Below are 119,321 nucleotides of genomic sequence, written 5' to 3' on the forward strand. Positions count from 1 at the left end.
GGCGGGGCGGGACGGGACGGGACGGGGCGCACGGCGGTTCCCTCGCCCGCAGGATGCGCCGCAGCCCGAAGCCCGTCCGCCGCGGGGCTGTGCCGGGCACGGCGGGGCAGCGCCCTGCCCGCGGGGCGGAGGTGCCGGCCGGCTCCCGGGAGCGCCGCTCGCCGCCGCCGGGCTCCGCGGCGCCCTGAGCTCCGCGGCCGCGGCCCCGCGCACGCCTGGCGGGCGGCGCCGTGATGCCCGGCGGCGGCGGCGGCGGCGGCGGCGGCGGCGGCTGGAGGGCCCCGACGTAGCGTGGCGGCGCGGCAGCCCGGTGCCGCGGGGCGGAGGATGGCGTGCCGCGGCGGCTGCTGCTCCAGCGCGGGTCGCCTGAACGCGGACAACGCGCGGTTCCTGCTGCTGGCGGTGCTGATCGTGCTGTACATGCTGTGCGGCGCCGCCGTCTTCTCGGCCATCGAGCTGCCCACGGAGCGGGAGGCCAAGGAGCGCTGGGAGGAGCGGCTGGAGAACTTCACCCGGCGCCACAACCTCAGCCGCGCCGAGCTCCGGCACTTCCTCCGGGAGTACGAGGCGGCCAGCGTGGCCGGCATCCGCGTCGATGACATCCGGCCCCGGTGGGACTTCACCGGCGCGTTCTACTTCGTGGGCACCGTCGTTTCCACTATCGGTGAGCGGCGGGACCCGCCGGCGGCAGCGGAGGGACGGGCGGGGGCCGGGGCGGTGGCGGGGCGAGGGCGGCCGGGGATGCGCAGCCCCCTCTCTCCCCCCCAGCCCCCCGGGCTTACAGCGGGCTTCGGGCCGGTGCCGGGCACGGTCCTGTCGCCTCGCCGCTCCTTCTTCTCCCCGCTCCTGCCCAAGAGGCACTGCCGCGGGGAGCACCACGCCTGCGGAACGCGCGCTCCTGCCGGGCGCCCCGGCAGCCGGCAGCCGCTCCTCTCCGGGGCGGGCAGCGCAGCGGCTGCCAGGCTTCTCCCCGGGAGTTTCGCTTGCCCGCGCGGAGGAACCCGGCCTCGGCATGTGGTGGCAGACTTGGTGGGAGAACTGTCGCACCCAAAGCCGAAAGCTTTAAACAAACGCTGTATGTCTTTAAATTCTGGGAAATCTTACTAGAGCAAATCTTAGATCAGGAGGTAGGTGGCTTCATAGGCTGTAAGCCGAGAAGGGACCTTTCTAAGGATCTAGTCTGGTCGTAACAAGAACCATAAAAGCGATCTTGTAGTGTCCAGCTGCGAAGTGTACAGCTTCGAAAGGTTGGCTTTCAAACGGCTCGGGTTTTTGCTTGTTCCGGCTTTCTGAGGCAAAATCAACAAGCCGGTGGGCACTGCTTATTTCGTTTGTGATTAAACCCAAGTTTATTCAGGTTGAAGGAGCCTTCGGGGGGAAGGCGATATTGAATAGAAATTCCGAGGGGGCCGATGAGAGTACATTACGATGAAAAGGGACAGCACCAGAACTGACATAAGCACCCCAGGGAGCCCATGGGTGTCAACAGAAAGGCTTCATTCAGGCGCCTGCGGACAGCTAAAAGCCCCGGAGAAACGGAGCTTGCTTTAGTTAAAGACAGGCAGTCTGGTGTGCATTTACCACTGTGACAAATGGGGTCACTAAATCTTGGTAATGGTATCTCCAATTCACATCAGTCTCCTTCCACGTGTGAAATGCACGCTGAGGAACGATTATTTAATTACCAACAGCAATTCTTCAGGAAATCTCCATTAACACTTGTTCCCTGAAGAGGAGTTTTGAGATGCCTTGCCGTATGTGGGACGTGGGAGAGTTTGTGCTGTCCTGCCGTTTGTAGAATACCTGACCCTTTCCAGTAGTTCTGTTCAACCTCTCCCTAATACTGAGTTTCTTAGGTCTGGAGTTAATTTTTTTGTGTGGAAGATGTCATGGGAATGCTTTTTTATTTCCTCGGGGCATCAAGATTTGGGTGGTTTTTGTCCTTAGACCTTGTCTGTAAGACCCAAGAACTGTGTTTACATGTTCTGCTGAGCTGGTAATTTAAAGTAACTTACGGCATTGTTAAACCAATTTTTGGGAACTGCTGTAGTTTGTTTGCCACTGTAACATCTCCCTTAAGGTGCACTTCTTGTATGATCAAAATACAGTGTTGATGCTAACCTTTGCTACAGCCATAAAATCATAGTAAAGAGAGCTGGGACTAGATCTCCGAAGTCCACCTGGTCCACCTCTGTTCCTGGAGGAGGTCAATTAAATGCTGCTTTTTTTTTTTTTTTTCCTGGTAGATATTTGTCCAAGCTGTTGGAGATCCCACAACTTCCACAAGGAATCCAGCCTTGTGCATTATTATCCTCAGCAGAAAAAAAAAAAAAATATTTTCCTGATGTCTACATTACTGCAGTTCAGTGACTTGCATTATTTTTGTCTTACCATCCTTCGTACCCAGAGAATGACCTCTTAGGTACTCAAAGACAGTTGTTATGTGTCCCTTCAGTGTTCTCTCAATTCAGAAAGCCACAATATTGTAACCCCCCTTTGAAGTGGTACAGTTACTTCTCATGTGTATTAACTGATGCCAGTAGTTCTTAACATTAATATTTATCTTACGTAAATGAGAATGTTAAGGAGAGAACAGTATCTGTGGTCTTATTAACTGTAGCTGCTTGCAAACATAAGCATCCACTTATCCACTCACACTTTCCGGTAATTCCTCTGGCTTGCCGATTTCCGTTGCCCACAATTTAGAGCTCCATCAGTGTTTCTGCAGAAAATGTCCTTGAGAACCCTTTTTCCTCCAGATTGTGTATGGTCCCTTCTTTTGACCTGGCATTGCTCTTTCTCAGTCTTAACAATGGTGTCACTTTCTCAGGGAGTTTTATCAATTGCATCATTCTTTCTTAATCCCGTCAGTGGCACTGCACTCTTTCAATCATATCAGAGGCATCCCTCTTTCTTAATCTTCTCAGCAGCATTGCTGCTTTCTGAGGCTGATGGTGTGCTTCAGCTCTTTATCTTAGCTTCTGCTGTGGGCTGGACTCTCCAGACAGGGACAAGACTGTTGTGCTTCGGCCAGATCCCCTCAGCTGTGCCACGCAGGAGCACTTTCCTGCAGGCTCTGCAACCACACACTCATTTTTATCAACCGTATTGGGGTCCTAACAGTAGATTTTGTTTTGCACATCTCAAATCAATATTTTTGCACTATTCTCAGCCCTTTTCAAATGATCCACATCTTTCGTGCCCCAGTACAGTGCCACAAAATTAATGTATTACTCCAGCTGTGACCTTGCTAGTTCTGGGGAAAGTGGAAGGATTATTTCATGTGGTTTTCAGTCAATACTTATGATGGCTATATACATTTCTACAGCCAAATAAAATTTGGTGCCTTCAGTTACAAGCATTTTTTCAGGAATAGGTGCTTTTATGGCATATTCCTAATATCAGCTAACCTTCTACACTCAGTACTCTATGTGCTGGTACAGAAGCTTTTAATTTAGGAGGTAAATTGTTGTAAAAGCAGTCATCTTTTACTTATTTTGTAAACTTTTTTTTTCCCCTCTCTTTTGCATAGTGGAAATTACTTTGCTACTCCACCACAATAAATGTATTTCTTCTGCAGCAAATAAGGTGACCCTAGCCACTTTGATATACTGCTAAAGCATCGCTCAAACCTTACCTGTAGCATCAACTGCTTCCTGTACTTTAGCTAGAAAGAAATACCGTCATATATTTTTGGCTTTTAGAGGAAAGGAGAGAGTTTTGCAATATCTAAGGAAATCGTATTGTCTTTTTAATTAAGATTCACATAAAATGTTTGTCACGTAGATATTGGAGCATGATATCAGTGCATTGAGTCAAGAGGTCAAAACTAATTATAACCAGCCTATTTTCATTGTCAGGAAAATACAAAGCTAAACAGCTGAACTAATAAGAATTAAATAATTTGTCTTTTCTCAGTTTAGTAATTTAGAGTTTGTTCCATAAAAGGATTTATTCCTATCAGTGCTCAGCCTGTAACTTCTAATTTTGATGTGTCTTTTGTTTAGTGTGATCCAGCACGAAGATTACCTATACAGTAAGTGGAAACATTAGAAATGTAAGAAGGTAACCACAAATACCTGCCCAACTGGGAGATTACCTAGACTAGCCAGGAAGTGATCCCAAGGAAGAAGATGGGGTCAAAGCTTCTCCATCCCATGCAGGCGGGTGCCTAACTCTAACCCGCAGGGAGGGGCCCACACGTGCGTAGCGGGCTCCTCCATAAGCCCACTTTGGTTTCCAGTCAGCCCTTTGTTGCGTAATGTAGTGTCCCTTTTGCCTAGAAATCGTGTGGCAGTAGTACTGGCTCAGAATGTGAGACATCAAAGCATTCTTTCTCAGCAAGGTCTTGAAGCAACATCCCTGTGTCTCAGCAGAGTGCCCTGGCCACCGGTCTGGGGAATAATTTTAAGCCAGGACTCTCAGAGTTTTCTGTTGAAACTCTTCCACTTTGCATAGACTAATAATATATTCTGCAGATCAGAAAATAAAACAAGATCTAAGTCCCAATTTTCACTTCAGTGAATGTTTATGTGGTTTATACAGGGGGATATAGCATTTGGTAGGCTCTGGGTGTTCAGCAGCATTAGACTGTAAGGTCGCAATCATCAGCAGACACTCCGATATCTAAGGACCTCTGTGGTACTTTGGGACAGTAGTGCCTCCAAAAGAGGTAGGGAGCTGCTGCTCAGGTGTTTGAAGATCTACACATTGGATCACTGCTTATCTTTCGTGACAGACACCTGGGCACCCTCAGTTCCACTGGGAATAAGTGGACACTATTACCCTTGAGCAATACAGAGGGTTAGCATACTGGGATATTTGCAGCATCTAGATCCTCCTCTGCTCTTTGAAACCATTGGAAAAAACTGTTATTGACTTCAGTTGCATCAAATGAAGAATTTACCAATGCATCAAGACACCCTTATCTCATGTACAGCCATTTTTCTTTGAATAACCTAAGAAAATTGAAAGGACTTTGTTTCCTTTTTCTTTTTTTTTTTTAAAAAAACAACCTATGCCCACCCTGACCTGTATTATGATCTTGATTAAAACCTGTTTATTTTAACTGTAAATGGAATAAAATGTATCTCGTCATGAAGGCATAGCCTGAAGCACTCCTCCATGCTAGGATATGGCTGGCCTTTTCACAGGCTGATGGAGGTTGGAGGGGATCTCTGGAGATTGTCTGGTCCAACCCCTGCCCTCCAAGCAGGGTCAGCTACAGCCGGCTGCTCAGGGCCGTGTCCTGTCGGGGTTTGGATATCTCTGTGGACAGAGACTCCATAAGCTCTCAGGGCAACCTGTGCCAGTGTTTGACCACCCTCACAGTAAAAGACTTCTTTTTCTCCAGTTCAAATGGGATTTCCTGTATTTCAATTCATGCCCGTTGCCTCTTGTCTTTTCTGTATGAACTGTTTATAACCAGTGAGGCAAAGGAGGAAGTTGTATCGTCTTCACAAAATGAGGTACATTTTCTGGAGAAATTGTCAAAATTTGCATCCTTCCTCTCTGCAAGAAGCTGCAGCATGTTGGGCTGGAGGTGTAAAGTCTTCGTGCGAGGTGAGATTTGTCCACTGATGTATTACCTGAGGCCCAAGAAGTAAAATTTCCTGGAGCGCAGGGTGATTTTATCGTAGAAAGTGGTGAGCAACCACACAGCGTATTGTACAGTAGGGGTAGAAGGAGTCACGGCATCTTTAAGCAGCTAGCGAGGGTTGCTGATGGGAGCATCGTTTACTAACGGGGAAATCTACATGGGGTGAGACAGCTGCACTGTCTGCGTTACAGCAGTCTGTTATGGAGTGAAGGAGGGAGTGCTGATCAATGTCAGAGAAAGTGCCTGTTTCCTCATTTTCACCTGTGTAAGTGCAGTACCTGCTACTGACTGGAGTTAACAGCTGTGCAAGAAACCAGGTGTGTGTGTGTGCAGGACAATGCCCAGCAAACCACCGAGGTCATTAAAACCAGAGAGCTGGGCTACTGCTTGCAGCCTTGAGATCACCCTGTCTTTACCATATGTAGACTGAACAAAGGGGCCAAGGGCCAGGCTTATTCCTGGTGTCACAGAGACCAAAGGATCCACCATTACCTAACTGTACCATGCCTAAACTATTTGAACTTGTATAGCACAAGGTGCATTGTTCCCCTAGCTAAAATTTTTCTTCTTTAAATATTGTTTATGCTGGGAGCAGCCCTAATAATTCAAAATGACCTGCTTTAGCCATAACCAGGGCTCCGTAATTCCAGGTGGGACAATGAGATAAGCTCACAGGAGTTAGCGTTTTCTTTTTCATAGTTTCATTCAGTTTCTGGATTTTTATAATCATAGGTTTTGGTCTTCTCTTTCTTCTTGGTGAACTTACACTTCAAGGAAGTTGTGCATATGCGGCAAGTGTGTCCTACCATTTAGAGTGAAGCAATACAAGTTGTGCTTTTAGTTATGCTTCTAGCTGTGCCACTCATTCATTAGTAAAGTGTAAGTGTCATCTCTCTGCTTCACTTTATCCAGCCCAACAGTGAGAATAGACCTATTCTTTGACTCAGAGAGGCTAAGCTCATTTTCATGCCTATGAAGTGTGTTGTCATTCTTGTCCCTGAATGTCAGCTGCCTCATCATGAACTTCAGAAGACACCTGAATTCTGTTCCAAATGCAACCTGCTATACATTTTATTTTAAAGATATCTCTCTTTTCCTTAAAAACAGTGGCATGCAGCTGTTGAATAAAAGCATAGTGATTAAAGTTCTGCCACAGGAAGGGGAGTTTAAGTTTCAGTTCCCTGCTCTGATCATAGCTTTCAGATTCTGGCTATTCTTGATGAAGGCTACATTTAGTGGAGAGTGAAGTGTTTTTAAAATTTTCAGTTTTATGGATCCTTTACTGATTCCAAGATGCTTTTCACCAAGACTGCTCTCAGCGATGGAGACGTTCATATGACGAACTCCTTGTTCAGCACAGGGGCTGTTTCAGATACCCTTATGAGCTGCCTACCTTTTCCCTGGTGCAATGTACAGAACCAGAGCATTCAAGGATTAGATTACATTCTTGGAGCCTCTAAGCCTGAGTCCTTTCCTGGATATAAAGTACTTTTTGTCATCTTGCCATACTCATCAGAAGTGCAAAGATTGCACCAGGCTGTTCAGATTCTCTTTCAGATAAACAATTAGGAATAAAACATTTATTTCCAACAAGCTCTATTGAAGGTAACATACTGGTGATTTGCCTGCTTTCTTCTATTGTAGAGTGACCAGAAGGATAGATAAGAATACCCCAGATAGGGGTATTCAGTTAGGGTGACAACCATTCTCTCTTTCGCTTTGAATCTACCACATCCTGCTGTCTCTGACTTGACAAGCATATTCCACTTGTACCCTGCAAAGGTGAAAGACAGGTTACTGAATGTCATGTCTGCTGTCCTTTCCCTTTTGGCATATTTTAAAAATGATAATTAGTTTCCACGATGGCAAAATATTCAAATATCTCATAGCTTCAGTGCAGAAAACTAGCAATTCTGGTGAGCAGAAGTAGTATATGGGAAACAGCTTCATAAAAATGTCATTGCAGTAACTAATCTATCAACAACTGTATGGTGATAATTTAAAAGTGAAAAGCGTGTCTGGCTGAGTAACATTGAACCAGGAGATGAAATTTAGAAGGGAAGATTTTGCTTTGAAATATTTCACAGATGTAACAAAGTGAAAAAAAATGTTACACTGATCTTTGGAGGCTATTTTTTCAGAAGGTATTGAAAAAATCCTGCCAGCCATCGATGTGTAAATAGAACAGAACAAGGTTTATTTTTTTTCCAAATAATGTAGCATTTGCATTAAGAGGACTGCAAAGAGGATTTTTAATTAAAGACAAAAAACATCTCACTCAGTAGATGTCTTTAAAGTGGAGCTACAAAAGAAAGAGGAACAACAAGGCTTGCCCCGTGTCAACAAGAGGAAACAGCAGCCAAAACCAATGAAATTAGAGGCAGTGAAGAACAAGAAGGTTTATTTGATATGCAGGGAGCTGGCAGAGTGGAAAAAAAGAAAAGGGAAGAATGTTTCCTCTCTCATTTTGATACTTTGAGAAGAAAGTTTTGTCTACTGTATATAAAAAAAATCCTTCATTAGTTATAGGTCATCTTTAAAAATGCATTGTAATACTCCTGCACTGACAGTCCTGAGAGCCTAGAAGATGTGTGCTCTGAGAGTGAGGATGGGACTGAATACCTTCCCTTGGGCTTGGGAGGGTGCTTCAGGAGAGGCATCTCTAGAGCAAAAGGCTCTTCAGTTTTCACTCCCATCCTTCATCACCCTCTCCCCAGTACTTCCTCCCTCCCCCCCTCTCTTTGTTCTGTATTTGCCAATAAGGGGTACTTAGGCTGATGCTTTAGGGAAGTTGCAGGTAAACTGAGGCTGTTTACTTGCTTTACAGAGACTACCAAGTAGTTGTCAATTTATGTAACTTGTAATTGCTACCAGTCTAGGACTGCATCTGTTTATAAACTAGAATATTCCCCACCTTTGAAAGCCTTACATGCTCAAGTGAATGGTTCACTATAACTTTTACTGAAAGCTTTCTGTAATACATGACAGATCTGTATAAAGCAAAGATGCAGGAAAAAATGTGAAAAGGAGAACAGCGGTTATAATGACAGGATGGCCACCAGTCTCTGCTATACGCAGAACAAAGTACAAATCTTCAAACAAAGCAAACCATGTAATAGAAAGGAAGTATAAAATTAAATCAACCTGGAAATCCTTTTACAAGCAAGATCTAAAAAAGGTAGAGGCATGATAACTTAGCATGTTCTCTCTTGGACACAGGTTAAAACACACAAGATTAAACTACATGGTTGTAACACACAAGGTTAGGGGAAAGGCCAGGTCAGTTCTCTTGTGTAAATTTTCTTGCTTCTGTTAGTGCCAGAGTCTTTAAGTCATCCAATTTTACAGAAGATATCTAAAACAGATCAGATTAGTTAACATGTCCTAATGTGTCTGTTCCTCTTCCCTGACTGGAAAAAAACAACTGAAGTGCCAAGTGCAAACGCAGATATTTATACTATCAGTGTTGAAATTCAGGTGAAACAAATCCCACCCTAGCAATCTAAAGATGGGCACCCAGGCAGTAGCAGAACCAAATCAGGGCACCACTGTTGGCAACACTGACTGTAACTTCTCTGCCACAGGTTCCCTCTCTCTTAAATGAGATCAGTAAGTAGTTAAAAGCACTCTGAAATCTGTAGAGGAAAAAATTTTATCAGTTACACCCTCTCAAGAAGGTTTGGATTAATTTTTTTGTGAGAAGCTGTCAAGATTCTCCAGGACATGACTTGATCATAATAGAGGATTTATCTGTTTACAGTGCTGGGAGGTGAGCACAAGTTCTCTAGCAAGTTTTTGAAAGTTATGTTTTTGAAACATAAGCAACCTAAGAGGAAACCTTTCTGGATTTGACTCTAGCCTAGATTCAGTGGAAGTGTAGAAGGCAACTTCTGTGACCACCAAGTGACGGAGTTCATTATTCTTTAGAGGAGAAGGAGGAAGAACAGAAAATCAGGGGATTTCAAGAGCAAAACTTTTAATAAACTCAAGAGATCTGCAGTGTGCAATCTCAGAGGAACCAAAACTAAAGAAAAAATGAGTTAAGGCAGGCTAGCAGTTTCTCGGACAAAAGATTGAATGATGCTGGCTTAAGTGATCTAAATGTAGAAGGAGGTCAGGAACTGTAATAAAAGACCCAACATGTCTAAATTTTAAGTTAGTTATTGATTTCAGTCACAAGAAGGAAGCATATAGAAAATTGATAGAAAATTAGATCACTGAAGACAAGTAAAAGGAATAATATGGAAATACAGGAACAGAATAAAAAGTCCAGCCTCTCAAAACATGATGATATTAGCAAGGGATATCAAAGCTCATGTAAACTCATTCATCAGCACAATACTGATGAGAAAGACTTCTTAGTCTTAGTCAATATATTGGTCTGCTATATAGAAAAGAGGAAGAGCTCTCAACAAATGATTCCAAGAAGGCTGAAATGTTTAACGAGTTTTTCTGCATCTGTCTCCTGAAAAGGTCAACTCTGAACTGATGTGTGGTACAGTTAACGCTTGTGATGTAAAAGAACAAGTTAGAATCCCTAAATCTGTCAGATCTTTTTAAATCATTTAAACCAACTCAACTGCATTCTAGAATATTCAAAGAAATTACTAAAGTGATAAGGACCCCTTTGGCAACTCACAGAACGGACTGAAATTCCAGGCAACTTATAATGGCAACTATATTGCTATTCTTTAAAAAAGAGATGATGACAGGGGGGAATTAAAAAAGAAAATTATAGCCCAAACAACTTAACCTTAATTCACTGAAAATTGTCAGCATGAAATGACCAAAGTGGATCTTGACAAATTTAGTTTATTTTGTTGTAACTAGCCCTTTAGATGAGAAATAAGCAACTGATATCAGATATCATAGAATCATAGAGTGGTTTGGGTTGGAGGGACCTTAAAGATCATCCAGTTCCAACCCCCCTGCCATGGGCAGGGACACCTTCCACTAGACCAGGCTGCTCAAAGCCCCGTCCAACCTGGCCTGGAACACTGCCAGGGAGGGGGCAGCCACAACTTCTCTGGGCAACCTGTTCCACTGTCTCACCACCCTCACAGTAAGGAATTTCTTCCTTATATCTAATCTAAGTTTAATACCATTACCCCTCCTCCTATCACTACATGGCCTTGTAAAAATTCCCTCCCCATCTTTCCTGTAGGCCCCCTTTAGGTACTGCTATAAGATCTCCCCAGAGCCTTCTCTTCTCCAGACTGAACAACTCCAACTCTCTCAGCCTGTCCTTATAAGGGAGGTGCTCCAGCCCTGTGGTGATCTTCATGGCCCTCTTCTGGACCCACTCAAGCAGGTCCATGTCTTTCTTATGCTGGGGGCCCCAGAGCTGGACGCAGTACAGGTGAGGTCTTACAAGAGTGGAGCAGAGGGGGAGAATCATCTCCCTTGACCTGCTGGCCACACTTCTTTTGATGCAGCCCAGGATACGGTTGGCTTTCTAGGCTGTGAGCACACATTGCTGGCTCATAGTCAGTTTTCCATCCACTAATACCCCCAAGTCCTTCTCCACAGGGCTGCTCTCAATCCATTTTCTGCCCAGCCTGTATTTGTGCTTGGGATTGCCTGACCCATGTGCAGGACCTTGCACTTTGGCCCTGTTGAACTTCATGAGGTTTGCACAGGCCCACCTCTCCAGTCTGTCCAGGTCCCTCTGGATGGCACATCCCTTCCCTCCAGCCTGTCGACTGCACCACACAGCTGGGTGTCATTGGCAAACTTGCTGAGGGTGCACTCAATCCCACTGTCCATGTTGCTGACAAAGATGTCAAACATTGCCAATCCCAATAGCAACCCCTGAGGAACGCCACTCATCACTGGTCCTCAGTAGGGCATCGAGATGTTGACCACAACTCTTTGACTGTGACCATCGAGCCAATTCCTTACTTACTGAGTGGTCCATCCATCAAATTCATATGTCTCCAATTTAGAGACAAGGATGTTGTGCAGGACGGTGTCAAATGCTTTGCACATGTCCAGGTAAATGATGTCAGTTGCTCTTCCCTTATCTACCATATCTTGACTTTAGCATGACTTTTGACATTGCCTCACATTTGATAAGCTACCTGAGGAAATGTGGTCACTATGAATTATCAGTGGAACAACTGGAAATTGTATTCGTTGACTAGTTTTCACTGCATCACTGTCAGAATAGAAGGATGTCTTAAATGGGTTTCTGCAGGGGCCTGCCACCTGACTCCAGTGCAGAACTGTTGCTATGCCTTTGTAAAAAAAAAATTTTTTTAAATGACATTGAAATTTATGAGGAAGATTGCCGCATTCTATTTCCACTATATGCTGTACTGGGAAGCATTGTCTGGAATACAGTTTTCAGATTTGGGCTGCTTCACTTATAGAAACAGAGTCTAGAAGGAAATGATTGGTGTGATCAGACATCTAGAAAACAGAACTTACACAAAAATTGGTAGAAATCAAGGAACTTGCACAGCTGAAAGAAGGGAATTAGTGAGGGAGAACATAATACATGAAAATACAATGCAGGAAGGACTGAATGCTCTATTCTCTAAGTGCATGGCATCTAGGACATACGTTAATGGGCTTAAATTGCAACAAAAAACATTCAGGTTATACATTAGAAAAAGTTCCCTAACGCTAAGTAAAGTAAAGCGGTTGTGCAGTCTCTGTAGGAATGCTGTAGAGACTTTATCATCAGACTCCCTTACACCCAGGTTAACCAGACACCCCACAAGAACAGTGCTGGAATCTTTAATTCCATCACTGGGCAATGAATGGACAAGATGACTTTTTTATGCCTCTGACAGAGCTTTTTTCCTCAGGTTCCGATAGTAGGTATTCATTATCTCTATTACTCTCTCAAAAAAAAAAAAAAAAAAAGGCAAGGTGTTCTGCACACTGCATATAGAATCTTGTTCTTTGACAATTTTTCACTTGTATTTTTAGAATACAGATAAAAAGAATTTTGTGACAAATTTACAAGGAACTCATAGATTTATTTTTTAAAAAAACTTTCAGGAAATCAAAGCAACATTTTAATATTAGGATGAAACAAGCTTTGACATGTGCAATTATGTTACCCTGCTTAGTATACATCTCAAATTAAATAAACTTTGAAACAGCTTGAGATAGAACTGATCATGCACTGAGAAGCAATTAAAGTGGTGAAGTCAGATATAACAGTATCTTTACTGCTGCTGGAATGAAAAAAAAAAAAAACCAAAACAAAACAACTCTGTGGAAGAAGATTCATCAAAAATGTAGCTAAAAATAAACAGATCTTTACTTTGAAGAACTTGGGCCCGTAAGGAGCTAAGTACTTTGCTGGAAGTGTCTAGTTTGGCAGCTCTGATTAATTGTACCTCCTTCTGCTATTGTTACATATACTAGTATGACTTAGAGACAAAGAGCAGGAGGAAGGTACTGTTATCCATCCTCAACAGATGAAGAATTAAGGCTATGAAATTCCATTTAAACCAAGCAGTGGATATCCTCCACTGTGTCCTCTACTGCTCCCTTCATCTGCTACTTGTTCAAAAGAGAGACCTTGCAAAATAAGCCATTGCTCACTTTGGGACTCTACACTTGCATTGTTTTCCTGCAGAAACCAGGGGATGGGAGGAAATCAAGGGAGGAAGGGTGGCTGGGCATGCCCAGACCTTGCCTTCATATAAGGGTGGGACATGTCTGAGGCCAATTCTGTGAGATCCCACCTTTCAGACACAAACACATAATAAATCTCAAAAATTGACATTGTTGGAAGGCCTAAATGATTTGAATGGGCGAATCCTATATTCAGGACAGATTTAACACACTTAAACTTTCTAAAAGTCCATACACCCCCATGCCAAGGCATTTTTTGCACAAAAACTGCTGAAAGCAGCAGGGACCTTTGTAGGAGGTCTGTGTGTCCAAAGGAAATGTTGTGAGTTCACTAGGTGAACATTGGAAGGAGCATCAGAGGCAGCACTGGACTGCCCAGCCTCCATCTCCAGGCTATTCACACTGCAGCCCTTTGCAGGAAGGTGAGTAGATCAGGAAACACACTGTGCTCATGGCTGCTTTTGCAGCTCCCTGGCAAAGACTGAGCATACAAATACCAGGCCAAGGAAAGCTCTGGTAGATGTTGGCTTTCTCCAGATGGGCCAACTGGAGAACGGGTCCATTCTCCAGACGGGCCACTCTCCAGCCTACTCACCTTGTGAAAAGATCTCCCTGCTATAATTCTACTCCTTCTGCCTAATACTTACTTCTAAGACATCTATAATTTCCAAGCCAGAAGTTTCCTGAGGAGTATGCTGCAGGATAAACTGGAGATTAATTCTAGTATTGGAGCACATAGCAAATGAGGGTTTTCTGACAAGTGGTGACACATGCAGTACTAAGTTTTCCTATTTCCTGGAGGGAAAATTACTTTTTTAATTGAAAGCAAAAGCCTAATCAGGACTGAGAACATTAGACATGCCATGAAGTGGGATAAGTTGGATGGAGAAAAGAAAAACACTAATTTAAAGTAATTACTGGCTGGTTATGGGAGCAGTTTTAATTTGTTCAGTGGATGAATTCTAGGAATAAAAGAGGATCTAGGTATACCGAATAGTGAGATTGTGCAAAAAAAAAAAAAAAAAGACTATATTGACTTGAGTGATTAAAAACTAGTCAGTTCAAATAATGATTTATATTATAGTTATTAATATAAAATAATTATCCTGACTTGGATTATCCCACGTATAAAAATAATGGGAAAGTTGTGCTAATTAAATCATAAATGCTGGGGGGAAGGATTGCAAACTTAAATCCCCATATTAGGTGACTGTCTTAACTGAATTTTAGAATAGTTTAGTCAAGATATAAAATACTGAAAATAAAGGCTTTGAGTACCATTTATGTTTACTTGTATGGATAGTACTGTTTATTCAGTGGAATTATTTCAGCTGCTAAAGTGAGGCATTTGTTCAGGTGATTGATGCATCACCAGAATATAGTAAAGCTTTTTCAGCGCAGTAAAAAATACTTCAAAACAGAATTGTTTCAATATTAAAAATTTAAAAAATACTTTTATATATGAATAGTATTCTTTGAAATTTTATTATATAATTTAGATTGCCATGAAAAATATTTAGGATTATAACACTGGGATTTTTATAGCATTCATGTGGCTGAAGTGTTCCACTGATTTCACACTGCCATCCTTGAAAGAAGAATATAGCTTGTGGAAGTGTTTAAGGTCTTTTTGACTTGTGAAAATGCAATATATAAGAAGGTGCTGTTGATTGCAAATATAGCCCAGGCTTTTTGCAATCTCAAACCAATTTTGACTTTGAGGTGGTTTTGTTCTCACAGTAAGAATGTTAATAAGACCCTAAGTGTGGTTTTATTCACACAGAAGAAATTATGACTATTTTACTTGTGACACTTTTTAATAGAAAGCAATTCTGCTGAAAATCTGATAGCCTTCAGTTATTAGAAAACTGAAGAAGTGGAAAGTATATGTTGCTTCAGTCTAAAACTGTAACATTGTAAAAAAGCAAAACAAGTAGCACAACATTGAATTTAAATGTACTAAAGATGCAGACTAAAAAAAGTTTTCTATTTTAAGCATGTATTTGCATCCATTTTGTACTTTTCTGCAACACTCTTTTGCTGTAATTAGTCAGAACTTCACAGCAACAACTGTCCAGCCTTCTTGCTAAAATAGACCGTTCCTAGTGTACATCTGTACTTGTGATTCTCTTACTCTTGCCAGCAATGTAGATGTAGCCTGTACAGACAGCTGAGCTTTGCTGATTCTGTCTGGTAGAGGATAATGCTTATGGGCACGATACTGAATTCCATGTTCTTATGCACACACATAAAGTTACTTATATAGTCAAGCTCAAAAATCTTAAATCTAGGTAGAAAAAACCCAGCATATTACATGAACTGCTTTGAAAAGAAAGAAATGTTATAGTCCAGTTAGAAGCAGAAACTGATTTTTTTCTGGTTATTTCTATAAAAATATAAATAGAATAGTGCTGCTAGGGTAGAACCTTCTCTTTAAATGCAACTTTTCTTTCATATTGCAGATTAATTCCTATTTTTTTATTCCTTCTTTTTGTGTTCTCCTTACATCACATTTCTATTCCCTGTATGCTGTGCACTGGCACTGTGGTGCTGTTTGTTGTAAGAAAAATTGTATTTTGTAACGGTCAGTTTCTCTCTTTTTCTAAGTAGGAGTTAATTTTGTTATACAGGCTGCCCTTCTTCCTTTCATCTTTTATGTATAATGCTTTAAATGGGAATTTTCATCTGCCCAAAGAACTAGAGTCTGCATCGTCCATCTCAGGCTGCAATATTCCTAGTTCATCAATTAAGCAGGTGCAAGCGTGGTTTGCAGCTTAATGACAAAGTTCTGAAGACTGTCCTACATGCTCCAGGGAGCGGTACTGACTATTCCTTCCTCTGAAGTGTTACTTCACCACAAATTCAAACATCCTTGGGCTGAAAGAGACACTGCCTTCCAGATGAGCTGTAAACCAAAGTCCCTTGTCATTAGAACTGTCCTGGCACCTTTTGTAAGAGTAAGACTTTAGTCTTGCCCATATTTTAATTTGAATGTTCCTGGTACAGGTACATAAAAGAATTTCCCCCCGTTTTCAGCTGGACGCTGTATTCTGGCTGCTCTCCGATACCTCATGGATTTTTGTTTTCTATTACATTACAGCCTTGTTTCATGGCAGGACTGCTGTAGTTCAGTGTTGGTGACAAGACACCCCTGTACAATCTTAAAAATAATTTTTGAAGGAAATGTGTTTCAGAAATTATTAGTATTGAAGGATTGCAAAGAAATAAAACATTTACTCTTGAGCACCCTTATTTGCTCTTGACGGCCATTAGTGACAATTTCAAAGGTTCCCCACATTTGTTCCTTCCAATGTCTGTCTGGAATCCAAAAGAGCAGAGGAATAGGAGGTAGCATGTAACAGGCTTGTCATAACTAGATACTAAATATTTTGTAATTTATGCAGCTTTGCAAATTCTCCTTTTATAAGGAGAAATGCTCCTGTTAGTGATGTTTTTTCTCTGTTGCTCCCCCAGAATGAATTAACTCCTGCTTCAAAAGCTGATTCAGGAGGGTACTGAGAAAAAATTAACTGGATGAGGTTTTATTGCAGAAACTTTGGAACTGTTTTGCTGATGCGTTTAAAGTTGAGCATGTAAATAACAAGGTGGGTGAGTTTGCAATCAGTTTAAAAGCCATCTTTTGCAGTGTACTTCTATACAGATTGTAAAGTGTTTTGCTCCTCAAATCAAGGACAAAATACTGTTTTTTGAAATAACATTTTAGTCTACAAGTCTATGCCATATCTTGAAGAGGCTTTTGCACTGAAGGGCAGAAAATTTTAAGATTAATTTTTTATCTTACCATCATTCAAGGGGCTAAATTCAATGTTTTATGCAACCTGTCTGCAGAGCCTTCTCACCCTAATGAAAACATTGGCATGACTCAAAATGCACACAGATCTGCTTTGTTTACTATGTGATTTTACAGTTATGTTTCAGAGCAGACTTGCACTTTAAAAATCAAATTTTGCTCCCATTGAATAAAAATCATTAAATATCATCCATTACTACTAGTTTATGTATTTGCTCTTCCTAAAGTTCTTTCTCATTGCCTCTGAGGCTCGTTAACATAAGTACCCCATCAGAAAAGAAGATGTAAATCCTACTTTTAATCTTCTGTCCATGCTCAAAAGCAGAGCTGCAGTCAGCTGGGTATCACCACTCCTTTTAAAGCAGGTGCCTGGGCAGTGAGCAGGCAGAAGTGAGGAGGAAGTGACCAGTAGCAGTGGTCAAGGCAACTGCAGAGAAAAAGGACCTCCCTGTAAAGGGCCAGTGGGCAGGCAAGTATTTAGGATGAGGATCACAGGCTTACAGTCACTTGCGGAGCTTCAGCAGCAGCACAGGTACTCATTACCCCTTGCTCAAACTGATGTGATCCAGCTGTCTTTTAGTGACACTGAATATTATCCAGGCTAAATGCCTTTGTCCCTCATTCACAGGTATTCCAGATATTTTGAAGACTTAGGTCTGGCTAAAGAACGTGTTGAATATAGACACTTGCCTTTCAACAATGAAACTATGCTCCAAAATCTTATGGCTCACATGTTCCTGGACTGCTTGATTTAATGAGTTCTAAGATAGACTTTGTCCCTTAAACATGACAATTACGGCATCACACAGGTGCTTGTTCCTATAACATTTCATTTCTTCATTAAGGACTCTGAGCTTGAGGCTTTGTTGCTAATTGGCATATCTGTAGTTCCTGAAGAGGAAAGACCTTTAACATATTGAGAGGATCCATTCTTTAATGGTGTCTGTCCATTTATTTCACACAGGGAATGCCTGTTTTTCTTCTCATCACTTCAGTGGGAAGCATTTTAATCACTTAGGACATTTGTAGAAAATACAGTCACTTGGGGTGGCTACAGTTGGTGTTTTCTTTTACCTGTGGCAAAAGCTTAAAATCTGCATAATCTCATACTAAGCAAGAGCACAGAAGTTAAAACTTCATCTATATGTATGGATAGGGATGGGACCCATCCTATAACCATTGTAAGAATTTCCTGAACAAGGAACTAACGTGAACCAAGAACCTAATTAGAGTAAAAATGATCTGTCTATTGCTTCCTCTGTCTCACTTCAGACTGGCAGTCCTACTGAGAACCTTCTCCCATGTTGTCCCAGCATGCTGGGAACCTTCCTAAGGATTAAAAAAATTATGCAGGTTTCTGCACAATCCTTACTGTAGAGACCTAGATAACACTGCTATAGCTGTGCCATGAGTGTCGCTGACAGGACCTGCCTTGGTGGCAGAAAATTCCCCTGCAGGATAAGGAGTCATGTTGCTCCAGGACAGACTGGTATTTAAGCAGTCACCAAAGTTGATGAGGAAAGGGCACAACAAGTGTGTTGGCTGTCACTGATTCTGTATACTTTTGGGGCATCCTTTCTCAGAGTGTCACGTGCAATCCTAGATGGAATTCGGTGGGGTCCCTGGGTGATCCTGCTGCCATTCACACCCCTAAACCCCTCCCCCCCAGGTGCTCAGGAGAAAATTCCCTTGCAGTAGAGCAATCTCTCTGACTATTTGGGGTGTACTCCATACTAGGGTAAATCAAGTGCTGGCTAGAATAAATGACTTAAAGTTGTGTTGCTTCATCTATGTTTTTTTTTTTTCCTTAGAGCAATGCATTATATCAGCAGCACTTTCAATTGCAAACAGATCATTTTTTCCATGACAGAACAAGTTGCACAAGGAGGAAGTAATAGGGAGTAGCCCAAATCTAGCATGAAAATGAGCAACTCAGAAGCATACAAAAATACCAGCTCAGTTTCCGATGTGTTTATTTGCTGCTAGAGCTGTGAGATACAACAGTCTCATACCTAGAATTGCCTCCCCAGCATATTAAAAGGGGAGCATTAGCAAGTGTTTGCAATCCTGACAAAATCATGTCAACTCCTGACATAATGAGTAATAAAAAAAACCAGCATGAAACACATTTAAGTAGTAGTTTGGGATATCTTAGAGTTGACAGAGAATCAGCACTTGATCAGCATGGAGAAAAATCAAAGCAAGAAATATGGGTAAGAAGAAACATTGCTCTGACTTCCATAAACAATTCCCAGCACTTGCTCCTAGTGCAGGTACAGCTGTCTGCGGTGAGGATGTTGCGGGGGTCAGAGCCAGCTTTTGCCTTGGTGTGGTATTAGAAAGGCTGGGTGACTAAGCTGTAAGTTAAAATAGCTGTGTAAGAAAGGAATAAATGTAAAGGGCTATGCATTTATAGGAAAACAGTAAGTATCTACAGCAGGGGAGGCTCATCTGATTGGGCTGAAACATTAAAATCACATCATTTATTTATCTTTCATCTTAAATAGCATCTTGGTTGCAAATGCAGTTTCCTTTTCTCCCCCCATGCTGTTTTGACTGTTAACCTGTCTATAAACTGGCGCCATGCCCAAATTAATGTAACTGGAAAAAACTGAACCCTCATGCTTCGATTGATGCCTGCGATTTCTGAGAAGGAAGATGCTCTCAGCAAAGCAGTATGTAGAAGCGTTTATCTAATAGTGACTGCTGTAAGACTCTTCTGTAACTAGGGATGTGGGATACGTCTTACTGGCCCACAGTATCCAGCCCAGTATCCCTCCACTGCCAGGGGATTATGCCTCTTGTAGCTGAAGAAGGACTTGTTTTTGGCAAAAATATTTTCTTCCTCATTCTTCTGTTTTGCTCTGCAAGTCCTATTTTCCATATAGTGCCTAGTGGGTCCTGGCCCTATATTCTGCTGTAATGCCAAAATCATGGAGTGCAGATAATCAGCTACAAAGAGGTGGATATTAAGGGGGCAATCTCCTCCCGACTCCAGCTGAATTTCATCTTCTGACCTGGAATAATGAGTATTCCTCTTTATCTGAGCTCTTGTAAATCTGAACATTTGGTCATTATTTTATCTCCCCTTTAATGGTAAATTAGGCTGCAGGATATCTGTGACTTAATTTCTGCAGCGCTGCTGCATAATTCAGAATTACAGACCAAGTTATAAAATCAAAATCTGTTTCTTAGCAGAACTGTTTACAAAAGAGACACTCAACTTTATTAAGAAAGGAGCTAGCTAGTAATTGGTAACTGGCCCACTAAACCCTTGAACTCTGGAACTGTCCCTGGACACAGCATTAACTAGGGTGCTAGAGGACAGTCTGCAGTAGCAGTGTGTTCAAAGGAGTTACGGGAAGAGGGTGACCTGGTGGAGCTAGTTCAGGCTCAAGATACCATTTGCACAGAGACTCCTAAAGTTTCTACAGGTCATACACAAAAAATTGTCTGCAGGAATACTTTTTTTTTTTCCTCATTTTTCAAAGCAACATGGAGCAGCCACATATGTAATGTTAGGGATTCTGCACACTGCCAAGTGTACCAAGGACTCCACTTGCTGAATCAAAAAAGGCGAGTGGTTTCTGGAAAGTTTCTGGCATTGGGACAGTTGGAGACCTTTCCTGGAATAAGGGTAGTTTCTCCCCATGCTGAAGGGGAGGTCCCCAAGGAACCCTGTGCGTCCAAGAGCTGCCAGCACAACTGGGCTGTCGTGAACCTCTGGCTCTGCAACAGGTTGTTTTGGGGTTACAAGTTACTTGTCACCAGACAACCCATAGATTGGGGCTTTCAACCCCATGCAAAGAAACCAGGGCTCTTTAGCAGACCGCTAAGGAAGATGGCTTCTCAGTTGTCAGAATCCTGTTTCTGTTTTGGGAAAAATATGTTAAAACCAAAATGTTTCTGCGAACTACTTGGGTTTGATGTTTTGTTATTTCCCCATGAAAAAATGTTTTGTTAGAAAATTCCTAGTTAATTCCACTATGCAAAAACAATCAGAATATAAGTAATTTTCTTTCTTTGTTCCCTTATTGTTTTTACTTTTTAAAAATATATTCTATTTTTAAAATTAGAAACGAATCAAGCATCTGGCAACATGGGCTTTTCTTCACATCAAGTAACTATTATGGGACTTGCCCAACTATTATGGGCAGTTTGTTCTGCCCAGTGATGTTCTTCTGTGGTGGCCAACAGAATTTTACTTGAATCCAGAGAAAACAAACAAACTTTTTTGTTCCATAGAGGATGTCAGAAACCTCTGCCTTAACCACAGAGCCAAATTCAAATTCTCCTTGGCAAAAAAACTGGCAGTGCTGATGGATGTGAACATAAGAAAGTGAAGTTGGCCTTCCCCACAATTTCTGAGGCTTGATTCAGAGAACAGATAACTCAAATCAGTGATAAAACACAGATTTAACCCTGCAGAGAGGTCTGTGCCTCCCTTACATGGCTTTAATGAGGCTTTGTCCGTAGCAAAACAACAGAATCCTAATGCATTTTAGGTCTTTTGTAGACTTCGCTTGGAGGAAGATGCATTCTCAGAGACATGAGTTACGCAGACATTTCAGCTCTTCATATTTAATTGCCACTTAATTAAAATGTTAAAATGGAATAACTGTACTGGTTAATGTTCCCAGAAAGGCAGAAGGCAGAAAGGCAGAAAATGTTCAAGTTACAACGTTGTGTTGGCATGCAGAAAAGGAAAGTTAAGTGGTTACAACAAACTTTAACAATATACTTTGTGTTAGATGTAAATATAACTGGTTGTCATTACTTCGTTACTTAGGAGGTGATCAAAACACCTATAGATAGAGAGAAGCAAAAGCCTCAATAACATCAAATGCAATTTTTAAGTACTTAGAATAACAGCTATTTCAAAAGAATGGGCAAAGACTTTTGAATCATATGACTACTGATTTTCTAGCAATATACTGTCTTCAGCACTTGCCCTTTCAGAGGACATCCAAAAACTAAATCTATGCAAGATCCACAAAACTAAGCAACATAAAAGAAAAAGATACTCAGCAGAGTGGATGCATAATTAAACACTGCACAATTAGTGCTATAAATGGGTCAGACCCTGAAACACCATGAACTGGTTAGTTTTGTTTTCTAAAATCATGAATTCGGTTTTGGTCAAATAGAAGCAGTGGCAGTAGAGGTTTTAATTTCAGAAGTTTATTTCTAAAATGGAGAATGTAGTTTTTACAACTAGTTCATTCAGAGAAGTATATGCCTCTCAGATCCTCTCTGGGTTTTTTTTTTTTGTTTCAGGACCCAGTAAAGCTGTGGGGTCTGATGACAGCAGAAGTCCAACAGATGCTGCTATGAATGGTTTCATTCAGATGCTTTTTCCACTTTATATAAAATCGCTTTCAACAACCACAGACTGCACCTGATCTTTCTTTTCCCCCCTCTTCTTTCCTTATTGTCTACTTGTTCATTTGTTCCTGACCATTACCTTGTTCCTGATGACAACACAGGCATGACTGAGGCTTTCAGGCTGTGTTGGACTGTTTTTTTCTGAAGAGTGCTCTTCTAGGACAGAGCTCTGGAGAAGCCCTCGGGGGCCTTTACCTGAGTCAGCTGTCTGGTGTGATAAGCTAAGGGGCTGGCAGGAGTGGTTTTTCCAGGAGCAGATTCCTCTGAAGAATCTCATTTTCTTAGGGCAGGGATGAAAGATGACCCCTTAACAGCATTCATAAGTGGTGACAATCAGCATCAGGACTTTGCTATACTGGTAAAATAAAAAAGTAGAGGTGACATGGTCATTATCTTACCTGGCAGCTCTATGTCCACGCTCCATTTCTCCTCCTGTTATAGTTGGTGCCGTGGCCCAGGTTCCCTAAGAAGAGACAGAAAAGGCTCTGTCCCAGCCCTGTGTTCAGGCTGGTGGTTTAGATACTACTGCGGGGAATGAGAGCAATGCTTAAAACTTCCCTGTGTCCAAGTAGAAGAGTTGAAGCTTCTGGCTTCCCAAACGATTGATTACTTCAGTCATTGCCCACTATATACAATAAAATTAGGCACCACCACTAGTGATTTTGAACAAAATTCATAATTGCCAGTGGCTAGTAAAGTCAACAAGTGTAAGTCAAGTGATGCAAAGAGAGTTTAGACATCTCTTTGATCAGGCTGAGTTGCTGTAGAGTATTCATGGCAGCTCATATTTAGGTGCTTCAGGTACTTTGTGGAGGAACAACGAGGCTCTAGGAATTTGGTAAGAAGTCAGGTATCTGCAAAGGGGAGAGAGTCTGAATAGCACTCTTGAATTTCTGTGTTGAAAATGTGCCTCAAATAGATGGTGCACAGAAGTAGACAGTGACTGAAATACAATCCAGATTCAGGCAGATGCTTAATCTTACACATCCTTAGTAATTACCTTGAAGTAACAGAATTACTTACTTTCTTATTCTGGTCAAGTCATACATACTATAAACAGGTCTCTGCAGAAATGAGTTTTAAATTTTCCTTCTGCAATTACACATAAAACATATAATTAATGTAGTTGAAATTTCTCTTTTGCTTTTTTTGCTCCGTTTATTTCTTCACAGGATAGTGAAGTATAGCTAGTCTTCTTCATACTGGCATTTCTTACAGCAAGGTGAAACAGAAGAGCAAGTGAAGTCTTCTGTAAAACCACAAACAATCTCATAAGGACAGAAAGATAGCTATTGTTTAGATCAATTAATTTCAAGTTTTGAGTATCCATTTAATTTTACATTTAAAATTCTCTTTTTATAATATTATGAGAAAAATATTAAGATTTGAAGCTCTGATGTGTGAAGTAAAAGAATAAACCTAATGCTTGCTGTAGAGTAAATCTTCCTGCTGCAGAATCTGCCAAAACTTCACATAGCAGCACCATGGGAACCTCTGGAAACATCAAAGGGTTCAGTGATTACTGTCAAAACATGCACAAATTAGCAATAAAAAACAGCAACCCTGCAACATTTTAGAGATTATTATCTCCTTTGAACCTTCCTGGATTATAACTGATACCAGTTTAGTTTCACTAAATTAAGAGCATTTTGTTGGAAAAACAAGCATTGTCCCCTTTGACATAACATAATGAACCATGGCAGTAACAGTTTCATGGTCATTAGTCAACTGTATGCATGAAGTGCGAAGCCTAAACTGCGTGGCTTTCTGCCCTTAAATCACAAGATCTCAGCACAAGATGCCGCACTGCCAAGGACTGCCTTGACATGCCGCCAGGCACCTGACTGCCAGGGCCATCGTGCCTACAAACTGTGCTAATCTACAAGTGCAGGGCTGTGATATTAGCTTAGATTTGGGTAGGTATTACTTTTTTCAGTGCACCAGCACTTAGAAATGAAGATTTCTAATCTTACAGAATGGTTCCTTGCAGAAGTGACACAGAAGGGCTGCCCAGGCTATTGGGACACCTCTATGTGAATGTCTATTTGACACGCGCCACGTGACAGAAGACCTGCATTCATTTACACACCTACACAAAAAAGTGAAGTAATAAATAGAAATGAACCAAACGCACAGAGTTTTCCTCAAATTTATCAGCATTTGATATGGATTTTTCCTGTTTTCAGAAAGCATGTTTTAATGTAGAAGCCCTATATATGTCATTTAGCTGACTTCTGTGTTTGGTAGGCAATTAAAATGCAGGAGTAATACTCTTATACTGAACGCTGAAATGTGTGTATGTGATCAAAGTCATATGGAGACCAGTGATGACTGTGAAGTCCATGTAGAGGAACTGAGTTTAGGGATGGTTTTGGAGACGGTTCTAGCTTGCCTGGTGCACTCACACATCTGGTAATAAACTCAGGAAACAAAGCTGAGGTTCTAACTTAGGTTTCATCTGAACTGTGAATGTGTAACATCCTAACTGGCCTAGATGTTTGTGAATATTAAAACTTAATTAAGATTGTATCAATTCTATCTGATTTTTTTTTAATTTTACTCAAACTCAGTTTCCTTTAATTTGTTCCTTTTATTCCCTTAGACAACCCACTCTACAGTCACCATTAAGTGTCTTCTGATCCCCTTATTTTCACAAAAATCAGCACAAGCTATATCTTATCAAAAGCTATGTTGCTAAATGCTGGGCAATGTGTATATGCTGATTGCTGTCAAACAAAATATATAGGCATTTTTTCAGACTGCTCTTTTTTAGAATAACATGAATTAGCATCTCTGTCTGTTACTCAAACTCTTAGTGTCAGAAAATCTGTAGGAGACTTCTAGCCCTGTTTCAGATTTGACAGAGACTGATCAACAGCTCCAAACATTACTCAAGCAGAATATGACTGACAGATAATCAGGGAGATGGGCAGCTGGGCACACGAGCTCCATTTTATTGCTAAACTAAAACTATATCTATGCTTATTTTTTAAGTTGCTACCACTACTGGACTATCCTATGTCAAGCTTTTCTTTAGATTTCTGAAAGCTCAGAGCTTCACAACATATCTCTGGGTGTAACTGCTTTTTTGTTAGTTCCTGGCTAGGCATGGTATGAATGTCTTTGTATTTACATGTTTTATGTGTACATACATAGGTTCAACAGAGGTATAATGGGCTTCTCATAGCAGAATTAGACAGGGAACCCCTGAGTGCTAGATCTTTATGAAGTAACATAATCTTTGTCTAAAAATGGTTTTGCTTTGTAAATGTTCTATAAATAAACTAGAATGTAAAGGATGAGCAGGAAGGATATAGACTGTGCATGTTCACACACACTTGGATTAAAATTTGAGCAACCTCTGAGCAGCAAATGAAAATGAGTAAGACAAAACTGAAATCTTCTATGAAAATAAGTAAGACAAAACTTTACTTTCATCTTTCATACACTATCCTCTGACATCATTATTGTTACCTCCACCATTTTTTCTGCAGAAAAATTCCATTTCTTCTCATTGATATGGGACTATGGAAAAACTTTCTGGGTAAAAATGGAACAGCCATGTTTTTCCCCCCATAAAATCCAGTGAATCATCTTTGACTCTTACGCATTGCTCATGATCACATTTGATGAAAATTAAGAGCATGATGGATCTTCCTCAGCAGCCGTAAGAAAAGTTACTGGAAAAAGTAGCCTTTGAGTTCAGTTGAGGAAAATTCTGTGGGGATTTTCACTCTTCCATCTCCCAGTACAATACTGGGGCTCATAAATTATCAGAGGTCTCAGTACCCAGTAGAGAAAATCCAGGACAAATAATCAGCCTTGAAATGTAAAGAATGCAAACCATTCACTGATTCACCCAGGTATTTATAACTTTAAAAATATGGAACCGTTGTTTAGAATCAAAATATAGTGCCAGCTAGAAAGAACAGTATTGCAGGCATAGGCAAGAAAGCCTGCTGTCCTTATAGTGTTAGTTAGTTGCTAGGAAAATATCACTGCTAATGCAGCCCTGTACCCATGGCAATATGAGTTTATGAAGCTGAGTTTGCAGCTCTCAGGTTCTTCTGGTTTCCATACTGAAATGCAAATCATCCTAAGATTTCTGGCCTCACTTCAGGAGCCATACAGCAATGAAATTAGTATCTCTGCCATTAGATAAAACTGGTGATTGCACATTTTACAATGCTAATGTTCTTGCTTAGCACATTAGGATATGAAACTCGCTGTTAATGGTGATTTTAGTTCCTCGCTGATAGAGGCAGTGCCACTGATTATTGTTGAAAACAGAATGTGCTTTGAGCCACAGGTCTACTGTCTTAGATTAGACCCTAATGGTAATCATCTAAATCCAGAAAGTCCTGAATTTGGAAACTCAGCAACACTTTTATTTCTTGGTAGTCAAATCATAATAGGGAAGGAAGAAAGGAAAAGGAAATTATATCACAGATTCTCACCTACACAAGTTTGCATTATGTATTTTCTCTTTGTTCCAAACTCTATATTACTGGATATATTCCTTGAGAAGTGGTGCTTTGTTCTTAAAATTAAATGTGTGGCCTGGAAGGAAAGAAATGTCTTTAAGGAATGGATAATTTCATGTTTCCATGATGATGCATCAAGTTGTTTCAGTTGTAGTGATTTGTATTTAATCCTGGAATATCGTAATATTGGCTTGGTGCTTTGGAGTGGGAAATGTACCAAAAAATCAGCAAGCTGCGCTTGCCAGGTAGTGCTCAAAGGTATGACTTGACTGGGATTCTTATGATACTGCAAACTGTGTCACTTTGCAAAGGTGCCTCCCTTGACAAGGTATTTTAAGTAGAAAATTAGAATAAAATTGTCCTTTTGGACTATATGGACTTGGTTATCTCAGTGCAAGAGACTGGACTCTGAAATTAGTTTTCACGCTTGGACAGATGTGGCAGCCAAAGTGTTGCTGTCGATTTGTTACAGATGGTCTTGAACATTAAAATTGAAGTGGACTATGCTATGATCTGAGTTTCAGATAGCTCAGAGTTCCCATTTATATAAAGTCAGTGGTGATCTGCAAGGTATTGAAAGTTGGTGTTTAGTTAGCTCTGAAGGAATGTTTTCCTGCAGATCTTTCCAAATATGATCTCGTACTATAGTGATATTTAGGGCTTTCCCTTCTCTGAGTGAAAGGGATCTGTGCCTCGGCAGATGGAAAGATGGGAAGATGGAAATATGATTAGGACTGCAGGACTTCCCCACGCTTTTTAAATGCTGTGGGATCTTTACATCCTACCTCTACAGCAACCATGCATGAATAAAAGAAACACTGTCTTAATGTCTCAGCAATAGGAGAAGCATTTGTTGCCTTTTGGCCTTAAATAAGCACTGCTCATCTTTCCTTGCAGGAATAATTCAAAATAGAAACAGAAACAGAAATAGAGGCAGAGTGACTTCACTGGAAGAACATGTTTGCCTAAAGATTTCTTCACAAGGAACTGAGGCCTGTGTATACCTGCATCACATAGGAAAGTTGTGCTAGTGCCACTCAAAACCAAGATTTTCTGACATCTTTTACTTTCTATATGTCAGCTGAACAGCACAGTTAAATCCTGCAAGAGAAGCTTGTGCTCCCTGTCACAGATACCACATTACACTGTACTTTGCATTGCTACTTCATTTAAAGTTTGCCAGATTATGCCCTTGTTAATAAGAGTATATGTATTTGGTGTTGTTCCAATAGGAAGTTGTTAACTGTATTGCATAAAAGGAAGAGCCTGTTATATGGTTCCAGCTCAGAAATTGCTGTCTTTGCTATCATATAATGTCAGCTGGCCATACCATAGAGATCTTGCATGCTGCACTATACAGTCTGTCCCTACTTATGTGAGCAGGAAAAGGAAAGAAAATTGAGTTTGTTCCATGCAATTTGTTGAAAAGAAAAGGGCTAAGTTTAGCTCATATTTTGTGGGCTGACATGCAGCTGAATAAATCTGAGTTTATTAGCAAAACAATCCTTCAATTACAATTATGACAGAGACAAAATATTCAGTAATTATATCCTGTTAATACTGCCAAAACAAAATTTTCAGTGTAAAATTTGGCTAACATGGAATCCCAAAGGGTTAAATAAACTAAGGAGATGAAAGGACAAAGTCCACTGTCAGTGGGAGGCAAAGATGAGTATGTAAAAGAAGATGCCATAAAAATTTAAGCAAACACAACAGGGTGTTTTGCTAGAAGTGAAAACCAGGAACCATTCTCAGTTGTTGGTTTTGGTTTTTTTGTTTTTTTTTCCCCTGCATCTCTGCTAAAAATGAAGACAGTAGTTGTCTTTATCGTCTTGATATGGCCCACCATCACCACAGTACTGTAGTGGCATCTAAACTGCAGGAGATCTGTTGGTCTCCCAGAGGAGACAGGATGGCTGTGGCTAAACTGCACACTGGGCAGTGATTCCTGCTTGCAGGTCCAGGTCTGGCTCCGCACTGGGGTAAGACCTGAGCACACCTGAGATGTTACTCCAAACGGTCAGAGAATGTATTTTATCAATCAGCCAAGTACATAATGGAAATACAAAGGAAAAATGCTTACATGACTCTAAGGTACAATATATGTCTATATATATTGTAAGAGATATATAAGATATGTATACATATATATGTGTGTATATATGTATATATAGTGTATATGAGGTATTTGTGGGGGTGAACACATTGGTGTTATATACACATTCTTCATGTTCTTTTGCAGCATGAATAAATGCTGTTGATTTGAGCCTCTAGGCCTTTACTGCAGGAGGAATAATATCTCCTGGTGTTATCTTTCCCTGCTTCCCGAAGAAGCTCTCTAACAAAAAAGAAATCACTTGTGATATTCTGCCAGGGTGACTTGGATAGATTGGATCGGTCGGCCAACGTCAACGGGATGAGCTTCAACAAGGCCAAGTGCCAGGTCCTGCACTTGGGCCACAACAACCCCATGCATCGCTACAGGCTTGGGGAGGTGTGGCTGGAGAGCTGTCTGGAAGAAAAGGATCTGGGGGTTCTAATTGACAAGCAACTGAATATGAGCCGGCAGTGTGCCCAGGTGGCCAAGAAAGCCAACGGCATCCTGGCTTGTATTGGAAATAGTGTGACCAGCAGAAGTAGGGAGGTGATAGTGCCCCTGTACTCTGCACTGGTGAGGCCACACCTTGAGTATTGTGTCCAGTTTTGGGCACCTCAATACAAGAGGGATATCGAGGTGCTGGAGCGAGTGCAGAGGAGGGCAACGAGGCTGGTGAAGGGCCTGGAGAACAAATCCTGTGAGGAGCGATTGAAGGAGCTGGGACTGTTCAGTTTGAGGAAGAGAAGGCTGAGGGGAGACCTCATCACTCTCTACAACTACCTGAAAGGACATTGTAGAGAGGTTGGTGCTGGTCTCTTCTCACAGGTGATTAGTGACAGAACAAGGGGGAATGGCTTTAAACTCCAACAGGGGAGGTTCAGACTGGACATTAGGAAAAAATTTTTCCCAGAAAGAGTGGTCAGACAGTGGAATAGGCTGCCCAGGGAGGTGGTGGAGTCACAATCCCTGGATGTGTTTAAGGGTCGTTTAGATGAGATGTTGGGGGATATGGTGTAGGGGAGAACTTTGTAGAGTAGGGCTGATGGTTGGACTTGATGATCCCAAGGGCCTTTTCCAACCTGAATGATTCTATGACTCTATGAAAGCAATCAGAAGAAAAATGCTTACCTTCATGAGGTTATTGTCACACATCTTCCCATGCAGTGATGAAGCATTTTGTTTCATGGTATACTCTTAAATGACAGGTAGGCAAACAAGATGGAGCATTTAGAGGTTTGCAACTTACCAATATTTATCACCTCTTGTGCAGGCTTTGCTGTTTGCTTTGTATGAAATAACCACTTACTCAGAAGCTAATGACAATAGAAAGACAATAGAATAGTGTGAAGTTATCCTCTGAAAATGAGCAGGTAGAAGTTTAGAAGAACACCAGGAAACTACAGGGAGAATATTTTGTGATTGCTTTCCTGGAAGAGGAAGGATGGAGTTTGACTTAAATTGTCAGGGAACAGCTGTGCATAGTTTGCTGAAGAAATAATTAGCTAGTTAAGAGACATACAATAAGCATCTTAGGTAAATACACAGTGGGAGTTATAAAGAAAGAAAATGCCAAAATATTAGTAAAATCTTCAGAGACAGATCTGAAGTGAACCAGTGACTGCTGTAGTGAGAGAGAGAGCTGGAGTTATTGCTATCCGAGCACTGAAATGCAGCAAGCAGGTACAGATCAGATGGTAACTTCACTAAAAAGGAAGATACCAAAAACAATTATGCAAATTAAACTATGACAAATACAAGTGGACTTCAATTGACTGACTTGTATTTATGAAAATAAAATGTTCTTAATTAAATTATGATAATTTTATAAAATAAATCATTATGCACCTAGTTCAGATGTTATATACTATGCCATGCTATACTATATAATCTCTCACAGTATATCTTATGCATAAGACTGTATACTCTTATACATTTGATAATTTTGCCAGATATGGATTATTTAATTTGAAAAAACTCAAATTTTTATAATCCCTTTAGAATAAAAAGAAACAAATTAATTAAAAGGTTAATTTTTCAGTTAACAACCAAAATATATTAAAAAAATAGCCACTTAAATAAAAGAAACCCAAATTTTCAGGAACGTTTTTTTATTGATTGAAAAGATATCTGGAATAAATTGCAGCATGTTCATTGATTCAAATGGCTTGGTTACAGCTGTTTATTCCTGCTATTAGATTTTTTGGTGGGGAAATGTTCCACTGAAATAATTAAAAAGTATCCTGTTGAAAAATAAGTTTCGTCTATAGAAAAAAAAAATTGCTCAGGTAGGAAGAAGAAAGAACAGGTCTGAGAATCAGACAGGAGAGGTGGGCATGCTAGGTGAAAATTCATCTAGTTAACCATTTTTTGTTTTTCATTTGTTTTCTTTTGCTTCTCTGAACTTTTTTTTCTCTTGGAAATTCCTGCCTGGTCATACTTCAGTATTTTTAATTTTAGATAATTCCAATTTTAGGCCATTTCAAGAAAAAGTATGTTTACCGATGTGTATTGCCAGTTTCTAGTCCACTGTAATTATGAAGTCAGGGAAAAGGGCAGCCTGAAGTTTGGATCCTGGCATCTACAGGGACTACAGTTACATCCAGAATCTTTCCTCTATGAACTGGACATTTTCTTTCTTCCTCTCTTTTTAAATATGGAATATGGAACAGCAGAAATACATTTCAGGCTAAATATATATATATATATGTATGCTGATCTTCTAACAGTAGATGGAAAAGAAAGGAAATAATTTTCTTTCCAATAAACTGAGAAAACTTGAGTAGGAAGGAAATGAGAGGCAAAACCATGAAAACCAGTATATGAGGGACAGCCTGCATGAATTCATTTCTTTCCATGACAAGGTAACGGACCTTTTCAGTGGGAAAACAGAGAGGTCAGCCTTTTAGGATAAATTTTGATACTGTCTCACTTGGCTGATCATGCACATCTTGCATAAACATGATGTAGATTAAATTACTGTAAAGTGAGTATAAACTGGTTGTAAAACACTGTTCAGACAGAACTCATCACTGTCAGTGTGTGTACATATATATCAGGTGGTGCTCCTACAGCAAGGTAATCTGGTCCCAGTGCAATTATTTATTGATAGGACAAGGGGTACTGGCTTTAAACTGGAAGAGAGTAGATTTAGATTAGATATAAGGAAGAAATTCTTCACTATATGGGTAGTGAGACACTGGAACAGGTTGCCCAGAGAAGTTGTGGCTGCTGCCTCCCTGGCAGTGTTCCAGGCCAGGTTGGATGGGGCTTTGAGCACCCTGGTCTAGTGGAAGGTGTCCCTGCCCATGGCAGGGGGGTTGGAACTACATGATCTTTAAGATCCCTTCCAACCCAAACCATTCTATGATTCTATGATGCTCTGATATCTGGTATCAGTTGCTTATTTCTTATCTACAGGGCTAGTTACCTTGTCATACAATAAAATAAACTAAATTATGAAAAAGGAGATAATTTACTTATTGAACTCACAGCTGTCATAATGGGAGGGGTGCAAGCCTTTTGAGTGGCAGGATGAGAACTCAAATTGGAGGAAAGATCTGCAAGAAAGGGGTGAAGTCTAACACAAGGAAATACAAAATCCTGCACTGAAGAATGACCAAGTATGCAAGTACAGAAGCTGGACAACAGGTCACGTAGAAATTCTTCACTAACAACCCCTGGGCGTTATAGAGCATCATGAACTGAACATGAGAAGATACCTACCTGGAAAAAGAAGGAAGGTCTCCTTTGGTGTATAAGCAAGAATATTGCTAGTGGGGCGTGCAAAGCAAGCACTGCCATCTGTTTGGACCCTGTTTGCAATTACTGGAGTACTCAGTTCTGGACACTGCACCCCAAGAAAGAAGTGGAAGTCGGAGAGAGTACAGAGGAGATGGCTGAGAACGATCAGAGCCTTAAAACATCACCTGATAGCAAAAACTGAAGATTTAAGATTGTGCTGAAGAAAGAAAGAGGAAGGAAAATAGAATAAGAATCTTTCACTACATGAAAGGAACCTGCAAAGGCAGACAGAGCAGTCTGCTCTCTGTACGGGGAGCAGGGTGAGATGTGCTAGGGGGACTGAGAAAGATTCAGGCTACATACTAGCAGAAATGTATTTCAGTGCCTTTTGGATCTTACTAAGCAATTAAACAACCTTACTTAGCTTTGGTCTGGGTGGAGTAATAGATGAGATGTCCTTTTGTGTTTATTCATATTTAAATTGCAGTAGTGTATAAAGTTCCCATACCTACTTCTGGGTTGCTTTGTGCAAATGTGTGGTAAAGTGCAACCCTCATCTCCAGTGATTTATATAATGTGAAAATATTTTCTCTTCTTCACCAGTATTTGTATTTAAACAAATACCTCCTTGTACTTGGGCTAGAAAACATAAGCAAGAATGCTTCACTTTCTTTACAGCATGAAGTATCTTTTTTTATTTTTATCATAGTATATCTTCCCTTCATATGTTACAGCCAGAGCCTTTTCAGTCTCTCTTCACTCAGCAGTTTTCCAGTGCTTTTCATCATTATTGTTATTACCCTGAATCCTCTTTCTCCTACACTAAGAGAAGCCCACAGCTGAAGATAATAACCGTGATGTGATCACACCAGTGATGTGGACTAGGGCTTTGCAGTGCTGCACACTCTGACTCCCAACTCCAGCAATTTACAGAAGTGCTTAAGTTTAGTTATATATATATAGTACCTTAGCCTGTACCATGTTTTAGATGAATCTTGTGTCTGTTCTTTATGTTCTAGCATTTGTTAGCTATTTTAATTGTTACTTGGCTCTATGTCTTTTTAAAGATAAAATTGTTTGGTGTGGCAAATCAGCATCTCTTTTTTATTGTGGAAGGCTGTGTGCTCTCTTGTCATTCTTTTCAGAGGCATGCATTTGACTAGTTTAGACAGGTTCGTATTAGACTAATTTAGTTCATTAACCATTCTTTTCTTACTTTACTTTATGCTTCTTCTTCCATATCTATTTTCCTATTTTTTTCCCCAGTCTGATGATGTTTTCTGTTTCTTTGGGGAGATTCTTTACTGAACGAGTCCCTCAGCAAAATTCAAGGCCCTGTTGTGGTCTCCCTGGCCGAGGATGAAGTCAGGAGAGCCAGTGCATGCATGCAGTTTTAGACAGGGTCAGATCCAGATGCTGGGTTGAAGCTGTCATGAAAGCCTCAGAGCTGCAACTGATGTGCAAGGACATGGTCTAGCAATGTTCTTTCACAAAGAAAAAGACAGAGGTGGATGTAGAAGTCGTTTGTACATGAAAAAGGGGTTTAAGTATCTCTGGGATGGTTTGTTATTACAGAATTGGGAGGATAACAGCATGAGGACTTACAGCATTGCAAAATCCTGCCTTAAATAACAGGAATGTTTTCACACTTGCCATAGTAACAGCAAAATCACTAGTGGTAAAATTAACTTAGCCTCTGTGCACTTTGTATTATTGCCATTTTAGCACTTGGTATGCCTTTTAACTTTGCCCATGGCCAGGATACATAATGAAATCAGAAAGACTACAGTATATTAAAGTAGTCCTTGACAGTGGTTGTAGCGCATACATGTGAAAGATGGTTTAAAATCAATGCTTGGAAATAAAGTTTTAATTCAGACCCTGTCTTCATCAGAGAAAAATTGAAAAAATAATGTTTAATCTAAAACACTGGACACCTTGAGGGATAAATTTACTGCTAACTGCATTTCGTCACTGAGGCTTCTGTGATAAAATTTGAATTTTGCAGAGTCGCCACAAGCTTTAACAGGGACCTACATACAGACTTTTCTCCTAAGTGCTCATTAGGCCTGCCCTGAGTTAACTCTGCTAATAGATCATTGTTCAGAACATGAATGTCAGTGGAAATTGAGTTTTAGAGTACATGATGGTATTAGGCTGCAGACATCATGAGTTTCCTAATAAATACATTCATGTGATTGTTATAGGTATGAATACATCACACATTTCAGTAACTTTGAAAGAACTGTGAGGAATCTAAGTGACTTTTACAGACTTTTAAAAATAAACCCTCCCTTTTTGAAGAAAGTATTCCAGCAAGTGTTTTCTTTAAAAAACAACCCAGCAGTTCCCTTCCCTTTCTGAGTCACGAACACTAAAAGCAGTAATAGCATGTCCTCATGATAAATGCTTTAGTGGCAAGGAAAATACAATTGGTTTTTGAAAGTCAGGTTATGTATTTCCATTCTACCTCTAGAAACCAGAAAACTCAGTTATTGCTTAGTCAATTCACTGAGTTTTGTGGAGGTGATGAAGAACGAGAGGAAGGATATCCTTCTCTTTGCTCTGCAGATGTCTGCAGTCAGGAGCTCAGCTTAGAGCACCCCTTAGCCAACGTTATTTCGGTAGCAGGGTAGCACCAGCTCTCATACTCCCTCTCTAGCACTGAGCCTCTCTAGAAAACCCTCAAGCCAATGCCTCTTGAATCTCCTAGAAACTCATTTGGGTATTGGTGGGCTGCACAGGGTTTGACAGTGGAGCAAACAGGTCATCTGCCACCATCCTTGTCCACGGCCAGGCAGAGTAGAGGCAAACAGTGCCAGAGGGTGGGCACCAACCTGGGGCAGGTGAAGAACCTGAAGCAGTACCTCCACACAGCTGGCCCGAGTGGAGGAGGCTTTGGGAGCCCCAAAGTGCTTACTGACAACTTCATCTGGGTAAACACATATAGCTTTTTGGACCTTTTTGATTAATATTTTTTTTCTATTTTGAGCAAAATTTTTACAGAATAAAGGAAGTCTAGGGGAGAGCCACACAAATTTCCAGTGGGTCGAGGTGTGGCTAGATGAGAGACTATTAAAAAAGGTAAATATTAATCACATGGTAAGAGGCAGTTAAGTAACAGCCTGTAAATATTTGATAGCACAGTATAAACTGGTGAAAATCTACAAATATTTGAAAATATAAACATATGGGAGGAGTGGATTTACTTAGCATGAAAAATAGTATGATTAATAGTAATGGGCAATAGTAATTAAGCAAGAAAAAGTTTAGGATGAACACCAGGGAAAAATAATTAGAAATTTTATTAACTGCCAAAACTTGTGGTTTTGAATCAGCAGTGGTCTAGATGATGCTTGCTGTTAAGTGTTCTACCTACTTTGATCTGTTAAGTTGTGTTCAAGGCAATTAAAAGTGTTGTGAATCTTTTTTTGTTATTTCCTTCCAAGTTTGCAGTTGTGCCAAGCTGGGCATGGAGATGGACTATGATTGCAAATGCTGAGGGAACTGACATACTCAGTCACAAGTAGAAGAGTCATCTATGAAGCATCTCTTCTAGTAAGATGTGGTTCTTGCACAGAAAAAGATTTTTGAATATGTTGTGAGTGAAGAATATTTTATTAGAAGTTATGCAGATCCTACTACATGATATATTTTAGCCAATTTAATAACTTCAGTGGGTTAGAAGTCTTGATTTAAGAAGGATCCCACTTTAAATTCTGAAATACCATGTAACTTTATTTTAATGGAAAAGCTATGCCCAACAAGTAGCTTTCAGAATACTAAATCTTTTCAGATATTTTCTATGTAACATAGAAGCAATATAGCTGAAATATTATGTAGCTTAATACTCAACTAGGCTATTAAAATTATTTGGGGGTTTTGATAGTTTTTTCCCCCAATTTTTGTCATCCCTATCAGATAATATTTATTTTGTTTCCTAGGTACTGAGTCATTTGTGCAAAGTTTTACATCTGTTGTTTACAGCACATTTATATGTCACTGAATTTGCTATCTTGGTGTCTGACTCATCATTGTGTTTCCCCAGTGTAAACAGATTTTTTGTAAGGGAGTTACAAAGGCATAAGAAAGGAGTAACATAGCACTAGACTAAACTCTTTGGCTAGTGCAGAATTTTCCTATGTGAATATCTGTGCATGGCTAATGAGAATATACACAACTAGAGACAATTTTTCTTTTTTTTTTTTTTATAAGCTGTGTAAATAGTTATGCTTTGGGGTCTAAACTGCTCTCTAGCTGGCATAGTCAAAAGGAAACTTTCCGTGAACAATTTCTCTTATAGCCAATTGGCAACAGCCCTTCCCTTTCTGAAGACTAGTTATCTGGTTATTTTCAGAGGCGGGATACACTATGTTGGGCATGCAGACACCATAATGTCGTATCTATATTCCTGGGGAAACCAAAGAGTAGCACAAGACTGGTGAAGCAAATGCAATTTTAAAAACATGCTCTCTCCTTTATCTAATGCCATTTACAATCTTTTCCAGCTGTGACCTGGACCTGCTGACCCTGTGCAGGGCTCCCATGCTAAGCATATTGGCTTGTACTGTGTAACAGTCAGAATATTTGGACATTGATGCCTGGGTCTTTTTTAAATCCTCAAATGTAATGAGGTGATGCTAATGTGGGGAACAGCACACAGGGGTGAGGGCAGCCACTGAAACTGTCCTCCAAACCTGAATGGGCAGAAATCTTAACGGTGCTGCAGGGTTAACATGCTGCCTTGCCAGGGAGACTGGAAATGCGGGAACATCACAGTGTATAGACCAGAAAGATGTGAGCTGTTGCTGTTCATGGCCTTTTGCAGTTCATCCTTTCCACCACAGCAACAGTGCACTGAAGCTTTAGCAATGGAAGTATACATGGAGTCAAATGTGGAATAACTGGTCCATGGGAAGTCAGAGGTCAGCCATGCGCTGCCATGAGATGCCTTATGCCAGTGTGATCAATCTGTTAGATGATAGGAGTTGCAGAGTCTTTTTGTGCATTTAGTACTTTAATATATTTTCCTGATAAGCATTAATTTTATATTCATGGGGCAGCTACTTAGTCCTGGAATTAGTGCTGTAAGTTGTTTAAAGAAATGGGAGTCAAAAAGTTCTAGCATCTATTTGAGGTTTTGCCACTACCTGATAGACAGGCTTTGCCTCTCCTGTGCCTTAGTTTAAACATCTGCCAAATATGGCAAAAATCCTTAATTATCTAATACAACTGCAGTGAGATTCAGTTTAATCACATACATAATGGAATGTAATATTTGAGTTGATGAGTTAGGAAAAGTACAAATAAATACCATTGTTAAAGCCTTGTTAAACATAATTTTTATTAGCTTCTTCGATTTTCAAGGTGATGCTTTGCCATTGATTTCAGCCAAGCCGAGATTCTATTCCAAGTGCAGGGTTTTTTTGTACGTTTAACCCAATGAAATGGTTTCTTTAGCTTACCCCATACAGGTTTACAATTACAGAGAAACATTTTGTAAATTCTGTGCCTATTGCCTCACCTGGCGTAAGTAATGTTGGGGCACTGATTGTCATTTGTTATGACAGACTCTCTTAATATCCTGCTTCATTGCTTGGATTTTTTCACTTTATTTTTTTTAATAGAACACTTGAGTTATATTAGTAAACTCTTCTCCAGGTTTCTGTCCCTTGGTCAAGTCTATGCTTTGTCTTCTGCTTCAAACTACATACAAAGAATTGGGAGAGAAGATAAAGTTTTAGGAAAGAGTCAGGGGAATAGTAGAGTGTCATGGGACTTCTTTTCTATACAAAGTCTTGAGTTCATTCTAATTTATGAAAAACGAGGGTGTGTGATGCTTTTGTGACCACACAGGGAACAGAAAACTGATTTTAGAGACAGCCAATCAAGCAGATTGGTTTGTATGGTTTGACCAGCTCAGGCTTTCAATGTTCTGTTTTAGCTGTTGGAGGTAAGGGGTTTAGCTATAAGAGGTAAGGGAGGTAAGCTTTTACACTTAGGGATTCTTTCATTCAGAATTTAGGAAGAAGGATTTTTTTTGCCTGCTGAAGATTTTATTACCTTTTATTACCTTCCCATATCAGGAAGAATTGCCAGCAAGAATATTGATATAACAAAGTAAACAACTATGTATTATTTTTCTTAATCTAAATAATTTTATTGCTTTAAATATAATCTTCTATCTTACATACTGTGTTCCCTTTCAGACATGAACAGGTTTTCCTTTTTTTATTTGCCATGTTTTCTGAACTTCATGTGATACATGGGAATAACAGAGACTCCTCCCATCTTTCTCAGCATTCTAGGCATCAGAATACATGAGAAGATGCTCTGTGGAAGGTATTTGTCTCCAGGGATGGTCTAAATCATAGAAAGAAAGCTAATTTAATGTTTTCTTCTAGCCATTAATTACCATTCCATATGCTGTTGAACACATTATTGTGGCAGTCATGGTGATTATTTAATGGAAATATTTTTAAATCATAATTTTTCTGTAGTGTTTGCAGCCAAAATATTATGGCATTGTATATTGCTGCCTGAGAATCTGTCCAGATATCAAAGCAGAACTCATACCTATTTTCACTAACTGCAGAATAACTGAAAAACCCCTCAGAAAGGCTACAGATGGCCATTACTGAAATTCTTTGTTGTTGTTGTTGTTTTTCTCACTTTCAGTAGTGTACGACTGTGCTATTAACATTGAAGAAGAAAAAGAAATACTTGACTTTTGAGTTGGTTTTGATTTGAATTGTAGAGCCAAAGTTTATCTCTGGGAGAACCAATCGTGATTTTAGCAGAATCAACTTAAACCATTAAAAGAAAAAACCAGCACAGAGCATAAGATTTCTGTATCACTGAAAGAAAATTTCAGACCCATCCATTGTAACTGAAAGTGTGCTAAAAAGTCATGAGTGGGATTGACTAGCCATCCATTGGTTTATTCATCTGTCTTTCAAAGATATACCCATGTACTTCAGTTTGTCACAGCTTCAAGCTGGTAATTCCCTACCACAGGATAAACTAAGCTAATGTGTAAGTTTTTGAAAGCGGTGACAATATTTTCAGTCATTCACCTTTTGGTGAGAAATTCAAGGGGGAAGTCTGTGTGTTTGGGACTCAGCCTCACTGCACACATTGCACACTCACTACTTATCTGCATGTGCCATCAACAACTGTTTTTAAAAGAGTTGAAGTTCCTGTTTCCTGTCACCACTTCCCTTTTTTCAAGGCATAAGCCCCACACCATCTGTGCACATTTCATTGCAAGGCTCTAATTTCTATCTGTCAAGCTAAAAGGAAGCATCTTTTCATAGCAGTTCAATATTGCTCATTGACATTCAGTGGGATTCATCCTGGAAGGCAGGAAAAACTTTGTCAGAAAAAAAGAAGTTTTAGAGTGTGAGAATAAGTCTCAAAAGTGTCCATCACCCATGGAGATACGCTTAACTTTTCATGAAGAGCAAATATGGCAGTTTTCTGCATATTCTTACTTTAAATTGTCAAGACCCAGCTTGTATTAATGGAATTGTTCACTTGTTCTGCAGTGGGAAATGTTAGAAATTACTTCTTAATTATTGGTGTCAACAACTGCATCTTATCCAGTGTGCTAAAACACAATGCTTCATCTGTGGATGTGCATGTATTGCACATCTGCTTTAAAGTGAGATTTTGTCCTGTTCTGTATTTCCTATGTAAAGCTATAGTTCTCTCTCACAGTGTTCCAGTTAGTTTACATGCACATGAATAGCAGGGAAGAGAAGCTTAAAATCTTAAGAAAGTGATGTTGTTCATGTCTAACAGACTATGCCCATATCAAATGTGCAAAGAGAAAAAACAGGCAGGAAACTTGGATATTGTGTTGAGGTAGAATCACACCTAATTAGAAGATGTCTCAGGTTTTTCCATGAGGTGCTAGCAGACTTCTTACTGTACCTGTTTAATGATGCTAGAAAATAATTGGAGACCTGAAGATGTGACAGTTCCTGATAGGATTTAGTTTCATTTATTAAAGTTGGGCTTGGATAAAATCATCCTTCAATGAAAAAAATGGCAATGAAATATAAACTGGCAATGACTATTTCACTATGACTTCTTCATAGAGCTTGCTTCTATCCTCTGGGAAATAGAAGTCTAAAATAGATGATAAGAATTAAAAGCTGCTAGCAAACTTCAGGATGAGTTCTTGTATATCTTTGCAATTGATTTCTTGCCTTAGAAACAAATGTCATAATGCATGAAACTCAAAGCTGCGCATGAATAACGTTTGGCTGAATGAGATCCCAGGAGACTTTAGTCTCATTTGGATTTGCATTAACAAGTGAGTAATTTGCAATATTTGAAAAAAAAGGTTGATTTAGTCAAACTGCCTTCATATAAAACAGAGATGGATGGAGTCTAATTTGGACAAGTGTGTCCTGAAGAAGCCTAGCTGTGTAATGTCCTGGTTCAGCCCCCACCTTCCGAGCTGACTGGACCTCTATCAGCGAAGCGCCTAAGGAAAAGTAAAACAGGCAAGCAAAGTAATATTTTATCTTGGCTCTGGGAAGAGAAAGGCAACAGCAACAGGAGGGAATATTAAATTAATAAAAATCAATTACTTGATTGGTTAGGTGGCCATTGAGATGAAAGCGGCAGTATTGCACTCTTGGTTTCCCTGTACCAGGGTGAGACCAGGGCAGCAGGGGAAGAAGAACTGGAGGATGCAGAGGAAAAACAGTTCCATCATGGGTTTCCAGCAGTAGCATTGATGTACCTGGTATCTGGCTTTCACAGTGCTTTCTGGCTCCGTGCTATACAGTCATGGGGAGGTTACCAAAGCTGAGGCATGGTGTCATGCATGGGGTTGTCATCTTAGACTCCTAAACGTAATTGCAAAGCAACTGGAGGTAAAAGTCAGCTTTTAAACTCAGAGGTATAGTAGCTGTTTCTGCTACTTTCTGTGTTATGGAAAGAACTATAGTTTTTCTTCAATGGAGGGTTGCACAGAAGGGTACCTGCTCTTTTCCCGGACAGCTAAACTGCTCAGATGAAGCTGGCTTGTCAGACACTCTTCAAGTGCCTTTAGAGTAACTAAGCATGAATTTCCCTGATGGTTCCAAAATTTAAAAAAAACAACCTGTGCTCAGCTAGATGTGACGAAGGTAGTAAGTTGATCACGATGGACAACTCTCCCTCCGCAGATGTCAGCTCCTCCTCATCTTTCATGAGAGGAGCAAAGACAGCAGAGAAAGGTGCCGAGCTGACTGCTTTGCTGAGTCTCTGCACTGCTCCATCTGCTCCCCATCCTCAGAGGAACAGGCACCTCTGCACCCTCATTTTAGGAAGCGTGAAAACTCACATCTGCTGCCAGGAGTGATAACTTTTAGCCCATTGGTGCATTGGCTGTGCTTCTTTGCAATTGCTGGCAGACTGCTTGAGTTGCCATTTTATCAGCATTTATACCACTCTGAGAGCTGTTCCTGCTGGGCTGTTGTTTCTGCTTCATCCCCCTGGCTTTCTCTGCCTCTGCCTACATTCTCCTATATACAGTTGCCCATAGCAACACCCATTTGAAAAGGCCCCCGGTGATATCTCTCCAGTCCTCTGGAGGGGAGCTCTGCCAGTGCCAGCAGCAGCACTGGAAGAACTCAGCTCTCTCAGCCTCCCTTGGTGAGCAAGGACTGAAGGAAACATACTTTCAGAAAACAACAGTTTCCAGGAATGAGAAGACAGCATATCCAAAACCAAAAGCATTTGATGAATCACTTACTAATCACTAGGAGCTGGTCTGGTGGAAACAACACATCCCTAACGTTGCGCATCTTTCTTCAGAGTCAGGGCTACACCCTGTAGCTCTGAATCCCTTCCACAGCCAGCACCCAGAACCACCTCCTCTCTCCCACCTACCTGCTTCTTGTGGGGCTGTGCAATTAGCTGGATCAAGGAACTCACCTGGTTAAAAATACTCTGACAAAAGGGTTATTTTTAACCTCTCCTCTGGATCAATGTGCGGCCAGAGACAATTGCACTGGCATGCCAAGAAAGTCAGCTCCAGGGTTAAGTGGGCAAGAGCTGCTTCTGCTGCCATTGACACTGAGATAAATGCTTATCAAATTTCAGTGTAAATTGAGAAAGCTACATTTTTTTGTCAGCACAGCTGTTGACTTCTGTATTTATACTGGCGATTCTGGCATAACTGCAGCAACAGGTCTGAGACAGAACTTGGTAGGTGGGACCCGCTTGCCCTGGAGTCTGGCACTCAAATTTGCCATCACCTGAAAGTATAAAGGATTTGGTAAAAGATGCCCAATGCTGATATGGAGCCAGCATCTGTCAAGTCAGTGTTCCTGGAGATCCAAGTCCCTGTCTTTTTCAACCTTAATGTTGGGATGTTTGGACTCAGATCTGAGCTCTCTACATCAGGTCATTTATCCTCACGCCGAGCTCCTTCTGCATCCTCTTTCTTTCCTGCTTCCCCCGTGTATGCCACCACCTGTGGGTTACATGAAACTATGGATCTGTAGCTTTTAACTCATCAGATTACACAAATTCCATTTACTCAAATAGCAAAACTGCAACAGCATTTAGCAAGGCTAGACGTAGCAAGGTCTCAGAGAAAGAACTGCTGAAGTTTGTGTGTTGTCACTCCGAATAGCGGTGCATTGGGCATTGAAGCATCAAAGTCCTCGAGCCTTCCCCTCATCAATGCTAATAATGCTTTCATTTTCTTATTTGGTGTGCATTACACTGATTTTATCTTAATAGGAGAAAGTTTATTATTCCTATTCTTACAGCTATGGCTGTTCTCATGTCCAAATACAAATTAGAAAAGAAGTGTATGTGGTAGATCTCTAATAAACATTGTGAAATAGAAGTATATTATAGCTTTTCAAACTGAAAGTGAATTTCTATTTGTTAGGTAAAGTATGTGTTTTAGAGACACTTGGAAAATACATAGTAGGTGTGTAAATCCTGGAGAAGAAGCTTATGGAAACAGTAGTGGGAACCTAGATTTTCCTTAGCCAGTGCAGTGGGTAGAAAATCTCAAATACTCACAGATACTTTCCTACTCAAAGCAGCCAACCCATGTTTAATTAGTTCAACCTGCAAAACTGTATGCCTGATCCAGCTCTCAGGATCAGTACAGGCAGTGCTGTATGCTTTGCCTCATTCCAAAGAGAGCATTGCTGCAACAAAGGGTTATGTAAAATGGGGAATTCAGAAATTTTAAATTTGTTTCATTTTAAAGACATCTATACTCTACCAGTCAGTATCATTACATTGTGGAGGACCTGATCCTTGAGCAGCATGCTTTAGCATGTGCCTAATCGTGCAGCACTGGAATAAATCTGTCATTTCCTCACACCTGCTCACATCATTAAGTTGTGACTGTGCTGAATTACTGCCCTCACACTACTGAGTTTAAAAACAGTCACTTCAGCCTGTTTAAAATAGAATTAATTGGAGGATGCCATAATAAAGACTCAGAATTTACTATTCTGAGTAGAATAAGTAAAGCAGTATTCATCTCTAGTATAAGAAGCATAACTGTACAGTCTTCTTAAAAAGATGAACTCAGATTTTTATCATTTGCTTTTTATGGGAATATATAAAAGGTGACAGTTTGTTTCTTTTAATTTGCATTTTGTCATGTACCAAAGTAAGAGAATACCATAGGCATTGATGCTTTCAGTAAACCTGCAGTGAGCAAGGTCCCTGAAAAAAGCAGTTACTGTTCCTCATGCTGAATGGGCTGCAAAGCAAATGGTGTCTTTGCCTGAATCATCAGAGATGTCCTCAGACTCAATTGTTCCAAGGTAAAAATAGCAAAGTCTTCAACTGAAATTGTGAATGTTCTGTGGAAAGACGAGAGTGCAAGAACTGCACATCCTCTTCCTCACAAGCTCCAAGGCTTCAGCTGTGGCAAGAGACGTAGGAGGTCATCTGCATAGCACTGTGTATTTTTGTAATTGATTTGTGAACAAAAACTGAAATACATGTAGTCATGATTACTCTGTGTTGAAGGAGAAATATCTCCTTCCTGAGATGTAGATACCAGAACTGAATGCAGTTCAAGACGTTTACACCAAGATTTTTACATAGGAGCCAAATGATTCCCTCATTTCTATTTTTAGTGCTTTTCTCTGGCTTGCTTTTTTTTGCCCCCTCTGAGTGCTGCTGCACATTGAGCCAATAACTTCAGAGAAATGTCAATGGTGACTCCAAGATCTTATTCCCATGGTGAAATGGTCAGGTCTGAGTTCAGCATTGTATAAGCATGGTTTAGGTTATTTTTTCCTCGCTGTTTCCCTACATTTTTACACTGAAGTTCATCTGCTACCTTTCTGCAAACTCAGTTCTTTGAAAGCCTTCCTTGCTATTAGTGACATTTGATTACCCAAACAAACTTAGTGTCATCCACAAACCTAACGATCTCACAGTGCGCTCTCTTCTCCTGGTCATTGGCAAAGATGCTAAATAAAACCGGTCCCAATACCGATTTCTGGGGAACTGGCACATTCAGAAGAGCTCCTGTCTATATCAATGTACAGAATCTCTTCTACATTTTTGCTGACAGTGACATAATGATAAAAAATAAAGAACTAAGCTGGATTCACTTTGAATGTTCAAATGGACTCATTGATATCTAGTAAAGAAGGAATACAGGAAAAAAAGAAAGTTTAGATGTGAAGTAATTCTTAGAGCAGAATGTTTATGGGGCTGCATTCATAGTTCTGACACCTAAAGTGAAACCCTGAGTTAGAGTCTGAACAGAGACATTTTCAAGTAGATATTTGATAATTTTTTTAAAATATTGTTTCCAGTCCTCTAATCAGGTGTGCAGCCTCATAATTTGTTAAAACGATTGTGATTTATTCCTTTCCCTATTCTTGGCTTGCTCTGAAGTCAGTGGATACACCTGGCATGCTGCTCTTCATGAAAGCTAGCTAGTTGGTGTGCAGGTGCATCTGATGGCACTTTATATTCAAGACATGTTCAGGCAATGTCAGGAGCCTGACACATTTCACATAGTGCTGTAATGGTCAGTTTAAATGTGGGTAACACAAGGGGCCAAATTCATCTAGAGGACCCTCTGCTGTCAGCCCCCACTCACCAGCAAATGCAGAATTTGATTACCGGGTGCTGGCAGCACACAGGAGGAATGTGCCAGTTTGCCTGCAGCAGCCACTCCATAAATCCTTTTGAGCATCATGAGTAGGGGCTCCCCATCTCTGTGTGCTCTGGGACTACATGCAGCCAGAGGAAGAAGGAGCCGCAGCTGTGCGATTACAGTGCTCACTGTTTTGGCTGCGAGGGGCTAAGTAGCTGTGCTGGGGCAGGGAGTGTTGGAAAGCAGCTGGACTGGGATGCCATGTCTCCTAACACTAGCTTGGTTCCTCCCAGAGTGGAGGGGATCCCATACCATGCTTTATCCAAGGTCCGTGTACGCTGCTTCCACCTCAGTGCTCTGCACAAGGGAGCGATGTCAAGAGGACCGAATCCAAATCTCAAACTTCCCATAACCGGCAGACTGCCAGCTGGGTTTTCAAGTGGAAGTGGCAGTAGCTGTTGTGCTTTGTGCTAAATGCAGTCCTGCTGCTGTGCGTTAGCCATGGTTAGAGTACTGCCAGTGATTCAAGTGCTGTGGGGACCTCATCAGAGGACTGCCTTGCCTGTGCATCCCAGAAGTGCTCAGGCCAGTGGAGGTAACAGCATCTACAAGCACACATGGGCAAAGCTAAGCATCTAGAGAAGTTTGGGGGGAGGGAACATAATTACCTGCAGACTTTTCAATACCTGGGGTTTTGTACATCTCTTTCTTAGACTTTGTCACCTAAATTTTTCATGAAGCATGCTTTATATGCTGATGTACGATTTTTGCTTTGATATTTGGTAAGTATTTAAAGATTTACTTTACAATCAATATATCCTCTTATCTTCTGCCAATAGTTCTTCGACATACATCTAACTGCTAGGTGTTCTTCACAGCACAGGAGTTTTTACTTCAGCAAGTAAATTCTCAGCTGTGTTTATTTCCAGAGAATGTTAATGAAAAGGTTATGTGTTTTGTTTCTTCTTTTCCTTTTTTTTTTTCTTAAATGAAGAAATATCATCAATTTGTGTAGTCCCTTTTTACATGACATCCTTTTCATTCTCACCAAATTTCTGTGCCTGCACACAACTTCCTGGACATTTGTTGCATTTAAGGTGATGAATTAATTTGGTAAGAGATGAATCCCCTTGCATTCTAGCCGGTCCTCAGAGATTAGAGGGGCTAGGGGCGACTGGATTTATCTCTTAATAGGAATGCCAATTATGGCCGTGACTATAGGTCTGACCCAAAACAGCCCATATGCTGTAGGTCTGGTTGCGTTCAAGACAAGCAGTCATGTTCATGAATAGTATGGTTTATTTTTATGCAACATCTACAGATTCTTTGAGATTGCCTGCAATAAATGCACAAACTGCAGGTTGGCTATATAGCACTACACAAAAGAAAAATGATTGCAATCACACACACTTAGTTCCTGGGTAATCACTTGGTGTAGCCGAGGGCTCAAATCTTACCAAAAGGTGTCCCTTCTTGGGGGGGGGGGGGGGGGGGAGGAGCACAAACCCCAAACCCGTCGATCGGTCTGTCCAATTTGGTGTTGGATTATCATCCCTCTGAGTTAGACACAAACTCGGGGTAGTATTTATCTTAGTATGTATGTGTGAGTGGGTGGGACTGTAGTCAAGCCATTATCTTTTGAGTAACGATACAGTACATTCCTTGGTGTGAGGGGTACAGCTGGTTTTTGTGGGAAAAAGAGGGAGGATGAGAAACAAGGCCAGCTGGCTACTGCAAAAATCCTTGAGATAAGCGAAAGAATGGGACCGCACAGCCTACACCTCACTTCGCATTCCTCCTTGGCACCACGACAAACACAAATCACTGGACTTCCATCCCGTCCTGTGCTTGCTCTGGGCACCCTGTGTCAAGGAAATGTGTGTTTTACAGATTTCTCACTGTTTTGCTTTTCTCACGCTTCCAACACTTAACAACATTGTGCTTTAGCTTCCTGAATTTGAAACCTTTTTTGGTCTCTCTAGAAAGTTTCTAGGAGAGGATTGATTTTTTCCATTTCATGGATCTCACTGTTTGGCTGTCATGGCTTCCAGGACTGATACTGATCGCACAAGACACACTGTCAGCATAAGCATCACCCTTCCTAGAGCTCTGGCCCCAGGGAGCTCTGACATGTGGTTTACCTCTCTAGGACCCCACAGTAAAGCACATCCCACATAAACTATTCAAATATTCAAAATCAAACACAGCTTTCTCTGAAGAGCAGAAGAAATATTCAAACTGAACTGAAATATCTGTTTGCTAAGATGGACTGGACCACTATCTTTCCAGTATCCCCCATCCTTTACTTTAGGCTTCTTTCCTCACATGGCTTCTCCTCTAGAGAAACATGTCTCCTTCTGCTCTGTAGAAAGTCCTGTTCTCTGGGGACTTGAAGACCTTTCTTGTGCTGACAGCCTTTGGCTTTTTCTCTTTAAAACAGTTCTGTTTGTTCCTTTGCAGCACCTACCATCACACAGTGTTCCTTCCCTGACAAGGGAAGGAATTAAACTGATTATTTTCTGGCTTTAGACCCTTCTTGACATCTTCATCAGCTACTCAGAATTTGGTTATTGAAGTCAAGTTCTTCTTTAGTTTATTCAGTTTCTTTATTTACTTCAGAGAGGAGGTTGGTATGTGTCAGCCCAAAGCTCAGTTGCTACATATTGAGACAGACAATTTTATACAATTACAAACTTATCTTTGAACTTACTTATCTTGCTTTACACAGAGTCCTCAAATCATCATCGGATTCATGTAGATTTTTCCCTTCATTCCTCAGAATCAGCTGTCAGGTTTTAAGAAGCTGAATGATCTTGGGCAAGGTTATACAAACCTAGGGAAAGACAAGAGTAGGACACAACATCAGTATGTATGGTTCTCGGTCTACACTATTCCTTTGTTTCCATAGTTTGTTTCTGCGATATATCTGCTCTCATCACAAAAATTAATGGCAAAACTTCACTTCCTAAGATGTGAGTAGCAAACCAGGAATTTCACATCAATAGGAGCAGGCAAAACCCCAGTTTCTAGACAAGATAAAATGCTGGCAAAAGTAACCATTCTATTTTTAGCATTTATGCTTCTATCTACTAAGATATTTTTATTATAACTAGGTAGCTCCCAATGAATCCCAGGGCTGTGGATCAAATTTTACCTCACTCTTACTGCTGCAAAACCAATATAATTTCATTTATCTTAATAGAGTTATGCCTAATTTGTAGAATATGGTTTGTATCAAGGCCAAGGTCTGATTGCCCAGTGAAATTCTGATATGCCACCATGTACAAAGGGTACAGCAATCTGGCTAAAATTACTGTGTAATTACTGCTTGGTCAACTGGATTTTCCTGCCTACTGGAAATAAAAGCATTGAACCACTAAAGTCAGGTATTTAACATGATTTTAAGAAACATATTTTCAGCGTCAATTGATGAGATCCATTTTGATTAACTCTCTCTGACTTTCATCCTACTGAAATGGCAGGGTGTTTCTTGTAAGGATGGGAAGGAGATGGCAAGGACAATTTATATGGAAGTGCTTCAATAAGGAAGGGGCTGCAAATGTTGGAGGAACTACTAATAATTCAAATTCCTCTCGGTGTTCAGATTAATAGCAAATATTTCCTAATGCCAAAGCATCTTGTTAAAAGATTTAACTAGCTGCTTCTCTTACTTACTGCCAATAAGTTTTTAGGGAAGCGTTTGCACGTGCATATAGTCATATTGACCCATGCTCTGTCTTCCTATTTAATTCACTTATCTTTCCTGTGATATTTTCATTTCTATTAAATTAAATTTGGGAAGCATGTACCTATCACATTATGTTCTTTAGCTAGAATATAAGAACTCTTGGGGTGTGAGACATTATAAGCAGTGATAAGAAACAAGGTAGGATTCCCAAGTGTGTTGTTCTGTCTTTATACAGTCTTTTAGGTAGGAATAAGGATTAGGTCTGGTTTACAAGAGATGAAGAAATGCATTTTTGTAAGTTGTGGAAAAGAACATAAACATTTTGCAGTTGGCAAACTTTCCCTTCCTTGTGTGGTCACTTGGAAGATAAGGCAGCAACGGGCTGCTCAGGTTGGGGCTGTACTCAAAAGCAGCAGTTTTCAAACCAAAGGCCAAATTATCCTCCTGGGAGGGTGGAACGTAATGTGGAAATGTGAATGTCTAGAAAGCAGCTCCTAAAAACAATTCATCACTTTACCTCCATTGATCAGTGACGGCTACCCAGACAGCAAGAGAGAAGACCACTCTTGGTCTGAACTCTTGTTGGAGAAATGTTTCAGTGAATCCATGTAATGGTTTGAACCAACGAAAAAGTTTGCACAGGCAGATAACAAACAGCAAAAGGGACTGAAAGTGAAAGGCAGCATGCAGCCAGCAGATCAATTGATCAGCTACATGAAAAGCAGAAGCTGTGTTTTATTATTGTTTCTTCTCTTCATTCTCAATAGCTGGATGATGAGTTCTAAAGCCCTTCAGAAACTACATACTGGCAGTCCTGCAGAAGTCAATATATTGTTCACCCTCCATTGCTGGTCATGCCTGACAGGGCTGTTTAAAAGGACACTCAGAATATGAAATAAATTATATGAGAATCATCTCAAACACCATATTACCATAGTTTGGAAAGAAGTTTCTAAAACAGTAGGCAGATGACAACTTGGTTTCCAAGCCAGGAGGCTTCCATCAGCACAAACGCTCTTAAAAAGAAAAATGTTTCAGACTAGGAGGTTCAGTGATAGGCAGCTATGGTGGCAAGTCACCAAACATAGTTTGAAATTTTGAGTGAATTTTATACGTTTTCTCTAAGTAACTCAGTCCTTAGATCTGAAAGACAAAAGAGTTGCTGAAGAACCCAAGTTCTTCAAAGCCTTTTAAGAAGATGACACATATACCAAAAATTTTAAACAGAGAGGGGATATTTTTAATAACTTGTGAAATGATTTGTTAAAAGCTTTTGCTTCATCAATCACAGAAACAAAATGAAGCTTAATATGTAGGATGTGGAAACATTTTCTGATCCACAGTAGCATTTGCTAAGAAGTGTTTTTTTTTAATTTAAAGATTTTTAACACAAAATTTGCCAAATGCCTGTCATATATGTACTGACATTTCCCTACAAATTTTCTGAGAGCATGGAAAGGGTCTATGAGGACAGTTTTCCCTGTCTGTAACCCATTTTCAAAGGCTGATCATTTGAGGCTTCTTCCTGTAACCAAAGGCATCTTTGAACGGGTTGTGAACAGATGTTTACTGATGAACTGTTCATCATGAATGATTTCTTAAGCAAGAGATTGAGACCTGAATACAGGTATAGTGATTATAAAACAGTTCTTGTTTCTGACTGAAGAATTACTTAGCCCCAAAAAAGACAGGGATTAAAATGTTCTAGTTGAGAAGAAAAGGCCATTTAAAAGTGCTTCTTAATTAATTATTTTGGATGATCCAATAGATACAACGATTGTGGGGAAGCCTTTCAGCTCTGCATTATAATATAATGAAAGAAAACCCAGAGGTCATAAGGTTAGACTTCAACCCTGTGATGCTTCTTATACAGTGGATTATTAGCTAATAGATTCATATTATCCATTGAGTTTATTCATTGGGATTATCCAATGTCTATAGTAAAAATTAATACAGATTTTAACTGGTTGTTTCTGTACATAATCAAGTAACAACTACTTATAGAGGATTTTTTTTAATATCCTACTGCATTCTGTCCCCATCTAAAGAATAAATAATAAATACATTACCAGACTGCATGCAGACTCTTATGACAAACTGCATTGCATCTGTAAACACAACCCTAACATGATCATCATTCAGAAAAGGGCAGAACAGACACCTCTCTATTTGCTTTATCAAAGTTGCTGTAGTGCACCAGGATTTTAAAACCCAAAGACTCCAGATCTTAAAAATGGAGACATATTGCAAAGTAGAGGCTGGGCACATCCTCTGCCTGTGCTGCCTGGAACCAGTGTGTTTGGTGGGAATATAAATGCCTTCTTTCAATGTTATAGCTCTTTTGAGAGTGGCAACCATGCGAAAACCAGCATCTCCAAAATAGCCAAGGATGTAGTGCATCACTTTGCCAAATCTTTTTTGACCAACATGAAGGATCTGGGCTGAGAGGATGCTGACACCCTGTTTTTTCTGAATTCTTTAAGCTGTCATATCTGCCACTAAGGAAAGTCTAAGAAGATGCCTGGGCAAAAGCGGGAACTTCCTGGACAAAAGCCTTTAGCACCCATGTGGTTCTGCCCTGTGACTAAAGGGTGTGCCAGTTCCAAACTGGTTGTGCTCCAGTTTGTTGTCTGGCAGACCAGCATTAAGTACAAGTAGATAATTTCCCTCCTAGCATTACAGAGGCTGATCAGGAATCCTGCTTGATATTTTTATTCCTGGAAATTGCATAAATTATATGGTTTTAAACAGAATATTGCCATTCCTTTTCTGAAATTTTCTGTGGCCTCTACTGCTTATGCAAAGACCGATGTTTAACTTCAGTGTAAGTATTTCACCTAACAATTTTATGTTGGTTTATTTTATAAATATATCTGGTGACACAAAACAGCAGAAGTGGACAATAGGAAACAGGATTTGAGAAATAAGTAAAGCTCATTTCCAGAGTGAAAAAATAGTTTCTGAGTTACCTGAGCATCAACCAGGTATTTTTCAAGACAGGTTGACTAAATGACATGGAAGTGGAAATTAATATGACTTTCAATAAGATCATCTGCTCAGTTAGTGAAGATCTGACCAAATATGTTAAACTACAGGTTGCACCCACACCAGGATTTGGGAAGGAGGTGAAGACATTGCTAGGCCTTCCTCACTGATAAATACTGCGTGGGTTATACGTAATGATACACAGATGTTCAAACAGCTAGATCAGTTACTGGCAGTACAATTCCTGAGGTAGTTCTCTGAGCTAGGTGTCAAGGTTTTTGAAAATTATTTCTTCAGTAGAAAGTCTGCTAAAACGTCTTCAGCTTTAAACATTGTGCTGTCAGTTGTGAGTCTTCTAAGTGGATGTTGAGAAGATCCCTGATATTCAAAACCACAATATAAGGTCAGAAGATACAAGGAAGAGAACATGAATCAGCTATAACATGCATATGAAACAGCTGCCATTGCTAGCCAATGGTTATCTGAATGCATTTAGATCTTCTCTCTGATGACACCTTATCATTGCTGTTATGTGGCCGATTAACAGATCTTACACAAAAGAAAGTTTCTTTGGTGTGTCAAGGTATCTTAATGTCCTTGGACTTATCCATCAATGCACATTCACAGAGATGGATGTGGTTTAGTTTGCTGCTCATCATCAGGAAATCTTCATTCCTCTTTCCCTGAACCACATATACTGTTCCAGAATAGTCATTAAATGTTTAGGTAAGAGTGGATATTATATTTTCACTGGATACTTGAAACACCTCTTACTGGTGGACAGCACTGGATGCTTTTTTTCTTACCTCAACTGGAAAGATTTATCATTTGAATACACTTAAAGCTTGTTATTCCAGTGCTTCTGTTAAAGAGGACTCTTAGAGTTGCATTTTGTAAAAGATAAATCTTAAAGCCATAAACATGTAAAGCTTAGCTAAAAACATGTTTTAGCAAGCCCAGACATGCATCTGGTAAAGAATGTCATTGTCATGTTTCTAAGTAAAATATCACTCTTGGGACTGCAAGACAGCTGGTGGCTGGTTTTATTTTTTTGTTAGTTTTGCTTCAACTGCTTCTAAGAAAACATTCGTTGTAACATTTTTTAAAGCAAAATTTTATTCAAAGTCAAACTTTAAAATCACATCTTTACTGAGGAAAAAGTATTTTAGCCAATTTTCACTTTCTAGGAGGCCAGAGGGAAGGGACAGTGGTGGGTTTTGGTTAAATCCAGTGTGTGTGATACAGATTTTCAGGTGTTCCCAGAGATCCTGGAAGGCAACAACACTCAGCACACAGCAAAGTATGGCTTCACTACTTCAGCCATAGTTTTCATTAAAGTATCAGCACCCCAGGAGCTCTAATAGCCTTGATGAAGCTGAGTACATTGGAATATTTACTAACCAATTTTTGGTCTACAGCTCCCTTTTGTTATTTCGCAAAATATATTTGTACTGGACCAGCTAACTTGGATGTTCAGCATTTTAACGTTAGTACGTATTCAAATCATACTATACTCCTAACAACTGCCTGGTGTGGTTTTGGATTTTTTTTTTCTTATTTTGCATTTGTGGGAGTTTGGTAGTTATGGCCTCCCTATTCTGTTGAAACTGGGTTAAGTTTTCTCTGTCTATATCATTCTGCATGATAGATCTTGAGAAGTTTTTTAAAACATAACAACATAAAAGCTTGGTCTTTTCTTGTTCATTTAAAACTGTCCTTTGGAGAAAGTCACTTCTCTACCTGTAAAAAAAGTTGCTGTGACTTTGAAACCATTAATTTCTTCATCTCCTGGCTGGGTGAAGAAAAAAAAAAAAGTTTTTTCTATGTAGTTCACAAGCCTTATTTTCAAAAGAAAACGAGCTTCTAATGGAAGTCTGATAAACTCCTTCTTCAACTCCTTCACTGACAGGCTTTTTATTTTGAAAGAGATTCCTTTGTGACACAGGCTTTTGCACCTGTTTTTCAGCATGTGCATTATATACTGTATCAAAGCACTATTTCCTTTTCATGTATGGCAAACTGGTTTGGACATGGCTTCCAGGAAGCTATTATAGAGACAAAAGATTGCACAGAGTCCTTTTAGTGCAGAAAGGACTTGATAAATTGCCTCAAAACTTTCAGATTTGTTTTCACACAGTTAGCCACAGCACTGGTTGCTTACACTCCTGAGAAATACTATCATTTAATTCTGTGCTTTTTTCCAAAGTAGAATGTGCCATTCAGCTGGGGAATAAGCACTGTTAATGATGAGGTTAGAAGCATTTAAACCTATTACTTCTACAGGTAACATTTTCAGAACTTCTAGAAGAGCCAGGACTTTGCTTTGCCTTTTCATGATAACTTTTTTTTCAAGGGTTTTAAAATGAAACAAGTACTTTGTATTTAGAGTTATGTGTGCATTTCTTCTTCCCCTGCCAGAATACATTATGAACTTAATAGGTGATGCTTCTGTTCCTTGGATAAACATACATAGTAAAAACTTTCTCGGCTTCACCATTTTCATAAGCAGAATCTGTAAAATAATTTTCATTAACTGTAGTTAGTTAGCTGATCAACATTAAAAGTATCAAGTAAACCATGACATATCTGTGCAAAAGGTATTTACGAAGGGGGGCATTGTACGCAGGCTGCCAATAAGCAGAACCTCTCTCCTTCCAGGCTTAACAGCTTCTGAAAGACTGGGAAAAGCCATCTTCCAAAATCTGAAATCATGATTCTTGTGATAAATTTCTCTTTGTGCTTTTTAAAATGTCTTTCCTTCATTTAACTCTGATGTTTGAAATGATGGACCTTTCTTAAGTGACCATTTCTTAGCACAGAGGCCAGGACACAGCCCTAGGTTAGGTCTTTCAGACTCCAAGAAAGTGAATTTTTATGTTGCACTCCAAAGTCCATGTGATCTCTTTAAAGTTCAGCCAGGCATTTTCCCCCAAAGTTTTTACTTTTACATTTTTCAGACTTATGATTTCAACTCAGTGATTGTCTTCAAGTAATTGGTCAAAGACGAGCTCGCTTCTCCTGGAGGCTCACAAATACTGAGCTCCAGTAGGAATCTCCCTTGTTGGGCCAGGTAGCTGTAGATCCTGTGGGCAGAGGTGAGAGCTCCCCTGAAGCAGCTTACATTTCCAACAACAGTGCAGTGTTTTCTCACAAACAAAAGCTGTCAATTCAGTCAAACTTGCAGAGAGAAACATCATAAAGCAGATAAAAAGTAAATAAAGAGTTTCTGTGAGTCTCTCAAAGGTTGCTATTGAGTGTTTAACCTTTAATCAAAAGTATTTCAGAAGCGGTTTCACCATTTTATTTCTGTAAGGATTCACTTCAGTTTTATCTTTGCATATATGAACATCTCTGTTTCCAGACATCATTAAAGTATGATTTTATTTCCTATAAATATCTGACTGGAAAGCCTGGCGTCCCTTTTATCCTCTAGATGAATTCCCATCTGACTGGACACCAGCTGTGCATGGGAGGCCCTGCTCTGAGCTGGCAGGTTGGACTACCCAGTCTCCAGAGGCCCCTTCCAAACCTCAGCCATCCTCTGATTTTTGGGATGTCCTTAGTACATCACTTGTCCAGTTATATCAGAAAATGCCCAGCTTTGTAGCTTTTGACCACTCTTTATCATCTTAGAATCTCATTCAATTCTACCCTCCTCTGCATGCTTGTCCCGTTCTTGTTTAATTGTTTGCACGGGTAAGGCAGCTGATGCCGAGACCTTGAGTATGCCGATGCACAGAGAGCAGGATTGGTTATCATCCAGATGGGCAAGAACAGAATCAGTCCTTGCAGTAGGTATTGTATTAGGGTTTTTTTAACATTTGCAATGGCACAATACTTTGACAGCAAGCCAAAGTTGCTGTGGAGGATTTGGAGTAGTGCAGTGTGAACGTCTCATGTCCTATTTTACATATAGGTCCTTTTTTACATAAATGTTTGGACCTGTAAAATCATATGAGTAGGCTGGATCATTTAACTTAGGCTTGCCTTACAGAGATATGCCACTAGACCTGTCACTAAAAGAGCATCTCTGGCTTCACAGGAAGGGACAGGTGCATTTCATTTAGGACATCCATGAGCCAGGGGCTTATAAAGTCCTTGCCTTTTGAAAAATCCAGACATTTTGAAAATAAAACTATACTATACACCTTGTCATCGTGCTTATAGAAGCCAGCATACTGCTTGGCAATTACTTACTCTTTTCTCCAAGCCAGAATTCACTGAGCTCTCTATTGTTGTCACTAACATTTCTTCAATTTTTTTTCTTCTGTATAGTGTCACAACATTTTTGCACCTGGTGGCAATAATGCTTCTTTTATAAGTGATGTACTCTTTGGAGTAGCCTGACATTATTCAGGTTGGATGGGGATTTGACCAACCTGATCTGGTGGAAGGTGTCCCTGCCCATGGCAGGGGGGTTGGACTAGATGATGTTTAAAGGTCTCTTCCAACCCAAACCATTCTATGATGCTGTGATAATTTCACAAACTCAACTTTTATTCGCAAGTGTCCAGCTATCAGTCCTCCTAGCATAAGTTTTTGCTTTTAAAATGTCAAAAAGGGTGAAAAATAGCCTTTGCCCCCTTCATAACTCCTAGCTTTTGAGATATCTTACATGGATTAATGGATAAGAAATTCAGAGTTGATAAAACAGATGTTCAAATTCATCATTATATGCTCGTTGCAAGTGCTCACAGAATTGCCAGTTCTACGTCACGAGTTCTCCGGTGATAAATATTCACTGCAATCTCTGATAAAATTTGCTGTCAGCACTGTCTACCAGTTTTTGGAATTTTAATCACAACATTAATATCTGCTTCTTTTTTATACAGAATATTTAAAAAATCTTATCACATACCATACCAACAGCCTTTTCTATATGCTGTGGACTCATGGTCCTTGCTTTGCATTTGCAGTCCCTGCAGGACCTGCTTGGGAACTATGTATTTTTTTGTCTTTATTCCTAGCTTTTGGGGGCTTTCTGACAGCCTCCAAAGAACTAAAGCAGTGTTTGTGCTGTCTTTTACGCTATGCTCCTTTGGTCTGTTCTTCAGTTTCATGTATCCAAGCATCAGGCTAACCTAATTTTCTGGGTGAGGTTTTGTGTTCCTTGGAGGTAGGAATGCTGAGGCCCTTGTCATCTGTTAGCGATGGCTCCCAACCTTCTTCTCTGCCATCAAGATAAGGCATGAGATTGGTTAGGAAAATGTAATCACACACACACATTCACATATAGTGGTTTTTCACGTTACCAAAAATTAGCTTTACCTATCTGTGTCCAGCTTCCTTCCAGCCTGTAACACTGGAGATTTTTTTCTTTTCTTTACTTTTTTGACCTTAACACTCACAGCCTCAGTCTTTCTGCTTTAGTTGAACTGCAAGTGATGTTGTTGCATAAAATTGTTCTGATTGTGTTGGTATTTAAAGCAAGGGAAGAGCCTTAATTTTACAAAATCCCCTTCATTAAAATACCACCAACAGGGTTTCCCCAGGCTCATGTTACCAAGAGGATACAGACATCACATTTTCTCACTTGTTTTTTAACACTGAGGGAAACCAAAAAACCTGCCTTACTTCTCATAGTTTTACCACTAAATGAGAAGAAACACTAAAGCTGTATTCCAGAGGAAAGCTATATAAATACATCTTGAACTGAAAAAACAAATCACAACAGCTACAGACGTACATACCTTTCCTACAATATTATGGGGAAAATGGCCTCCAGGAGACACAGAAACACTTTTTTCATCCAAGAAAAATAAGATATCTAATGTATCCATGCCAAGAATAAAATTCACAATAAGCAAATTTAATGTAACCTTTGAAAAGTCTTAAAATAGAGGCATATTTGTACTATTCAAAAGGAAAATTTTAGTGTAGATGAACCTATGGCTTAATTAGTACACACCATTATATTCCCATTCCTTAATAGCTAAAGTTATTATCATTACACAGACTGACTGACTGAAAACAAGCCCTTGAAACAGTGTTAATTACATTCACGATTCAGATAAATTATTAGCTGTCAAGATGAATTATGGCTTGAAGGTACTGCTTATTGCTAGTAAGGTAGACTATCCAACAGAAAAAAGGGTTTATGTGCATACGTATGTATTCATCATACATACACATGCTTCTCTGACATAGGCTTAATTATATATATTTCTCAGGTTTGCATATATATGAATCTATTCATGTTCTCTGAGATTGTCAAATATTTTTAAATCCCTGTTTCAATCACACTTCAAGACCTTTAGGTCTGGTTTTGATTCTTCAACGCATCAGAGACACTTCATGTATAAAGTGTATACCGTATATACCTGTCTTCTGAACATACTCTTCTGGGATCAGTAAGACCGATATTTTAAGGCATTTTTCCCTAAAATGTCTTTACAGGGACTTCTTTTAGTGCTAAATGTTAACAGAACATACATCGCAAATCTGTTACTGCATTTCCCTTCTCAAAGACCTGAAATCCAAATGTATATGCCTTTGGTTTTCAAATTTAAAATATTTTTGTTGTGATTAAAATTTTGATTTGTTATTTTTATAGTGCTTTTAACAGGAATGGAGCTTGTGATACTGCTATTTCTTACTGTATTATATAAACTACCTCCTCAGCCATGGCTTTTTTTAACTATGGAAAGGATCAGTTCATTTGTCCTGATCAGATGCATCCACGAGTCCTGAGGGAACTGGCAGATGAAGTGGCTAAGCCACTATCCATGATATCTGAGAAGCTGTGGCAGTCTGGTGAAGTTTCCATTGACCTGAAAAGGGGTAACATAACCCCCATTTTTAAAAAGGGAAATAAAGAAGACCCAGGGAACTACAGGCCAGTCAGTCTCACCTCTGTGCCCAGCAAGATTATGGAGCAGATCCTCCTGGAAAATATGCTAGGGCACGTGGAAACTAGGGAGGTGACTGGTGACAGCCAAATGGCTTCACTAAGGGCAAATCATTCCTGACAAATCTGGTGCCTTCTACAATGGGTTTACAGTGTTGGTGGATAAGGGAAGACCAACCAATGTAATCTACCTGGACTTGTGCAAAGCATTTCACACTGTCCCACATGACATCCTTGTCTCTAAATTGGAGATATATGGATTGGATGGATGGATGGATGGATGGATGGATGGATGGATGGATGGATGGATGGATCACTTGGTGGATAAGGAGCTGGCTAGATGGTTGCACTCAAAGAGTTGTGGTCAATGGCTTGATGCCCAAGTGAAGACCAGTGACAAGTGGCATTCTGCAGGGGTCGGTGTTGGGACCAATGCTGTTTGACATCTTTGCTGGCGACATGGACAGTGGGATTGAGTGCACCCTCAGCAACTCTGCTGACCACACCAAGCTGTGTGGTGCGGTCGACAGGCTGGAGGGAAGGGATGTGCCATCCAGAGGGACCTGGAGAGGCTGGAGAGGTGGGCCTGTGCAAACCTCATGAAGTTCAACAAGGCCAAGTGCAAGGTCCTCCATGGGTCAAGGCAATCCCAAACACAAATACAGGCTGGGTGATGAGTGGACTGAGAGCAGCCCTGAGGAGAAGGATTTGAGGGTATTAGTGGATGAAAAACTGACTATGAGCCAGCAATGTGTGCTCACAGCCCAGAAAGCCAACCGTATCCTGGGCTGCATCAAGAGAAGTGTGGCCAGCAGGTTGAGGGAGGTGATTCTCCCCCTCTACTCCACTCTCGTGAGACCCCACCTGTACTCTGTCCAGCTCTAGGGCCCCCAGCATAAGGACGTGGACCTGTTGGAGCATGTCCAGAGGAGGCCACAAAGATGATCAGGGAGCTGGAACGCCTTCCTTATGAGAACAGGCTGAGAGAGTTGGGGTTGTTCAGCCTAGAGAAGAGAAGGCTCCAAGGAGACCTTATAGTGGCCTTAAAGGGGGCCCACAGGAAAGATAGGGAGGGAATTTTTCCAAGGCCATGTAGTGACAGGACAAGGGGTAATGGTTTGAAACTGAAAGAGGATAGATTTAGATTAGATATAAGGAAGAAATTCTTTCCTGTGAGGGTGGTGAGACATTAGAACAGGTTGCCCAGAGAAGTTGTGGCTGCCCCCTCCCTGGCAGTGTTTAAGGCCAGGTTGGATGGGGCTTTGAGCAGCCTGGTCTAGTGGAAGGTGTCCCTGCCCATGGCATGGAACTAGATGGTCTTTAAGGTCCCTTCCAACCCAAACCATTCTATGATTCCATGGTTCTATGATTCTACCATATTTCGTTACTGTTCCTTCAATAAATTTGTGTGTAGCTTGGCATTTAGCATATTGCAGCTATTATAATTTTAAGGAAAACTTTTAGAAAAAGTCTGTATTTTTTGTATGATATGGTTTAAATGCAGCATAGTTCTGAAAACATATTCTTTATGCAACGTTTGACAGTATGTTATCCAGAAATGTTACGACCATTTACAACCGTTAACGGCTCAGTTAGTGCTAGACACTAACACTTTGCTGTAGTTTGAACTTGCACCACATCTATTTACTACAGTTTTGCTCATCCCTGCCAGGCATGTTGGCCTCTGTCCCGGGGAAAGGACTTAGGCAATGTGTTGGGTTATTTGCAGGGTCAGATGCATCCCCTGGTTTTGGTGCAGTCAGGCTGGACAAAGAGGAGCACCTTTCTCTCCAGCACATAGTAATCTGATTATTTTAAATGTGTTTACTTTGAACAAGAGAAACACTACTGCTTTAGCATCCTTCTCTTATCAAGGCATTGAACAGGACTTTCTTTCTTTTTTTAAATTGTAAAATGTAGGGCTTTTATTTCTCCAAAAAGAAATAGTGAAAAGCAGGTTTCCAATAGACTCAAACAGCAGCCTTAGAGCTGCAGCCTCTGCCAGAGGCCGGAGACAGGGGGACAGGAGCATTAACAGCTTCACTCTCTGAATTGCAGTTGACACTGGCTGTCCACAGAACCAACATTTGTCGTTATTATGGTACTCATACCAAGGTATAAGCTGCTAAGCACATTTTGGCACAGGGTTTCATGTTGTCTTGGGGCCACACATGTGCAGGTTTGCACCCAAATTGCGCTCTGAGCCCCCCCAAAGCTGGTCTTGGTGTCACCATCGGGGCCAGATGTTTCTATGGAGGAGAGAGGTAGCAGATGGTGTCTGCAGCGCATTTGCAAATAGCTGCAGGACTGAACCTTTATCTCCTTCCCAGGGTCTGGGAAATATTGGTGTAGATGTAATCGAGCAGTCGAACACTCCTGCAGCCCCAGCAGAGTTACTGATATTATTCTGCCTTTTAGAGCCTGCCAAACTATTGATGGCTAGTTTTGATGGGTGTTCAAGCTGGACCAGGTGTGGTGTTGCAACCATATGTAGGGCTCAAGTATCTTTCCATACAACATATTAAAATTAATATTTAATACAAATGTGTTAGTAAAATTTAGATCATCTAATTAGATAAATGTTTTTATGTTTTAAGATTAAATAAAAACTACACAAACCTTTAAATTACTGTTCAACAAGTCACAGAGAAGTTTGAAAATAATAATAATAAGGTGTTTTTAAAACTGAGCCCTGTTCTATCCCTATAGTAACACAAAAGTTGTACAGACTTACAAATCTATCTAGGGATGATGGAAAGGCACTGGGCTGAGCACCTCAGGCTTCAAAAACTACATAAAAATTATAAAGGGAAACCAGAAGTTAAGCATAAAATATTTATACATTGAATTTATGATAGCACAGGAGCTGTAACAAGGCTGTGTACATTTCTTACACAATACCTTGAATGAACCTTAAATAAAATATAACCTTAATTATATAAAGCAGAATGGCAGGGTTCCCATAAATTATCTTATACAAAAAACTTACAATAATGAAAATTACAGATACTCTCTCTCCTGAAGAGCTATGTATTATTTAAGGGCTACACAGACATCATAATAGAGGTATCAACAGACCCATAAATATGTTGTCTATTAAAACTGAGTTTTATTATATTTTTCATCCAATGTTGTCCCTTTAGCACTTTTTTTACTTATGTCTTTTAGATCTCTTAACTCTGGAAGCTTTTCTTAACCTAGGTTTCTGTTCAAGGCAGAACACACAGTTTATATATGTGAAATGAGAGAAGAAGGGCAGTAAAAGGTATCCAGCTCTCTAGACAGGTTTTAAGAGTGACTTACTGTGAGCTGAACTTCACTGTGTTAAATACAGACACTGCCTCACACACACTAACACAACACCAGCTTTTCTCATGCTCTCCAAAAACAAATTGGTGAAACCCCCAAGATTTTTCTATTTCTACCCTCAAAGTCCCATTCACACACTCGGTGTGACACTAACCTACATCTGTGTTACAAGTCTGGGTTCTCAGAAGGCCATTCTCAGAGGCAAAGAAATGTTATGGACAATCTTTCACACCAGTCTTATATCCCCACAATGGCACAGTCTGAGCATGGGACTCATGCAGTTCTCGAAGCAGTATCTCCCTCCTGTCCTTCAGCCTCAGTGAAACAGAGAGGGTTGTCTGCCAGGTTTGATGACTCCAAACAAGTTAGGGAAAATAAATTTCAATATATATGGTAGAGTGTAGATTGCACTTCAGTAAATATATTTATTGTTTCATCAAAACATCTTATATCATTAGTTTCAACATCAATATTGCCCTTTAGGAATGGACTTGCTAGGAGCTCTGCAGAAGGTTACATCTCTCTCAGCCTGCCTGAGCAGAACATTGTGGATGCAGACCGGCGCAGAAGGAAGCAGCAGCAACAGCACACAAGGCAGGGTCCCAGGTCACCAAGAAGCTGGTCACTTGGCGTAGCAGTGTATCTGCAGATATGACTCAGTTCTAATAGCGCTGGAGACATATCCAGCTTTTACAGCTCCATAGGGCTCACTCAGGAGGCACAGAGCTTGCTCAGGCAGGCCGATCTGGAAACAGAAGAGCATATAGCACAAAGGAGTGCTGTTAGAGCCATACATCCCCGCCTTCCTGGGCAGGCTGAGCCCTTCTCCACCGTGTAGCCACCTGCATGAGAAAATAAGCATTGTCAATGAAATAAATGCTACCACACACCAAGCTGTCCCCAATAAAACATTATTTTGTCAAATAATTGTTAAAGTTCTCCCCTCCTAGTCAGAAAGGTTAAGAAGTTGGAATGAATGGTTGTAACAACATGTATGGACATATGTCTCACCAGCCAGCTGTACAGTTCAGGTGTTGAGCTTCCACTGATGGGAAATCACAGAGGTGGGTGTGTGCATGTCTGTGATTTTCTGCATACACTTAAAAAAATGAACCATACCAGACAGTTTTTTCATATCAGAAATTGGACCCAAGTCCGAGCTTACTGCTCTCAGGTAGCTGTGACAGCGTTGTGACTGCTTCCATGGGCGTGTCCTCTCACACAGTGAAAGTCTTCACAGAAATGTCTTTTTCTTCTCTTCCTGGGAAGAAAGAATTAATGTCCTCATTCCTTTCCAGAACAGGACTATTACAAGCTTGCTGACGTGGGAGTGTCATAAGGGGAGCAATATGACATGATATGAAAATGCTTTAGCTGTTCCTACAAGAGTTCCTACAGGTGACAGTTACTCCAGCAGAACTAGAGTTTTGCTAGAACTACTTATTCTGCTCAAAGAACACCAGAGTAGGCTATCATGGCAGAAGTGAATTTTGCTGAATTATTAGTGTCTGCACACTGTAAGAACAGTGCGCAGTGTAGGACATTTTCTCAATAAAGTCTTTGAAGTACAGTTTCTCTTAGACTTGTTTCTTCTGCCTCTTTTAGAAGCACAAAATATTCTTACATAGATAGTTCAGTGCCGAATGCATCTGAGGGAAGGAGGGTCAGGATCTTTGCAGGTATCTAAGACTTTCTATATTTCTCTTTCCTAATTACTATTTTCTTTATGATCTTTTCACTGCAGTTGAAAATCTTGGTCCTATTTAGTTCATACCTGTCATGATCCTCAATCATTTTCCAGTGACTGTTCCACTGGTGAAATTCATAATTTCCCTAGTGAGTCATGACCAAAGTACAGCTGATGATAGAGAAAAACAAGGAAAAGAGTTAATTGAATAAATAGAAAATGCATTAGGAATACAGCCACAACATCACAACAACTCTGATCACAGGTTAAACTGGAAAGCTGTTTTGTGATGGTATTTATATTTCTAACATCACAATGATTCATTATTGCTGCTGTAGTTTTACCCCCTCTTTCTACCCACTTCCTCTTTGCGAGAAAGGCAGGAGCAGTGAACTGCACACATTCAAAAAGGAAATGAAACCTCTCAGAAAAGAGAGATATTTTGCAAAACAATAGAAAGACCCGATCTCATGATCCAAAATTAACTAAAATCTCTATGTCTGTCCTAGTACTCCTACACACACATTATATTCAGCGCTCCAAGCTTCATTCATGGGGGATTAGGATTGATAAACTGTTTCTCATACTCTTTCATGGCCTCAAGCGTACCAGGAAATGAAAACTGAAGGTTTAATTAATGTAACCTGTGAATGTCAGGACATCCAGAATTAAAACACATACCAAACCATGTATCACCAGGCAGAGGGAGATGCATGTGGGTAATGATACAGGAGAAATGCTTACAGCAATTGGTAGCACTGGAATAGTTTACAACAGAAAAGATGAAATGACCTAGGCAGCTGGATTCCCTGAGACTGTATGTTGTGTGTGTGACATGCCAGGACATGGGTGGCATGAGTCCGCTGGCCTGTGCCCCCTTGGCTCTGTCTGGGGAACAGGATGGGATGGGGCTGGGTGGCATGGGCAGTGCAAGAACAGCCAGGTGGGACGGCTGCACAGCCTCACCCCAGAGGTCTGGATTTTGGAGGCTGGTTCTTGTTTTAACTCAGCTTTTCTAGATTTTCAGGGTCTGATAAATCAAGATATTGAGAAACGAAAATAGAGAAACTAGATTTTTTTTTTTTGTAGAGTTGATTAATTATAGTAAGTTGGTGCCTGTTTTCTCTTTTTCAGTATAAGCATGTTACTGTTAGATGGAGATCAGTATTTGCTTAATGTTATTCAATATTTACCTTCTGTTGGAGGATTCTGCTTTGGGAGAACTTCCTGTTGGACCTCAATCCTTCTTATCAAACTGACTATTCATAAGAACTACAGCTGCTTGCTTTTCTTTGGTTATACCCAGTACTTGCTTCGGGAAATCATGAAGCATGATTATATTATACTATCAATGTGTTTACACTTTTTAATTGTCCTTTTGTGTAAGTAACCTGTATCCTCTTGGAATATAACCTGAACACAATATAACCTGAACACACAGGTGAATTTTTGAACACTTTGCAGTAACAATCTTCATAATAGAAGTTTTGCTGCCAAGACAAAATCTGCAAAATTGTTTTGCGTAGGAGGTATGCAGTGCTTTAGAAAACTTTTACTGACTCTACTTGGAGTTTAAATTCCTTTCAACTCTGGAAATATAGCTCTGCTACAGAGAAATTCAGAATTAGTATGAATATTCAGCAAACAAATCTGAATTCTTGCTTAAGCAGTATGTGAAAAAAAACAGTATTTGAAGGAAAATTGAAGCTACAAGTAATGTACTTGCTCAGTTCAGCTGAATGCTAGGAAAGATAACACCAGTTTATAGTAATCAATGGATCATGGAGCACAAGCAAATCAGTATCATACTGATTTCAGAATAGAAATCTGAAATTTGTACTAAGAAGGCCTTCTTCATTGCTGGGCTGATAAAGTTAGGATTTGTCATGCATATCTATCAGTGGTGATAATATCTGCACACATATCTAACAAATCCATTGAAATATTTTTCAGTACCTTAAAAACATTCAATTTTCCCAACTCAGTATTATCTGATTCTCACTTAACTATAATCTCAATTTCTACCTGAAAGAACTTTTTCAAGAAATGTTATCCAACATGTAAAATAAAGTTCAGTAAATTTCATCAGCATTCTTTCACAGCATAAAAAAATCATTAGCATTTTTTTTCCTGCCGTTGTTTCCTCTTTATTTCATCATCACAAGAAATGATCTTGTATTTTCAAATAATTTCCAAGTGTCAGCTACTGATTTTATTACCTCTTCTACATTATTTCATAATTTCATTCTGTATTTGCTCCTCAGTCTGCAATTTAACTTCTGGTTCTTTCACTGTTATGCTGTATGGATCAGACTGCTGCTCTAATTGCTCGCTAAGTCATTTCCCTTCTATATATTTGACTGTTGTTTTCTTCTCTATTTCTTATATTTGAATAAACTCTTTCAAACTGTCAGGAGTGATGTTTTTCATGCAGGACTTATAAAAGAACTCAGACATGAAACTGCTGCTTAACTAAGTGTGGTTTATAGACTAAAATCAGGTTTGGTGCAAGGAGAAGAAAAGATAGCAAATGTAACAATTTGTAGAAAAGGCTGCAAAGATGTTCCTGGGAACCATAGGCCAGTAGGTTTGTCTTCCATAGCGCCACATTAGGAAAGTGTAAACAAGAATATTAGTTGCGAAGTTCAAAAATGTGATACAGCTTTTGCAGAGGGAAGTCATGTCTCATAAAAATTACAGTGCACCTGGACATTCAGAAAGCTTTTTCACAACATCTTCATCAAAGCCTCTATAGAAATAAAGAAATAAAACTCTAATGGGATGAAAAGCAGAGTCCTGTCATTGATAAGTAACTGTTTAATGAGAATAGAAGAAAAGTCTAGGCATCAATATTCAGTTTTCAAAATGGACACAGATTAACAACAGGGTCTCTGAGGCTCTTTGCTGACACCTGCACATTTCAACAGTCATAAAAAATGAAAGAAAAGAGATAAATAAATAGATAACATTTCTTTAGGACAGAGACATATTCGGGGTAGTCAAACCTGACTGTAATGAACTATAGCAGAATCTCATATGGCTGAATAACTAAGTAAAAAAATTAGATTAAATTCAGTGGTGACAAATACAGAGTAGTGCACATGGAAAAAGATAGATGTAACTACCTTTTGAATAGACATTGAAGAGCTCCAAGATAGCCATCACTTGTTGAGCAAGGGAGCTAAGACCCAGTGTGGACAGGTTGCTGAAAAATACTGGTTCAGTAGTCGATAGCAATTAAAAAGACAAACAGGAATTCCTATTAAAAAAAGAGCAAAGCACAACACATCAGTATTCCCTGCATAAATTCAAAGTACTTTTGCACTGCAAGTACTGTGTATAGTTCTGGTCCTGCTCCTTTATCTTTGAAAGACTGTATTAAGGTAGAAAAGAAACAATGTAATAGGGCTGATTAGAAGTATGTCTTAGGAGACTGAAAGCTAGAGACTGTATGTTATAGAACTCCTCAGACTGGGGAAAAAATAAGAAGGAAATAATAGAAGTCTATAAAATCAGAAGGGTGAAGGTGAAGGGAGAATGTGTGTGGAGAATGATGATTGCTACAGCTAACTGTAAAAAGTGAGAAGCCTGAAATGAATTGTCAGGCAGCAGGTTAGACAAAGCCTTCTTTTCCACAAAGCATAATTACACTGTGGAACTTACTGCCTCAGGTTTAATGGAGACCAACAGTATAAATGATCTGAAAAATGATTTGACAAGATTGATGATCGAATTATTAAATGTGATATCCTCAAACCATCTAAAATGCTGTTTTCTGCGAGCTGGGGGGATATCCCAGGGAAAGATCACTGTTCATTTTTTCTCCCCTACTCACACTTTCTTATATCCTTTCACTGTTGAAGGCAGCAGTCTGACCCAGTATGGCAATTCTGTGCCCTTGCAGCTGGGTCCTGCTCACCTGAAGTCTGTAATCCCAGGGCAGCTGACACCCCTCGGCTGGCACGTAGAACATGGATGACCACATCCTGCAGCAAGTAGAAAGTGAAAATATGGCAGTTGCTTCTAAACCCATAATTTTTTACTGTAAGAAAAGCCAAGCAACTAGGAAGGCTTAGTTACACAACTGTAGTATGTATTTGGATGGTTGATTTGACAATGACAATATCGAGAGCTACATTTTCTGATAAACATGACTTGCAGCTATGAAAGGTATGTAGGTCTAGTTTGTGAATAAACCTGATCTTATAATTACAGTGGAGAAATACTTGTGTGTGACACTTTTAGCTATCTCAAGAAGACATCAAAAATGATCTGGCAAGTCTATATGCACAGTCTTTAGTGTCTGCAAGAATCATTGAAGTTACAAAGACTTTGCCTTTGGTTAACATTTTAAGGGATTGGAAATGAGAAGTCTGGTGTTTGTAAGACTGTAGTCTCTGAGGACAGGTCAGGGACAGTTCTGCCTGTACATGTCACAGGCATGGAAATGGGGCTGCTAGCCCAGTTCTGGTGTACCCCAACAGGAAACAGGGGAAAAATGTTTCTCCTGGGATGATTCAGGGACTGGAGAAAGACACCAGACAGAGCAATAGGTGTCCTACCATTCTGCCAAGACTTCAAACTGACATATTTCAGCTGCAAAATTAAATATTTTGGATCAAAAATGCTGTCTCAATCAAGTATGTCAATAGTAATTCAGATACCCTGTGGCCTGTTTGTGTCTGGTTCGGTTTGTCAGGTAGGCAGGATCTTATGGGCATGTCAGAGAAAGCCTCGTCTTCTATGCAGAGACCTGGCAGGAATTTATTCACATTACAGTTTTGCAAAAAAAAAAAAAAAAAAAATCTGCAATATTTCACTTTTTAAATGCTGTAGTGGCACCCCAGATTCTATTCTCCTTTTCTATAATGGAAGGATAAAAAGGCATTTTACAAGCAAAATAGCGAATCCATATTTTTTAGTCCCTTGCCTTGTAGAGTATCTGAAGCAGATAGAGAGGGGATAAATACTGCTTTGTCTGGTGTCTCACTGATCTTCTGGAAAATATATGGTGAGTCAGTAATGCTGTCTCTGGGTAGGGGAACATATGTGCACTTTGCAGCTATCAGGTGTGGGTGTGTGTCCCACGTTCACGGGGAGACATCATCCTGCTCTGCACCAGCCTTTGCTCATGTCCCTCCCTGCAAAAGAGCCGCTGCAAGCCCTGACCAGGTCCAGGATGGACAGGGGATGTATGGGGATACCTGCCCCCAGGGCAGGCATTGATGGGCTAAGCTTGTCTTTGCTTTCAGAGAGAACAGCTCCTCTGATGCCCAAGTAATGTGTATGAACTCAGCACACAGCCAACAGGCTTATTTTGGTGTCCTTAGGTTAGAGGGCAGAGTTTTAGTGTGAGAGCTTTCACTGACCTCATGAAGGAATTGATTTATCCATAGATCCTCTGTGTTTGCACAGCACAAGATCATCAGTAATATTACTATAATAAGAACGAATCCTACTGATGTGCCTTTTTGTCCATGAATGAGAGACATTTTTCCTTACACAAATTTAGGGAAAAGAAGAGGTAGATCCCACCAAGATAACCATTTACTTCCAGCTACTGTTTTCAGGGCTGGTGTATGAAATGAGTTTTTGAAAGAATTTGGTTTAGTGGAGATTAATGATCAGTACATTTCATATTTGATGGCCAGCAGGAAAAATTAGGACAAAAACTTAACCTGAAGTTGTGTGGGAACAGATTTTTTTAGGTCTTTCATAAGGACAAAATCTAATGAAATTTTTGATAGATTTGGTTTGACCGTTAGTGAAATACTGCATCCCATTTTCCGATGATGAAGCCTTTAAAACTCTGAAAGATTTTTCAAATAATTTTTTCCATTCTTTTTACTTCAAACTGAAACTTTTTTAACCAAAAGGCGATAGATATTTTGAAATGAAATATTGTATCATAAAAATGCTGGAAGAACAGATTTAATTTCATGTCACAGATTTAATTTCATGTCAGCTGTTTCAGCCTTTTACAGTTTTGCCCTCCTGCATTTCTTGGCTGAGACAATTCCTCAAATCTACTTGTATTTATGAATATTTCAAACACCCCAGGAGTCCATTTGGAGAAAAATGTACTTACTGTCAAACAAGTCCTAGTCTATAACACAGCATCCCAAATTAATCCCAGGTGTAATATGGTGATGGTCAAAGTTAACCAATAACCAATACACATGTCCCCCACTTCCCTCCCAGTTGGCTGCTTTGGGCAGTTCCTACCAGCTGCAGAGGTTCCTCTCGTCCATTGGTCTTTATGTGTCTGTCCACAGGGTGGAGGTCATGACTTGCATATAAGCCAGCCTGCACAGAAAATAAGCATCAAAACTAGGATTATAGGGGGATCAGGTCACGGAGCAGAAGGGGAAGGAGAAAGTGAGTGGAAATACTTGTGTGCCAAGGGGAATAATGGCAAAAAGTTCTTGTCACAAAGAACATTTTGTCTATGTGGTTTGTCTTGTGGTGCTGTTTCCCACGACACAGAGCTACAGTCCAGCTCTCTCTAGCACAGAAATTTGATGAGGAGGCTTGACCTCCTCCAGGTCCTCTGGATGCTGTGGTTTGGCTGTGGATGCAGATGAAGATGCAGCGACCCTCGAGAGCCCACGCTTGGGGGTCGTGCTGGAGGGGTGAAGGCAAGGGCTGTTGCTTAACCATGTGAGGCAGGAGCAGTGTTAGAGAGGAATCTGTGCTGGTAGCAGGTTTCCGGTGAAGGGAAGATGAGTGTAGTTCAGCACTGTTGGAAATGTGGTCTCTTCACACTGCAGTTGTCTGTCTTTCAAGCACAAGTGTACCGCACTGAATATGATTTCCTTTATTTCCCAGAGCCTAGTGTCTTTATTTCATAATTATCATCTCACAATTACAAAGAGAGGGAAACAAATAACTGTGTCTCTTGTCCAACATGATTTTTCTGTCCCCTCAGCAAGATTGTTTTGGCTTAATTGATCAGTTATATAATCCCTTATAATCCTAATAAAACAGCAGCAAAGTTATTTATCATGAGTATTACTCCAATTTGCTCAGTGATGTCTGGACATGCTTTTTATTCTTTAATAATATCTTATCAAAGAAAGATTGTTTTATCAATAGTTTTAACCAAAACAAAACTGCTATTTGCATGCTTTAAGAAGGGAGGAATTTGAGAGAAGACTGAAGCACCTCTGACCTGAGAAATCCCATGACAGGGAATGAGACCAGAAGAGATGTTCATTAAGACTCATTTACAGAGTCGAGCTGTGGAGTGGGACACATAGAAATAGGGAAACTTCAGCAATGCTGAGTTAAAAAAGGGCTGATAATGGGTGATAGACACCAGGGTCAGAGGCAGGGCAGCTCTAACGCCCACTGGGGACTGCCGTGAGGGGCTGCTGACCCTGTCAGGGGCTGCATCCTCCCATGTGTGCTCCCAGCTTGGGTTTCCCCAGCAGGGCTGTGGTGGGTGCTGGGTGCTGGGTCATATGCCACCTGCACTTACAGCAGGAGCTACATGAGGCTTAGAAGAATTTCACCTTATGTTGCAGAGATCTGGTGGCAATGGACCCCTTCAAGGCAAGAGCCACCCCTGGGTCAGACCCATGGTGCAGAACAGCATCAGGGAGAAGAAAGCGAGTGCAATAACCCTGAAGCCTGGAAGTGATCCAAGGCACAATGAGCAAGCCTAGCAACCAAAATTCAGACCTCCACTAAACTCTCTTTCCTTTCCAGTGTGTTTTCTTCTGCTTTTTGTTTCATTCCTATTCTGGAGGAAATGCTGACATGAGTTTCCTTCCCCTTTCTGCTGGGACATGGTGAAGCACAAGTGCGTAACAGCTGGGGAGAGTGTCCTTGCTTTTTTCCAGAACTGAGCTATACCACAGGGATTTGCTGCCAGTTCGTCGGTCTTGCATGTGACAAAACTCCTGACATGATAACTACAGGTTTATTTTTTTCAACTGTTTTGTTTTGTCTTCCAGGGTTTGGCATGACCACCCCAGCCACTGTTGGAGGCAAAATTTTTCTGATCTTTTATGGCCTTATAGGATGTGCAGGGACCATTTTGTTCTTTAACCTGTTCCTGGAGCGCTTGATCACTGTCATAGCCTACGTTATGAAGTCCTGCCACGAAAGACAGCTGAGGAGGAAAGGCGTCCTCCCTCACAATGGCCGGCGGGGCTCGGGGACCTCTGAGGTGGACAGCCTGGCGGGCTGGAAGCCCTCCGTGTACTACGTTATGCTGATTTTATGTGTAGCATCACTCATCATTTCCTGCTGTGCCTCTGCAATGTACACACCAATTGAAGGGTGGAGTTACTTTGACTCACTTTACTTCTGCTTTGTGGCCTTCAGCACCATTGGTTTCGGTGATCTGGTCAGTAGCCAGAACATCAAGTATGAGAGCCAAGGCCTTTACCGCTTTGGCAATTTTGTCTTCATACTTATGGGGGTGTGCTGCATCTATTCCTTATTTAATGTGATCTCTATTGTCATCAAACAATCTATAAACTGGATATTAAAGAAGTTGGACTGCAGGTGCTGCCACAGATGCCAAAGAAAATTTTTTCGTTCACGGAGGAATGTGGTAATGCCGGGAAATGTGCGCAGCCGGAGGAACATCTCCATCGAGACTGATGTTGTCAATGAGAGTGACACAGATGGACGCCGGCTGTCAGGCGAGATGATCTCCATGAAAGACTTCCTGGCCTCCAATAAAGTCTCACTGGCCATCATGCAGAAACAGCTGTCGGAAACTGCTAATGGCTATCCGAGGCAAATGAGCTCTAATTCAAAGCAAAATGGTTTCTCTGGTGGGGTTGGAGCCCTAGCAATTATGAATAACAGACTGGCAGAGACAAGTGTGGATAGGTAAAATAATAACAGTGAAACAGTGTGAACCCTTTCAACAAGTGTAGAAACAACATGAATCAATTGGAAATAGCTAGGGAGAGAGTGTTGCCAGAGGGTGGGATGGATGTGAATGGCATACGTCCTGTTGGAAGACCTCTGACACTTTTTGGGGGCTGTTACTTAATGTCTTTGCTCTTTGAATTGCACCAGTCCAAGCCTTCCTTATTCCCCTTCCTTCTGTTCCTCAAGCAGGTGACTGCAGGACAAATTTAATTTAGCCTTCAGATCATTTTTTCACATCCTACTCTCCTCCATTTATGTGAAATACAGATTTCAGGATAAGAAATCTGTGGTATGGGAAGAAACCAAGTGTGTCTACTGAACACATTCTTAATTCAAAGGTTGTTCTGAGCTTTCTGTCTTACTCTTGTCATATCTGTTTTCTGAAAGTAGCTTATCTGAAACCAAAAGAGGAATCAGCCATTCTCTGTGATATTGCAGATCTAATTTAATGAAATAAAAAAAACCCAAAACAAACCAAACTATTTTCTTTTATATATCACTTCTTAAAATGTATTCCTATTGTGAAACAGCTAGGCTGGAGAAGCCAGCTTCTGCTGTCATTAACGTTTCTGTAAATCTGGAGTAATTCTGTGAAAGCTGGTAGGACTATTCTGGAGTTATTGTGATGTGAATGAGAAGAGAATTTGGCCTTTAGAATTTAATTTAGTCTTCTCCTTAAAAGGATACTGTCAGAAGTGATAGAATAAAAATTTATCCTACTTTTGTTTTCTTCTGTCCATTTGCAAAACATGTGATTTTTTTCTAGGCTACTTTTTCTTCTGGAATTGAATCACTGTGTCTTTCTGTTTCAAAAATATCAAATCAAATTGAAAACTGCCACACTGATGAGTTGTATGAATTATTCCACAATAACAATCAGAGGCTTTTCCAAATTTCTGTTCATATTTTGCTCAATTGTGACTGAAGCAATTGAGCATCAGCATTATGTAATGCAACTAGTAATTGAGTTTACACAACAGGCTTTAGTATGCAATTAGATTGCCATGCCAACATTCAGTGTATTATTATAAGCAATTGTGATCACAAAATCACTTTGGCAGTGTCCTTTTTACCTTTTGTGTAATTCTGTCATTGTTCACCTGTTTTTCTGGCTTTCAGTGATGATAATGACAGGGTCTTGATTAAGGAAATAGAAAATGTTTAACTCCTCATTTTTCTCAATGAAATGCTCCAAGTGTTCATTATGACTAGAATGGAGACTTCAGTGAGAAGAATACGAAAACAGGAAAAGAGGTGATCCTTAGTGACAATAAATCATCCTTTGTATTAGGCAACTGGAGAAATAAGGTATTAAATTAACCTAAAGTCTAGCAAGAATGTAAGGAAGACTGGACTGAATTCCTGATTCTCCTTTAATCATGTGGTGCGTTAAAGCTAAACAGTATATGAGAGTGTAAATTAGCAGAATTGGTCACAAAGGACCTGATCCAATTCACCCTGAAAAGAATAGTACATGCATCAGGACTAAACGTTTTCTCACAGATAGAAAACCTTGCAGAATACTACAATTTTAGGGAATTTAAAAATACCATTATGCAGTTCTTAATTTCTCTCATAGGGAACAATGCAGATAGCCTCTTCGGTTTAATTTGTATTAGGAATTAATATCCTATCCTTTTTCTTAATTCTGGCCAAAAGTTCTTTTATTTAGGTTCCTAATAGTGTAGAATAACATTTTAATACTCATTTTAAGTAATATTTGAATTTGAAAACAAAACCAAAACCCAACACCTCTTGGAATCCTTTCATGTAATAAAGTAAAACCAGATATTAAACAAGTGTACTTAACTTGCGAAAAGAATTGCAAGTTCTTTTGACATATTACAGATAAAATGTCCTGATTAAAAGTCAGATCCTGCTGTCCTTAGTTACAAGGAGAGCTTCAAGCTGGAACCATTAGTCCAAATTGTGATATCACCTCAGCTGTGCAGCAGTGCAATACCCCTAAGTAATATCCCTTCATATTTGCATCCATATAAAATCTGAATCGGTTTTCAAACTCTAACTTTGGTGAGAAAGGCAGTCTGCCTTGTTTGGGGGGGGGATTATGTATTAGCAAAAATTACCACTGAGTTATTTTAGATGATATTATGGTACCCAAGTACTTTGTTACATTCTCTTTTTTTTCTCCCAAGACCTTCTTTGTCTCAACCTCACTGAATAAAAATACTTGGATATAAAAAGAGAAGAGTACTGCTCTGAAGCCTTCTTTCCAAATTCATCCAGCAATGCCTCTGTTCACTGCCTGTAACCCTAAGATCTCATTGTTACAGAAGTATTCTTCATGATGCCAACTAGTAGAAATAGTTTAGGACTTGACCCCTTGAGCAGGGCTCTCTCATCCTGAGCACAATAGCCAGAGTCTTGAAAAGTCCAGCTTACTTCTCCATTTAAACCAGTTATTAACTTTAAGTTGCAAATGTCAGATTTTGCTGAGCACTGAAGACAGGAGTAGTTACTCAACACTACTCCCTTTTCCAGATGATTGAGGCAATGAACATTGTCATCTTAGACAAATAAACAAAGCATGTAAGTTTCTTTAGTTCATTTATTATATAGTTCTGTGTCATCATTAATGAAGGATCTGGCTTCCATATAGGATTTTCACTCAAATCCTTCCATATCTAATTAGCTTTCAAAATTTGGTTCTGGAAGTCTAAACACAAAGCAATATTCATAGCGAATAGGTGAGAGAGCAAATTGGAGGAGAGAAAAACATACATACACTGATGGAAATAGATAAAACATTACAATCTGTATAGTCAATTCAACAAAGATTATTTAGCTTTTAGAATACGACATCCTAGTAGCAGCTCATTAAGATGGTTTTCAGATGTTTTCAACTGCTCCCAAGACATGAGACAGTTACGTTGCTCCTTTCAATTCTTTGTGATACCAAGCCTCCATTACCCATCAGAGGAATCCTTATCAGCTATTTTCAATAGATCTGAAAACATCTGTGGTTATGAAGGCAAGGGACTAATATGTAGTCTTGATCAAATAAATTGGGCAAGGCTGTATGAGATCTTTGGTGTATGCTAGCTCTGCCTTCCTTGATCAGTCCTGACCTGCTCTCTCAAGCATTGGATTCCTCATGACCCAAGCCTGCCAGTTGCAAGGCTCTCTGCTGTGGTCTGATTTCATGTCCACTGAAGATAAAGAGGGAATAAGTGCACTAATTTTGTCTCATCATCTCTATTCAGATGTGAATTGCTGTTCTAGAGATGAAGGACCAGTACATTCTGTGACTGTGCCATCTTGAATCATGATGTCATCCTGTCCCTGAAAGACCTCTGACTTTGTCATTGAGTTCCCCCTCTGGCAGTCATGCTGAATATTGAATGAGGTAGCTTTACCTAGGAGACCGGTAGAATTCTTAGAGAATATTTGGGGATAAATAAGACTTTTAAGATCAGAAAGGGAAATTTCTGGCTCCAGTCCGATGGTACTACTACAGTTGTTTTTTCTAACGGGGTTGGACAGAGAAATCCCAAAAATTTCAGTTCATATTGTAGCATCAGGTTATTAAGGTCGTAAAACATGTGGAGATATAAACATACATGTGCCAAAAAAAAGCAGAGTTTAGCATAGGAGTGACAAATGCCCATCCTGTGTGCAAAATAATAAAACTACAGACAACATTGCATTTCTAGAATTACTTTTTAAAGTAGAGATGAGGAATTAAAGGAAATAGTGTCAGATAGCCAGGGATTTATTTTCAAAGATGTGTAATCTAAATTTTAATGCTGTATTGCTTAGCACTAAAATCTCAGTCAACAAGACAGAAACCTGCTTTCAAAAGTACTGAGTTTCCTTATTGCCTGCTATGAGATATGGATCTGTGTTTTTTAATACAAAAATGTTTTAGGGAAAACCTTGGATGTTCTGAGGCTCTGAATCTGCACTTAAAAGGTCAGGAGTACCACTAAAATCAGTGGGTTAAACTGCAAGTTGCAGCCTGGCAGACTGAAACTGAAAGTCCTTAATGAAGTAATCTCATGGAAGTTGGGTTTATAGTTATGCCACACCTTATTGATATCATTATTGTACAATATGATTATTGCACATTGAAAGGAAATATTTAAGTGCTAACCAAAATACAATCAAATACGTAAAGGTGGCTCTTTTGTGGCTAGTCTTAGGTTGTGTAAAATTTGTGTATTGGATGCTCTGCTGGGTAAGTAGTTGTCAAAGGAGTTACATTAACTTATTTCCATGAAGGACATGGTCCTCTGTTTACAAGGATATGGATAGGCTTTTCAAAAACATCTAATTCCTGCTGAAAGTCAATATACTTCCTCCCACACTTTGACTTTCAGTAGAAGTCAGGTACCTAATTCCCTTAGGCAATTTCAGAATCCCAGCTGTGTATTAAGTTTTGAATCTAAGCTGACCTGACAGTGTCCCTGAAAAGTTCAAATACTTGGAGCAAGGTTTCAGTGCTGCAGCACAGTAATAGCTGAATTCATTTATTTAAAAGCCTTTTATGGTGAAAGCTTTGCATCAACCAAATAGCACAAGCAATGTTTACAGTTTGTTTGATTTAATCTTGGCCTCTACTAGTTTTAATTATATTTGACACATTTATAAATTGAATAACAAAGAGAAGGTTGGGCTGGGCATGACAAACAAACCAGCTCCATTTCTCAGACTGAATTAATCAAGAGAAAGAGGTCAGGTTGGAGAAGAATCTTTCTGATTAACATTATATTTGAATAAAGTTCCTCTGGAGGTGGAGGGTATCAAGTTTTTTTGATGACTCCTCTCCAACGGCTGTGGAAGTGGAGCCATTTGCTATGACCTGCCAATGTCCCCACTCTGAGAACAGAGCTCAGTGAGCCTTTGCTGAGAGAAGGGTCAGCTTTTCAATCAATACAGTTTGCATCTTTTGTTGTTTTGATTTAGGTTACTAACATTTGGCTCATACCATAATTTCTCAGATTTTCCAAGAAGTAGTAAAGTTATTTTGTCCAATTTCATGTACAAGCTGTGGAGAATCACAAAGTGTTGTCTTTTCCTTGGGCAGAAAATACTGCCAAATATATGAGTACAATCTGTCTATTTGAGAACTTTCACAGTAGTTTTTTGCTTAATCCAGGAAATAAGAATACAATCCCTTCCCTCTTCCCTATTTTCCAAATATCTCTTGGCAACAATGCCTACACAATACTCTGTGCTTACTGCTTAAAAGGTCACATTTCACTAGGAAAATTAAAGCCACTGCTCATCAAGGTGGACCAACGCAGTTTATTCTTTATTAGATTTAAGAGAAACACAGTGTGGACACAAAGAATGACACTTCAGGTCCAAGTAGTCATTTGGATATAGTAATGGCTTTAAAATGAAAGACAGTAGATTTAGATTAGATATAAGGAAGAAATTCTTTCCTGTGAGGGTGGTGAGACAGTGGAACAGGTTGCCCAGAGAAGCTGTGGCTGCCCCCTCCCTGGCAGTGTTCCAGGCCAGGTTGGACGGGGCTTTGAGCAACCTGGTCTAGTGGAAGGTGCCTCTGCCCCTGGCAGCAGGGTTGGAACTAGATGGTCTATAAGGTCCCTTCCAACCCAAACTTGTGATTCTATGATTCTACGGTATGGCTCATGTTTATAGAGCTGTTTCATGTCAAACCAGAGAAAAACCCCATCACTGCAGACTTTTAAAAGCATTAGTAAATGTAAGAACAACCTTGTGGAATAGATACACTAATTATGTTTTTCTACAGTTCCACTCTAATATTTCCCTGCAGTTTTCATTATTTGAAATTATTTGCGGTAATAGACTAAAGAATATAAATTTGAAAATATTTTGAGAGGCACGACAGTGACATTTGTTTAAAATGACATATCCTTTACCTCAGGCTGCCTAGCCTTTTATAAAGGGAAAGTTTGATTAAAAGTAGACTCAATGGGGTTTCTTTCCAAGCAAGTATGCCAGTTTCTGGATTCCAAATGGATTTCCTATTAGGTGTCAATGCAGAAGCTCCCAGAGAGAGGCAAGATGGCCTAGTTTTCAAACGTTATCCTTTGGTATGTCTTTCAAAGCTATTTCCCCCTTTCAAAGCCATGTAACACTGTCAGTGTTTTCTGTTTGCGGTCTTATCTAAGAAAACTTAACTCGCTTTTTGATATCTTTAGAAGTAGAAGATGAACATAAAGAAAAATGAAAATAACCTTACATAACCTTTACATGTACCACTTGGAGCTTCTAAAGTCCTCCTTTTTTTATTAACTTGAAGTTTGCATCAGAGCTTAATTTCTCCAGCTCATTGAAGAGGTTTGGTCTTAATAGTGAATAATCACAGTTCAAATCAAAGAACTTTAAAGTTGTATTTGTTCATCTGTTCTAAGTGCTGGAAACAAACTGATGATCTGAATAATGGGTGCTGTGCTAAGTCTGTTAGAGTTAAAAAGACTGAAATCACCATTGCTCTCATCTCTGCAATGGTCAGACAGATGCTCTGTGCCCCGTGGAGTCCATATTGCTAAAGTAGTGGCAGTTGCTGGCTATTAACCTCTGGGTGTGATATTGTCTGCATCTAGTGTACAGGGCCAGAAGTAAACAGAGATAATGCTGTCCAGAACCACCAGTTCAGAAATTCACAGAATAATTTACTCTGGAAAAGGCCTCAGGATGCCATCTAGTCTCCAAAACCTTTTCCAAAGCAGGTCCAGCAAGTTCCTGCCCGTCTCAGTGCAAATATCTGTAATTTGCTGGGTGATGATGCTTCTGCATGTAGCACTCTTTTCACAGTGTGCTGAAAATGCCATTCTCTCATGAAATATTGACCACCACCCCATACCAAGAGGAAGCCACAGCCCTTCCTCTGCAGCTGTTGCATTTGGGCAAATACTTAGCTCTAAGTTAAGCACATTTCTTTCTAAATAGCATTTAGGCATCTGCTTTTCTCAGCCTAATACATAGCAGATGGGTATTTTGATCCCTTGGTATCATTATTGTTGGCAGTCTTATCAGAGATGGCAAGGACCGAAAAGGTCAGTCAGTCTGTCAGCCCTAGGCTCCTAGGCAGGGTATTGCCCCTTTGGCAAGCAACCCATGGCATCTTGGCTTGGCTCTGCACGTTGGATTTGGCTGTGTTCTTGGCTCAGGAATCACTGATATCAATGGAGACTTTGCTACTGGGCTCATTATCTGGCATTTTTCACAGAATTAATTTCACTTTACAAAATCCAAAGAAATGTTGACTAACCTTTTGCTTTGCTTTTACCACCAGCTGTGCAAATGCTAATTCTACTCATGCAGTACTGTGTTCTGCACCAGCTTATTGCCCAGGGACTATTATTTGGTCTACAAAATAATAATAATCTACTTATAAGAAAGACTTATTTAAAATTGAAAGTATCCAGATTATTATCTCTAAGATTTGTTAGTCACTCATTTCCTTAGCTGGAAAACTCTGACAAATATCACTTTTCCCCTGAAACTTCCTGCAGTTCTGCAAGGGCAGGTTTTGATCTGTGTTGACTGCCTGTGTCAGTTTGTTCTCTCCCTCAACTTTCTTCCCTTAGTCCACACCTTCAAGATCCTCTTCCCTCCTTTTCTTTCTTTCAAGTCATCCTTTTCTCAGCTCATCAAATATTTCTCCTAGCCAAATATACCATGGGGTTTGCCTCTGCTGAACATTGCGCTTGAAAGTGGACTCACTGTCAAAAAAAGATTCTCGTAAAACAAATACCTCTTTATTCAGTATGGATTCAGAGCCATACCACAACCATTAAATGTAATGATAAAAATGTATTTTTATTATTTTTCATTCCTACTTCCACTGAGCATAGCAAGACGGTTTTTAGGAAGTTGGAATATAAGTATCACATGCAGGTACTTGGACGGAGAGCAGCAGAAATGACTTTGACACCTTGGCAGCTAGAAGGGATATTCTGCCTCTTTTTGTACATCCAATTGGCCTGCAATTTGCATGGACTCTTATGTTATCCAGTGACGCCTTCAATAGAGGCTTCTGAGTTGATTTGGCCTCACAGAGTCATTATTTGTTGCTTTTGGCTTACTACATTTTTAATAAATGGGTCTGCATTGCTCAGTGAGCACAGTAACAACAGGTAAGACTGCAGACTTCCCCATGAATTAGGGAAACGGTAGTCTTGACTTTAACTTTCTTCCTCTGATAAGGACTAATCTTCATGGCTGCTATAAAACACAACCATGGCACAGATGTTAAAGATTTTTATCTCATCAGCTTCTCAAGCCATGATTTCACTGGCATTTGAGTGGAATTTCTCACACCAGTACCAGAGGCAGTAATAAGATGTTCTTAAAGCATTTTTGCCTGATGCCTTATGGAAACAACGTGCATGGGATCAGACTGTACATACATGTCTGGGTGCCTCTGCTCTGTTTTAAATATTGGCCAGTTTAAAAAAAAATTGCCAAAGGGGGAGAGGTCTCACACAGAATTGACTTCCTACAACTTTTGATAAAGGATACCACCCTGCCCGAGAAAAAGTCTGAGAAGCAGGCTCGCAGACGGTTAGATTCAAGAAAAGCCACACAAAGCAGGTCAGGAGGAAAAGAAAGTGAGGCACACAGCAGAGGCACATTGTTTCCATTCTAGCTATGCTGAATATGGAGAACAGAATATTCCCTTCCAAATATTCCTTTCCAAAGGAAGGTATTTTTTACAATATCTCCTCTCAGTCTTCGCTACCCCAGACCAGAAAAATCCCCTTCCATATGTGACGTTTTCTATAGTTGCTCTACTGGGCTCCAGACTGTCTGCTTGATCCACTTTTTTTTCACCTTTGAAGTATAGTGCTCAAAATCAGATACAGTGACACAGAAAATATTTTATTAATATAGCATGGAGCAGCATAATTATTTTCCACTTCTTATATACAACATCCTGTTCATTTATGTTCTAGGCTGGTGCTTGCTATTTTAAAAACTGTTGATTCATTTTCAGTTTGTCATGTGCTATTAATGCCAAATTCTTTTTTGCAATACTCTTACCTAAACTGTAGTGCCTCCAGTCTACGCAGGTGATTATTCCTATGTATCATCTTACAGGTATTGTTGTTGAATTGCTTCTATTTTTTCAGATCACTTTCCCATACCCATTTCAGTTTGAATCCTAGTCCTTCAGCATCTTTGCCACCCCTGACTGCCTGGGATCATCTTCAGTCTTAAAAATGTGTCCTCTATTACATCATCCAAGTTATTAATAAAAATATTGACCCAAGGAAAGTTTTTCAGAACCCAGTCAATACCTTCTTCCAGTTTGAAACTAAACTATCACTCTGTACATAGTGTTGTCTGAACAGTTTCCCAATCAATTTTGCACTCATCTTGTGTTACTTTCACCAAGTATAAGTGACAGTAAGCTGCAATTGCAATATTTTTATTCCAGGTCATGAGATACGAGCCAGAAAAGATGTAGTTTTCAGGTCCCTGAGTGAATTTGCACAACTGATTAGAGGGAGGAAAATTAGTTAAAATTTAAAATCAACCAAAAATAAATCTTGATTTACTGAGCCTCCAACACAAAACTCCACTGTCCTTTTACAACTACATCTTATAAAATAATTGTGTTCCCAGAGCTGCAGAAGTAGATGAAATTACTTGAAAGATTACCTGGAATGATTCATTCTGAAAAATACAAAAGTACTTTGGCAATACACAATAGGACTTGGGTTGAGTTTTTTCCTCTACACCATGTATTTCTGACTGATTAAAATCCATTAAAAAAGTCAAACATCAGCATGAAATATTTTTTTATACATATGAGTTCAATTTTAATTTAAGTTTGTAGATCAAATCCTATTTTAGGTGAGATAATATGCTAGACGTACTTGACCTAATTGTCTAAAAGTACTGAAACACAGAACAACTTTTTTGTTGTGACAAAGATTTTTCAAGAACAATTTTCCTTTGATGTGTCAGGCCGTTGATTATCTTTCTGAAACATTGATCTCCATGAGGACAGCAGGAATAGAGCTCTGTGACCAGCAGATCATAGAAACTTCCTTGCTTCAATCCCCAAACAAACTGTGGATTTATAATGAACATGCTGAATGTGAGGAAGTTCATTTGTATAAAGTATCTTAGCTTATGGTCCACCAGCAAATGCTTGTCTGACAGAAAAAAAAAAAAAAAGTGTAAAATGTACTTTGTATTCCCATCAGATATTCATTGTAAGGAAGTCTTCCTTGCAGGGAAGCTGACCTGAGCTAAGGCTTGCTGGAGGGAAGTCGTGTTGCTCCCTCTCTGAACCCTGGAGAGTTACACATTAAATATACAAAATCCACTTTGTAGGAAGTAGGTCAATACAGCAAAGCCAACACTCTCTTGATTTTTATAAATTTTGAATGGGCTGATGAGAGGAGTTGTATCATGACTCTTTGACTGCAATAAGCAGTTTCCAGCACAGAAGAGCACAGAGCTAAATGGGGCCTCTGGAAGCAAATGTAAGTGAATAGTAATAGCAAACAACAGAGACAATGTAGAACAGGACCACAGAGAGGAAAGCGATGAGAGCTCACTAAATACACTCATCTTCTTACTACCATTAGGAAGTGATATTGGATGTTGATGAGGACTGGATGTAGGTTGGGACTTCTAAAGGGAAGCACTGCTCTCCTTTCAGATGCATGGTAAAGTGGGAAATTTTTAGGGCTGCTTTTTCAAGAAGTTTCCCCTGAGTGTGTAAGCAAAAGGGCCTGCTGCATGCAGCATCCTGGTGATCCTATTGCCATGGTGAGCTGCAGCACAGGAATATGTGATAATGAAAGCATTTTTGAGTTATTATTACAGGAACAGAGTATTCTTCTGAAGGGAAAAGAAGGACTTAACTATCTTAAACAGACTAGGTTCCTCCAAGATGAAATTTCCAAAAGATCTAAATTATTTAGGTGCCTGAACCTGAAATTAGAGTTGTTTTCAGTCAGGTTCTATGGGCCACTTTAAAACAGTGGCTATCTCTCCAACACCAGCCTGCTTTGACAGTCTCCTTATGCTGCAGCTCCATAGAAAGTGGGCAATGTGGCCAAGTCACTCCAAATGCCTCCTTCAAGATGAACACAGCTGCCCCATGCTTCCTGCTCCACACACCAAGCTGGGGCCCTTCCCTGCCTGGAGGGTTCGAAGGCACACACGGCCCCCTCCCACGAGGGCTGCTGTGCTTGTGGTAGCAAGGGATTTCGCTGCTCTTACAGTTTGTTTTCATGCTTATCCAGCTCTGATTTTCCCAGGGAGCAGGCTCACCAGGCAGGCAGCCACATGGGCTGAGGGCCTGCCAGACACCATGTCCAGGGTGCCCACCCGCAGCCCCGTCTGTGTTGTGGCACGGCAGTAGCAGAAAAGGCTGTGCCTTGGGCTGTCTGACTGGCCTCCGACAGGTTTCTCTGCCCAGCCAGCAGTTTGGGTGCTTAGACCCCCTGCACGTTCCTGAGGCTGATGCTCACAGGGATGGGCAGTTTTGTAAGAGCTTTAGGATGACATTGTAAGACTCTGCTCAGACATTCCTTTACTTAAAAAGTCTCTCTACTAACACAGCTAGCAAAGGTCACTATCAGAAAGTTTTTCTGTGAGCAGCAGAACTAATAATGTCTGTTTGCATACAAATTTATGTCTGATGTCCCCTATACTTGTTCCCTGTAACGACTGTAACATCCATATATTCCCTATAGGACCAGCAAAGAAATCCAGTCCCTTTCTTTCTATTCCCAATGACACCCTAATCCAATACCCCATTGGATATCCAATATCCAATATTCAGATAGTCTCAGCTCCTTCCTGTAGCCATAGCAAGCCCACTATGGTATCCTATCTTCCACATTTTTAATACCTCTGTCTCCTGCATTGCCCCCTGCCTCCCAGCCAGCGCATCCTAAGCCCAGATGCTGGCTGGGCAGGCTGCTAACAGGTCAGGTAACAGCTTGCCCTGCCCTTCTCTCAGGCACACTTCTCTCCTAGGCACTTATCTTCACAAAATTTGTACAAATTTAATATCTTTCGTATTTCAACCCCTGCATCAAATGTGGTTGAAAATAACCAAGAGGTTCAGATGTTTTCAGAGTCCAAACAGTTGTGTTCCCAGCTTATTACCAACAAAAAGTGTGAGCAGGAGGTTGTAGCCATGACGCACCTCTAATACTAAATAGGTATTGTGATGGGGGAAAGAAATCTGCATCTGACTCAGTCCAGCTGCCAACACAAATACTCTAATAACTAATTAGACTCAGGGTATTTCAGGAAGGAATATCAGCATATTTCAAGGTCAGTGGAAAACCTGAACAAAGAATAGTGTTTCACATTCATAGAGCTACAGATAACTCTGAGGCACTTCAGAAACACTGTGTTATTAGCAGATGTAATACCACAAACCACCCGAGTATATTCTATTTTAAAGGGGAAACATGAAATTGCATGACATGGGTTCTGAATGATATTTAATAGAGGCAAATGAAAAAGCTATTGCCTGTATCTCCAAAGGCAGCTGAATGATGACATCTGCTCAAGGTGCAAAGCAAGTGAAAAACAAGTAGCATGTTAAACTGTATTAAGAAGATGTGTTATTGTGCTATATAGATCAGATATATGTGCTCATCCTGGTTATTATTGTAATAGCTTGACAAAAAGATGATTACAAAAGTTAAAAACTAAAGCTGAAGGAAAAGCAATTAAAAAAATTCAAATCAGAGGTCCCTAAATTCTTAATTCCAAGCCACAGATGTAAGAAAACAAAAAGTCAGGGCTATTTGCAGATCTGAGTCATGAAATAAGTGCGAGTCTTGCTTATACGGGTGCCTGGAAAGAAGAGGAAAAACAAGGGGCACAGGACATGACTGAGAAAAGCCAGTCCTTCAGCACGAGCTCTGTCAGGTGCTCAGGAGGGCAGCTTTTCCCTCCTGTGCAGGTACAACAGGAGCAAGGCTCACACACCTCGCTTGAGTCCCAGGGTGTCCAGCAGAATGACCGCTTGCAGAATAAAAGGAACAGAACAGATAAATATTGGGACCCATTTGGTTACCTCCACTGAAAGCATTAAAAAGGATTGAATTGGAATGCCAAATTCTTGCCAAAAAGTCACAAAAAAGGCAAATAAAAGGAAAGAAGACCAATTTAAGATTGTGTTTAGTTAAAGCAGAACAATAATCGTGTAAAAATGCAGTAGAATTTAAAAAATGGATGTCTATGTACATAATAATTGTGCTATCTGGTATAAATTAATGCTTCTGAATTATCATTCTTCCAGATAGATAAAGTTGAGAAAAAATCGCTCTCTCCTGCAAAACATAATTTTTTCTAAAAAGTGCATGTGAAGGTTTTCTCTTTAGCAGTTGGCATTAAGGACTTGTAACCAGACCAATAAGCCTCTGCAGTTTTTCTAAATGTTTCCCATGTTTCTAAACGGCTCAGGAAGTACATGAGCAAAGCAAATTTACTTTAAAAATGTATCTGTGCTAAAAGCAATATGGATCCCATAACAGAGTATTTATTGTAAAAGCAAAATACATGTTTATATACTGCAACCATATCACACATTTATAGACCTTCTTCTCCACTGACAAATGCTCAGGAGAGCAAGAGGTTTGTTACAAATGGATGCAAACCACCAAGTTCCTTTCCAGCTTTGGCAAAATCTGAGAATTGTTTAAGGGTGAAGCAGTTACACAAACAGATTTTTCAGATGTGGATAAACTGACAGATTTACACCAAAGAAGGGTTCGGCCTTTGGCACTGTGGGGTCTAAATATTAGGCCAGCTCTTTCCCATTAAAATAATGTAGTGCTCTCTCCAAAGCCTTCTGGAGTACCCACATTTCTGATTCTTGCAGCATTTAGGTATTAGAATAGCAGTAGGGGTACAGTGTAGAAGGACGTTTACGTTAAAAGCCCTGTAAGGAAATGAATACTAATGTGGCTAACATATGTAGCTGTATGAATCTCTTATTTGAATCTTATTTGACATAGCTGTATGAATCTCTTATCTTTGTATTCCATCATCTTATTGTACTTTAACAGCTATTTGCTTTTTGCAGAGGTTAGGAATTGCATCCCATAGCATCAGGAATTAGGCTAATTTTCCAAGAAAATAGGCAACCATGATAATATATCAATCAAAACTCATATTTTATGAGATTCGAGTCTTTCAAAGTGATTTTCCCACTATTTCTTGAATTACCTATTCATTTGAAGACACTTTCTCATTAAGAGATATTCAGTTATCGACCAGCTATTAGAAAGATTGGTGCAGCATGCTGAAAGCAATGAGGAAGTATAAAATCTGACCCTATAAAAGCACTATTATCACCCAGTTTGGCTCCCACAAACGACAAGCTATGAGAGTATTAATAGCATGCAATCCATTTATTTTCATGCCCAGAAATGGTTTGTAAGTTATTTAAAAACTAAGATACTGATATTTTTCTATTCAATAAAAGATAGCAATGTTATCATACAAGTGTGGATTTGTTTTTTTCAGGTAATGTTGACCAAAATGACTACTTACTTAACACTACAAAGCAGCAGACATTAGGAAACATGTCAAGCTTTTTTCCAAATACCTTTTCAGAGCATGCAAGGGCAGGATGAGTGGCAGTGCTACAAGGCACAGAAACTTACAGCTGGTGGTTTGGGATGAAATTGGGATTTGGCACTTTGCAACACAACACAAAAGTGTTTGCACAAGTCAAAAGGCTGCTGTATGAGCAGAGATTTCAAGCTGTTCAAGCAAGAGGGCTTTTTGTTGCTCCTGCCATATGACAGGGATGCACCCCGGCCCCCATCGCGGCCCCCATCGCAGCCCCCAAAGCAGGGAGCTGCACTCAGTCCCACATGCAGGCCCTGCTCCCCCCACACCCCCCCCAGCTCCAGGCATTTTGGGGAGGCACCAGGTGATCCCCTGACACTCGGAACGAAAGCCAGTGGTGAGCCAGTCCCTCAGGGGAGCAATGTGCCTTGGCCTGTCCCCCACAGGGCTGTCCTCAGCGGGGAGGGCTGGGGAGAAAACTAATCTTGTGAGGCACCGTGACAGACCCCTGCCCAAGACCTCCTGAGGGTGAGGTGGGTATGGATGAGACCCTGCTGAGGGGAACCAGGGTCAGAGACGGCCCCAGGATGGCTGGGCAGGGCTGTGGGGATGGGGCAGCCTGAGGCCAGGCCAGGATGTGGGCCCCTGTGGCTGGGCAGGGCAGGGCTGTGGGGAGCTGGAGACCAGCTTGCTGGGCTGTGGGCAGGATGAGAGAGGCCGGTCAGGGTCAGTGGGGTCCTCAGTGCCCTGATTCGTGGGGTTTGCCCTGGTGAGGGCAAGAGCTCTGGCTCTGACAGCCAGGGCTGCCCCTAGGCACAGGTCTCTCAGCTGGCAGAGCTAAGAAACAGCCATTTTAGGCAGGAACTTCTCAAGGGGCAGCAAGAGCATGACCAGGTTTGTGGTTTGCTTCAGCTCAGTTTTGGTTTCCTGGAGAAGCCCTACCAGCGATCCTCCCAGACCCCACCAGCCGTTTGCTCGGCATGGTGCAGCACGATGTGGCTGCTCCCTCGCAGCGCTGTGAGGCCCTGCCATGTCCCGTGACAGGAGACACAGTCAGTGCTCACTGCTGAAACGAGAGTCTGGCAATTAGATGCTCTCTAATTTAATTTGCCTGTCACAGACTTGGGCCATTTTGTGCAAGAGTGTCTCTAACCCAGTCTATTAGTATGTTAGCACAGCTTGTCAAAACACTCTCATGGTCTCAGCAAACAGCTAAATGAGTCACTTGTTCCTTCTAATGCAATGTATCAAATCCACGCATATAACTCCTGTGCATGCTGTTTGCCAAAAGGCAGATGTTTCTGTTCATTGAAAATCAGTTGCTATAATTGAGAGGATTGCTATGTCTTCAGTTCTGTTTCTTCAGAAGCTATTCTTGTGTCTGAGTTTGTGCTCCTGATAAATACAGTATCAGTGGTGAGTGAGGGAGAACTCGGTTCCCACCTGGGAAGTAAATGATTATGTTGTTCTCAGAGCATAACCTGGGGTTTGTGTTTTACAGATTCCTGAAGGCCTCTTCTGCTTTGCTTGGTATAAGGTAACAAATGCTGCAGGAAAATGCATTGGCTTTATGTAAGTGGAGGACGAATATTCAGATGGAAATCACTGTTGGAAACAAATAATCAGACTTGATTTTTGTTCTTCTAAAGAGCAGACTTCCTATATCCCAGGTAAGCGTCTCAGACACAAGGTCATGGACTGCTTTCTTTGGGTTATATCTCTCTTAGAAAAATGTTCCTATGGGCCTGAAAACTTGTCCAATTAGTGACAAAACAGTTCAAATTATTTCAAAGCAAAATTAGGCAAACAGGTGGGGAAAAGGTCTGTTAAGGGTGCTTGCAGGTACTTGTTTATTTGAAAACTAACCTCTGTGATACTGCTGTGATCATTATTGAAGCTGAGTCTACGTGGTGGGAGAAGAGGTCTTCCTAGTATGTCCCACAGTTCAGGTCACCCTTTCCTCCACACCAAACTTTGCTGAAGGCTTGTTGAAGAGCAGCTCAGCTCACCCCTTCACTTGTGCCACCACTTCCTTTTGAAGGAAACCTGGAGGTAAGTGTAGGTCTCAAGCCCAGTCTCTGGATGTGCCACTGATGCATGGCCAGGGAAAGCTGGGGACCAGTGCTGCAGCATAGGTCATGGAAGAGCTTAGTCCTGTAGCCTCTGCTCAACATGCTTCACACCTTCAATTTCTTTGTTTTCCTAGCACAATTATACAGAGGAAAGGCAATAACTAATGTCACAGCAGAGACATTACTCCACTGCCTTTTTTTTTGACCAAGAGAAGGTTTGTTCTAAGGCATAAAATTCTATGTGATCTATTTTAGTGAATAGATTGGGTGGTGAAGGACTTCACTGTGCTAGGTAGGAAAAAAAAAAAAAAGCACCATTTCCAGCTTGACTGTAGTGCACTATCTGTGGCACAATGGACTGGTGAAATAAGGTGTCCAGGTGAAATAACCACAAGTTCTGCCATTTTTTTCCAATTAAAAGTGTTTATTAGTATAGTCCTAATGAAGCGGTGAGGCAGATTTTGGATGGGTATTTTTTCAGTTTATGTTTTTGACTTTGTCTGATTATTCTAATAATGTTTGAAAGCCTTGTTTTTACTCTAAGGAGTAGCCAAGTAGATTAACTTTTGACAATGCATTTCTTTTTACCAATACTGAGAACAACTGAGGGGAGAATTGTCCTTCATGTCAAGTTTCACCAACCTTCCTGCTAAGGACCTTGTCCTCTTTTTTACTTTTAAGACTCCCACAATTTACTGATTACTTCCTGTTACTTCCTGATTTACTCAGAGGTTTTCATAGCATGGCAGTGCTACTGTGATAATTTAAAACCACTTGTTGCTGATGAAAATAAATGTAAGTGGTCTCATTTACCCCTCTTGACCATTATTTTTGATCTGAATGTCAGAAGCTGTGCTCAGAGGAAGTCTACATATGCAGATTGATGGAAATCTATGGACACTCATGGAAATTTGCTACCTAGAACGCTGGCAGTTTCCTCTGCATTTATGGCACTCCCTCTTCCCCCTTGCATAAAGCAGATGTAGCACCCTTATGAATTAATTATCTGATATACAGGAGCAGAATGAGTTTCCATAACTTTCTGTACTGCAGTCTTCTGCTTCTAAATTAAAATGTTTGATTGAAAAGGAGACAATTGAAGGTTCCATTTCTCCCTGATTATTACACCAGGGTTCTTGTAGCCTATTTAAATGGAATTTGTGATAGGGCAGATGACCTCAAAAAGAACAAGGAAACATGTTTCTCCCATTCTTTATTTGCAGAAAATACAGAATACTTAATTCTGTCTTCTCTGGGAACAGCTACAGGAAAAAATTATATCAAATCATGTGATTTTACCTCAAGTCTTTTCCCTTAGACAAAAGTTTAGTATTTTTCTTCAGAGCTGTCAATTTTGCAGGTGAGGATGTCTATGCAGTTTTGGAGCACACATCTTTGCAAGTCTATAAGTGCATGTTCAAAATCATGGATATCTTTTCTGGCCCTCCAGGACGAAGTAACTGTAAAAGTAACAACACTGAGGAGATCTGGAGTGTGTTCAGATAAGAAATTTCAGGCATGACTGCAGTAGGGAAAACAGCAGAGCGGAGATCTGGCAGTCTGGGTTTTATTGTGAGCCGAGAACCAGAGCACAAAAAGCCTAGGGATTCTGCCCATGCAATGGTCATATGTACAGGCAATATGCTAATGTGTTTAAGGGCTGTGTTCTCATTGCCATTGCTGTCCAGATAGCTAATTTAAAAACCAGCAGTGGATTTATTTCCATATGCTACTGTCATTCATACAGTAAAAACATCAGCTTGTTCCTAGATGTTAAAGTTGCTTGAATTTATGCAAGTGGATTTTCTAAGATTCCTGCAGAAAAGAATCCAGTTTAGTTTATTTGAATTAACTCTTCCAAGGCTTCTCTTTAATTTTGCAAATGTTCCCCTTATCTATGTGCTTTTCCTGGGATGGCAGCCAAATGTTAAGAGAATGATAATACTAAATAGATTAAACAGCAGCACTATGTGAGGTAATGCTTTTTTTCATATTGTATCTGTAACAGTCTTGGAAGCAAGGCTGAACTGAAATCCCCAGTATAAACTCATAGCCCAGACTGTGCAAGAAGAATTAATGAGATACATCCCAGAGACATATTCAGCTAAACATCCTTTGAAAATTGCATGATTTATCTCTTTCATGTATGTGTGTGCCTTATATTAGTTCTAAACAAATCTTAATATGTTAATCTTGCATAATCCTTTTTCACGCATTCACTGTTTTTACTGCTGTGTAGCTCTCCTCCCAACTTTCATAATTGTTTGCCTCTTAATGGCTTGGTAGCAGACAAGTTTTATGGAGAAAATACTTAAAATTACTTAGTCTACCATTTCATCTCCTGGAGATAGAAATAACAGAAGTATCCATAGTAGGAAAAGGGATGACAATTTCATTTAACTGTAAGCCTTATAACAAATCCGTGTCCACCTAACACTTTGTGGTTGTCAACATGCAGCATGTCATGGTCATCTGAAATTTTTCAGTGATAGCGGACAAAAATCTGGTCATCCTACTTCAAAAGCACTTACCTTTTGTTCAAACAATAGGAGTTAACTTTGCTCCAGCTTTAGCAATGGTAGCACAACAACAGGTAATTTTGCTCCAGCTTTAGCAATATAGCACAGTTGAGCAATTCCACTTGCAGCAAAAATGTAAGAGCAAGCCAAATACACTTTCCGATATTAGAAGAATACCTGTATCTGGCCATTAAGTGTATAATCAGGCACTTATTGTATTTGCACAATTATCCCAAAACAACACTAGTTTAAGCACACATTTTGTTAAAATAGCTTTGATCTATAAAGCTCTAACACTCTGAGAATATGTGACAAAGCTGCAAGGTAATTTGTAGATATTCTGCTTCTTGACAAGTTGGTTTAGACACCTTACTAGCACTTGCTTTAATAAAGCACCACAGTGCAGGTGGTTCCCTGGTGTATTTAAGACATTTCTCTTTTGTTGTCACTAGTGATTATCTTGATGAATCTCTTCTGAGAACATTGGCTTCCAGTCCACTTTACCTCACTCCTCTCAGGGAGGAGAATTAAATTTAACCATGCACAGTAATGGGTTACATCAATACTTGAATAAAGTGTATTAAGTGTTTTGCATTTACATCATACTTAGCAGTGTTTCTCTGGAGTGGCCTGTGCTTTTATTTGGTAGAGAATCATTCAAGCCAACAAGCTAATCCATCTGAGAGAAATTAGATCAAAGTCCACTTCCAGCGGACATACTGAATGTGGGCTATGAGTAGGGGTGCTAGACAAGGGCCTGGGTGTTGGGTTGTGAAGAGGAAAGAGGAAAACCCTTTTAAGCCATTAAAAGTAAAGGTCATGTCTGCAAGGATCAGAACTTGAAACGGCCAAGTGGCTCTGCACTAATCATTATACTAGTGCAAATGTGGCAAAGACAGGGTGGTTAAACATCCTTACAACTTGCCAGGCCATCTCTTCTGAATGTAAACAAGTGAAATTGGAAACTATATTTAATAATGAAGCGTTTTGAAGCCAATGAGCTATAGAAATTATTTTTTTTCCCCAGCAGCCTGGACTGTCTTTTCTTATAAAAGTAAGACCCTGCAATTTCTGTTCACGAGGTATAGAAGCTATGTCTCTTCCTGACAAGACTCAGAAATCTCATCAATCTCAAAGAGCTCAACTGAATATTTTCTTGGCAGAAATTATCTGAGTCTAGAGAAAAAGACACAATGTTACTTTCAGCCTTCAAAGAGCAGCTTGGCTCTGACAATCACAAAATGGGGCCCATAAGGGGAGGGAGGTAATTCCATCTCTTACTAGATCACTCATTTGTGTTCTCTGCTCCTCAGATAAACACTTCAGAAGGAAACTGTTGCTTCCCTCTTCCTCTTGCTTATGGATGTCCCATTAACTAACTGGACTCTTCAAATATGCATTCATATAAAGGCAGCTGAAGTGTGGTGGTGAGTGCTTCACTACCTATGGTTAACACAGGCTACTTGGAACTGCGAGTTTGAAAATCTGCTTTACTGAACAACAATATTTCTTCTATGATGTCACTTGGAGACACTTTTTTCTGGTAACTGTGGTGAAACAGCAGCAGCTTTCTACTTCAGTTCTATTTTGCTCCAATGGATAGATGTGCCATCTCCTTCAAGTGCTCTACACTTGTGTCAACATTTCATAATGGATGTGGAAACACTTATGTGACAGTTGGGCTTAGTGAGATATTTTTGAGCTAGGGATTATGCAGAATGAAACAAACATTCCCTGGCCTTGCCAACTATGGACTACGTCTGCAACAGCTCTGTTCTCACCATGTAACTTCCAATCCTTTCTCTATTTGGAGATTGCTAGGAATCTAGGAGACTAGGAAATTTCTATGCCAAACTTAAATGTCATGTTCCCATCTGTAAGGTGTATTACACTGCCCTCATTTGTCATATGAAGCCTTCAGCCCCCACCAGCTTCATTGCCCATTTGGGCACTTGTGCTGCTGTGTTTGTGCTCTCCCTGCACAGCTCCGTCTAGGTGGGAACTCCTGGTATCATGGTGATCTATTGCTTGATACTTCACTTTTTTTACTTAATTACCTCCTCAGGTAATGGGAGTTTAACAGAACAATACACTAACAAGAAAAAAAGTACCCATTTTAATTGTCTCCGTCTTAAAATTCAGGTGCTGGCCAAATGGTCACAACTGAGCAATAAAAAAAGCCCTCTCATGGTTAGCCTTGATAGTGATCTTATAGTTTCTATGGTTGCAGTATATGCTCAGCTTGAAAGAGATCTAGCTTCAAGGTGCAGCTGTACCCAAGTGTTCAAGCCAATTTCTTCCTTTTCCCAAGGAGTATCTTTCTGACAATCGAGTTTTCATATATAGACACTTATTTCCACAGGAACAGAGTCTGAAAACCTGGTATTTCACCTACTAGGTTACCTAAGGGGTCAAGTTATTCCACTGTGACTGTTTAAATATTCTGTACAAATATTAATATGTAATACAGTTGCAATGAAAGAGTGGGAGAAAAAGACTTACCCTAGAGTAGCCTGTCATGTGGTAATTAGATGACACTCCAACAGACGGCATATCTCAGGCCTCTGAATCTTCAGAACCACCACCTCTTTTTGAATTGTTCCTCAGATAGTTATTGAAAGGTGAATAAAGCTGATTTACATTTTGTCTGTTCATTGTATTTTCTTTCATTCACTGCTGGACATGATGGGATCATGCTTAAAGGGCTGCAGTTCACTGATTCTGTGGTCTGCTGCCAATTCTGTCATTGCAGTCACTGTAGTGACCCCTTTTTCCCTCAGTCCAGTGAGTCTGAACAACAATTTCATTATAAACCTTGTGGTCTGCCCTAGATACAAGAGTTAATATCAAAGTTTTCTGGCAGTCTTGTGCAGTTAGTGCTGGTGCCTGTCATAGCTTTGTTTCTGTTGTTACTCAGTTAAGCTGTATAGAGGCGTCCTGAGCATGATGATCCCATCCAACTCCAACATATGTGTGTCTGGCTCCAAAATCTGTTGTCATGTGAGTCTTTCTTTTAAAATAATGCCTTTCAGAACCAGTATTTTAAAGAATGTTAAGACTTGCATAGGGAAAATGTTATCACAATGTAGTAATTTTATTTTCTTTTGCTGTACCTAAACTCCAATGCCTTTAAGGGTGGAAATACTCTGGATTTGCTGTTAAGTTTCTTTTTTTTTTTTTCCTCAAGTGCAGTTAAACTACTTCTATTATAAATGTAATGCATTTTAAATTAAGAGGTGGTAGGGCTCATCCTGAAGCACAAACTTCAGAACCATAAATCCTGCAACTCCTTGTTTCATTCTACACACCCACCCCCCAAAAAAAATCCCAGAATAAACAACTAGGACTTTCATTTATCTTTATGAGGAGAGAAGAATATAACACTGGATCAGATGAACGGTGTATTCAAATCTGTGTCCGCCAGCAACCAGCACAGGATGCCTTAGAGGATATTTTATATTGCTTAGAAAATTGTCATGTCTAATATTGAATGGTCTTGTTCAGATGGATGTTACTGTCTTACCTTGTTCTGTGTAAAAGAAATCATGCACTGGAGTTTCGTGGGTTGAGTGTAACATTTTAAACATCTACACAAAGTGCGTAAGAGAAAAGCAGTGAAGAATAAGGCCAGTCCTACTAAAACTGGGATGTTTCTGTGGAAAAGGTTCCTGATCAAAGCTCTCCAAGACCTTAAGCACTGAACCATCTTCACCATCTTCACTGATCATATGACATTCTAGCTGGCCCAGAAAAGTCTCACTGATTTGCCTGTTTCCGCATCCTTCCAGATTTACAGGGAAAACACATTTTTCATTTCAAATAAATTATTTTCTATTACATCTATGTAAACACCTGTATCCCTTTCAGCTACACACTTTGCAAAGTTGCTGGCAAAGTACTCATTTTTCTTATAAGGCAAGATGACATACGATAGTACTTCAATAAGGTGATAGCAACAGTAGTAAAAAGAGCAAAGATATTTCATTGTCTTCTGATAAGGCATACTTCACATGAAAAACTACCTAAGTTTTATGAACTCTGACTAAATTATTAAACCTTTCATTTTAAGGTGTCTGACTGTACTGTGGATTTCAGTTATTGCTTTCTGATTTCTCATAGTATAATAGATGCAAATCCTTCACCTAAAGGATAGTTTTATCACTTTGAAATTGTCATTTCTGCATGTTCCCATTCTGCCCCAGTTCAGCTCATTTAGAGGTGCTAGCAGGTCCAAAATTAATAGTATGGTGGGCATGAAACCTTTAGATTCAAGTGTAAGCGAAAGCAGCAATAACTGATTTATGTAATCTTGCAAGTGGCTAGGGAAAGTTGGATCTTGATTTTTATGTTTATACACTTCCCTCTGGTTTGATTTCTTGGTGACAGTTGCCACCACAGTGTTTGAGAGGAAAAGAAACATCCTCCTCTATGGCTGTGAACAGGGCCTTCAGTGCACTGATGAGCTTCCTGGGGTCACATGCAGTCTGAGGCTGTCAGGATTTGAACCTGCAAAATGTTCAGCTTAAAAACTCTTCTTTGCATTACAAAGCTGTATGGCAAAGCCATAGCTTGAGTAGAATAGGATGTTGCTTCACACATAGGGAAAGGGTGCAGGTGGTCCTTCAGAAGCATGTAAAGGTGTCTATTGCTCCTGGAGGAACCCATATGTAACCTGCTACAGAACAAAAGCCAAGGTATTTTTGTCAGGTGTTACCCTGGAGTAGTAAAATCCAAAAAAAAGTAGACTCTGAGCACTGTCAAGAAGTACAGAAATGTCTACACATACACACTGTATGGGTAATTTAGAGGCTGAAGGGCTGACACTGTAATGTGAGACACTCTGAGGCAGCACAATATTGCTTTGTTGGTGTGCTCCAGTCAGTCTGCCATCAGTACTTGGTTTCAAGCAAGTTTTCTCAGCTTTGGCTCTTGTTCTTAAAAGTTTTTGGTATAAACACTTGTAGCTCAATACTGCATTATTTGTTCTGTGCTGTAAAGTCTCCTTATATTACTGCTCTAACTACACACACAATTCCAGGTTTTGCTTATGGGTAATGAAGTTGGCAGATGACTAATATTAAGTCAAACAAGGAGAATTTAAGCTCATGTGATAGTCCCTGGGAAAGACATACTGTTATATATTTCCCCTGAGCCCCAGCAACTACATAGTCATTGCTTACCACTTCAGATTTCCAGTTTTAACATGCGGGAAGGGGGAGTTTTTGGCACTTGTTCATTAAAATTTAATCCCATGTTTGCAATATGTCATAGTTTACTGTAGGCAAAATGATGAGTGAGATGTGTTAATGAACATCATTAGTATTACAGGCTGTTACTCTGGACTTCTACTCCTTAATTTTACACCAGGGGTTCCCAAACTGTCTTTGCTATGTACCGTCACAAACAGGAGCTCTGTGATATAGGGCAAGCTATGTACCACTGTGAAGCGTTCTGCACATTATTAATGTTACGTGCACAGCTCCTTGTGCAGTATAAACTTGGCACTCCAAAACCGTACTAGGGTACTGTTAGATAATCTCATCTATTTTAGATAGTTGGCTAGGATGCAAACCCCTAAGTTTAAGGAATTTAGTTACATAAAATATTAGCTATATTTTTGAAGCTGGACGGAGGAAAATTAGGTTGAAAATTTATTCCATTTAATCAGGAAGCTGCTGTGAGGCTTTGCACTCATTGGTCTGACCTAATCATTCTTCTAATTACTGTCATCACTCCTGACATCTGATGCACACACCTTCTTGTATTCAAAGATAAGTATGAAATAATAGTCTTAGAATTATTTCTGCAATGCAGGTCTGTCTTGATTGAGCAACAGCTACCTTTACTCTCAACGAGACAGAAAGCCTCATGATGTCATTTCCAGAGAACCTGGGGTGAGGGAGCCACAGTCTGACCCCTCCTAATGCTTCTGCCCTCAGCTCCTGGCTGCTTCTGCCGTGTGCTATTCAGAAACATCCCATGACATCTGTAGCACTCATCCCAGAAAAGGGAATATTAACTTTGACCTCTTCACTGGTGAAATGTGGAATTATACTAAGCTCCTTTTCCTGCATTTTGATGGTGAACCATGTCTCTGACACAGTTTTCAGTCAGTTCTGATTCACCATTAAGCAGTCCCATTTGGGCCATATTTCCCTGGATTGTTTATGAAAATATCATGGAAAGATGGCATCAGAGATTTGCAAAGATATATGGTCTCTACCTCTTCTCCCTTAGCTAGAAGGTCCCCTCTTGTAGAAAGGAATTACACCAATTTGACGTACTTTGTTGTTGACATACCCATGTAGATATGCTTTATCTGCTTGGAGCTGAGGAGCGGGCCTGATCTTTGTTTTTATAAGTACTTATAGACAGTTTGGATATTTATTAGCAGAGATAAGACTCTGACTGGGGCTATTGAACTCTTCCAAAACTCATATAAAATAAAAGATTGTAGCCTAATGCACCTAAATGAGGAGAGAAAATCATGATCAGATAACCTAGAATTTCTAACTGTTCTGTGCTTGGTTTAGCAGCTTCAGTAGGTATTCAGTTAGGTGTTTCTAAATGGAACCGGCATTAGACATTCTCCTTTAAAAGATACTCCAAGGCACAAAAAGTGGGAAAATTTTCTTAGAATTTACGGTGTGATGCCCCCTCTGTGATTTTTTGTAATTTGTCTCAAGAAAATTAGAAGAATATTAGAACAAAGGTACATTCTCTTTTCCAAGTTATTCACGGGTTGCACAAGACACACTAGGAGTAAGTGTTATTTTCTCTGGACAGAGTATTAGCCCAGACTTTCCTATTTACAAGTAAACCAGACAGCCTAGGTGAGATTATTACATTAATAAAAGCATTAACAAATCAAGCCAAAATAGGACTGACCACTTGTACATACCAAAGAAGGTATGCTTTATAAATTGAGTTTACAGTGAAGAATGTGGAAGTTGAATTGTCTGTTGACACTTCATATCCAGATCTTTACCAGTGAGGTAGCTTAGTGCAGAGCTTATAAAGACTGTCTTAAAGTGAGTACTGTTAAGATCAGCTGGAAAATTAGTTAAATCTCTGTGCTCTCTGTGGTTATGAGAAACTCTTTGGATTTTGGGGGGCTCAATTTTAGGGCCAGTGCTCTCTAATGTTCTTAGAAATGACATGGATGCTGGAATTGAATGTACGTTAAGTAAGTTTGCTGATGATACTAAACTGAGAGGAGCTGTGGGCTTCCTCAAGGATAGAGAGGCCTTACAGAGAGATCTGGTTAGAGCTAGGCAATCATCAACCATATGAAATTTAGCCAGGTTCTGCACCTGGGATGGTGTAGTGTAATCCTGCTTATATAAACAAACTGGGGAATGAGATGCTGGAGAGCAGCCCCATGGAAAGAGATCTGGGGGTTTGGGTTGATGACAAGCTGAATATGAGTCAACAGTGTGCCCCGGCAGCCAGAAGGGCCAGCTGTGTCCTGGGGTGCATCGAGCACATCATAGCTAGCCAGTTGAGGGAGGTGATTGTCCCACTCTATACTGCAGTGGTGCGGCCCCACCTCGAGTATTGTGTGCAGTTTTGGGCACCTCAATGTAAGGACATCAAACTATTACCATGTGTCCAGAGGAGGGTGACCAATATGGTGAAAGGCCTCAAGGGCAAGACTTACAAGGAGCAGCTGAGGTCACTTGGTTTGTTCAGCTTGAAGAGAGAAGGCTGAGGGATGACCTCATCACAGCCTACAGCTTCCTCAAGGGGGGCAGTGGAGGGTGAGGTGCTGATCTCCTCCCTCCCATGACCAGCGATAGGACACAAGGAAATGGAATGTAGCTGCATCAGGGGAAGTTCAGATTGGACATTAGGAAAAGATTCTTCACTGAGAGGGTGGTCCATCACTGGAGGAAGCTCCCCAGGGAAAGGGTCATGGCACCAAGCCTGTCAGAGTTCAAGGAGCGTCTGGATGATGCTCTTAGTCATACGGTTTAGTTTTAGGTAGTCCTGCAAGGAGCAAGGAATTGGACTTGATCATCCTTATGGGTCCCTTCCAACTTGAGATATTCTATGATCCTATGATTTTCCTTCTATGTAAAGGGACCTGTATCCTGATCCAGAGCAAGGCCTCTCCTCTTCTGGTTCCTGGCAGGCAGCTGTCCCTCCTGCCCCCCGTTACTATATTTTCCTTATGATTTGTACTTTTGGTTTGGAAAGATAAAAGAGGAAGAAAACAATAAAGGAGAACCATGATACAGAGAACAATGCTACACTGAGTGCTGCCCATCTCTGTGATGTTCTGAATTGTTCAGATGAACAACCCAGCCTTTAGGGGATATTGAAAGCTGTCCCCAGTCTCACTTCATGAGCTAGTGTTTGGTTTGTGAACACCCCCAGGAGATAGAAAGACCTCCTCCAGCTCTGATACGTAAGGCCTGTTCCTCTGCTCCATGGCTTCATGGGGGATCCTTGCTCATTCTGCTACATCCAGCCCCTGCTGCACAAAGACAGCAGCAGACAACCCATGGGGGAGGTCAGGCAAGAAGTACCTTGGCCAGGGCCACATAACAGGCAAATGCAGCAAGAAACACCTGGCTCTCTTGACTCATGGACCACTGCCTCATCTGCTTTGCCACTGCCAGAAACCATCTGACTGTCTTGGGCACACTGTGACTCAGAAAGTCATAGACAGGAAGGACTTTTAGAGAGCCCTGGGGTAACCTTTGTCCAGCTGCAGATGATGCTTACAATGATTTCTTTTTGAGCCAACTAAGTGAACTATTCACCCTGCTAGGTGTGAATAAACAGGACAGGTGTTTTTTACACTAGGAAGTATTTTGATTTGAGTTGAGAAGCTGTTAATTCAAGGAAGGCAAGTAGGCAGGTCCAAAGGCAGAAAATCACCTTAGTTGTTTGTTGGATAGTTATCCAATAAAATTCTTTTTCCCTGTGGTAACTTTAATATCCTTGAGCTAGGACTTAAAAAAAAAATTATACTGCTACCCTAGGGATAACTGGTGAAAGAACCAAATTTAAGAAAAAGAACACCCTTCCCCTGCAGCCCAATTATACCAGCCCTTCCTGGGAGGAGGCCAGAAAATGGTTTTTCACCTTTTGCTAGCAACAGTCAGGCTTCTATGGTGGCCGTGTGCCTGGATGTAGCTGTGATTGAATTGGATTTTGAATAAAACACCATCAAAAGTTGTAGAACAGAAAAAATTGTTTTTTCCCTCCCTAACTGAATGTGTTACATTAATCTATCCAAAATCAGGGTTACTTTCTGCTCTATTTCATTATCCTGCACACGTTTAATATTAATTATACTTCAAATAGTAATGTAAACAGTCTTAAAGCATCTTCTTCATGTGTATTTTAAATGCAATGATGAAATTTAAAAAAGGTGCAGGAAAGAAGTAGAGTTTGTGACAAGCAAGTCTCTTGACACTAAGCAGGCAATTGGAGACGAAATCCTGTAAAACATTTATGCAGCTATTTATACAATCCAGCAGCCATGTACATCAGTAGTCACTTGTGCTATAAAATTTATGTGACTCTTAGGACCCAGATACTGCTATTCAGTCATCCTACTGATTTTTTTGTCCTCTGTGACACTGACTTTTGAGGATGAAATGGGGCATGTTGCCCTGTGAGCAGAGGACAGCCTCATGTCTGTGCCTGAATTCTCAAAGGTGTTTGGCCAGGCACAGATGCAAGTAGCAGCTTGCAAATTCCACTTGGCACACACAGCCCTAATACATATTTATCAGCCTTGTCTTAAAAGTTAGATTTGGTGGGGTCAGGAAGCTGTGCAGGAACAGCCCCTAGTTCAGATCATGGCCCCGTGCAACGCTGACACTTCGGTGTAGCCATTGCAGCAGCTGGTGAGGAGAGCAGGAATCACCAGAAACACCAGGCAATGCCTCAGGAATGTTTGGCAGTTTTGGTGCTGATGTTCCTGTATGCTTTATAGATTGTTTTAAGTACACTCTCATAGGATGTAGAAAAACTTCATGGAGACTGCCCTAACCATTGCCCAAAAAAGGATGGCTCTACCTTTTCCCAAATGTGTGTGTTTTGACATTATAATGCTCTTAGCTTGTTGGAAGAAGGTTCTGCAAGGGTTGTGAGTTGGAGATCACTCAGTGTACCACCAGTTTGTAGTCTTGAAGAGGCTGAATGTCACTCAGACCTTGGTTGTTGTCCACATGCCCATGTTTACTGGATCTGTTTTAAATGCCCTCAAGAGCTGGATAATAACAGGACATTCATTTTGAGAATCTATATTTTCTATATAGTTGTCTAAAACTAACATTACCTATGCATTGTGAAGCTACTCTGAAGTCCCTACTTTGATTTGCAGGGTTTTTTTTAATGGATCTGAGGCATTCTAAGGATAACTTTAAAAAATACCCTAATTTTGGAAAATCTCAGTTACTCATTGTATCTGACAATGTTTGTAACTACTAAAACCATTTCATTGCTCACACACAATATGTCATAGATCTTGACTGCTGCTCATGCATTTTAGTCTATTGAAATGATTCTGCCTCTCAACAACACTGTTTGGAGAGTAGACAGCCATCAGGATAATTAGAAATAAACTCCAGGATCTCCCACAACCTACTTGCTGATTTAGGGTCTCTAAGGCTTTAAGGAATGTATGATGCATGCTCCTCCTTACAGCTCCCAACCATACTGCTTTATTGCAAGATGCCTCACACTCAGTCTTGATTCATAATCTTGATACGATGAATGAAGAAAATGATGCACACAGACACTTCTACCTCTGTTCCGTTCTCACTGACATCAAGCGCTATCAGAGGCACTAGAGAGAGTACATAACCTTTGTAATATTACCAATAAACATGGGCAGGCCCTTTCACATGAGGGATCAGCTAGTTTAGACATTATTTCTTCATATCACATGAAATGGCTAAGACTGGCTGAGGCATTTGTGCTGTCAATACAGAGGACTAAACCTCCAAATATCAGCAGCTGGAAGCTGTCAACTGAAAGATGAATCACACACTGTAAAATCTGGGCAGTCTCTCAGGATTTGGGGCTTGTCAGTCTGCTGATTTTTAAACCAGTGATGAGGTGCTCAGATGCCTTGGCAGTGGGCAACCTGACATACAAGCAACTGAAGCAGCTAAATAAATGGTGAGTCAAAGATTCTCAATAAAAATGAAACATAATAGCTTAAATCAAATTTAACATCCAAATACTTCCTGCAAACTGGGGCAATTGAAGCATAACATAGAAACAGGAATGACTTTGTCGGATATGGGGTATATCAGGTTCTGAAACAACACAGACTGGATTGTAGGAAGCTAATTGGGCAATGCAGGTGAAATCTATGCGTGCTTGGCAAGAAGCAAATCTTCCTCTTCTGAGTAAAGCTTGCAAAACCCGTTGTTTTTTGCAGGCATTTTGTTCTATGGCAATTTGAAAAAGGAGAAGTCTTGTCCTCAGACAAATACACCAAAATGCCCTACACTAGTGACAGCAGTGACTCCATTCCCTTCAGTGAGGTGCTTTGACCAGTACCTCTAACAGCTGCAGGTCCCTTAGTTTGCCATGTGAGCACCTCCATTTGCCCACTCAGGCCCTCCCCTGAAGCAGCCAGCCCTTCTGCTGCTCTGGCAGCACTCTGCAAGGCATAGCTTCCTTGGTGGGACACAGCAAAAGCTGGGTTTGCTTTGCCTCTGTCCTGAGAGGTGAAAGAATGACAGCAGCAGCAGCATAGTGGCCTCTCTGCTGTGGTCTTTGTGTTGAGACACGAAGAGGGTGACCTGCACTGAAAGGCACAGTGCAGGGAGGGAAAAATGCATCACTCTTACATCCAGCTCTTTGGAGCAGCCTACGTGTGCCACAGGCTCTGCATCGTGAACAAGCACCACAGCCCCTTTCGGCTCTTAGCTGAGGAAGACCTCTCCTAAAACATACCATGAGAACAAAAGCGAGGCTGATGGTCCAAAAAGTACATGAACTGCTGTGTTGTGTGAGATGGGACAGAGGGGCAGATTCTGTACAGTGAAGAGAGGTGCAGGGAGGGAGGCAGCAGGAGCAGGAGCTTAATTGCACTGGTGAAGTGTGTGAGAGCACCAGCTGCTCATGTGGGTTCAGATAAGAAGCCATGGTGCAGCAGTTGTTGTGTTCTGTTTGGGTGAAAAACTTGATGCAAAAAGCAAGCGTACTTGGGCTTGTGAGAAATGGGACACAAGGCTTTCTGGCAGTATGTATGGTAGAAGAGAGACTTTGAGAGAGCTCACTATATGCAGGTAGCTTTGATCAGGATGATGGGGTGGGGGGGATGAGACTCTAGCCACTGTTTAAATATAGAATAATTACAGAACATACCCAGTGATATAATGGCTGTTGCATTGATCCAAACCACTGGGCCTGTCTGGGCAATTATTTCCTACAATACCAATAATACTGGATGTTCTTTAAACAGAAATGTTCCGTTTTTTCTAACAAATATACAAACCACTCACCTGTTGGGTCCCATTTTATAAGCCTTAGCATCTTCTTCTCAGGGTCTATATTTGGGCATATTCGTGACTGAATCAAGATTTTATTGTGACTGACAGAGTTAATCTTCAATTGTAGAAACAAGTGTTGCCCAACAAGATGTCTCCAGTCAAGCCACTATCCTTGGAACTGACATCTTACTTGTGTAGCCCAAGCATATTTATCCCATTAACTCTCTCTGTACCTCCATATTCCACATGTACCACAGGGGAAAGCAGAGAGGTGCATGGCCAGTGGCAGTGGGTGGCTGTCTTGCCATAAGCACACACTCCAGCTTGTGCAGAGTGGTTGGTTAGCTAGTTGGTTGCCTGTTCAGGGAAGGAAAACAACTGTACTTGCTTTCCAATTGCCGTTTCTCTTTGCAATGCTTTACTGTAACTGAGGGATTCTTGACCCTCCACCATCAGAGCAACATTTAGAAGCAAAAATTCCTGCCATCTGTTCCAGAGTGAGCCATATGCAGCAAACACTTTCAAACACAGAAATAATAACACTAAATACCCGAATATATCACAGCATTTCAATACCTTAAGATCACAGCTAATACTTCCCTTCAGCAATTTAAAGCTGCCATGGTTTGTTTGAAAAACAAGAATAATATAAAAATTTAATTCCCAATTAGTCAACAGATAATATGATCATGATTAATTATAGCTTTGCTGACTGACAATGGCCTTTACACCTCCCTTGAAGTACACTGACTTTTTGAGTCTATAGCTTGCCATGAGCTGTGAATAGACTTCTAATGAGGCTTGTTGTGCTTGAGGTATAAAAGCAGATGAGTGTTTATCTTCCCACCATACAATGAATAAATCAGTGTACATGTTTTGGTTATGTGGCTTTTTCATGGTTCTCTTCTGCAAGTTATTTGAGTTCTGTCCTCAGTGAGGGTGCACAGTATGTTACATTTTTTGTGGTTATCTGAACTCAGACAATCACAGGAGATAAACTCTCCTAGTTTAACAGGTTAGCTCTTGAATATCCTTCTTTACTGAGCAGCTGGAAGAGAGTGAAGGAAGTATTCTTGTGATCAGACCCACTGTCATGGTCTGTGATTATTAACAGCAGATCCACATACCACACAATAATACTTCAGTCCTGGAGTGACCAACACACACATGCAACTGCATTTTTATTAAATTAGCCAGATCACAGAATAAGGAATTTATGCCAGCTTCATGACTTCATGAAGATGAAAATACAAGGTTGGCAAGCCTGCCAGTGAAAATATTTTGAAGAAACTTCAGCTACTTGAGTGAATTCTTACCAGATCATTAATTTGCTTCATGCTTGATCCTGCATTATTAAGCAATAGATCCAGCGCTAGAGACCCTCAAACCAGTCAGTTGAAGTGAAAGCTGTCTCAGGACACAGATTGACAAGACCACTCAGACCGCAACAACAGCTTGCTGCCAGAGGAAGGGAGAGCTCTTGTCCATGCTCCAAGCATTGGGGTAAAGAAAAATCTATTCACTAGAGCACCAGAAATCTCAGCTGCTCCTCACCAGAAGGTCCTGTGGGAGCCAGAGCCTTGATGAAGGAGGAGGAGTGGAGAAGGTGCAAAACCATGCCCTTAGATGTATCTTCTGATCCCAGCTCACTTTCAGTCCAGACGAATCTCAAGCCCTATGGGTGCTTTAGATGACTTCTAGATGTGCAGACCCAAATCAGGGCTCAGACTACCTGTTCCACTCTCATTTTCCCTTGGACCTTGGAAAAATCAGACGTTAGCACTCAAGCTGCACTGCATTTTGCATTTAGTGGCCTTCAGTTGGGAACTTCCAGCACAGCATACCTCCCCACACAAACACACCAATGCATTCGAGGCTTGGGAAATGGGTAGGCTGGGCTCCAAACTGAGATGTGAAATCGGTGGCTTGGAGCACAACTCTACTGCTTTTCTATATGTAATTAGTACTTCATGCACTATGGTATATCAGATATGGAATTATGAAGCCTGGACTTTGTCTGGATGATTTTGGTTCACAACAGGGGTTTAGAAAGGTAACTTAGTCTCTCTGTAATTCAGTTTCCCCGCCTATAGAATGATTTTCAGTAGCTCACTTTTGTGGGATGCATTGAGACCTACAGAAGAAAAGCACTGGTAATAAACAGCATTTATGCAATGCAGTTTGCATTAAGGGATTTTAATTTATATTTATGGACCTGAAAGTAATTACAAATTGTCTTCCTAAATGAGTATAGTTGTTGAGACAGTATATTAACTTCTACTCCATTCCAGTGTGTTCTTGTGATTCTGCCTGATGCTTTGAAGACTTTGAGACTCTTAAGACTAATAAATACAAAAGCTGAAGAAGTAGGAAATGCAGTCTCTTCTGAGAGAAACCCTGGTAATACAGACTACGTGATACAACAGCAGAGTGCATTTCACTCAGGAATCAATGTGCTTTTTTGTTGAAGCATTCGAGGCACAAACTCTTCTCATAGTAGCTGTTACTTTAACATTGTTAGTTTTGAAAGTCCCTGGACAAAACCAGAAGTCCTCCAGAAGGGGCTGTTCTGAATAGCAGGAGCAGCACAGCACATCTGTTGACTGTAGCCAAACAGAAGTTGGAGCACTTTGCCGCCAACCAACTGGTTGGTATTCCCAAATACATTGCACTGCTTTGGCGACAGCACTGTGCCAGGACTCCTCACTTTATGAAGGGCATACTCTGATTCATAAGTCAGACCAATGAAGCCAAGACCTGCAAAAGACTCACAGTGGAGTCCAAATGACAAGACTTTTTTTCTATATTTGCAGCTGTCATATGATTCTGTTGAGTGTTTTACAAAATAAGAATCTCAGCAAGCTGTGGGAGCATGTGGTATCCTTGCAAGATCTGGCTCAGGACACAGTATGTTAAATGATTATTTTCTGTATCTGACTGTAATCTTCAAGGCACAAGTGCACCACATGGGAGCAACAAGCTCCCAGACAAAGCACACTGTGATCCTTGAAGCTGACAGAATTTCACAAAAAAGGTCAAGCTGATATCCACAGGGATGAAATCACTAACTGACCCATGTCTTATACAGATTAAATGTTGAAAAAGGTCTTCATGCCAGTGAGTGGTCTGCTTTTATACCCATGATATATCATATCACTAATAAATAAGTGAAGGGAAAAAAAGTGCTCTTTCCTTTCTTGATAGAACATTTACCTATGGTCTGAAGAACCAGAGATGTCTTACCAAATACAAGCTGATTTCATAATGTTATACTGATACAGTACCTCCTGGCAAGGTTGAGTGAGGAGATCCCTGAGGAAGAAAAAGTTAGAACTTTGTATTACCAACAGAAAAAAAACCACAAATAAAGCAAAAAGCATTTTTCTCATCCTCTCAGAAGAAAACTTTTTTATATCTGTCCTCTTTGATCCAAAGGAGAGAATTGCAGGGTTGGTAGGAGATCTGGTAGTCCATTCCCAGGTTTGCTCCCATGACATGAGCATCACAGTTATTCCTTCACAGCTCAGCCAGTGCAGAGCAGGCAGATTACCAGGGAGTATGCTGGGGTATGAACATTCAGCCGCATGGCACCCTCAGCCTGCAGGGACTGCAAAGTTGTTCAACCCCTGCCATTGAAGAACCAAGCTCCCCAACACTTCCTCATTGTAAGCTCACATGGTATCTTGCTCTGCAGTAACATGTCCATACTGTAGAAAATGAATTCGGGGATTTTAATTTGATTATAGCATTTTAGTCTACTAACTGCAAGGTACTGAATAAGGTCTAAGGATTATAATTGTTAATAAAACAGTAAGTTCATTTGGATGGCATCCTTTGAGTCTTTTACAGGTTGCCACAGTCAGATGTAGGTTTTGAATGGCATTTGGTACCTTTTGGCACAGATGAGTTTTCACAGGTTTTGCCAGTCCTCAGCAGATCTCCTGCACCCTGAGATCTGCATCGGCAGTTGCCATGGTATACCTCACTTGGATAAAATGGTGCTGTGGGGGGTACACGCAAAGCAGCTTTTAATGGCTCTCCCTTCTTCCTTTGAGCAGAAGCTAGCAATGAAACAAATATTTTTCTGAAAAAAATGTGTTAAGATTGTTAGCCTTATAGTAGGAATAAGCCACTACAGCACTACAGGGCTCCGGTAGCTCCCACTGAAGTGTACAGGAGAGCAAGCACACAGCCCTGCGGGATTGCAGTGGGAGGCAGCAATACCAGCTAGCATGTAACTTCAGGTCAGCATGGATTTCAGCCCAATTATCTGCAGCACAATTTAAGCATGCGTTCTTGCTATACTGATCTGGGGCCAAGACCCTCAAAAACATAAATCAGATGAAAAGCTGCTGCTGACTCTGCCAGCATCTCCTAACTCCTGCAGAGACCATCTGTGTAATACTTGTAAGATAAGCAGCTTTGCTGGAGGTACATCACAGGTCTCCTGTGTGGTGTGTGCTGTAAGGGGCAGATATGTTGTTTTCATACTGCTGAGCTCTTTTCAGGTCCTTCCCTGACACAGCAATGCATCATTCATTTGCTGAAACGCATGCTGAGCCCTGGTGACCTCATAACCCGTAAGCATGGGCTTAAATGCGCTGTTGAATTGGGACCAAAATGATGTCATTTAAATACAAAATGCTTTCTTTTCCTGCTGGTTATTAAAATGATTGAGCCTCAAGTGATAGATGCAACACAGTGATACAGAGACGATCTATAATAATTAGACCTTATGGGAATTCTGTACTGTAAAACTAATTGAGTGGTTTGCCACCTTGATAAATGGAGAAATTCAAAATGTGATTTGTAATTCAGAAAATAATGGGATTAATTAAACAGTCATGTAAAACCAAAGATTCCTTGAGTAGTAAGTAACTGAACAGAGACACATAATTACAGCAGAAGAGAGGGGAAAAAGCTGACTGTCAGTCACATTATCATCTATTGTTCCAAAATTTACTTGAATTGTACAGTGAAAAAATTCACCGAGGAAAGAGTGATTACAGTGAGCCATGGTACAAAGCCAGATGGTAGCTACATAATTTCCTCCAAAAATGGTCCAAATCATGTGGTTTGATTCCAGCTGCCCAACTCTGGAAGATGACCAGAGGCTAATGCCTTTTCTGAATTTGCTTTGGGATGTTTCCTGCCCTGTACCAACATTGCTACTGATCTGCCCATGTATGTGGCACTAAAAGCAAGTCAACAATTGCTAATTGGGCTAGAAATGAGGCTTTGTCTAGGGGGGTAGCAGTATATCCATAATCTGCAGACCATAAACACTAGGATTTTGGGTAATTTTTATGAGACTGTTTTTAGCTGTTCTTATCCTGCCATCTCCTCTCTAAGTACAGATTTGTTTATGCTTTTGGGGGTAGGCAGAAAAAGAGCATGTCTGTTTGACAGCCAAGGCAAACCACTGTTAACAGCATGTGTTCAGAGTGCTACAGATACTGCCACATTTGGAGGGAGGGTAGCTGGGAGGTCCCATTGCTCCCAGGTTCACTCAGGTCCACTCCCAGCCCAATCAGGTATGCTCCAGAAACACCTTCAGACAAAACAGCTGGAGCGGCATCTAAATGTCTCACAGTGTAAGCCGGGTGCTCAGTCAAAATACAGCTGTTTATGGATCCACTTTGAGGACATAATGATGGACATGACTCCAGGCACTTCTGGGGCTGGGCAGCAATTGTGTTTAGAGTTTACCATCTCAGACTTTCTGTATTGTCATGCTATGGCCATTTGTGTGAATTTACGCACATGAATCCTCTGTGGATCTAACTGTTACTCGTGATAGCAAGTCTTGCTCGGTGGAGAAGGGCTGAGAGAAAAATTGGGACCAGAGGGTCAGTGTTAGCTAGATACACTTCAGTGGGAAAAAGTAAAAGTCAAACCTTACTCTACTGTGAGATCCTCTGTGGGGCCAGAGAGTGAGACCCTGACCATGTGTTATGAGGGATGAGGAACCTTTCTCTCTGCTCTCAGTTTTCCACCATGCATTAGTCCAATGTAAACTATGTATGAGAATGGAAAAGGAAATTTCATACTTACCACTCTGACCAGAGAGTCCCAACAACAATTTATTAATCTATTAATTTTAAAAATTCTGAAATGTCAGGAGGGAAACTGTTTTCCTGGGAAGGTTAATTTTACCAAGCCCTTATCATGACAAAAAGGGTTCTGTAATGGCATGACATTGGAAGCAAAGAGAAATCACAAAGGAGAGAATAGGGAGCCAGAGACTTACGTGCCTGTTGGGCCATGCTAGTGGGGAAGCCAGTCACTCTGCCTTTGCTCAGCTCTCCCAGGGCATTTATGTAATTATCAATCCCATGTTCACTTTTGCAGTGTGCAAAATAACCACAGTTCTGTGATTAGACTCACAGCATCTACAGCCTTGCTCTCTTTCCCATGAGGCTGCTACAATGTAAAATGTGTGTTTCTGTCCTCCCACTGCTGTAAGACTTTTATTTCAGCAGAAGTCACACATTCAGCTCCACAGAACATAATGGCATCAGATTGACATGAATGCTCTTTTTAGTTATCTGAGTGCTTTTGCCTTTGAGCAGGGAAATCCTCTCTCTGAAAGCCTCCATTCTCCACATTGTGCCAATGGATGGCACCATTAGCTACCAATTGCAATGTAGCTACACTTTGAGGGGCGTGGTTGTGCCCCGTTGATACCTTTTTGGCATTCTTGTCCGCATCCCAGCTCCAGAGCTCTGCACCAATATGTAAAATTTCCTCCAATGTTTAAGAAGGAGGTCTACAAACTTGGTAAAATCATACAAACAGAACTGTCTTTCTAGCATCAGCCACCTATTCTTCAAGCTGTTTATTTCTGTAAAAAGAAAGCAATAAAAATTGACACTACAGCATAATGTGAGAATTAACAGATGTTGCAGAGCAGCCAGGGACCTGGGGTGCAGGATGTTCACAGTGTGGCTGTCCCAGTTTTGTGAGGCAGTTCAGTCCTTCCTAGATGTTTGAAATTCAAATGCTCTCCCCAGCTGGCATCACAAGCAGTAGTGGCACATACACCTCCTAAGATGGACTTGTGCTAACTTCTCAGAGTGATTTCTAGAGGTATGAAAAAGACATAAGGTGGTTCACTGCAGCTAACCCCAAAGCACTCTCACATCTCCATGGACAGGCATGTAGAGATGCATCAACATTCTGTAGTATGAGATGCACCAGCATCTCATACTACAGAATCCTGGGAGCTGCTCTCCTGTGGCATGCTCCTTCCTTCATGCTTCACTCCACACTGAAGGCTTGGAGGTTTCTGCTATGGAAATGAGCTATTCTTTCAGCTTGCATCTCTAGCTCTGAGTTTGCACTTCGGTGCTAGGACAGTAGCAGCAGCTGCTGCAAAGTCAGGGGTCAACAAAATATAAAAGCCCTTGTATTACCACAGTTGTTCTTTCCATTCTAATGAGAAGAAGACAACCAGCCACTGCAGGGTGAGAGGTGGCTGCCCTGGCCCCAGCTGTGGGAAAAAGTGTGTTCCCTGGGAAGCTCAGGCTGATCTCTGTGGGACTAATGTATAAAGCAGAAAGGCAACTGAAAGGTTGGGAGTGTCAGCACTGCTCTTGTTGTGCTTCATCATTGTCTTACAGTTTCCTTTGGGTGGACGTTTGTATAGACACTTCTGCAAGTGACAGGCTCTCTGCCCTCTGCACACATGCCTTCTAGCACAGCCCCTGCCAAAAGACCAGTGTCAGCTGCCTGGGCAATGGGTGCCCCTGAAGTTTGTTTGCAGTGCTGGGGAGTGTGGGGCTGATGCTTATCTGCCCATCATTTTGTCTTTCCACAGACCAGTTCCCTCCTGACAGACTTCAGATTCATTCCATGCCGTGGCTTAGACATGCTTCATGCACTCTAGATGAATCAATAGGAATAATGTATTGTTAAGAGCAACAAAGGACCTCAAAGCATCTTTGACATTCACTTTAATTTCCCCTTTTTTGAAAAAGAACAACTGTAGTTTCCATTTGATCTCTTGGGCAAATTTAGAGCAGTGTGTAACATGTGGCCACTTGTGCCGGGAGCTTAGGCTTGGTAAAATATGATAAATTGGCAGGGCGCTAATTAGCAACACAGCCCTGTTCTCTCATTTGTGGATGTGGTTTCTGGCTGTGGCTTTGTGTGAGAAACCAAATCAAAAGCAAGTAAACAATCTGGAATTTGCAATCAGAAGTGCTTGGGCAAGAAGCTGTTTGACAGCTTCTAACCAGAGGCACAAAGATGGCAACAGGCACAGTAACAAAACCATCCACACAATTTACAGGGAGAAAACAGTCACTGAAATGCCTTGTCCCCAAGTGACAAAAGGAAGAATCTGTAGATTAAAACCCAAACTGAAGGGTAGATGAGCTGCCATCAGTTTCTAGATCAGATTTGCATATTTACCCAATAAAGCCCCACTGCTGCAGGGACCTCAGGCTGTGCTGACTCTCCACATCTCCTGTACTTTTTTGCCATGGCATGTTACAGTCTTACGGACTTTTGGTAGTGTGTACAAAAGAGGTTACACTTATCTCAGGATATGGGGAAATATTTCGAGGCCAGAGCTAAGGCACGGAAGGGATGCTCTGGAGAATGCTGTGGATTAAATGCCTGTTGTGTGGCTGCCTGAGATCAGAGGGACTGGGTTTCATGACCCAAACAACGACTTACAACTTTCTGAACTTGTTGGAATATGTTATGTGCTTGGTCACTCTTTGATTCTAATGCACAAGGTAAAGTTTTGCTTGACTCTAGAATTAAAAGTTCTTGAGGACAGAAGCAGCCAAGCCCTGGCCATGTCTGACTCAGGACAGACAGGTGCTCTGGCTGGCTGCCAGCCCAGTAGACAGGAATACAGCTCTGCTCCGAGCAGACTCTGGTGAGTTAAGGGAGCTCATGTTTCACTTGCCAGTGTCAGCAGGCGAAAGAATTAAGATTACTTTAGCCCATTCTCCTCCCCCTCATAAACCTGCATGGTTTGGGCAGGTGTTTTCCCTCATTTTTCCTGTGTTAGTATAAGCTTTTTGTAGCAAGCCAAGCCATTGAGCACATTCTGCAAATGCAGTTCTTTGTCTCTTCTCCCACAAGTTGCCTTCTGCACCTCAGAAACAGCATGCAAACCAGAGACCTCTTGAAGCAGGGTTTGGTCATTCCTGGGCATCCCTTCAATGAAGAGGTGCTACCCAAACATGGATCCCTCATAGCCATCCTAAAACAAAGTTGTTAACGGAACAAAAAGGCTTCTTCATGGCATGGTGCTATGCTTTCTGTGCCTAGCAACGTGCTTTTTTTCCTCATGGAGAACAGATGTGTCTTTGTGGTCACAGTATAAGCTTATTTCCTCTATGACATTTTCCTCTATACAAACCAGCTTCTATATTACAATGCTCTAAAAGCTAAGAAAAACCCACTCATGGAAGATGCCGTAATGAACCTATGCCAGATCAGGTCAGGTCAAAGATCTAGTCGTGCTTCCAACAGCAGTCAGTAGCAGAAGTCCGGGGGACTTCATGCAACAGTATCTCCATACAGTCTTTCAGCCTCCAGGGGTTCTTCTACTTAAGGATTTCCCACACAGATTGTGAGGGAACAGAAACCACAAAGAGACACTCCATGTCCCTATAATCTGGAAAAGAAGCAAAGAAAAGGAGTCGGACAGCATAACTTAGAGGGAAAGTGAGAAGTGGAAAGGAGAACATCACATGATATCTGCTGACCTGCAGATCAACATCAGTCCTGTAAATCCTCACATAGTTCCCAAACATTGTGTCATCCTGCAGTCAGGAGAAACACTGGTATTAATGCTAAATGAATCTAGTTTCAAAGCTAACTTGGTATTTTCCTTCTCTGAAGAGGCTGCTAATGAAGGTACTCTCTGTGCTGGTGCTTGCCGGGTGGCACCAGGTTGGTCGCAGTGAAAGCAGGGCTGTGTGCCAGAAATTACTATCTAGCACTTTGTAAGATGGGGTCATCAGTGTCTGCGTGCACCTGCACTCCCAGCTGCAGAGAAGTGTGTAGGCAATCCAGGCAAGTAAATTAATGAGCTTTGCTTAACAAACCGCCTCAAGTGAATTCCTGAAGCAATTTACGTGTTAGGTATATAGCAGTAAGGATGTAAAAATTCAGACCAGCCCTTTATAAGGGATAAAATAGCAGGGGATTTGTAACAAAGAGGAAATATGACTTGGTAATTAGATAGGAAATTAATAACTGAGCTAAAGGCAGAGTTCAGACAATGAACTTAAATATACTTTCAGGAGGATTTTTCTATTAAGGCTAATTGCAACAATAGCTGTTCAATAACATAATTCTCAAGCAGCATGAAATGCTTCTGGTCCTGTGAACCTAAGCTTAACTAAAAGAACTTACAGGCCTGTAATAGACTTCCATTTTTTAGTGAGTAAACTTCCAATATTTGTATTAGTACTGCTTCAGGACTTTCATCTGAGCTCTTAGCCCTGGCCACTGCTTTCTGCAGGCAGACTCTTAGAGTCAGCCCTGGTGTAAACTTACTTTCAGCAAGGTGAATTAGCCTAATGACCAAAATCAGTTCTGGTCCTGAGTGTTGCATTCATGCTCAGAGAGTGGTGGTTTATTTTCAATTAGCTGTGTAGACAAAGGACTTGAGACCTTCTCCGTAGTGCCAGAGAGAACACAGAGGTGGACAAAAAGGCAGCAAACAGCTCACATGTTTCAAACAAGTACTACGTTTAAATACAAAAAAAAAGATGTTAATCTGACACTTTCCATGGTCTCACAGTGAGTTGTTACAGTAATCAGTTGCAACAAGCCACATAGGAGGAAAGTCTCATCTCCTTTTTCCTCAACAGCGCACCCATTGAAAATAAATCAATGATCTTGTGCCTTGGTGCAGCAAATGGCCCAACTGCATATATGTCTATCATTGAATAGCACGTGCAGGGAGTTTTCTGACCCACTGAAGGTATATGTTTCCATTCCTCCTTATTGCTTGTCTGTTCTGGAGGGCTGGGAGCACAAGGGTGGCAGTCAGTGATTTTCCCTCTGGGCCAGTAACTACTAGTTTCTGGTGGCTGCTGGGTCTGGATGCTTTCAGTAGCAGGTTGTTCCTCAGCAGCTGTTCGGGGAAGTGAGTTGTCTATGCCCAGTTCCTCTAGGGCTGATGGTCCTACCTCAGGGTGTTTTTCAGCTGGGATGCATGAGCTGAAGGGAAAGGATGAAGAGAGGTCATGAAAACTGAACTCTTCTGCCAGTTTGTAAGTGTATCCCTCTCCCCAGGTCACACAAGCAGCACTGAAATTCAGGCTGTCTTTGACATGTATAGAAATCCGCAGTCACCAGGTTGCCAGTATGTTCAGCCATGATGCATGGAGAATGGAAATGAGAAGGAAAGAAGAAACCTTCCTGGTCCTTCTGACCACTCAGCTACTCACATTTCTGTGTGACACTGTCTTTCAGCTGCCAGCAGTGAGTGCAGGAGCCCTCCAGTAGCCCCACATCTCTAGGAAGCCTGGCTAGGCTGGCTCCAGAGAACACATAGTGTTGTCAGGATATCTCACCCCAGAACTGAAACTCTCAGGATTGTTTTCCTCCCTTGCATCTCTTTTACCATGGGAGGAATAGAATTGTTTACAAATTCAGGACTTTAATGCCAGTAAAAGGTTAAGGGTTCCCCCAGCAATTTTTACTTCCTACAAAGAGTCTGACAGCACAGACAGAGACATCATATTCCTGCTGGTTTTGTTTTAATTGAGGACATCAGACCTCTGCCTGCCCAACACTCCCTTTTTATTTTGGGGTGTGTATAAACAATGACTTTCCAAGTTCCTACCACAAGCTAGTGATGAAAAAGAAATGATGGTCCCATTTTTTTCTATTCACTGTTACACATCTCCTCCAGACTCTCACTATTCTCTTCTGGAAATACCTTCTCTGGCTATAGGTGACAGGAATCAGCTGAAATCCCTTCGTACTTCAGTCAGCAGCCAGGCAGCACACCCCTATAAATCTCTGCTCCCCTGCCTCTCCTTTCATCGCTTCAGCCATTGTTGCCCTCTGTCTAGCCAACCACTTCTTACTGTTTTATCACTTCCTTGCAAGGTCTCCACTTTGCTCCTGGAGCAACCATCAATAATCATGGTTTTTGTCAGCACTGTTGATTTTATTGGTGTATTGAGGATATTGAACACTCTCCTTGGAACTCCCAGCCCCCGCATTACTGTGATCCAGGAGCATCTCAACTTTCTTTTATAAAAGAAAGTATTCTCTCAGGGTCACAAAGAAAAGCTTGAACACTAGGTTCTGGTGCACTCTGTGAAGTCATAAAGCTTGAGGACAGAGGGACCATTAAAATGTGTTTCTAAAAATCATGGGAAAGACTGTAATTCTCATTTTGGTGTTTACAGCATGGCTTTGGGATTTGGGGTTGGCAGTGCTGTGAATGTTACACACAAGTACTGCAGCCAGCAGTTGTTAGCATGGGGTTGGACTGTCATCAACCTCCACAGAACAATCATCAGGAGATAGCAGAAAACTCTGACAAGAGCCTCTTACAAGGGATTTAGCATCCTTGAGGGGGAGAGTGTTTGGACTCTGCAAACCAGCAGAAATACAAGGTACCTATTGCTCTGAACATGCAGACTGTCAAGCGAATGGTGCTGGCTGCCTCCCCAGGGGCTGCACTGCCTTCAGTCTTTGCCTGCCTGGCATGGACACTGGTGACTTCTGACACTGCAACTCAAACCTGGCTGCTGCCCCGAGCAGCCCACGCACCAGTCTCCTGCTGCTTGTCCAATACCCACATGAGTTGCCCTGCTCCAGATTCAGATGAGATACCTCACCTAGCAGTGAACCAGCTCTGCTACCTGCCCTGTCATGTCTGGATCGCTTATGAAACCTGGCTCCCATTCCACCCTGCATGAGTAGTCTGTAGAACAAACTCACAGGAACATCAGACATTGACCTATCCAGAGGAAGAAAAATAGATGAAATGATAGTTTTCTTGGAACTGCTATTTCAGGATGTCTTGTGGCCTTTTTGTTCGACAAGCTTAATAAAGAATGCTTATGTCGTACAGGAAATCTGGTTAGTCTCCATGAGAGGATTTCTCAATTGTTAATCTCATTTCTGCCAGAGACTAAAATCTGGCTACCATGATTATTGTCAGCCTGTTGATCTAATATTCATAATCATATCCGTAATTATGTAGCCAATCACTTTTTTACTGGCAGTAGGATCTCTGAAAAATACGTCTGGCTGGGGGAGTAAATCCACCTGCTCTAGAGATTCCTGCTTCTAGTTTGTCTTGCTTATGATATTGAACAATTTTCAGACTTCCAATGAAGTCAATAAAAGCCATAATTGGCAGCACTGCCATTCACTGTACAAATGTATCATTTGTGTACTATTTATTTTGATACCATTTATTCTGTTGTGATATAACCAATAACACAGTCATGAGGTGAAAGACAGATCAGCTGCTCCAAATACCTTGGGGAGACACAGACTGTAGTTAGTTAATAAAAAGAGAGACAGTCTCCTTACAAGGCAATGAGTCATATCAGATTTTTTTAATTTCCTGGTATTTTAAAGACAGCATATTAATAGTTTGGGATCTAGCATAAGTGGAAATGACCATAGTTATACAGGCTACAGGGTTTTCTGGCTAAAGAACAGATATTTAATATTAAGAGTTTTACATAGGTATCATAATTACTTACAGTAACATGCCTGCTTCTCCTCTGCCAGGGTACAGTTCATACTAGGACTGGCCAGTTTGTAGTTACTGTAGAGATCCTCAAATGGGTAAATGCCAAGTTGGGCTTCAGACACCCACCAAAATCCTCTGGAATCACATGACTGTGAATTCTTTCTTGTCACCTCTTGGAAATCATGACCTTGACTTGGGTGTATGGGCTCCCCTGGGAAATGCATAGAAAGGGTCAGGATCTCCAGAACAAGATTCACAGGATTTGTGCTGTGTTTAAGACATGCTGTGTACTATCTGCTGTAGAAGTGTGGTATCTTTAAAGAATAGACCAGGATAAAAATGGAGTTTTCACCCTCTGTCATCACAACTGATTCCTGAGACGTACTGGCTTTCTGGGAACACACCATTGCTGTCTAGGTTTCAGAGGAGTGCTCTGCTTCTCTGTTGTGAAATCAGTTTGTAGAAAATATGGTTTGCATTTATCCAAGCCCTGGCACAGGCTCTGTTGGGTTGCTCACTTTCAAGGACTCTGGTGTTGCTCCAGAGGAATGATGCTTATGTTAGGAAAAAAAGGCAAATAGTGTCTCATTATCAAGATGTAATAAAGAGAAAAATGAATTTTATTTGTCACCCATATTGTAGAGAAGAAAACCATTTCATCTCCATATAAAGTCCCACGTTCACAGCAGAGTGGAGGTGGAATAACAGTAGAAATCAAAAACAGTGGGAGAGGGCTCTTGTCTAGCTTCTAGGGAAACAGTGATAGTTCCCATTTAATTGCTCTAACACCAACTTGGAAGTGCTTCTAATTCACCAAGTAGTAACTGTGCTC

General features: G+C 40.7%; 1 protein-coding gene across 1 annotated transcript; it reads left to right on the forward strand.

The window, feature by feature from the left end:
* The first annotated feature begins 289 nt into the window (after positions 1-289).
* Positions 290-75,421, forward strand: KCNK13 (potassium two pore domain channel subfamily K member 13). The gene is made up of 2 exons (XM_074824916.1): positions 290-664; positions 72,279-75,421. The coding sequence occupies exons 1-2, from the start codon at positions 328-330 to the stop codon at positions 73,169-73,171; spliced, it is 1,230 nt and encodes a 409-aa protein (XP_074681017.1). The 5' UTR covers positions 290-327; the 3' UTR covers positions 73,172-75,421.
* The last annotated feature ends 43,900 nt before the right edge of the window (positions 75,422-119,321 follow it).

This window comes from Strix aluco, chromosome 4, assembly GCF_031877795.1.
Source record: "Strix aluco isolate bStrAlu1 chromosome 4, bStrAlu1.hap1, whole genome shotgun sequence".
Taxonomy (NCBI): domain Eukaryota; kingdom Metazoa; phylum Chordata; class Aves; order Strigiformes; family Strigidae; genus Strix; species Strix aluco.

Excerpts from the sequence above, each read along its gene's own strand:
- KCNK13 (XM_074824916.1), top strand. The coding sequence starts at position 328 with ATGGCGTGCCGCGGCGGCTGCTGCTCCAGCGCGGGTCGCCTGAACGCG. Across the intron at positions 665-72,278 it reads CACCGTCGTTTCCACTATCG|GGTTTGGCATGACCACCCCA; the intron begins GTGAGCGGCGGG and ends TTTGTCTTCCAG.